At 31.8% G+C, this 142,843-nt stretch overlaps 3 protein-coding genes and 1 long non-coding RNA gene across 6 annotated transcripts; 1 reads left to right on the top strand and 3 right to left on the bottom strand.

Moving 5' to 3' along the window:
- Window positions 1-7,027: 7,027 nt before the first annotated feature.
- LOC111618274 lies at window positions 7,028-10,098 on the bottom strand. Its single transcript, XM_023359770.1, has 3 exons — window positions 10,033-10,098; window positions 9,825-9,950; window positions 7,028-7,195 (listed from the first exon to the last, which is right to left on the bottom strand). The coding sequence occupies exons 1-3, from the start codon at window positions 10,096-10,098 to the stop codon at window positions 7,028-7,030; spliced, it is 360 nt and encodes a 119-aa protein (XP_023215538.1).
- Window positions 10,099-45,648: 35,550 nt separating this feature from the next.
- On the top strand, window positions 45,649-102,160 carry LOC111618288 (zinc finger protein 423-like). Of its 3 annotated transcripts, XM_023359782.1 has the most exons (8): window positions 45,649-45,780; window positions 46,084-46,628; window positions 46,705-46,782; window positions 64,887-65,018; window positions 88,585-88,799; window positions 92,502-92,852; window positions 97,071-97,238; window positions 98,154-102,160. In XM_023359782.1, the coding sequence occupies exons 2-8, from the start codon at window positions 46,589-46,591 to the stop codon at window positions 101,355-101,357; spliced, it is 4,188 nt and encodes a 1,395-aa protein (XP_023215550.1). In that variant the 5' UTR covers window positions 45,649-45,780; window positions 46,084-46,588; the 3' UTR covers window positions 101,358-102,160. The 3 variants fall into 3 exon arrangements, with proteins under 3 accessions (XP_023215550.1, XP_023215551.1, XP_023215552.1); XM_023359783.1 differs by lacking the exons at window positions 45,649-45,780; window positions 46,084-46,628; window positions 46,705-46,782; window positions 64,887-65,018 and adding an exon at window positions 88,017-88,088; XM_023359784.1 differs by lacking the exons at window positions 45,649-45,780; window positions 46,084-46,628; window positions 46,705-46,782; window positions 64,887-65,018; window positions 88,585-88,799 and adding an exon at window positions 91,329-91,447.
- Window positions 89,212-89,658, bottom strand: LOC111618289. The gene is made up of 3 exons (XR_002755544.1): window positions 89,551-89,658; window positions 89,436-89,469; window positions 89,212-89,346 (listed from the first exon to the last, which is right to left on the bottom strand). It is a non-coding gene; the product is annotated as an uncharacterized LOC111618289 (long non-coding RNA).
- Window positions 102,161-133,894: 31,734 nt separating the features above from the next.
- On the bottom strand, window positions 133,895-142,678 carry LOC111618285 (von Willebrand factor D and EGF domain-containing protein-like). Its single transcript, XM_023359780.1, has 10 exons — window positions 142,537-142,678; window positions 141,298-141,423; window positions 141,083-141,208; window positions 136,115-136,207; window positions 135,937-136,032; window positions 135,752-135,847; window positions 135,346-135,441; window positions 134,701-134,908; window positions 134,427-134,543; window positions 133,895-134,209 (listed from the first exon to the last, which is right to left on the bottom strand). Exons 2-10 carry the CDS (start codon window positions 141,419-141,421, stop codon window positions 134,128-134,130), a joined length of 1,038 nt encoding a protein of 345 aa, XP_023215548.1. The 5' UTR covers window positions 141,422-141,423; window positions 142,537-142,678; the 3' UTR covers window positions 133,895-134,127.
- Window positions 142,679-142,843: the final 165 nt, after the last annotated feature.

Genomic DNA, 142,843 nt, shown 5'->3' with positions numbered 1-142,843 from the left:
ATAAGAAAGTAGAAGAGCTTTGTCACGTTCGGCATCGAGCTTAGTGAAAACGCTAATTACCTCTTTCCTCAACTGTCTACCATCCAAAAATAGATGGAATCCTCGCTACATAACTCTGTCTCTTCTCGCGCCATTAGCAGGCAACTATCAGAGGCAAATTTGCATGCACGGCGATCACACCCTAAAATTAGGATACCAACATCATTGGCTTAGTTTGCATGATACCGCGACAGAGAAGCACGAACTGGTACAAACTGGCAGTTTCGTCTTTGGTGATAAACTCCTATTTTCTTTTGAAACAAACGACCAAAGTCTTAGAGTATATAATAATACTAATGAAAGCTTCAATCCCGCTTTTACTATTATGCGGCACACAGTCCCAATTGCTGACATACTAGTCTGAAGAGCCATCTCTTATGACAATCGGTCACTCCTAGTAGTGGTGCAAGAGACATCAACGACACAATATGATATTTTACACATATATATATATATATACTATTTAAATTTATATACTAATATTTATATATTCATTTTAATAAAATATAAGTTTTTAAAGTAACATATTTACCTTACCGTATCTAGATTATTTTAAATTGAGAAGATTGTATGTACTGTGACAAGTGGTTCTTTGTTTTCTAGTTATTTATCTAGTAATTGGCATCCTAATTGTTGCAATAATTAAGAGTTTGATGAAAAGTAAGGCTTAAATCCTTTCATTGTTTATCTGATTGTAGTTATTTTGCTACTTGTTCATTAACTGATGAATTCCTCTACTTACAATTATAAGATTTTTCACAATAAAACATATTAATTAAACCTCTTATTTAAATAAGTTTCAAATACTGTATATTTACATAATTTATTATCATCTCGTGTAATTGTTATTCATTCAAAGTTATATTTTTATATTTAATGTATTTTTTATGATATTCTTCTGTAGTAACAATAACAATGATAATGATATATAAGTAGTTATATGTTTAGTTTATATATATTATATTCAGAAATTAGATTCCGATTGGGTAGAAAGGAAAAAGCCCCTTATAATAAATTATTATTTTAGTTTAATAAATAATAATAATAATGATAATGATATATAAGTATAATGTGTATTGTGCAGGATTTCAGTTGCTTTATAAATACACCTCACAGTAGAATACATTTAATATTCCATAAACATATATATATATTACGTACTTTAGTATGCATCGATATTTTGTGCTTCAATTTGTATATGACTATAAGTCATTGTTTAGATAAGTTTTCTTTGTTCATTCTATTCTGGTTCAAGAAATGCTTTGTATAGAATTTTGTAGGCCTATAGCATATTTGATTAGCAAATGCAAATTATTGTTCTGTAGGAGGTGAAATAAAATTTAGCATAACTAACGATATCAATAAATATTCATAAAATTTATACACTTTTTAATTTTAATTACTTGTTTTTTTTCCTTTTATTTCTTATATTTATGTTTGTATCAATTTGTTAACTTGGGAGAGGCAGATATCAATTGTCTTTCGGGACTTTTCTGATTATGTGTAAAAATAAATAAAAAATTTAATATTTGTTTTATAAACTAAAATCGATTTTTATTACAATTATTAAAAATTTTTGTTGAAAAATACGGATCCAAACAATACTTAGCGCACAAATCTTATTTTAGGTACTGGATATTTATATACTTTCAATTTAATAAATACAGCATAAATTAATTAAGCAATTACAGGCTTAATTAATTTATGCTGTATTTATAATTGCTGATAGCATAGTGATAAGTGAAATCATTATAAAAGTTACAAGCAGATTCTTGACTGATTGGATTTATACATTTATAATTACTTTGCATCACGAAAAGGCAGATTAAATAGCTATATTAACTGTAATTATAATAATGTTTATTAAAACCTTTAATAAAGCACTATTTTTACCATTATATTATACATCTATGTAAAGTATATATAGTACAGTAAATTTTATATTTATGTATAAAATATATAACTAATTAATGTTTAGCTTTTTTTTATATTTTTTCTCTTAAATTCTATTTAGTTAATTAAAAAAAAAATGTTGTACCCTTTCATGTCCAAAAACATTTAATTTTAACATAAAAACAAAAAATTAGTTTCCTGAAAATGAAGAATTATATGGTAAACCAACAAGCAATCAACTTAATATAGCTTTTGCATTATTATCGTAGTACATTAAATAATGAACAGGTATGATTTTATAAAGTATTATAAATGATTGAATAAAAGTTTAATTAAAATATTAGAATATATATAAGTGCAATAGACAGTTTGTAAAAGTGGCAACTAAATTTATAAAATATGGAAAAGTACATCTATAATTCATACAAAAACATACGTCAGTATATTGGGCTGTAATCTGAAAAAATTGTAGACCTATAAATTTCCACTGTCGTCCGTCCGTCTGTCATTCTTTCCTTAATCTCGAGAACGAAATTAGATAAATGAAACTCGAAACCAGTTATGGAAACCTTAGGGATAGGAGGCCCCGATTAACTATATAAGAACTTCTGGTGTAAACCAGAATTCATGTTATTTTAATTGAAAATTTTTCTCCGAATGGTGTTAGATAGATGACCGTTAAAGGAAAAGTATGATATACAAGGACAAGCCACTACTAATTTGAGATGGAGAACATATATTTTAAATTAAATTAATTAAAAATAGGATTAAAATTTCAGCCCGGCATTGATGTAATTTGCTTTTAAATTTAAATACCGGAGAAAGTGGATAGACATTTATTTTATAAGAAAATATACAATTATGAAAAAATATTGGAAGATACAACCTGATTTAAAAAAAGAAACGGTAAATTAAAAGCCATTCTTCCGGAAATTAATTCATAAATTTTTGTATTTCTGTAAAAATGCTAAAATGTTTTGAATATTACATGACTGATCCAGCTTTTGTTTTGTCAGTTTTATGTACAGTACATAATTATAAAAGTAAAATTGAATGTATGGAAGTTTGTGTATATTAAATATACAAAATATTACAAAAATTTAGTTTTAATTTTAAATGTAAAATTTTGGAAAATGTTTGTCAATTAAACCATTAAAAAAGATAATCATTTACAAATTTCTTATAAATTGTAAAAACAGGAGCTCGTCACATTTTAATTTCTTAAAAAGTTTCAAGGAACGATATAAAATGTTCACTCAATGACGAAAAGTTCCACAATTGACTAAGTCACTTCTCATAACGTACCCTTCTCTGTAGGCTACTGTTGGAAGACACTTCGTCAAAATTTTTACATAATAATTTTATATTAAACATCACAGAACGTTCTCATGGGAGGACTTTTTTATACGAAACTGGTCCCTATTTAGGTTTTAGACGTTTGAAGAAAACCCGGATAATTCAGGGTTGTTCACAGCCCACGGACAGGTTCATTGCTTTTATTCACTCGGCCACTGTTGGGCATGTTTAACAATTAAGTTTTAGCACTCTTCAATGGCAGTTCGGTCGTGACAAATTTTGACTAATCATAGCGATACTTTTGCTTATCCTGATTGCATTTTTAAAATGCAACTAGGATAAGTAAAAGCATCATCATGTCAGCAGCTCATGAAAATTCATGGTAGCCTAATTACTCTCCTACATTCGAATCGGAGTTACTCAAACTAGTAGACAGACTCCTTAACCACCTAGACCATCCGGCTATCCTGCTCCTTAATGTTAGTCTGGCGCCCACAAATTGAAATCTTAAAAGTTATATATATTTTATATGGCAAAAACTATTTTTATGATAGTAATATAAGAAAATAATATCTTATATTTTGAGCATTAAAATAATATAATGATGTTTTTCACTCAATAATTTAAGAAATGTATCGCTAACTTACTATATTTATCTGTAAATAAAATTTTAATTTGATTAATTAACAAGGTCATCACGTTAAATTAAAATAAAATCGCTATAAAGTGTTCTTTATTGATCCTAATTTAAAGATATCAAATACGATTGAATCTGAATATTTTAAATATTTATAATGTAACGATATAAAAAAAAAAACATATAGGTCTATTTAAAATATTTTCTTTTCTGTAACCATATTTTATGCCGTTCTGTCTCATTAATAAATTGATGGAGTTTACAAAAATCATTTTTGTTGTAATTTAATTAATTTGCTATCGAACATTCGCTTATAAACACTTAGAAAAATCCAAAATTTAAATTAAAAAACTGTTAACGAGTTAGGTATATTTTGATCGTATAGATATAGAATTTTATAGAATTGCTACTTAAATATATTAATGGATATTAGAGAAATTTTATGAGAGCATTGAAATCAGCATTAAGTGGAAGTTTAGAACTTTTAAGAAAACTATCGTGTAAATTGTGTCAAATCGTTCAGAGATGTCGCTAGAATCTCTAAATTCAATATAAAATGAAGGAAAAATTGACTTGAACCTCTTAAAAATATCAAACTTTAAATTTTTATATATAAATTTACGTCTCTAAATACACAAAAGTATTGGATGATCTTTTATTATCTTAGCAAAATAGGTTGAAAAATACGGATCCAAACAATACTTAGCGCACAAATCTTATTTTAGGTACTGGATATTTATATACTTTCAATTTAATAAATACAGCATAAATTAATTAAGCAATTACAGGCTTAATTAATTTATGCTGTATTTATAATTGCTGATAGCATAGTGATAAGTGAAATCATTATAAAAGTTACAAGCAGATTCTTGACTGATTGGATTTATACATTTATAATTACTTTGCATCACGAAAAGGCAGATTAAATAGCTATATTAACTGTAATTATAATAATGTTTATTAAAACCTTTAATAAAGCACTATTTTTACCATTATATTATACATCTATGTAAAGTATATATAGTACAGTAAATTTTATATTTATGTATAAAATATATAACTAATTAATGTTTAGCTTTTTTTTATATTTTTTCTCTTAAATTCTATTTAGTTAATTAAAAAAAAAATGTTGTACCCTTTCATGTCCAAAAACATTTAATTTTAACATAAAAACAAAAAATTAGTTTCCTGAAAATGAAGAATTATATGGTAAACCAACAAGCAATCAACTTAATATAGCTTTTGCATTATTATCGTAGTACATTAAATAATGAACAGGTATGATTTTATAAAGTATTATAAATGATTGAATAAAAGTTTAATTAAAATATTAGAATATATATAAGTGCAATAGACAGTTTGTAAAAGTGGCAACTAAATTTATAAAATATGGAAAAGTACATCTATAATTCATACAAAAACATACGTCAGTATATTGGGCTGTAATCTGAAAAAATTGTAGACCTATAAATTTCCACTGTCGTCCGTCCGTCTGTCATTCTTTCCTTAATCTCGAGAACGAAATTAGATAAATGAAACTCGAAACCAGTTATGGAAACCTTAGGGATAGGAGGCCCCGATTAACTATATAAGAACTTCTGGTGTAAACCAGAATTCATGTTATTTTAATTGAAAATTTTTCTCCGAATGGTGTTAGATAGATGACCGTTAAAGGAAAAGTATGATATACAAGGACAAGCCACTACTAATTTGAGNAAGACTATACTCTGAAATATTACTGAGGTTCTTTGACCATACAAATTCAGTTCTGGGACTTCAGAGTGGTAAACTAACATCTTAATCAGCTGCCAAATTGATTTGACTTTTTTTATGAGTTGTTTAAACACATGTAGCAACAAACAGTCTTTCACTCTAACCTTATTCCACAATTGAGGCAGTCAGTAAAAAATTAATTTGAAGTTTTATGATTTGTTAGAATAATTACACTTTTTCTGATTTCTTTCAGTACAGAATAGTTTTTGTATGCTCTTTGATGTTAAAATCTAGAAGTATTTTGAGTTTAATTACAAAAGTCAAATAAAAAAACAGAATTTGTGCAAATACAAGTTTATTAAATATGTTATATATACTGATAAATAAGTTATAAGTCTTTCTTCTGATTTATTAACTAAAATTGATTATTTTGTGTTAACACATCCTATTATATTAATTGGTTTATCATAATATTTCTCTAGTTTTTAAGGTCTGAAGCAAATCTTCTATTTTTCCATACAAACAGTATTTTTTTTACACAGATTGTTTGGACATGATAAACCAAAGAATGTAAAAACAGATTTAGGTTTATTATTTAACTAAACTATTTCATCAAATCTATCATTGTAAATTTAAAATAAATATAGATTTTATTTCATTTCTAAAGTTTTTGTGTAGGCTTTTCAATTCAATACTTATTTGAGTTTCTGTCTTTGACAGTTGACAAGAAAAAGATTCCTCCTTTCATAAGTTTTACTATATTTTTTAAGACTGTCAATGTTTATTAATGAATTTAATTTTGTATCTTAAATAGTTTTTGTTATAAGAACATTTTCAAATATCTAAAACCAAATATTTGAAATAATTTAAAAATCTCCTTCATTGCAGTTTATAAACTGAAGAAATATCATTATTATTCAGCATATTAACAACTCCCTTATAATCAAGATATTTTCAGGGAAAAATTATTCCTAATCTTCAAAAATATATTCATAAAATTATAATGGCTATAGAATTTCATATTAATAATAAATTTGGAATTACAAAATTCATAAATTATGTAAACTGAAGCAGATGTATTGATACTTAGATGTAATAGTTGTTATAACTTTTGACAGGTTGCCAACAGAACCATTTTAGAGTTGAAAGCAGTTGCTAATTTAGTATCAATGTTTTTCCAAAACAATCGTTAGTAATTGTTGTAAACTTTTAAAAACCCTATCAAAAATAAATAGTGACAAATTTTTCATTTTATTCACATTGTACTTTGTTTTATCTATTGACTTATGATTTATAACAATTTAAAATAGAGTTTACATATTTTAAGTTATAAGCTCAAATTATTTTTCCAACATTAAAAGAATGTTGCTTATGATTGTAATTGAAAATATAATTAATTAATTCTGATATGTAACATAAATCTTCATACTAAATAATAGAATTTCTCAACTATTCTGTATTAAAGTCACTAAAATGCTTAATTAATTTTACATAGAAGAACTGCTTACATCTTGCTCTGGCTTCTTGAGTTAAGACTTGAGTTAGAACGTGATTTCTGAATTCTTCTTCTTTAATTTTTCTCTCTTCTTCTTCGTTCTGTCGAGATCCTTGATTTCCCTAAAAATACAAATAGATGCCATTTAAGAAGAGTGAAGTTTATTTTCTAAATATATCATATTAAAATTTATCTCAAATTAACTGCATATTGCTGCTGGAGTTCTGCTAGACGTTTAGCACGCAACGCTTCCAACTCTGTATCCGCCATTTTCTACATCAACGCCACCTTTCGTTTTGTAATTTTATGAAAATTTAAATTTTATATTATTAACAAATAAATTTAGAAGTAATGTATTCGTTTAAAATAGGAAAGAAAAAGATTGTATTAAAATATCAAAAAGTAACATAAAAATTTATTATATGAAATAATTTTTAAATATCGCGTAATTTTTTATTGTCTGTTAATTAACTTTTTGCTGATATCAATACGCAATGGCGGATTTACCAGGAAGAAAAACAATCGATTACTCGAGGCCCCGTGTTGAGAGAAACCCGTCGGAATACTTCTGTTTATTATTATTATTATTATTATTTTGCAGAAATTGTCTTTTGATAATGTGATTGGGCAGTTCGCGGCTGAGAAGAGTCGGAAAAAGTTGTGATGTAAACGATATACTAAAAATTATATATATTAATGATATATAAGTTTAATTCTTTCTTCAGTTTCTGCCTTTTGTTCTGACTTTTTTTTTCTTAGTTGAACAGGGCCCCGAAAAAATTAAATTGCTTGGGGACCCTTTGACGGTTCTGTCTATTTGAGGAAATACAGTAGATATTGTCGGAAATGGAATTCATATTGAGTGGGACTCGAACTTTAAGTTTCTTAATGAAAATTTAATTCTCATGCAACAATATGTTTTTATTATTTTTTAATTTTTTTTATTAATTTCTTATCTATTTAGAAAAATCAGACAGCGGGATAACGGACGGTATGTCTTGCGAATTGATTGATTGATTAATTAATTCCGGGCATCAGCATATCGTAAACTGTATAATCGACCACAATTACATCCATAAACGAGAGGAATTAACTCTCAATGAGATTGAATAGTATAGACAGGGTTATTAGAGTTAAGGTTATTCGACTCCGAGAAAATAGGTCAATTTTACTGTGGTTCTTAAGTGATTAATACGGGCACACCAGTTGGTTGAGATAGTAAACGACATACATTAATAAAAGTAGTAACTTTTAGACTAAAACTAAAAAGACATTCAAAATACAAAAAAAAAAATTATTTAATACAAATTCAGTTCTGGGACTTCAGAGTGGTAAACTAACATCTTAATCAGCTGCCAAATTGATTTGACTTTTTTTATGAGTTGTTTAAACACATGTAGCAACAAACAGTCTTTCACTCTAACCTTATTCCACAATTGAGGCAGTCAGTAAAAAATTAATTTGAAGTTTTATGATTTGTTAGAATAATTACACTTTTTCTGATTTCTTTCAGTACAGAATAGTTTTTGTATGCTCTTTGATGTTAAAATCTAGAAGTATTTTGAGTTTAATTACAAAAGTCAAATAAAAAAACAGAATTTGTGCAAATACAAGTTTATTAAATATGTTATATATACTGATAAATAAGTTATAAGTCTTTCTTCTGATTTATTAACTAAAATTGATTATTTTGTGTTAACACATCCTATTATATTAATTGGTTTATCATAATATTTCTCTAGTTTTTAAGGTCTGAAGCAAATCTTCTATTTTTCCATACAAACAGTATTTTTTTTACACAGATTGTTTGGACATGATAAACCAAAGAATGTAAAAACAGATTTAGGTTTATTATTTAACTAAACTATTTCATCAAATCTATCATTGTAAATTTAAAATAAATATAGATTTTATTTCATTTCTAAAGTTTTTGTGTAGGCTTTTCAATTCAATACTTATTTGAGTTTCTGTCTTTGACAGTTGACAAGAAAAAGATTCCTCCTTTCATAAGTTTTACTATATTTTTTAAGACTGTCAATGTTTATTAATGAATTTAATTTTGTATCTTAAATAGTTTTTGTTATAAGAATATTTTCAAATATCTAAAACCAAATATTTGAAATAATTTAAAAATCTCCTTCATTGCAGTTTATAAACTGAAGAAATATCATTATTATTCAGCATATTAACAACTCCCTTATAATCAAGATATTTTCAGGGAAAAATTATTCCTAATCTTCAAAAATATATTCATAAAATTATAATGGCTATAGAATTTCATATTAATAATAAATTTGGAATTACAAAATTCATAAATTATGTAAACTGAAGCAGATGTATTGATACTTAGATGTAATAGTTGTTATAACTTTTGACAGGTTGCCAACAGAACCATTTTAGAGTTGAAAGCAGTTGCTAATTTAGTATCAATGTTTTTCCAAAACAATCGTTAGTAATTGTTGTAAACTTTTAAAAACCCTATCAAAAATAAATAGTGACAAATTTTTCATTTTATTCACATTGTACTTTGTTTTATCTATTGACTTATGATTTATAACAATTTAAAATAGAGTTTACATATTTTAAGTTATAAGCTCAAATTATTTTTCCAACATTAAAAGAATGTTGCTTATGATTGTAATTGAAAATATAATTAATTAATTCTGATATGTAACATAAATCTTCATACTAAATAATAGAATTTCTCAACTATTCTGTATTAAAGTCACTAAAATGCTTAATTAATTTTACATAGAAGAACTGCTTACATCTTGCTCTGGCTTCTTGAGTTAAGACTTGAGTTAGAACGTGATTTCTGAATTCTTCTTCTTTAATTTTTCTCTCTTCTTCTTCGTTCTGTCGAGATCCTTGATTTCCCTAAAAATACAAATAGATGCCATTTAAGAAGAGTGAAGTTTATTTTCTAAATATATCATATTAAAATTTATCTCAAATTAACTGCATATTGCTGCTGGAGTTCTGCTAGACGTTTAGCACGCAACGCTTCCAACTCTGTATCCGCCATTTTCTACATCAACGCCACCTTTCGTTTTGTAATTTTATGAAAATTTAAATTTTATATTATTAACAAATAAATTTAGAAGTAATGTATTCGTTTAAAATAGGAAAGAAAAAGATTGTATTAAAATATCAAAAAGTAACATAAAAATTTATTATATGAAATAATTTTTAAATATCGCGTAATTTTTTATTGTCTGTTAATTAACTTTTTGCTGATATCAATACGCAATGGCGGATTTACCAGGAAGAAAAACAATCGATTACTCGAGGCCCCGTGTTGAGAGAAACCCGTCGGAATACTTCTGTTTATTATTATTATTATTATTATTTTGCAGAAATTGTCTTTTGATAATGTGATTGGGCAGTTCGCGGCTGAGAAGAGTCGGAAAAAGTTGTGATGTAAACGATATACTAAAAATTATATATATTAATGATATATAAGTTTAATTCTTTCTTCAGTTTCTGCCTTTTGTTCTGACTTTTTTTTTCTTAGTTGAACAGGGCCCCGAAAAAATTAAATTGCTTGGGGACCCTTTGACGGTTCTGTCTATTTGAGGAAATACAGTAGATATTGTCGGAAATGGAATTCATATTGAGTGGGACTCGAACTTTAAGTTTCTTAATGAAAATTTAATTCTCATGCAACAATATGTTTTTATTATTTTTTAATTTTTTTTATTAATTTCTTATCTATTTAGAAAAATCAGACAGCGGGATAACGGACGGTATGTCTTGCGAATTGATTGATTGATTAATTAATTCCGGGCATCAGCATATCGTAAACTGTATAATCGACCACAATTACATCCATAAACGAGAGGAATTAACTCTCAATGAGATTGAATAGTATAGACAGGGTTATTAGAGTTAAGGTTATTCGACTCCGAGAAAATAGGTCAATTTTACTGTGGTTCTTAAGTGATTAATACGGGCACACCAGTTGGTTGAGATAGTAAACGACATACATTAATAAAAGTAGTAACTTTTAGACTAAAACTAAAAAGACATTCAAAATACAAAAAAAAAAATTATTTAAGATATTACATTTTACTTTTAAGTAAAAAAGCATGTAAGAAGCAATTTATATGATTTCGCCATTTTTTTACTTTAAAATTATATGATTGTTTCTGGTTTATATTTTTATTTTAAAAATCTATGCTTTAAAATTAGAAATTATAAAAGGTGCACGATTATTTCTTTTGAAATTTATAGTCTAAACTTAAATTAAAAACACATTTTAATTAAAATATTTTATAGCAGAAATAAACAAACATGTAACACTAATACAAATATCTATAGGGCCTACCAAATGTATTACAAGTGAGTTACAAGATTACTTGTATTTTAAAAGTAATATAATTATAAAAATAAAATACTGTAATTGATTTTAAGGATAATTTTGACAATATGATGTAAAATATTTCTATCATCTCATTTTTACAGATATTATATTTACTACTGTCTGCTGTTTCAAGTCATGTTATGTTTCTACTAATTATTAGACTATATATTATTTATTTAATTATTTTTTGTAATGCTTTACATTTCATTAATAAAGTAACAATATATTAATTATTATTAATTTATTCAAAATATGATTTAAAATATTAGTGCCAATTAACTGAGTTTACTGTAGATATATTTTTATTATTATGTATACCACTCAAAAGAATGTAGCAAGGCTTTCATAAATTAGCTTAGAAAATGAAATAAAACCAGAATGGAGAAACATATTTTATAAATTCTTTTTATGAAAACAAGTTTTAGTGCGTCGGATGTAGTGTGGTTCTTTACAAGTTCTCTTAATTTCTTGTTTGATTCATTACATCCAGGAGCAGCACATGCATTCCTCATTTATCTACTGAATGTGAAATAATATCAAACACTTTAACATTTTGTCATTCATATCAGAATAAGATTGAAATATTTCTTAATGATACAGATAATAATGTTAATGTTAAGCTGAGAGCACGAAGATAGTCATAGCGAATGAAACACGTTGTTTTCGTGTGACTTTTAAAGCAATGACTTCTTTTAAAATTTATTGTTACTAACGAGCAATTATTTATTGTGACATCTTCACAATGCCGGGCTGCAATTTTTAATTATATTTTTAATTTATTTAATTTAAAATATATGCTCTCCACTTCAATGTACAGGGACAAGTAGTGGCTTATCCCTGTACATCATACTTTTTCTTTAATTTAATAATAGAGTCGTGCCGATCATCTAACATCACATATTTATTTATTTATTTACGTCGCGCATTGCTGCGATCTCAGAAGAAACGAAATTCAAGCAAACTCGTTATGATAAAATTCAATTTACATTTTATCATTTTTATTGAAACTTATTATTATTATTCATTTTCATCGGGAAAACATTTCAAAGTGTTGTTTCAATTTTATTTATTTATTGGAGTGTTTGTGGATACACGATACAAGGTCTGTTCAAAAAGTATCGGACCTTATTTTTTTCCGCGTAAACCAATGATGCGAGAGAGGTCTCCTTCGGTGGAGTTGTGGAGGGGACAGTCATGCACAGCCCTGAATTTTTTCCCGCCTGCAGGAAGCGTCAGTCGTTGGNGTAAAACGACACAAAACGCTCAAATAATATTCTTTATTGACCATTTGGCCTTTCAGAAGGAATTCGTGATGCACAATACCACGACGATCGAAGAAAACAGCTAAAACGATCTTGACTTTTGACTCAGTAGCGTATCGTAGTGGGGGCGGCAAAATTTCACAATAAATAATAATAATATCTTGTAAGAATTTGAACCATTTTATTTCATATTTTCGTCCACCTACGACTCGGACCGATTGAAATGAGCACGGAATAGTGTTACCATCCATCCGGATAGTCCGGGAAACGACTCGCCGTCCGGGGATATCGTGCGCAATCAGTTGACCTTTTTTTTTTTCTTGTACGATTTATTCGTATATATATACATCTCCAATATCCAATACAGCTAGGTCACTTGCGTTACTCCTATCCAAGTCTCCCTAGTCGCTAACTGTAACTGATTTAGAACCAGCATGCACTGCACATTATTCTTCGTATTGCAAAATGACATACTCATGCGTCAGGAACTTCTATTCGAGCAAACCTCACCTGTCGTCCGGGTCAGCGATTTTAATAAGGTGGCAACACTAACACGGAATTTTTCATTACTTATTCTGTGACGAAACTGAATTTTAGTCTTTTAAATTGAGATACCTAAATAAGGGGGCGAAATTTTCTTCCGCCCCGGGCGGCTGACACCCACGCTACGCCACTGTTTTGACTGACTTTGACATGGTTTTTTTTGCTCTTGCTTCACCTTTTGCCATACACTCGATTGTTGAACTGTTTTGGCTTCAAAAGCATAGACCATGTTTCGTCACCCGTAATGATGCGATTTTAAGAACGAGAAAGCATTTCCTCGGCCATTTGAACACTCTGTTTTTGAAGAAACTTCAATGTTTTCGGGACGACTCGAGAAGCGACGCGTTGCAAGCCCAAATGATATCGAAACACGTTCAATAATGTCCCTAATTGAGCGACGTCTTGTTTATCAATTGAAAATAGTTGGTCTACCAGAGCATGGTTCATCTTTAAGAGTATTGATATAGTTTAATATTTATAATATATGATATACAATATCTGATATGAAAGACCTTAATTACAAATCTACATTATTTTAATAAAAAGTATTGTAAATTACAGTAAATTTGTAATTTAGAATATAAAATATATAAAGTAGAATTTGATATTGAAATGATTAATGAATAATAAATATATTTTAATTATACAGTATTTATCATAAGCCACTTATAATAAATTATTATTTTAGTTTAATAAATAATAATAATAATGATAATGATATATAAGTATAATGTGTATTGTGCAGGATTTCAGTTGCTTTATAAATACACCTCACAGTAGAATACATTTAATATTCCATAAACATATATATATATTACGTACTTTAGTATGCATCGATATTTTGTGCTTCAATTTGTATATGACTATAAGTCATTGTTTAGATAAGTTTTCTTTGTTCATTCTATTCTGGTTCAAGAAATGCTTTGTATAGAATTTTGTAGGCCTATAGCATATTTGATTAGCAAATGCAAATTATTGTTCTGTAGGAGGTGAAATAAAATTTAGCATAACTAACGATATCAATAAATATTCATAAAATTTATACACTTTTTAATTTTAATTACTTGTTTTTTTTCCTTTTATTTCTTATATTTATGTTTGTATCAATTTGTTAACTTGGGAGAGGCAGATATCAATTGTCTTTCGGGACTTTTCTGATTATGTGTAAAAATAAATAAAAAATTTAATATTTGTTTTATAAACTAAAATCGATTTTTATTACAATTATTAAAAATTTTTGTTGAAAAATACGGATCCAAACAATACTTAGCGCACAAATCTTATTTTAGGTACTGGATATTTATATACTTTCAATTTAATAAATACAGCATAAATTAATTAAGCAATTACAGGCTTAATTAATTTATGCTGTATTTATAATTGCTGATAGCATAGTGATAAGTGAAATCATTATAAAAGTTACAAGCAGATTCTTGACTGATTGGATTTATACATTTATAATTACTTTGCATCACGAAAAGGCAGATTAAATAGCTATATTAACTGTAATTATAATAATGTTTATTAAAACCTTTAATAAAGCACTATTTTTACCATTATATTATACATCTATGTAAAGTATATATAGTACAGTAAATTTTATATTTATGTATAAAATATATAACTAATTAATGTTTAGCTTTTTTTTATATTTTTTCTCTTAAATTCTATTTAGTTAATTAAAAAAAAAATGTTGTACCCTTTCATGTCCAAAAACATTTAATTTTAACATAAAAACAAAAAATTAGTTTCCTGAAAATGAAGAATTATATGGTAAACCAACAAGCAATCAACTTAATATAGCTTTTGCATTATTATCGTAGTACATTAAATAATGAACAGGTATGATTTTATAAAGTATTATAAATGATTGAATAAAAGTTTAATTAAAATATTAGAATATATATAAGTGCAATAGACAGTTTGTAAAAGTGGCAACTAAATTTATAAAATATGGAAAAGTACATCTATAATTCATACAAAAACATACGTCAGTATATTGGGCTGTAATCTGAAAAAATTGTAGACCTATAAATTTCCACTGTCGTCCGTCCGTCTGTCATTCTTTCCTTAATCTCGAGAACGAAATTAGATAAATGAAACTCGAAACCAGTTATGGAAACCTTAGGGATAGGAGGCCCCGATTAACTATATAAGAACTTCTGGTGTAAACCAGAATTCATGTTATTTTAATTGAAAATTTTTCTCCGAATGGTGTTAGATAGATGACCGTTAAAGGAAAAGTATGATATACAAGGACAAGCCACTACTAATTTGAGATGGAGAACATATATTTTAAATTAAATTAATTAAAAATAGGATTAAAATTTCAGCCCGGCATTGATGTAATTTGCTTATAAATTTAAATACCGGAGAAAGTGGATAGACATTTATTTTATAAGAAAATATACAATTATGAAAAAATATTGGAAGATACGACCTGATTTAAAAAAAGAAACGGTAAATTAAAAGCCATTCTTCCGGAAATTAATTTATAAATTTTTGTATTTCTGTAAAAATGCTAAAATGTTTTGAATATTACATGACTGATCCAGATTTTGTTTTGTCAGTTTTATGTACAGTACATAATATACATAATTATAAAAGTAAAATTGAATGTATGGAAGTTTGTGTATATTAAATATACAAATATTACAAAATAAAATAAAAAATTTATTTTTAATTTTAAATGTAAAATTTTGGAAAATGTTTGTGAATTAAACCATTAAAAAAGATAATCATTTACAAATTTCTTATAAATTGTAAAAACAGGAGCTCGTCACATTTTAATTTCTTAAAAAGTTTCAAGGAACGATATAAAATGTTCACTCAATGACGAAAAGTTCCACAATTGACTAAGTCACTTCTCATAACGTACCCTTCTCTGTAGGCTACTGTTAGAAGCCACTTCGTCAAAATATTTACATAATAATTTTATATTAAACATCACAGAACGTTCTCCTGGGAGGACTTTTTTATACGAAACTGGTCCCTATTTAGGTTTTAGACGTTTGAAGAAAACCCGAATAATTCAGGGTTGTTCACAGCCCACGGACAGGTTCATTGCTTTTATTCACTCGGCCACTGTTGGGCATGTTTAACAATTAAGTTTTAGCACTCTTCAATGGCAGTTCGGTCGTGACAAATTTTGACTAATCATAGCGATACTTTCGCTTATCCTGATTGCATTTTTAAAATGCAACTAGGATAAGCAAAAGCACCATCATGTCAGCAGCTCATGAAAATTCATGGTAGCCTAATTACTCTCCTACATTCGAACCGGAGTTACTCAAACTAGTAGACAGACGCCTTAACCACCTAGACCATCCGGCTATCCTGCTCCTTAATGTTAGTCTGGCGCCCACAAATTGAAATCTTAAAAGTTATATATATTTTATATGGCAAAAACTATTTTTATGATAGTAATATAAGAAAATAATATCTTATATTTTGAGCATTAAAATAATATAATGATGTTTTTCACTCAATAATTTAAGAAATGTATCGCTAACTTACTATATTTATCTGTAAATAAAATTTTAATTTGATTAATTAACAAGGTCATCACGTTAAATTAAAATAAAATCGCTATAAAGTGTTCTTTATTGATCCTAATTTAAAGATATCAAATACGATTGAATCTGAATATTTTAAATATTTATAATGTAACGATATAAAAAAAAAAACATATAGGTCTATTTAAAATATTTTCTTTTCTGTAACCATATTTTATGCCGTTCTGTCTCATTAATAAATTGATGGAGTTTACAAAAATCATTTCTGTTGTAATTTAATTAATTTGCTATCGAACATTCGCTTATAAACACTTAGAAAAATCCAAAATTTAAATTAAAAAACTGTTAACGAGTTAGGTATATTTTGATCGTATAGATATAGAATTTTATAGAATTGCTACTTAAATATATTAATGGATATTAGAGAAATTTTATGAGAGCATTGAAATCAGCATTAAGTGGAAGTTTAGAACTTTTAAGAAAACTATCGTGTAAATTGTGTCAAATCGTTCAGAGATGTCGCTAGAATCTCTAAATTCAATATAAAATGAAGGAAAAATTGACTTGAACCTCTTAAAAATATCAAACTTTAAATTTTTATATATAAATTTACGTCTCTAAATACACAAAAGTATTGGATGATCTTTTATTATCTTAGCAAAATAGCTTTCAAATATATATTGATTGTTTATCATTTAGAATTATTAATAGAAATATAGTTTAAGAAAAACTTACTGGCTCCAGACTTATTATCGAGCTTGATTGAGTGAATTGTTTTTATAAAACTTTATGCCCAGCATCTTTATGCTAGAAGTAAAGAAATATCAATGTTGGATGGCGCTGACATAGACATTAGGCTAAAAGGCGTGTTCCTCTCTAATCTAATTGTTTCGGGAATTTTTCATGGAAGCTCTTGTGAGATATGTTNTTATTTGTAACTCTTTCCGCCCTGTGGGGCACTAAGAGGGCCTCTTTTTGCAAGCCCATTATGGGTTCGGCCAGGCCCACAATGGGGCTGCCGGGTGGTGAGGGACGGGGCCCGACAAATCCGAACGGACCACCCCCCCGAAAAATTCCTGGGGATTTCTCGACCCGTTCGGATTCGAACCCGGGTCCCCCAGAGCGGTAGGCTGCCACCTTGACCGCTCGGCCATCCGGCCATTTAGAATTATTAATAGAAATATAGTTTAAGAAAAACTTACTGGCTCCAGACTTATTATCGAGCTTGATTGAGTGAATTGTTTTTATAAAACTTTATGCCCAGCATCTTTATGCTAGAAGTAAAGAAATATCAATGTTGGATGGCGCTGACATAGACATTAGGCTAAAAGGCGTGTTCCTCTCTAATCTAATTGTTTCGGGAATTTTTCATGGAAGCTCTTGTGAGATATGTTGTGTCCAATCTTCATCAGTCGGCCCATTTTAGACCTGATCAAATCAATGTTGACTTGTAAAAAGACTCACAAGATGGAAGGACTTTATTAAAATCTTCTAATTCCTCGCGCAATGTGTTATCTTATATCTGTAGTGCCCAAAATATTCCATTGTCGGGTCAAATTGAGCATAAGTTGTAGGTAGACGTTCTACAAATATTTTTATATTCCATACAGCATATACAATATAAAAGCTAGGCCTATTTATATTAGCTTACTTATAAGTGGTGTGTGAAATACAGTATGTGCTACAAGCCTGATTTGGCCCGAGGACTGTAATTTGGGTGCCACTGTTTTATATTATAGCCTCCTGCAATTAAATTTATCAGGGAAAGAAAAATATTTATATTTCGTCTGATGTATTACTCATAACTGAAAACAAGTTTACAAATCTGATGATAACTAGGCCTATAACAAAAATACGATGATTTTATTAGTTCTGTTTTAATGTAAAGTGTTGTTTTTTTAATTTACATTTGAGTCTGCTAAATGTTCTCGTGATAAAAGAAGCAAATTATACATTCATCTACATTTTATAGAAAATAATTTTATTTATTTATTGCAGAAATGGATGTAGAAATAATTACAAATAATTATGTTTGCAAATATATGTATATATACACTTATCGACTAAATTATATATTCAAATGATATCTTAATAGCGAACATACCGTTAAAAAAATAATAACGGATTCCGTTGCAGTTCTTACATGTTTCTTTAGAATTATATAATAGACACAAACAGGTTTATACAGTTTCTAAATGAAAAAGAAAAAAAAAAAGACCAAACAACACCAAAATCTTCTATCGAGAGATTCTCTGCTCAATCTTCAGGATAACGATAATAGGACCGCCGAGAGCTTGTATAGAATCGGATATAGAGCAGGCTTCTTTTGTCTCTTAGTGGGCCTTTATCTTTTGAACAAATGAAATAGATAGAATGTTTCTTTATTAATAAAAAGCACTCTTAAGAGCTTCATTTTCTGTTAGCAAAAATAACGTTAATTTTATGGAGGTAGTAATCACTAGGGGCCCCTAAGTTTTTTTCTAGACCCGGGAAAATTTCCCACTTTTTACCCTTTCGACAGCCCTGACGATAAACTCAGGATTTAATCTTGGGGACCCAAGTTGAACGGATAAAAAATTTTAATGAGAATTCAATAAAATTCCCACCTTATAGATCGCTAATTTATAAATAGTAGCCTATAGAAATAGACGACACGGCACGACACAATATATATATTTTTTAAATTTAAGTAGGAAAATATTTTTGGAAAATTTTCAAATGGTTTTTTCCTTTTTTTTGGAGGGTGCCAAGATCCTTTGTTTTTTCCTCTGGGTATGCCACTGCTTTAGACTACAGACAATGTTAAGAGATTGTAATCATGGATACAAGAAAGAATTACATGAAAAACTCCGCCAAGAATTTCAGTAGCGTGTATTTGATAATAGCATTATGTTTTCGTGTCCAACAGTGGCTGAGTGGATGAAACCGCTGAACGCTGGTTGCGGGTTCGTGTCTCTTCAATAGGCTGACATGTGGAGTTTTCCGGGTTTCTTCACCTGTTTAACACCTATACAGAGACCAGTTTCCCGTAGAATATCTCAGGAGAAACTTTTTTGAACAAAAATGCATACAAAATAGCTTTCAAACAACGGCACCTCCAAACAACGACCATTTTTTTTATGTTCTGTCAGTGGCCGTTATGCAGAAGTTTGGCTGTAGGACAATAGGCCAAACGATTTTTGCTATTTGAAGTTAAATACTACAAGTATAACTGTGCTATGTTAATTTATTATCTTCTCAGTCATGAGTATTATTCTAAGCATTCTACAATATGCAGCAATTTTAAACATTTGAATGCGATAAATTCTTTTTTGCAATCAACATCTAGCCTATATGTCAATGTATGAAAATTAGATATAAGCAAATGCAGAAAATTTTAAGTAAAAATATCATATAAATTTTTATTAATATAAATTTTATTGTCTTATAATTTTTATTTAAATTAGACACAAACTTTATAAATACTATAGAATCCGATTATTGTAATTACAGTACTCTAAATCTTAGTTTTACTTATAACGTTACGTATGACAAGTATGACTACAATTAATGGAAATTCTGACATTAAAAAGATACTAAAACAATAAAAAAGTGAAGCATTATTAATAATAACTTTTACTTTAATAAACTTAATTATTAAATTTTGTTTTGAGGACATGCTAATTCCGATAACATTAAATGATTGAGAACAATATCCGTGATTACACAAAAAGGATTCTATTGTATTTTTTTGAATTTATAAAGTTTGTCAATAGGATTTTTTTGTCTGTAGCTTTACATCCTGTAAAAATGAATTTGGTAGAAAATGTACAGTTAAATAATTATAATATTCTAGCGGTTTTTCAGAAATAGACAAAACATTAAACATTAAAAGTGTGCAGTGTTTACATCGTTTTCAGAACAATAATTTAAGAGAATGCTAATAGTTCTCTTTTAATTATCATATAATCATATATGGAGGATATAAAACTGTATACATCCATATAACTAGATTACAGAAAAATCATTTTCTGAAAATAACATAAGCAAAATTTTATGCCACGTAAATAAAGGAATTTGGCCTAGAGAAATGAAACATCTTTCACAAAAAAGAAATTCCTGCTCTCAGAAATCGAGAGAATCTATACAAAAAAAATGTATTTAAAATTACAGCAAGCCAAAATATATAATAAGTCAAGTAAAACACAGAAAAAATACAATAGATTAAACTCTACTACTAACGTATATGAATACAAAAAACATAATTAATGATGTAAATATATATTAATATGTGTCATTCCAATAGCTACATATATATTCATTTGGAATACATATTGTATGTATACGTTGGACAATCAGAATTAGAATAACTCTAGAGGAAAATCATAAACAATATTAACAAAGTTTATACAACACTATCCAAAATCTATCATAGAAACATTGACTTTTCCTTGTAAAGAGAGAGAATAAAGTCTCATTGACGTGGTTACCTTACTGCGAACAAACACAGATACTGTGGGAGTTTTTCTACAAACAATAAGAAACATCAGAATTACATAAATCTATAAATTTAACAGACAGAAACAATACACCACTAAATGTTCATATAAATAATCTGGACATAACGCAATATATATTTTAAAAATGTAGACACTATTAAGCAGTCGTAAGAAGAAACTTTATGATAATCATCTCTACGACCTTAGAATTATATTGATATAACCACAACAAAAACACTGGCTACTAGCTTGTTCAAGGATACCTCTTTGAGATAACAAGAATTTGATTGTCATACAGTTGGACATATTATTATTATTGTCATAAAAAATCAGCAATTTATTTACACAAAAACTTTTTCAAATTAAATATGATTTTTTCTTTAAAGTGTAAGAAATTTTCACGTCTTTTTTAACGTCGTATTTATGAACCAACATCAAGATTTGTACTTTATGTTTTGGGACTAAGATCGGATTCCCACTACCGCATGATGGATGCACAAAATATTATCGTTTTCCTCAAACGCCAATCACGAATCAGAATATTATAATATACAGAAACTTAATTAATCATTGGAGAAAATGTTTATAGTTTACGCATCCTTACGTGATAGAACACATCCGATTGAAGCTTTAATGTTCTTATTCTAGTATTTGAGCCTGTAAAATTATTATATTTTTTTTCAGAATACAATTTCTGTATTGATATAAAAATCATTTATAATTTGCAAATGGCTTTAAAAATATCGCAAATATAACTTTATTAACTTTGACATTTTACGCGCGTTTTTTCGCCATTTTAATGGGTAATATACAATGTATTTTTATAGAATAACCTTAACAAATCTTTTCTATACAATAATTTACTTAAATGTAATATTAACGAATCAAAATTATTGAAAAAAATAATAATTTTTCACAAATATTTTAAAAGATAATAAAAAGAAATCAGTTAAGATCGTGGGTTTTACACGGAGCCGGATTTAAACATGATGTAAACAAACTACAGCTTAAGGCCTCAAGTTTTTAAATTTATTATTTGATAGAAAAGGAGGAACATAATAAATTTAAAAATTCGGCCCTTTTCATCTATTAATCGATCATTAATTTTCATATTTTTAAGTTTAATGTAGGCGTTTAGACATATTTGTAATATATAGCGATATATTTTGAAAAAAATCATCACTACCTATTTTATTATGAATCATTGACTTTTTTAATAGTTAAACTAACAAGATTTTGATAATAATATTGTAAAGACGAAATTTTTTTTATTGAATATTAAGAAATACGAAGACTTTGTATATTTATTAAATCTGTAGGAGATTGATTCAAACTATAAAAAATTTATTCAAATAACATAAAATTTAATATTTATATCACTATAAAATAAAAACAATATTTTTCTTAAAATTAAAAAAAAAATCCTGACTCGAATTTATACCACTAGATGGCAGCCGCTGTCGTTGATAATCCTGAATAGGATCGGAAACTTTTAAGAAATCGATGCGGTCTTTACTTCATTATTTATGTTATTTTTAAAGGATTTTTTTATTCCATAGCGTTGCCATAAATATAGAGAAAAATTCGAAAAATTTATAAATTATAAGAAGACAATAGGCGCTATACACAAACAGGATATTGTAGCTTATATGCAAATATTTATAGACGGATTAGCCAGTAATTCTCGGCGGTTGAGTGAATAAAAGCAAACAATATAAATCGCAATTTGTCACAGATTATAAAACTTTAATAAATCTTCGAAAGGGGATTTTAAAACACCTCACTCTTGATGAAATATTGTATTTTACATGCATCGAATTTCGTTCATCCTCTCTCTCTCTCTCTCTTTCAAACTTAAAAATATCAACCCCCCCACTCTTAATACAAGATTCAAACTTTTAGAAGAAACATCCCATTATTATAATCGATATCTTTTAGCTTTGAATAAAAAGATTAATCGAGTATTAATCAAGTACAATGATTGTTCCGTTGTGTCTTTTAACCTCAGAATTTAACCTATTGCTTAATTATAATGGTCTTGTGTTTTTGTTGTCCGTAACGATGATGCCACTGACTTTAGAGTTCCAAAAAAGTTATCAAATCACACCCAATTCCGACAGCCATACCTGCAATCTAAATACGGTGTTATTATCTGTCGAATCGGTCTTGCCAACAAAACCTATTATTATCTGTTAATTCCACTTTAATCTTATAATTCCGCAGAAAAACGCGAGCCAAATGCAACTCGACCTATCCGAAACTTTATATTAATAATTATCTTTTTCGAATAATCTTACATTTTAACGAAGATTATTGAACTCGCCATATCGAAAAACTTATCTTGATCTATAGTCGCTAAACGGCGATAAAGGCACATTTTTACTCTTAAAAAAGTGGTATTTATAGCTATATATAGGCTATATTCTCACGGATGGCAATAACAGCCAAAAAAATTAATACGATTTTTTTTAGAGAAAATTTTATTCATTTAATCTAGATAACATAACTGTAATATTTGATGAGTGATATCCTTATCACCTGCACAAGTCTCTAGAAACTATAGTTTATGTGCGATGGTTGCAAAATTTCGTATGCCAACCGCTAATTCAAATGTTATTTCGAGGACGCTAAACTCCTAGCAAATATGGCCAGAAGTGATTTATTCTAGTCGGAGTCCGTACAGAATTTCAAACATTTTAAATCGTCTTAATCCTTAGTTTGGCGCAGAAAAGTAATAATAATAAAAGAAACGGGGAAAATCCCCGGATTTCGGCACGAAAGGGACATTTACGAACAGCGATAAGACGTCTTTTTTTTTCAATCCTACGGTCTTAATTTTAAAGCCGAATATCGAAACACCTGTTTTAAGTATCGATTATCCGTTTATTACGTGACTTTCCGATCGATAGAATCTTTTTTTTTTACACCTATATATCTGTAATAGTTGTCAGACAAAGAGTTATGACAGTTCGCTCCTTTTCTATCTAACATCTGGATGAACAATCCCGAAGATCGCTTGCGTGTTCACGTCATATTTGATCTGAGTGTCTTCACATCATTTTCACATCCGGTTCTTCTACGAGGGATGAAAAAAAGGTGAAAAATGAATATCATCTCCAAATTATTGTACGAGAAATATTCTTACGTGACATCCTATTTAACGAATTTTTATTAAATCATCATAATAATAACGATATTGATCTTCGGGCTAAAACCGGGCCCGCAAAGGCCTGTTTTAAAAAATATTTATTGGTTTTCTGACATAAGATAATTAATAATATGATAATTAGAATAACTCTAGGCCTATACTGTGTCATTAGTTTCTCGATACTTGTGCTCGGATTGTAATAAATTTATGATGATTCGTTTATGTCATCTTTTACTCTGCAGGGTATTAATCAAATTTTGAATTATTTTTCTACGGTGAAAAAAGTTAATTATCCTATCAAATGTACTAAATATCGATGTGTAAAGTTTTCTTATTGAATAACATTTAGATATTTTGTAGACTTTGTTGGTTTACGTGTTGCATATAAAATATTTAAAGAGCTGAGTTTAAAAAAAAAAAAGACTACTTCGGAGGATAAAATATTCAAATTAAACATCATCAAAAAATGTTCGTAACAAAGAAATGGCACACCTTATTCCAAAAGTTGGTTTACTGAAAATTTCAGAGGCGTTTCTCATCCGATGATAGCTATTATCATGCAGAATAAAAGAAAGAAATACGATTTCAATCTTGATAAAATTCAAGACGCTATATGACGTTTATCTGTGGAGGGCAAGCTAAGAACCATATTTTGCAGTATAAATAAGGGGTCGAGCATGTTAGATTAGTTGTTCGGGAGGAAGGATTGGCTGCAGGCTCGACATCTAGTGTGAAAGATAATTAGCAAGGAGAAGCCGAAGAATGGACTGTGCTTGTTGTTTAGTTGCCTCAAGCTGCTCTAAGATGGCAATTTTCAGCTGTATCTCGCTTTCGGTAGGAAAGATAGTACGATTTCTATTCTTTAAACACACCTTTAGATATACCAGACGCTCTTAATCAGATCAGATCGAACACTCGTAAACTACAAAATTCTCCATTTTCACAGTTTGTTTGGTTTATGATTGACAATAAAGTATCCATACCCGTTACTCTACTTATTTATTATTCATGGTTATGCCTTTGATACATATTTATGCAGAGATATATATCTTTCTTGGTATGTCAACTGCAACTTTTCTATTGGGTTTTTTTACATTCTTAAATTGACCTTCCTTATAATTTGAAAATTTTCCTAACTTTCACTTCAGTAATTTTTTATAATAATGTAAAAAAGTACATTAGCAATATATTTTTTTATACTTATAGTTGCCAGAATATAGATAAGCTGCGTAATTTACTTATTAACATTCGAGAAAAAAAATGCTTAATGAAGAAATTTTTAAACTTTTAGGAATATAAATGAAGATCTTTATTAACTTCCTTATTTTTTTATTTATATTCTAATATTAAAAATAGAATTATATTCTGTCTTTTTCTAACGTAGAAAAATGCATCTAAAAATATCTTTACAGTTGTAATTTCTCTAAACATATATATATATATATGATATTACTCTAATTTAAACATAGAACATTTAAATATAGAATTGCCTCTTATAAATTATTCATAAAGCAGAAAACAGTTTGTAAATCCAACTATAAAATTTCAGTAGTAATGATTTCGCAATTATGTATCCGGCCTCCCGGAGAGGGGCAAAAAAGAAAAAAAAATCAGCGAGACGAGAGAGTGAAAATATGTACACCACTGACTTACACTCATAGAAAATCAAGTCAGCTGAGTTATATCTTAAGGCAATGCATCAAGGTAATTCACACTATCAACTTATCTACTTATTATCATCTTCTAGGCTACATGTCACATATTGTTGGTGGACAATTACATACTGTCAACTGAGCAGTCTGCGGGAAAGAAGGTGTAATTAGAGGTGAGGGTAATACAGAAAACATAAGTTATTGACACCTGTGTATTACGGCAATGTCCCCACCTGCCATCTGTCATATTCCAGATGGCAATCTCGAGCGAGATGTCGGTATACAAAAGGTGTCTTCACGGCCATCTCACATGTCTCGTGATCTTGTCTGCCAGACAACTGGGTAAAAATTATCATGAACTAAGAATGGGGATTAGTAGATAAGAGTGAATTTACTAGCATTCTTTGTCGCAGAATGGCTTTTTATAAAATTGATTATAATGCAATTGACAAATGTGGGAATAGTTATACTATAATTTATAATAATCTAACTGCTATTATAGTTTAATACGAAAAAAAGAAATGTTATTTTTAAAAATTTTTATCGATATCGGAAGTTACGTGTTTACGACTGAAAACGTTTTTACATGTGTGTAAAATGATCGATATAAATGCATCGTGCATTTTTCTCTTTTATAGTTTCTATAATAGCAATTATAAATCTATATAATAATCGAATTACAGCTCATTAAATATATTCAAATGGAATTGTTTAATTAATTGGATATAACACATTTGCGATAAACAAATTAGAAAGTCATTAAATGCCAAAATATAGATGTGGATGCCGTTAATAATATATATATTAATATGTAGCGTATATGGTACGTTATAAGCTATATAAAGCGCTACGTATTATATTTAATTCGATGTTTTTAAGTTTGATTACAGTTCTAAGAATTTAAATGTAAGTCATTTAAAAAAACTCTCGTAAACTGTCACCAGGTGATCGGGCAGAGCAATAAATATTATTTGCTTTTTTCACGTCACGTGATTAAACGTGAATCATCCTAAACATGTTTTTGAAACTTTTATACATTAATTATTCGGATTCATTGTGATTCCTTTCGAGCTCAGATGAAATATGGCCGATGGAGATAAAAACTATTCGTGAAATTCATATTTAGAAACGCCCTCCGTTTGTATGGTTTTTCGCATTTATTGAAACAGGATTTAAAGGTTATTTAAACCGTAATTTAGTGTAACCTGTTTTTTTGTATAATTGTTAATTTATGTTTCTATGGTGGCACGTTGCTAATACCAAAATTTATTTTGTTTACAAATCATTATTTAGATACAAGTTTTATTAAAATTCTATTAAGAACCATTCAAAAACTCGTTTTAGATCAGAAATAAGTAATTCTAATTTTTTTCACAAAAATCCCAAGTACAAAAATCTGCCATCAATATTTGAGGAAGCAACAAGCGGTAGAGAAATGTACGAAGCAGTCGGTGATAAATCACCGAGTCAAAATGACATTGAGAAAACGAACCGCATGCCCATTGCAAAGTAAATAAGACAGTACAGGTCAGTTGAATAGATGCTGATCATTAGTTTGCATGCTAGATGACACTTGGTGTCAAGTCCCACACTACTCAGAAGTCTATCCTTCACAGAAAATAACAAAGGGAGAGATAGATTAGGAAACAGAATGGGGGGACCGATTCCCTCCTCCTGTCTTCTATCAGAAGGTATGAAGATGATATAGTAGTTAGTATCTAGCAGGCATTCGCCTAAAGACATGGTAACCCCTTCTGTACAGATGTATACTGCTAGCACGGCTAGGTAATTGTCTGTGCCAATTAATGGCGAGCACCTCCCATCCCCTACAAGAACCACGAGAGGGGGATTATTTGCATTATCAACACGTTGTCCTCTCTCTTGCCGAATCTAACTAGTGGACATGCATACAGTACGGTGAAAAATACCCTATGGGGTTAAAGAAGATATATAGATATAGTTCGATAACCAAGACTTGACAGTTGCTAGATTTATGGTAAGAAATCACGACAGCCTATGTCGGCTTGGTCCCAATGCCCTAGAGTTAGAAGAGACAAGACAAGGGTCTTGGAGAGGGTCTAGAGGTGAATGCCCGAAGTGGGGTACCTATATCTTCTGGTCATCTGTTTGTGTTCTATCCGATGGGCTGTTGATAAAAAAAATTTATTCCTGTTATTAAAGTTGCAAAACTAGCAATGGCGGAATATTAATATATGTAATTTTGTGGATAAATGTATTACTGTTATTTTCCTCTATAAAAATTATTTTAAAGTGCTTTAGCAGTTATATTGATTAAATTTGATCTAGTTTCCAAAGCAATCTTTCTAATGAAAATCGAGAATGATTTATTTATAATCCATTCCGTTCTTAGAAACATCCTGAAAATATATATTAATATTTATTTTGGATGATTTTTTCGTGTTGGTGAATTAATCAGAATTCGTAATTTAAGAAGTTGATAAAGCTTAAAATAAATGCAGCGGCAGTATAGAACGTGGAACGAAGCAAGTGAGAAGAGGAAAAAAAATCTGCTCTGATTTACAACATACGCCTGTTTGAGGACTGATACGGTTCGGGACAATCTGCATACGTTGACTATACCGACAGACGATTCCATGGGGATTCCGAGCCGGACATAAACCCAGAATTACTGCCGTCATAGGGAACATGCAAAGTTTTCCTAGTGCTGTGATGGATAGCCCCCTGCCAAGGGACGAAGGGACTCTTTCTTTTCTAGCTACCCGGCCTGTCGCACACAAATCCGTTTATAAACGGCAGTTTCTTACCCTCCCTACAATTTCTACCCTCCTTCTACTTGGGAGTTGATGGTCTCTCGAGAGGCAGTGCCACGTTATCACAGGTTCACGTCTTGGGATTCGTCAAGCCTCCAGGGTTTGACATTGCGTTCTTGTTCGGCTCGAAATGTCGACTTTATGAATAAAGGATGTAGATCGGAGTCTGTTGACATGTCGGTGTGTTCCTCATTGTTAGTCCAGTTTAACACGGTGCAGTTTCTATCATATTTCACTTGGCAACCGTAAGTGTCAAAACACCTGGAAATCGAATCAAAAAGGTCGATTCAGCTTTTTTTCAGAGAGGAACGTCTTTGGATTTTTAAAAATCTACTCGCCGTTTACATAAGGGAATTTATAATTAAAAAGAAGCAGATAATTTTCGTGTCGAGAAAAGCAATATTAGAAACATGTATACAGCTGACTAATCAATATTAGTTGGTTTACCGAACCCGTGGTTTGTAAGCATCATCTAGATTAGAACATAAATCAACAGAACAAGACAGCAGACTATTACTCTCTTACCTAAACTTGGTAGGCTACTAACCCTTTTAACCCAAGTTTCAATTTCCATTTTGCGGTTACTTCTCACATTTACAGCTAATTCATTACACCTCGAATAATTTACTGCGGGAAAATAAAAAAAAGAAAAATAATTTATTTATTAACTCGGATATAAGATAACGTTTGGCAAGACATTAAGAAGAACACTAATCTTCCAACTATATATCTAAGCACAGCTGTGGGGCAAAGATTAGAATCACCAACTGGCTTAATTGGTTTCCAATGCATTCTTTGCGGTTTGCCACCCCTTTTTCCTTTTTCCATGTCGTACGAGACTACATTAATAATAATTTCGACAAATATCTTCTGGCCATGGCACTTCTGCCATTTGGCGTGATCTCTCAAATTATAAAGTTGAACAAACAAGACTGCTTGTAGTCCGACGCCCAGTTTAACAGCTTTGCATCCTTCCATCATTCATCCGCACGTCACCTCCAGGTTGGATATCGTCACCCAACTTATAATTTCAACATTTGTCACCAGAAGGCGTCCTGATGCCACTAACCGGTGCCACTCTTGTCACAGCAAAGTGCTCTGCGGTCGGGTTCGAGTACCGCATCTTCCGCAACCACAACGACTCTATTTTTGCAAGACTTATGCCCTCTTCCAATCTGTAAATTATAGGCAAGGCTTTCATAATTAAAGCTACTATGATTTGTGAGTTTAAACTTGATTATTCATAACTTAAATATAGTTCTGAAAATATATAGACTCTATTAACGCTTCTCATTTATTTTTTTAACAGTTGCAAATTATCATTCCGTCATTTTGCTCTTCCTATTAACCGAATGTTAATATCAACTGCAAAATTGATTATGTGTTTAATAAGTTAACAGTTTTCCTTAAAAAATTAGACAATAGAATGTTTTAAAAAAATTTAAATACCAATTTAAAATTAAAAAACTGTTATAATAATAACCATTAAGTTAACGAGTTCTGCGCTCCATAGTTTCAGCTCAACCCTTTTTTCTGTCACTTCTCTTTCCACCCTAGCCTCTAGGGATCTCTAGGAACTAGAGGATAGAAAATCCTACTGAAACCTAATCACCCGAAGTTGGTACAACGTTAGCCACTGGGGGAGCCTGTCACACCATTGTCGCTTTGGGATTTCCTTTTTACCACAGGGAGTTTTATGCAGCCGTCATCAACTCTCAGGGGAAACATTAGGTACAGAGTTTTCGGAGAGCCACACCCAATTCTGTGTGCACGCTACACCCTAGAGACTGTTGGCAGTCGTAGTGCTAGTTACAGCAATTTCCATTCTGTCCGGCCATTACACTTCGCTCTAAACTGTGATGGCGGTTTTAATACAAATTCACCTCCGTTACAGTTGAAGAGGTCGGAGGAAATAGCCTTGCGGGAATAAGAATAATGATGGTTATGTTTCTGTTTCCTTAGCTTAAAGAAAATTTATTATTTATAATAATATCATTTCAGCGCTTCCAGGTTAGAATTTCTATAAAATAGCATGTTATCTAGAGTTCGAATCGATCATCATTGTCATCTCGACGATGCTTTCATCACTAATTTTAATATTTCGCAGATAAATCATCCATAAAGGTGATTAAATCCAGTATTTCTATCACGAAGCAATTACTTTATACATTTTATACATATATTGCTTAATTAAACAAAAAAAGCGTGATATAAATCTCATTTAGCTTGAATTTATAACACATTTCTTGGGTTTATGAGTATAATTAACTTATAAAGATCTTAAATCTGGATAATTACTATAAATATAAAATCGCTAAACACGTGAAGAATTTTTGGAATGCGTCATTAAAAAAATAAAGAAAAAATAAATAAGGAAAAAGCTATTGAATTTTAGTTTAGCCATTCCACTTATGATGTAAAGCGTAGCCCTTCCACCACGGTGGAGAAATCCTATTTAATTGGTCGCTTTTCTTTAATTAATAATAAACACCAGTTACTCACTTGGTTATAAAATTACAGTTTGTCGGAGCCACGAACTAATCATGGAACTAAAGCAGAATACTTTGATTGTAATGATAGCTGTATGTACGCAGATAAATGAACCAGATAGCTATATAATTAGATGTCAAAAGGAAAGAAAGAAGGCGTGTCTCAGCTAAGAGCTTCCCCCCTCGATACATAAACTGATTGATAGCGCACTTTTTAATAGATTCTTGCGTTTTCTAAACGAAAAGATTAGAAAAACTCTATGGGGAAAAACTAGCGTGGGAATAAGAACTAACACTATTCGATTTTTTTAAGAAATGTTAATTACGTTCTTCTGAAGAGTTAAGAAATCATTTCTACAAGTGACAAGATGTCTACACATTGAAATGTCGGACCTCCAAGAAGAGTTAGTTTCTAACTGGCATGAGGTTGCAAAGATTCCATTACCCCGAGCCAAAAATGGTAGAGAACAATCGGACATGCGCTGTACTCTTCTAATAAACACTGTCTCAGATGACAAGCAGAGAGGAAATTTTCTTTGCGTGATTAATGATCCGCTACGCTACCCCCCGATTCTCATATGCTCACGTGATAAAACAAACTACGGGATGCCGAAAAGGGTGTCTAAGACCAACATGGATGCCTTATCGCCGATACGCAGATACAAGCAATGGCAGACAGACATTGCCAATCCCTACTCGTAAAAAATTACTGTATAGATGTTCAGCTTTTTTTTCCTTCTCTCTCTCTCTCTCTCTCTTCTCACGTCAACTAACTTTATGCTTGACTGCCTCGAGTAGCCTATCTGAACCAAACCTAAATTTTTGGATCCTCTATTAAAGTTACACCTGACTTGTTTGAAAAATGTTCACCCTTATTCTTAGATTTTCTTTTTAATTAGAGAAATATAACTTAAATAACTTTGATCAATAATTTAAATAATGGATATTTACAGATATGTTTATTTGTTTATTTGTAACGTAATTAAAATTTCACTTTTTATCCCATTGTTTTGAAAAATCAATCGATTCACACTTTCAAAAGATTAATCGGTAATTTAGTCAGCACTTTGAATATCGCATGTGTACTTTATTATTATTATTATTATTATTATTATCATTTACAGGCGATGTCGCTAGGACAATAATAAATAATGTGTACTTTTTTATTGCTATCGACACCGCTCGAACATTAATAAATGATTTATATATAAGTTTATACATACATTTAAACTCTCAGCGATTAAAATTATCCGTGACACTATAAAATTATATCTGATGAAGCTTTTTTTTTGTTAGACGAGATCGATTAATATGTTCCGTTTCTTTCCGTTTCCGTACATAGAATCAAAAGAAAATTTGCAAATGAATTTTTAGTAAATACCAGATTATTTCTTACGTAATCGCGACCATTCTAATTGTATATCTGACGAAATCTTAGTCAATCGTAACCTCGGGTGTGATAAACCGGCCTTGACAGACGAATTCAGATGAATGACAACAAACAAGATGAAAGGAATTACTCTTCTCATATTTTCCCTCTTATTATCTATTCACAAGAAGGAGAAAAGTCTGGGAATCTAAGATAAAGCATTAATCAAAAATTATATCTGTCACTGTTAAAAATTGCTATCTCAATAATTAGTTGTTTACAGAGTTAACAAATAAAATACGTCGGATTGTTATATACGTATTTATCTATAAAATTCCTTTTTTGTATTTTTCGTTTATTTATTTATATTTCAAGTGGACAATGCGCAATTATTTTACACCGGTTAATTAATTTAACGTTGAATTAATAACAGTTTTTTCCGATCAATTTCGATCTGGTTCGGTTTATCAAAAGTTAAAGTCGATAATGCAAGCGATATGATCTACTGAAGGATCTTTATAGACACACCTCGAAACATTAGCCTATAGGCCTATTTTTAATTGCTAATTGTGTGAAATTCTTATCTTTTCCATAGTAATGAAATGCAAATAAACTGGATATTTTGGCACCTAATTCTTTTTTTGAATTTATAGCCCTCAATTATTTTAATTTAATTCGATTATTTCAGGTAAGAGTATGCATTTATTAAGCTTCACGCTGATACCGATAACAATTAGGGCCAACATCCTCTTTTCACTTACAAAAAGAAGCCGATAAGTTATTAGTTTAATTATGAAGATGCGATTGGATGATGAACCGAGCTTATCCCCTATATACCGTACTATTGATATGTACAACATCATTTACATTTAGCAATAGTCGAAACCCATTTCCAGACATATCTGATCAAACGCTCACGAGAGGCACCTCCGGCCATGAAGATAGACAGGAAATACCTTGATGGAAGGAAGGGCAGTCAATAGATATAGTTTACGCCTTTGGCCCAAAACAGGTTAGTTTTCGCCCAGATATTGATCCTTGATTGGTGGCCGGATGAGTAGCCTACAGTTTTTGCTGGTACGAAACATGATCTAATAACTTTAAAGGTTAACAAACCTGATAAAAGTAGATGAAAAACTTTACAGTTCTTCGTTATTAAAGTGTATCTGTATGTTAAATGAATCACTGATGTTTGAGCATTTATACAGTACGTACACTTCTAAGTTGATAAGTGGATAGAGTAAATACAGGATAATGAAGCGTGCTGGAGATATTTTGAAATAATAAATTAGTCGATTACTTATATATCTTTGTTTTGTGTTTATCGTTTTATACTGCAACCAGTTTGTGACTAATCGGACATTTTCTTTTTGGTTTAGAGGTCATGCTTTCACATTTCTTTCCGAAACCAGTGTTGCTTATATAAAAAAATGTAATTCGGTTTTTTAAAAGAGACTTTTTATAGTTGCTGTCAGATAAGAAGTCATAAACGGTTTAATACACCAAAGATGTGCTCAAACATTATAAAGCCAATACAACCCTTGTAAGGAGGGAAGCCCGAAGGATGAACCTTGTAAGAATCATTTATATGATCAAAGTATTGAATGATTAAGTTCAATCACCTTTTATCGCTCACGGCCTCCCGAACGATTCCTTCTAAATAATCGATGATGCTGAATTCTTTAAAGGAAAGAAAAAGTGGCTCCAACGCCCTCCAAAATATGAGTAGGCATATAATACAGTCGATTAATAGTGTCGACACGAACGAGTGCTTCTATGCATGACTGTGCCACCCACGATTCACGTGTTTAAATGGGAATGTTCCGCGGGTAACCCAATGCCCAGACGTGCTGGGTTAGTTTGTTAAGGTGTAACAACTATAAATGTTATCAAATATTCATGACAGGATACGTCATTAAGTACTTTGTAAGGAAGACATTGCTCGGATACTGTTCGAGCTACCGTCTACTTGCAAACTTGTAATGTCCTGTATACAATTGACTGTTCTCAATTTATGCCACACACGTTAAGAAAAGGTGGGTAAGGCCGTTTTTAGTGACAGTTGGACGTATACACTGCAGGACATTGATAATACGGTCACTCGTTGAAGATGGGAGTGCCATGCTCTAACACCTGCTGTTAATATTTACAATCAATTCACTTATTGTTAGGTAGTGAAAGGTGTGACAATCTAGACCGAAGCTGTCAGTAGGCGAATTCGTAACTAAGACTGATTGTCTGTATATTGATACTGTCGACTTTAGCATTCGATAGATTTATGTTCACTAAGTGAATTAAAATACAATCGTTTCATTACTTGCACTCATACATAAACTAGAATGCATTTTACTTTTAATTGAACTAAATTGATTTCCGATCTTCATTCTTTCTTGTTTTTATACACGCAGCATTTTTACTCTACTTAAAGTGGCTTTACAACATCATCTATAATGAAGCAGAAACTCAGATAACGGATAAAAACACGTTTAATTTGAATATATTTCTTTAATAAAATAGAAAATTGTGGAATATTTTATAGGAAGACACTCTAATTAAGTCATCATCCATGTGGTATGCTATGATCTTTATCTCAGTTTATAAAGTAGGTTTAATGATTTATCACTTCTTTTTAAATTCCGTTTTACCTTTCCTAGGCATTAAATATCATTAATTCTGTGTCATTTCTTGTTATTTGGCGTGTTTATATACATAAAAAAATGATAACTGTTTTTTTATTATAGTTGAGTTTACTTAATTTTTTCCTTCGTTAATTCGAAAATAATATTGGTGCTGCCTATTGATTACTCCCATAAAGGGACTTTCCAGTTGCTCATAATTTCCTTTGGTTCGATCTTTTAATAATGGCTTTTAAATACAGTAATTATATTTCTCATTTTGGAAGGCCTAGGGGCAGGCCATTTTGGTCGAAGCCGACTCACCGAAGTACTAGAAAAGTTTCTGGATCAAGATAAACCAAAAACTAGGTGATAAAACAATTTTTTTCCCCTTTGCGATATGCCTCAGAGGCTTTAGATCATGCAGGTGCAACTTTGTGGCAGACTAATCCCATTCCACGAAATAAAACTAAAATCGAAATTTCTACAATTTAAGCTCCAATTGGGGCCTCCCTCAACGACCTAAATACAAGTAATTAGCGAATTTTGATAATAAATGTTTGTGTCCTAACTTTTAGGAGCCAAACTTTTACTTATCATAATCAGCAACTCGCTATTCGAAATCAAACATAACCTTTAGATCACCCGGAGCTAAGAAAAAGGAGATCGTACATCTCTCAAGCATTGCCACTAATTATAGTGTGAAAGTTATAATTACCAAACTGTCTTGTTCCGACTGACACCTGCAAGTTTGGCTTGGTAGCTAGATACGTCGTCTTTTTAGCAGGTGTTGCGATTAAGATGTCGTCTTAAAGCGAATTGGCCACTATCTGGTGTAGGTAAGATCTAACTTATTATATAGCTACCGCCCTTAACAGAGATTTAGTTTTATAGAGAACATAGAACCTGTTCTGATAGTGGGTGTGGAAGAGAATCACTAAATCATTACAGCTGTAAAATCTATCATGTTAAGTCTATTGTTGCATACCGCTAATGTAACAGTCGTAAGGTTGTCTGGAAGATTTGTTAAGCTTTTATCTCCGCGTGATGAACTGGACACAAACACGAAACCTCTGGGACCGTCTGGTTAATATAGAAAGGAAAAAAGGATATACAACCATCGGTTAAGTACTTTTTCACTCTGTTTGCTTGTATTTATTTGCTAAGAATACAAGTCAGTGCCGAGCTGAATATTTCCGGGTTATTAGTGCATGAAAAACTGCTTTCCAAGAGTTTTAATTACTATTTTCATTGTTAAATGTTTCTTCGTACGTAGCCTGTAGCTTTTATTGTTTTGATCAATTTTCTTGCTAATATAAAATTATCCTAAAGTGTTTATCACAGATAATATAAATCTATTGTTTTTGGATAATTGTAATTCAAAATTCTACTTTCAAAACTCTATAAATTATTAAATTTAACTAAATCAAACTAAAACATTAATAAATAAATCTGCCTGTTTAATTATTGCTAAATATATTTTTAAAAAGGCAGTATATAATATACTTTGAGAAAAATCGATACATTATTTGCTAATATTAAATTTGAAACTTATAAAAGTTAATTCTTATTAACAGAACAAATCTGAAGATATATTTTTAAAGATATTGAAGCATATACACTTTAAATATTAGTTTAAAACTCTATAGAGCATCAGTAAATAATTTTTATACGTTTCTAGTTCATTTCATATGTAAAAATAAGTTCCGTAAGTAAATTTACGCTAATTTACGTACATTTTACTCGTTCTAAATTACCGTACAGATATAGGCTTGTAATGCTTTTGTCACGCAATGCGAAAATATTCCTGATAGAAACGTTTGATTGATGACATAATACACATTTTCAATTAAAAATTCGGCATGTTGCCCCGCCTGAAATGTCTAAATCTCCATTCGATTCGTAGAGAGACAACCTAAAGTCTTTTCTAAGAAAGAAAAAAATATGCAAATTTGATAAATAAGAATTATTTTTTAAAACATATTTTATTAAATATAAAAGAAACCCTAAGAGAAGTGTGTAGGCTTCCGAATAAAAATGTAGTATAAATATTTTACCGTCGCGTAGGTTTAGTTCAGTATATAGAAAGCCACATTTCCAATAACAAGTTCAAAATTGTCAGATAAATACTTATTTCTTTCCGTTTTCCATCTAAAGTCGAAAGATATTTAAAGACTATCTTCAGGCATAAATACTTAAGCTTATGTTTTATACATTTTATTGATCCATTAGTGAACTTTTGGTAGTAAATATAGGATTTTCTACCTGTCCCGCTTCCATTTATCTTTACAGATAACTAAAGAAAAAAAAAGATAGAACTATATTAAGTCAATTTAATAAAAATAAGACAATATCATTATTATTAATAAAAAAATTTAAAATTCGTTTTTAAATATAAGAGCTTTCTTCTAAAGTATTTGTCTTATTAATTCTAATAGTATTTATCTTGTATCTTATATACTGATTGATGACAATCGTTTAATTATATAGTATCAGTTAACAAGTTACGAGTTACAATCATTTTAAATATATTACAAATAAGTTATCGAAAGTGTAATTCTTATTGTTAACAATGTTACAGATACTAAAACATTTACCTGGCTTTTTTTGAATTTATAAATAAAATTTAACTAAGATTATCATATTAAAAATAAAATAAAATGGTTTTATTTAATAACTTACTTTTTATGTAGTCTATACTTCCTCCCCCTTCGCTTATAGCGTGTAAAATTATAACATAAAAGCAGGATGTAAGTTTAATGTTATAAACAATATTTTATTATAGGTTTTATTGTTAATGTAACTTATAAAAATCATAAAATTCTTTTGTTTGATTAATTTTCTAGATTTTCTTATTAGGACATTAAAAATCACTTTTAATTCCCCATTTCTTTTATTATATAACGATTTAGACAGTTTCATTGTTTTGTGTTGAACTTTACAATTATTTGAATTCAACTTATAACTAGTTTTATGATTATTACTCATTGTCTTTTTTTTTGCGAAACTTAACAATAAATTAGCAAATTTCACTATTACGAAAATTGATTTTATTGCAATTTTTTCCATATCTTGCGACATTATATTATAAGATTTTTTTAAAAAACCTGTTAGTTAAAAATTTTTTCAGGCCCGATCGATGCGTTAGTAATTCTGTTAAGCATTGTGATAATGCTGTAATTTGTCATTGTCCCTGTAAAAAAAAAAAAATTTAAAAATTTAAAATTCAGTTTACACCTCTCACATTTTTGTTTGCTTTTGTGAAATCGTTCGATCATTAATTTTCGGCCATCTCTTAAGAAATATAATCAGTGCAAAGGCACGAAATTTTGTGATCACTTTTATAGTTCTTAGATTGAAGTATTGATAAATAATGAGTTATAGAATATAGCTATTCTATTTTAGCCTACAGCTTTATTCTGCCAATTAAATCTTTGATACGGTTCTTACGTAGTGGTCTCATTCGAGAATTTTTTCTTACGTAATACCGTCGAGTTGAAGCTGTCCAAACCTATAATTTAATACCCCTCTTATTATGCTATTTACGAAAATTTATTTTGAATTTATTAATTTAATTCACCAGTTATTTTATAAATAAACAAAATTATTTTACTTGGCAAGAACTCGCCATTAATTTTAAGAAAATACTAATCTCGAGATGATTATATCTTCTTCTCTTTTCCTATATCTTTAAGTCATTTTTATAAAAGTTTTTTTTTTTAATATATATATATATATATATTTAAGACGGTCATCTTCCTAAATTATATGTAAATTGAATTTTTATGCGATTATTATTTTTTAAACAATGTAAACTTGTTCGGTTTTTTTATTATTAAAAAAAATATATATATATCGAGATGTAAAATTTGCATTTGTCCTAACAAATCTTCGACTATTAAAGCTTTAATATTAAGCTTCGGTAACTCTAGGCTACGAAAAACACTCGCTAGCTTTTTATATAAGAGAAAATCCATTAAAAACTTGTCACGATAATGCGGATAATCATTACGTAGCTTACTATATTAAGTACTGTTTTTAAATGACATATTCATTTCCGAGTTCAAGTTACTTATAAATAAAAACTATTTATCTCTCTCTTTATAGAAAAAAAAATCGAGTATTTTTCTTATATTAACTCAAATATATAATTTTACAACGAGTTTCTAGATGCGATTTTTAAAGAGCGGATCATAATTTATACATTGTTTACACAGTATATTGCTTTAGAGTATCTTCGATTTGCATTTATCATTGCAAAGCTTTTAATATAAAGGTTATTGGAGCGTTACTAATACTTCATAATAAACAGACATCTCGATAGACGTATGGATTTATTATTATAAAGCTTCTTTTCCATAACTAGTAATATTATACGGTGTCATATCTTTTTTTCTTTTGATTACCAGTCACAACTCGTGATTGATTATAAAATTAGATAAATGAAACTGTATTCTAGACTTCAACGTCGATCCTCGGTCTTTCTAGAAGTCTCTGTCATTAAGAACATTTGTCTTTGTTCTTGTTTTTTTTGAATTCGTAATCGTCTTTTCTGTTAGTATTCATGTCAACAAGGCATTTTGCTTTTTTCACGTGTCCTTCGTAACTTGGCTAGTGCTATAAACGTCAATCTTCGGAAGATAGGAAAGACTAAGTCTAGTTTCCAGAACATTTCGTCAAAATGAATGATGAGAAATCCTGTTTAGCGATTTTCCTGTCTGGACAATTGTAAATCATCAAGTTTTTCTTTTTAGAAGTTACTCTTAACTCGGTTCCGTACATTCTTTGTTAGTAATGGATACTGTAATCAGATATGCTGTAGAGTTTTATACTCCTTTAATGAAGTTAGATGTAACTTGGATTGTATATTATTTGAAATCGGAGGGGAAAAAAAATCTATTTTGGAAAATTCTATTATTTTTAATATCTTATTTTCTTGACACACGAACTTTTCAACTCGACCGCTTTATTCTCTGTTAGATTTCAAAGATGTTTTCCCTTCAGAAATTCGGGCTTGAACATTGTATAGTATATTCTTTTTTTTGAGGATCTTTCTATGTATTCCTGTGTGTATTCTTTCCACCATGATAAACCACTTTGGCAGAAAGAACGCTTCGAGCGCTATTTTTATCCTATTGTCTCATAATCTAACATCCATTGGCACGTTTTTAGTAAAACTAAAGATTCAAAATTGTAGAATTATAAATAAGAAAATTTTACAATTTTTCTAAACAAATTCTTTTTTTATTAAAATTTAATTTAAAAAGATCTATTCATTAATTTTTATACATAAATATTTAAATGCTCGTTAAATAATATTTTTTTTTTAAATTAATTATTTTGATTTTTTAAATTCTTAAATGCGGAGAATTATTTTAATATTTTACTGCGTGTTTGTTTCTAATTTAAGACCGTATTAATTCGCTTATTTTTGTCGTATTTTCGTTTTTTTTAAGATTCTTTAAGTAGACACTAATGAGACACTTACACATTTAGTCTTTATGTTGAGCCGAAACTTCCCAAAAGATTAATATTTCTTAATTATTTAGCTTGCTCTTCTAACAATAAAATAAATAACATATCCAATTTTTTTCTTCTGAATTTTATTTTATTTTTTAAAAAGTGTTTATCATTTTTTACATTTGAATCTCTGTCTAACATGCATAAGTTATGTATAGGTCGAGAGACGTCAATTTTGTATCTCTTTATCTATATTTTAATATAATATTTTATATTTTAAACGTTTTTTTTTTTATTTTATTTTTGCAAAATTGATAGGCTTAAAATATAATTTAAGCTTCGAGAGATATAAAATAGTGTCGCTTTTGATCCAAATTCCTTCAATCTCGCTTGATGTAAGATGGTGTCATTTTATGAAACATATTAGATTTTAATGCGTAATGTGAAGAAAATTTTGGCATTTCACATATCACATAAATTTTACATAAAATTCAAATAATTTAAACTTAAAAAGTGTATTTTTAGTTCATTCTAAAATAATAAAAAGAGGAATTTTTTAAAGTCAAAACATAATACTTTAATTCTAAGAACATTAGTATCAGGCAATATGTTAGATCAATAAACATTACATCTCACATGTTTGCCATCAGATAAAAATGATGAACCCGAGAGACTTTGCCTACAAAAAAAATTTTTTTTTCAAATGAAACGATATCTAATTTCAGGTAAGATAACATAATTTTATGTTTTTTTTTTTAAATCGTACTTGAAATGTTTTATTTTATTTTATTTTATTATTTTTTTCATGTTAACTTCTCTAAAGCGAGTTACAATAATTATAATCCTTATGATTACAAACTGCTCCCTAAATTTGTCATGTTGATAAATGATGACGCAGTACTGTCTCTTTTCCCGTCAATCATGATTAATCAGACATTAATCCATTTAAACTGACCGTCCTTTAAGAATAAACTCTTCGAAGTAGGGTCAGGTTTACCTGTGCTTCATCTTAACGCACCTTCCCACCCTTAAAGCACATTCGATGGTCTTAAAGATATACATTTATGTAGCTTTAGGGTTTTATACAGAAAATGTCCTCGTACATCTGTGAACTTACTAATATATAATTTAAATTAAAAACTTTAATTAATTGTCAAATGTATTACCTTAAAACAAAGCACATTCAAAATCATTTATCATGTATTGTTTGATCTTTTTTCTGTTTTTTATACTCTTTTTTTACACTTAAAAAGTTTGTTAACCTTAAAAAGTAATCTTAACTTTAAAAATACTTTATAAAACCTATTGAAACATCATTTTTCATTTTAATATTCGAACTGGTTTGGTTTTGGTCAGCATCAATTAGCGACATTGACTTAAGTTATAAAAGGTTGCTTGAAAGATAGATAAGCCTTCTGAAAATTTTATTAAACGTTTCAGCTCATTAATTAAATTGTTAAAAAGAAGGTTCGACAGGTGTCTTCTCGAATTCGCTATGCTTTACATAAACGTGAAACACGAATAACGTTTTTTCATTCATCACGTTCAAATGTTCTGACTTTTGATTGTGCCAATAGCGTGATAGTGGACTGCACTATATATTCTCGCAATGAGAATTCATTTTTCTTTTTTACAAGAGGGCATGGCGTGCAGCCTAATGAAGCATTTAGTCATTGCAGAGAAGCCATAATCATCTCTTTACCACTTCCCAGACTAACTTAAAACATGAAGGGGAAGAGAAGGAAAACAAAATAGCTCGTAAAAATGTCTGATTTTTTCTTATTCTTCTATAACATCCCTCCGGCAAGATTTTGAACTAATTGGTTTAGGTAGAGAACAATAGGGTTAGAAACATGCACCCTGCGAAGGATAGAAATATTGTAGTCATAAGACTAATGCCCTCTAACTTTTCTATATTACTTTTGCTTTCGGGTACTAAGTGGTTGACAAATAAAACGAATTTTAGTGGTGAAGAAAATCTTTCTGGCTTCTTTCGTTTCTAACCTGTAAATTGAAAACTTTTTTCTAACTGTCTCTTGATATCTGGCTTGCTCCTTGGGGATGAAAGAGACACTGGGGTGGGGATGCCGTCTCCTGATCGATTGCCATGATTTCCCTGGGTGGCGAACAGCGCCAACTGACGCCTGTTCTGGATGCCTTCGATGTGGGGCATTGACTACTTTACTCGATTAGGGTTGTCCATTATTTTCTTCCCCTTTTCTCCCAACAAGTATATGTATTTTTATTCAATCTTTTTAATTTGAACTTGACGACGTCATAAAATTTTCATCGTATGCATTTTTTAAATTAGATAATTGAATTCATCCATGTTGATAACTCATATAACTTATCCGAATCAATTCTGAAGGGATACGGGTTTTTTTCTCCCCCTATACTAATGCAAAAAAAAGAGAGAAAAATATTAAAAATTGCCACGTGCATTCTATAATAAAAAATATAAAACTTGATAACTCTATTAAGCGCACTATTTGTCCTTGTTATGCAGTAAGATTGTTAAAATAGCAAATTATAATTCCGAAAGGTATTGACATACAACTTAGGGTTTTCCCCTTATTAATTGTCATCTATATTTGATTATAATCACCTTTCAGCATGCCAATGCAGTAAGAGAAGGCGTCGGTGAAGGTGTCTCTTCTGTCATATTCCTCCACCCCTTCGAACTACTGTAATCCATAGCAGAAAACCTGTATTGATAGATGACCCATGACTGATTATCTTTAATTGGCTCTGCTAATCTTTATAAATTATGCTACTAACCGAGTTAAGTAAGCTTGTTTCAGTAGTATTTTAAGTAGCAATTTTTGGTATTAACATTGGCTTAAGCCATTTTAAAGGTGAAAACACGTTAAGAACTAACTTTATCTCCTTTAAATAATTAACCATTAAATTTAAATGTTACTCCTTTCAACTAAATCTTATTTTTTTTGTTAATTTTTAATCTATTATTTCATTTAAAACATTCAAAAAATTATAAATAAAGATAGAATAATACATTTTCTGTTTCGAGATATCGTATTTGTTGTATCATAACGCAAAATATATTTTTCTGGGTATAGTTTTTTAAATATTTATTAAATTATTTTATTAAGCATTTATAATGGCGTTAATTTCTAGACGAAGTGAAGTTTCTGAGGGTGATGAAAGAGAAAAAACGATTTTCGTGCATTGAAGGTGCTTCCCTCTATCGACAAAAAACCCCACATAAATATTAATGATTCTTCAACAAATTGACAAAATTTATAAATAAATTAATCAAAATAATGAGAGATTGTTTAAATATTAGAAAAAATTAAGTCTTTAATAACACAATCTAAATGTTTTCTTATCAAAATATTCAACAATTATATGCAAATTAATTGAAAATTATAAAGAAATTTTATAAAAATCGTACGTTTCCAATCGAAAAATTCGATAAATTGGCTAAAATTTGGTAATTTAAATGCTGAATTACAGGTTTGAGATGAGATTTTTTAAAAAACAAATACGATTTAAGAAGTTAAATTTTGCTCAGAAGACATCATTTGCAGTAAAAGCAAAAAGATTTGTCAAACTGTAGAAGGAATTTCCTTAGAAATGAATGTTACTTAAAGAAAGGAATTCTTTTTGACACACAAAGCGTAAAATCTGTGTGTATATTAACTGCGCGGCTGTAAAGGTTTCTTATCTGCGCTGTTAGAGCTCGATCGTCGGTAGGAGCCATTAAGATTGGAAAGCGCAATGCGAGAAATTTCAGTAAATCAATCAGTTGATGGCATCCCTAAGGTGACCTTTTGTAGAAGATTCCATAGTATAGTTCATATTGTTACCGCTAGGGGTCATTACTATCGACTGCTGGAAATGACACCTCTCGGCCATTTTTCGTTTATTAATTCCAAAGAAGACGGAGGGGAAAAAAAATCGACTTTTCTCTTTATGATCAACTTTAACGTTGAATGAATTAAGAAACTATCCTACTATAGGCTATTTGTCGCTGTCGTAAAAATTCCTGTAAGACCAGTGGTTTTCAAATAAGGTGTATTCTAGAAAGCAGACTTTTCTTTAACGATTTTACGAAGCAGTCGTAACTATTTTTTCCTTACTAAGTTCTTTGTGTTCGGCCCGATATACTCCAAAATTTGAAATTGTTACGGTCTAGACGCATCTGTTGTCTGCTACTCGCTGAAGCGAACAGATTATTAACGTTCTTGGTCATCCACAAAAAGAAAGATTTTAATTTACAAACCAATGGATACGAAAATCCTAAAAAAAATCTCTGCAGAAACAAAAAAATAGATAACTGGTTTGCCGTAAATCCGCATCCGAAACTGTAATAGGCTCTTTGCTATCCATTTCCACTAATTACCTAATTATGACATTAAAACTGATTATGATTCAATTCCATCATTGAGCGATTATTTAATTGTCTAACATGTAATTCGTCCTGTAATATCAGGAGACAAGTCTAGAAATCAGAAATTAATCGTCTTCCATAACTAATTTTGCCACCTCATTAGATTAATTATTACATTTAGATAATTAGCTTATTAACATTATTAACCATTAATGAATTCTTACTTAATTCTATTTATGAAGAAAGTTAGTTTCGTCTACGATTCAAGGGCACAGACAGATCCGAGAAAAAGAAGAACGTTACCGAGTTTAGAGTTTGGTGATGGGCCAATAATTCATTGTTCTCTCTTTCTGAAGATTGTCACTCCATAATAACAATATTCAAAAGGATAAATGTTTTTTTTTTTAACTTTTAATAATTGATGAATAGCTTTAAATTATGCAAAAAAGAAAAAGAAGAGAGAATTTACGATATTCGTTTGATGAATGGTTATGCCTGTATTAAAATTGATAAAAAGCTTCTGAAAACATTCCTAGAATATTAAGAAAAAACGTAGAATGTTGTATAAAGCTGTATCTTTTATTAAGGGAAATTTTCCCATTTGTGACGCATCCATTATCTTTTGCATAAAAATGTCATCGGAAGTAATGTTCTCTTATTTAAAAAAAGGGTAAGTAGTATTTATTGTGTTTTCGCTGCTTGTCAACTTCGTGTTGAAAATTTTTCGTTTATAGATATTCCTGTTAAATGAGGCAAAGAAGAAGCGATTATTAATACGGAGGGAAAAAAATAATAAAAAATGATAGGGCAATACCGAAAAGAATAGAATATTACATGATTTATCTTTATTATACTTATCGTTAAAATGAGATATTAGAGAGTAGATATTGATAAAAGAGAATCTGATATTTATTATTATTTAAAAAGGTGGTGTAAAAAACGGTTAAAGTTAAAAATGTTTGGGTTTCGACAGAAAGATGACCAAGCGACGTCCGAATGTCAAGGACAAGGACGAAACTCATTCTCTTTACATACCCCAACACCTGGAGGTAAGCAGTGCGCATGACCGGAAGCTCCGACCAAGCGAGTGAGAGGGGAAAGAGAAACCGAAGTGTGCTGGAGTGTGAGCGCAAGACACCGTGGGAGAACAAGGGAGGGCAGTTCAACCGCCAGCGAGAAATAGTGGAGTAAAAAACACCCAACCAGGTGGTCCGAGCGCCATGGGTCTGCAGTGTGCGCGTGTGTCTATACGTACGGAGTATGTTGGTTGAAGATCAGCCGGTCGATCCAGTAGTTATTCCTGGGTGCTGCAAGCCTTACCAGCCAGCATGCGTATATTCATTTCCTACGGGAGTGGAAGCTCCCTGTGAGACATTGTCTCTGTGACGTGGCACAGGGTAGACGGCGAATATTGAATACCAAAACCCCAGTCTGCGACACGCAAACGTTGTGGTGACATCGAAAGAAACGGACGGATAATGTCTCGGCGTAAACAAGCCAAACCCAGAGCTCTGAAACGTAAGTAAGGCACGGTGCTGTCGCCCATTAAGTGTAGTAACCGTCCCGTTACTCAAGCCGGTGTCTGTATGTTTAGGTGACGAAATGGAAGACGACGAAGACAGTAAAGAGGATCAACACGCGCCGACCGAAGACAGGACGACACCGAATGGAGGTAGGAAGTTCACTTGTGTGTAGTTAGCTGGTAGAGCCGGTACTCTAGGAAAGGGTCAGAGGGAGAGAGCGGGCGTTAAATGCCGAGCGACGCGCAGGTGGATGTCACATCGACTGTTGCCGAGACTTTATCAATGTCACCATTTAAGGGTAAACAATTAGCGGCCTCTTTAATGACTTATTTTTCCGTCAACAGATGTCTTGCTTTCTTATTTAATTACGTTTCTGTTGTTTACTTGGCGCGTAATTTATAATCATTAGAAACTAATTGTGCCCGTTCCAATTTGCAGTCAGCCGAAATTTATTTTCTTAGTTCGTGTTTTGTGCAAGGTACCACATACAATTGACTGGTTAAACGGCTCTAAGTTTAAAAAATCTCATTTCTCTTCTGTCTTAATTTTATTATCGATCCCTAATTGATCAAAAGCTTAGATGTTTATCGCGCTAATCTTATTTTTAAGGATTATTCTCTCTGTCTCTTAATTATACTTCGGAAGAATCGTGACTTTATTTAAGCATTTTCGAGTCGCGTGATAAAAATTAATTCGAATTAAGTTTTAATAATGTTTCAGTTATTGAATGTTATCGTGATGATTCCAGTTGGAATTCCTCTGCGTGTTAGGAGTGTCCTTATCGCTCTTATTTATCCTAGACACATTGATGTTGCGTGCCAATATAATTACCAACATTCAATTTAATTCAATTGAATGCAGTTGTTAGGTAGAAGATTGTTTTTTGGAGGGAAAAATCCGATCTGTACTAACAGTTGCTTAAATCGATTTTTAACATTTAACAATAAGAAGTTCCATTTATAATGTCACCCGCTCTTAACATTAGTTTTTACAACGATCCTTCTGTACCAAATGTACTATTGCTAATTCTGGTTTAGAGTGATGTTGTCACGTCGAGGAGTATTCCAAAGGGGCCTTACGACAATCATCAGTGGCTATGTCACGTCCAATGTGGCACCGTACAATCCCTTTGCGGACAGTCATGTCATCATAGGCAATATCATCCTCTTCTCATTCTTGGTATGCCGGATACGAAGAAACTGAATTGCGCGTTTTACCAAGTAAAAATTGATATTTAACCTCAGAAAAAAAATGCTGCTGTACAGTAGACACCGAAACCTGACTCGTCTTGTTTGAATATCCATTTTCTATTCTACTTTGTCTTTAAAATATTCAAAAGGGGTAATAGACCTATTCATAACTGTCAAATACATCTGCTTCATAATGTAAGTGTTGTTTTACTTTCGTGCTCGCTGTTTCGGACATTTTGCTTTATAGCAAAGAATACACTTTAACGTTTTCTTAAATTTTATATTAATCCAAAGAAATTTTTTTCAATCAAATAATTTTAAAAACTCCTCATATTGCAAATCAAATATTATCATTAATATTTGAAATCTTGTATAAATATTTAAAAATTTTTCACATAATTACAACGTTTACTTAAGAAAAATTCAAACTTTTTTTGATTATAATAGGACTTCTAATTTTCTTAATCGCTTTGAGCGTTGACAAGTTTCTCTAGAAAATTTTAATTAATGTTTAGAGATAGCTTTCCAATTGGGTTATTATCCTATAAGTCGTGTAAATGTTTTTTTTTTTTTCTTTATTTTCCTCTCCACTCTTTCTTTCGAAACTTTTTCCTTTTTTCGAAAGGCATGAGAATTATAGATTAAAAGCAATGGTATTTATTCGAATCTAAAAAAAAGGACGTGAACTCTCCTCCCTTCGCGTTTTCATCTGTAATTACGCCTTTCCCACATCAGACCAAGTAGTCACGTGATCCCCATCGATCATAGTTTTGGTTGACGAGAATAACAGCGACTTGTATTTGCTAATTAGACATATTGTTAACACGTCGACATCCGAGGAATAGATCTGCCAGATTCACTTTTTCATTTAATTATAAGCTTCAATTTTTAACCGAGTTAGAATTTTTGAGAAGCTTAAAGGGTTTTTCGCGAATTATCTAAGTTTGGTCATTCCAATAAAATTTTTTTTTAATATAAACTGTCCATGAAAAAATCTCATACATCCGACTTGTAATACCATCAGATGGTAAAAGCTATGTGTGTGAGGTTTAACTAAGCTACACAAAGCACAGTTACTGTTAATTTAATTGTTGAAAATTATTGTCGATACGATGAATATCGGGAATATATCAGGTTTATCTAAGAGACCCACCCATTCTCTTTTTCCTGAATTGCAAACCTGCCGGAAGTTTTAAATTTTTAATTAATGTAATAGAAATAATATTTATTTTAAAAAATATATATCTAAAATAACCTGATTGGAGGATCTAAATATATGCCAACCCTCAGTTTCTATATCAAAGCATTCTGAAAGAGAATATTAAAAAAAAATTCCGAAATCGAAAGTTTCCAAAACTTGTAATCTAAATACCTCCGAAAGAAACAAAATTTCCATCACCCAACCGTATTCTTTATACCTGTTTGACTACATTTATTGACAGGTATCAACAGGTGTAGGCGGTCATATTACTTCTGTTCTCTCCGCCCATTACTCGTTACCGTTGTCCTTTGACAAAACAGTTGACATACATAAGACGAACTGACGAAGGCGTTGCCTCTTTTTTTTATCCTTGTAGTGTGAAAAACAGAATTCTGCATGATTGACATAATCCGAGTTCGCTTTATCTCTAAGTAAAATGACGTCACAACCAGGGATAAAGGGAAAGTAGACATTTCTCGGAATGACCTAAAGGCAGGTTAAATGGCAGGTGGTTCTGTTTTCGAAGTTCCAACCGGAGAATACTGAAATGTACCGATCAAGGAAAATGCCTGCCACAGGCACTATGGTATCTCGTATTCCATTGGAGAATTTTTGAACATTATTTTAAGACAGATGATAAATTTGTTAACAGTCGTATAAAATATTAAAAAGTTCTATTAATAATTAAGATTTTCAAGTTAATATTTGTTTGGAATTCTATATTTAAACTCATTTATATGAATAGTCAACTTTTCTATTTTTTTTTTAAATTAAAAATAAGTTCTAATTTAAACCATTATATTAATTCGTAGTGTTAAATCGAACAATTTATACGCTCTAATTATATGCATGATATATTTCCCTTGATTTTCTTCCTCTTGTAAATTTTAATAAATATTCGCCTGAAATCCTTTCAAGGAAAAAAATTCTTTAATACTTTTTATGTACCAGTAATAATTATTAAAACTTATTTTAAAAATAAAATTAATATTTGTGTTTGTATTTAAAAAAAAAGGAAAAGAAGAGAGTTAGAATGAATTCTCTGTTTCTGTTTGACTAAACGAAATCCCAATAGGGAAGAAAACTGTCCGAGATATTCCATATTTAATCATTAGTTCGAGCAATGCGCTGGAAAAGAATCCAAAGGTTGCATTCTTCCTCAAATCCACTTTGCTTTGAGCGAAAAATGTCCAAACATCACGCAGGTGTGATTTGGAGATCCACTCGTCGTCATGGGAACCAACTCCATTTGCATAATTCCATAGGCCATGTGACTCCCTTTGGAATCTTCTAAAGGTGTTGGATTGAAGTCTAGAAGCGATCCTATTTTACAACAGTCTAAGTTAATACCGACAAATAAACTGTTGCTTGTAGTAATTAAATTCAATACTTCTTGAAGCATTTTAAAATCGAAATTTTCCATATAAGCTATAATTAATTTTCTCTCAATTAAATAAAATTATTAATATACTTAACCGAAATAATATTTCCATCACTCGAACACATAAAATAGGGTTTGCAGTACAATCAACTTTTAATCTTAGTATAGTAAAAATGCAGCCTTACACAAATATTTCATTCTGGTTAAACATATCCTGTAAGGAAGAAGTAACTTATCTTAATTTATAATGAAGGAAATCTATCGAAAATGAATTGAATTCGGTTAGCAAAGTTCCATTGTTAGTGATTTATTAAGCTATTTTTACTTGCACGTTTTCCTGTAGAATTGCGGATAGCATGATGATGTCTAATATTTATTGTCAAAGAGTTGATCGGGGCAGCAGCGAGACAACTTACTATCGAATTTATGTATCTGGAAGAATTTCGACACACTTGTTATAAAGAAAGAAAGGGGAAAAAAACTGAAATGAAACCTTAATATTTGAATTATTATCGAAAGCATAATACGCAACTCTATCTTCTAACATGTGAAATTTTTTAGGAACCGGAAATTCGGGATGAATGGTCAATGTTTCAATTACAGTCATTCTCAGTGAGTGTGTAGTCAGTTATGCGTACCTCTTACAGCCTTGTAGTAGTCTTGCAGACTTGAAGTAACTGGAGAAGTTGGACCTTCCCTTCTCTAGCGGTCGTATTACGTCTCTAGAGGATTTTGGCATCCCCTCGAGAGATTCTGACGTGGCTTCCCTTGAGCTTTGACGTTGCTTCTCTTCTCTATAATGTCTGCCTAATGATGCTTTCTACCCAGAAGCCCGGTACAAATGGTATCGTCTGTTTTCTTTTCATAGTTTATACTAAACATATTTTTACAATTATACTAAGAAATAAAATATCACGCCTTGTATAAAATTCGACTCGACTCTAAGCGAATAAAAAACTTAAAGTGTCAAGAAAATGCAGTAAATTTATTATTAGCAGCTTTATAATTATCGTAAAATTTTTAATAAATCTTAAGTCTTTTGTTAATAGAACCTATAAAATAATAATTATTAACTAGTATCACGTACAAGAGAAAACAAGATTTTAAATTATAGGTCTACTTAATTTATTATCGAAAAATAGAAAAAAATTTTTTGATTAATCTTGTTAATGAATGAAAAGCTATTAGCAAGTTATAAACAGAGTATAAAACTGCAAAATTATTTTGTTAACATTAAAAAATAATACATTTTAAAAGTAATTCATATGCCAATTTGAAAAATGAAAATTGTATTTCTTAACAACAATTTAATAAAAATAAATCTCCGATTTGTATTATTTTTCACTTTATTAAAAAACAGTTAATTAAATTAATTATGAAAAGAAAAAATTTAATTAAATTAAAAGCAATTTGATAAAGTATATCAAATATAAAAACATAAATCTACTATCACATCAGATCAATTGAAGAGAGTTCTTTTGAGGAATAAGTCTTAAGTTGACGCATCCATCATGAAGAACAGGATGGATCCATGTTTGCCTAAAGGAGAACTCAAACTTTAATACTACCCTTTCGGCAGTGAATATTGTAGATATTTTACTAGCTTCATGTGAAAACGTAGAATGGCGCCACGCTCTTCCCTCGAGTATCCCCAGTTATTTGTCAAGTCCCTGGAAAGATAGACATTGGACTCAATAACTTATCACTGGAGACTTCCTCCTGTTCCGTTGTTCCTCCATATAGCCATCCACTTTATTTTCTCATTTTCTAGATTGTCTCATGAATTTTTCTCTCTAAAGTTTTTGATCTGCTGGGATGACGTAGAATAGCTATCTAAACTTAATTCGATGCTGGATTCGATTTTAAAGTGAACGAGTGAGATGATGGAACGTTTTCAACTGATAGATCTGTTCATGCTTATAATAAGATTATAAATAAGAATATAATACTCGTTTTTTGTTCCTCCAATCTTCCTATAAAATAAAAGGCGAGGAATAAAAAAAGGGATGTAAAATTAAACTCTTCATCCGACGGGAATTTTCTGAAATGGTTCCTTGCTTAATATTTTAAAAAATCTGTTTTAGTCTTCTTGGAATTTTAGATTTAAAAAAAAATGTTTTCAATGTAAAATGAAATTTTTGGATAAAAGAAATGATTTTAAATGCATTAAAAATAGTTCAGACGAGAGAATTTTTCTTAAAATCGAAAGATTTACATCAAACAGGTCCGCTTGCTCCTAATGACATTATTAAAAGACCGTTATCGAAAACTGCTGTTTCTTCCAATGCCACAATAAACACGGGGTTATGCTCCGAAGCCTATCATCATATCCACAAACGTGAAGAAGTTCCCTTCGCTTGCCCAATTAGATTATGTAAAATTACACGTGCTTCAACAATGGGTCGTAATTTTAACTATTTTGCTCGGTAATTTCGTTAAAAAAGCGCAGTTGTTTTGAATTAGTTACCACCCACGTAGCACAACAGCTTTGCGTGTTTGAGTCGTGGCTAATTACAGTCGGTTCGAAGGCTACTTGCGTGGCTCAGTTTTCTTCCTCCTTTTGTTTCCTCACTCGGTCATTCGATTGTCCCGTCTAGCGTGATCCCCAGAATTAGAAGACTTCTACAGATTAAGAACATTGAACGTGACCGATTGGTACCAATTTACTAATGTTATACGGCATTAGCAATTTTAGGAAAAAAAGAAAAAAAAAAAAATACATTTCAAGTGGTTCTCCGCCCAAATGAATATCTGCCATATGAAAAACAGAAATAAAGTTATTATAGTCATTTTTTAAGCGTAGTTATCGTAACAGGAAACTGATTAGAAGATTCTTTTCTGATATTAATCTCTAAAAAATAATAATGATTGGTTGATATCATAATAGCTTCTTTGCATTTTTGGCTTATCTCGGAAGTTAAAATATCTTATACATTAATTCATTATTGAAATTAATGTTTGGATTATGTACTCTTTCGGGTTTTTAAATAGCAGTTTAGTTTTTATAATAATCCATAATAATTCCTTCTCTCAAGAAAAAAAAAATTATATTATACAAGTCATTAAAAATTATTATACTTTTTAAAATGCTAATTTAGTTAATATTTGATTTCTTACAGCTGTTAACTTTAATTGAATAAAGCAGACAAACTGACGTTCCACGTAATAACGCATAGATGCTTGGTAAATTGCTTCGTTGTTGTTAAATTTTCGAGTTTATTGAATAAACAGAGAATTCTTTATATACATAAGATGATATTCCCCTTTTTAAAATGAAAAAAAATTGCTGTTTTTTAATGCGTTGGAAAAATTTTTTCGCGTTATATTTTTTCATAAATAAAACACGAATAATTATATAATACTTTACTTCAAATTAATTTTACTTGGCCATTTATCCATGTCGACTTGGGAAAAAAGGTTGCAGACTAATTATAGGTTCGAGCACAATTCTTTAGACCTAAAGGCTAAAGTTATAATTAGGATATATTACTTGACATCTGTGGCAAATAAAAAATGTATATACATATATATATATATATACTAATTCTATGCTTTATGTTTTTAATATAAATTTAAAAGTTAAAGAAAGATCCAAGTTTGAAATGGATTTATTACGTTTAAATTAATTCTTGGCATAATGATGAATTTAGATACGCTTGTCCCGATTAATGGTCAAGAGATCAATTTGAAACCTAAAGACACAAAATGGTCTTTGGTAGTCGAAATAGTGTACTAAATAATTAGACCACTTAAATACTTTTGAAAAATTTATCATCAGAAAATCAACCCATGCATTTTAAATAGACCTACTTAATTTTTTCTAAGTAGCCTAATTTCCTAAAAAAAAAAAAAAAGTAAATTCTTAGGACTGGACTTGTCTTTAAGTCCTTTAATTACTTAATTTATAATCTTAAAAATATAAATTTACATAGAATTTAATCTACATGATTTTATTACACAGTCCTTTATTAAAATATATTTAAATGTATACAATATTTATAGAATAATAAATAAATTTCTAGTTAAGATATTTATAAATCGTCTTATAAAGTAGTGCCGTTAAATCATTAATTGGTTACTACAGCGAACGTTTATTCCATGGCCTCAAAACTACAATGGCTGTAAGCACTATTATTGTTAGCTATTGGAATTATCCCACAGATAAACTTCACCCACTCCTCTTAGCATTCTTGTAGCATTCATTTTTATCCCCAGGTTACGTCTTTGACGGGGAAAATACTCATGAATAAACCAACAGATCGAATACTGAACCCGAGGCAACGCCTAAATGGACCAGATGTAGGATTTAAAGGGGAAAAAAAGAGTGAATTGGAAGGGGCATCCCAAATTACTTCGAACACTGAAGATCTGTTGATAATTTAATAAAAGTGACACAAAGTGCGCCATGATTGTGGTTTTAATGGTCGCGATTCAATGTAATTAAAGGCCCAGAAGCACTTTGAAAAGGTCCCCAAACTAAGAAGTCGATTGATTTGGATTATAGATGAATAGTAACAAAGAACTGGTTTATGACAATAGCAGTATAATGTTGTATTGCATTAATTATACATACTTAATCACTAGTAATTAAAGATTGATATGATTGATATGTCCCCTCAGTATACGGGAGCGGATAAATTTGAAAGAGATTTCCTGGATCGTCTCATCTTCATACATCAATTCGGCACCTCAATAAAGCAAATTATGATATGACATGTTTGTTAGATGATAATAAGTCTCCAGTTAAAATTAATTAACCAACGGAATGATTTGTCTGAGATTCTTAATAGCTTCCATTGAAAAATGAACAAGATCTTCCTCATATATGCGTGTGAACGTTATATAACTTTCCAGAATAAAATATGGACGAAATTAAAGTTGTTTATATTAAATTTATCATTTAAACTTACTTATGGACGTTTTGACATATTTCTATTTAGCACGAGGGGAATCCCAGCTTACGAGTGATTAAATTCCTCCTCTTAACTGATGGCTTTTTTCATAAAAAGAAGAAAAACTCCAAACTGAATTTTTTTCCATTTCTTCCATATTTATCGCTAAACTAAATATATATTAAATTCTTAACAAGAAGGCTAATTAAATAAAATAATTTGAAAACGTTGTAACACAGTTTTCGATAGATTTGTAATTTCGGCAATAATAAACATTAATTACGAATTTCAAATAATGTAATTGTTATCGTACGATCATTCGTAACTGTATTAAATTCGATATAAACTTAATTAGCAACTTCCTGGACAATGAAGAGGCAAAAACTCATTTTTATGATGGCTTAATAGGTTTAAGGTAATAAAGCAGTTTTTTTCGTATATGATGATCTATATATCATTTTTATAATGTATGAAGGAAAATTGTTCAATCTGTATTGTAAGAGTGGTGGTGGCCCCCGAGGATCGCACTCCTCCTTTTGTAGCTATGCCGAAGCCCTATACAGATAACTCTATCACTATTATTGTAACATTTAATTTTACCGTAGGGCTTAATAGGCTACTATTAAACACACCTTTAAACCATTAGGCTCCGACGATTTCATTCTGAACTTCCAAATAATACTTGAATGCTATTATTAACAAATTGCTGCGCAATATTTTATATTGAATTTTAACTAAGATGATATCTTCGGCATCGAAAGTCTTTTGGGATGGTTAGATCACACCTTATGTGACCAGCCAGGCTAATCTTAATTAAATCGTTCTGAACTTTAGTTTTAGAGGATTGATGATGCAGAAAGTCTCCAGTCATCGAAGATTACTTCGTCGAAAGAAATGTATCCCCCAGCTATGTTAGTGTCGTTAGGAGAATAAAGGGCGTAGAAACAAAATTCAAATATATGAAAAAAGCAGAATGGGTTTTAAAAAAATTTTCATTCGTATTCTAAAGGTAGCTCTTGCAGGGTCCCCCTTTTAACATCCTAAGGCTACATCTTAGAAATTACGAGTTGAGAAGGACTAAGTCTTGCACGCGTAACTGGTGATGTGAAACTTCAAACAATAGTCGTTTTTTTATTGTACGAAAAAAAATTTCAAGAATTCTTACAAATGTACTGAATAGATGAACTTTAATTCTACTAAAGTCACGATTATTTTACTTAATGCAATTAGGTCATAGTGAAGAGTCGTAGCTAAGAGAGATCTTTAGATTGCATGACTTGGGTATTGTAAGATAGAGCCGAACACACGAATGAATTCTTTGACGATTCAACTTTATTACTTTTGTCTTTCGAAAGCTGTTTGGCTACTGGAGTGTCTCCAGGCATACCATCCGACCAGAGGCAAACACTTCCACAGGTGCCTATAATTGGACTTGGGAACGTGTGAACAGTAAGGGGAAAGTACACGTCACGTTTGCTTCCCCCTCTTTGCCTTGTCAACAATAGGTCATTTGCCTTGCGCTCTTTCTCTATTTGGCAATAGTGATAGAGATGATCAAAGGGTGTGCCTCTCTCTCATAGCGTGTCGATACTTGTGTCCAAGCCCGCAGGTTAGATGTTTAACATCTGTGTGTCGTTCAGTCCTGGGAAAACGTGAGCTGTTGAAACAATTTAACACGACCGTAACCTCCAGTCACGTCCCCCGGAGGAGAGGGTAGAGAAAAACTATCGCCTGAGCTCGTAACCCTGTCGACTGTGTAACAATAGCACCGAACAATGATGTACCAATAGGTGATGTGAACTTGCAACCTTCGGGATCTCATTGTTTGTCAACGAAAAGATTCGATTGTTGTGTACTTAATTGTAGATGATGTTACGGTTAATTGTTACTTGCTATTGTATTGCGTGCTAATATAGATAGTAAGAATAGCTTTGAAAGAACACGATTATATTTATACTTACGACAGGCTACTGGAATCACGTTTCTCTTCCATCATTAATAGTAAATGAATATTTAATTAAAACACTTGAATTTATAACATTTCGATCAAATTAAATTTTAAAATTAATATTTTAAATTTCAAATAATGCTTACCACTTACTGTACAAATCAATTATTAAATTTCACATTTAATGATCCGAAAGCTGTTTATTAGATCAAAAATTAATTAAGATGTGACTAATTTGTCAAACTGTACAATACGATTTATAAAATAACTTTATAATAATTTTTCCATTTCTCGTTCTGCTAACTTTCATTATTATACAAACTAATAATTAGAATTCTTACTTAAATGAATTTTTAAAAAATTTGAACGTTTTTAGTGTTTTTAATAATCTTTTAGATCACGAGTAGCTCATTTATCCCAGAAGAGTACCCCCTTCTCCCATAACAAATTATCATCAAAGAAAAGATAAGCTATTATTCATCGCAGATTTAAATCAATGGAAAGAGAACGTCGTTAACCTTCTATAAAAATACTTCAATAACGTTAAATGATGCCAGCACAGATCTCTAAGGGCTTCGAAGACCCTCTCTAAATCACAGCAGCTCGACCTGACGTGCCAGATGCGAAAACCGTGACAGGAGGATGACCGACTGATTGTATATCTTTCGCTTCCTGGCCAAACAAGACAAGGGATGTTGCGGGGATGTCACGAAACCATTCATATATTTCTTACCGTTCAACCTCAACCGTAACCAATGTTCAGGTGTTTAGGAAAGAAAACCGTTGACAAAACAAGTTTTCAAGCACAAGCCTCTCTCCGGGATACTAATGTGCTCTACTCTTCTATAAATTATAACCGGATTCTTTAAACTTCAAAAACATATCGTAGCTTTTAAGTTGGCAACAGAGAATCAATTCAAACATTATTTATAAATAACCCTCCCAGTCTTTCCAATAAATAGAACTGTCTGTAGTTTGGAAATTAAATTTTATTTTAATTTAACAGTCACATAATTAATTGTATGATATCTTATTCAAACAAGTTTTTATTTGTAATTACCAATAACGAAAAATAGAAGCGACAAAATCTTAATTAATAGCTTGATCTGTATAAAACTTTTTTCTTCCTTAAATTCTATTGTATTTCTCCGTTTGAAATGTAGAAATATTAAATAAATTCTAGATTCTTTCAAATCAAAGTAATCGGGAACAGTGCAAACTCTTGTAATAAACCTACATGTTGCGGATCGCTGCACTAAAAACATTTTGACCTTAGAATGCAAATGCATTGTTTCTCTCTTCTTAATCAATTCTTATTTTTCTTGCCAATGAATAATAATTTACAATTCAATTAATATTTTACTGCAGTTCTCGATATAATAAGATGTATCTAATGTAATTAATTAATTAAAAATATTCTATATAAAGATTTTTTTTCGGGAGTAGAAATTTCCAAATCCTGTTAAAAATAAAACCAGAATGCTTCATTTAAAAACTACCTCTAGGGTTATTCTCTTACTTCGGAAGTTTTTTAATCTTGAAGGTTTTATTCTAAGCACGCCACCAATCAAATAAAAATTTAACGAAGGTAATTTAGAGCAATTTTGTTTTGTAGAGTTGCCTAAAAAGTGGAGAAAAAGTCTCAATACGTATCAACTTTGAAGTAAGATATTCAATCAAACTGATTTTGGATATAAAATTGCAATAAAAAATATATGTTATATTACAAAAAAAAAAAGTTATCTGTTCGTTTATCTAAACAGTTTTTTTTAAGATTTCAATTAGCAATTTTTGGGGAATTAATCCTGATTCATTACCGTCTTGATTGGATAAAGACCAATTACGTACAGAAACTAATTATTAGTTTAAAAACTTAACTGAAATTTAACTTGTGTATTATTTGATGATGATCTAATCTTTAAAATAATAATAAACTCGAATAGTGTTACCAAGTGGGCTGTTCAACATTGATCTGAATCTACAGGTTGCTGTCCACATCAAGAACCAAGTTTTTTTTTCGTATATACGATGTTATCTTCAGTTTTTACCTTCCAATTGTGTAGAAAGCCTTGAATAGTAGGCTTTTACAGAACCATAATTAAAAATAGACTAGTTTACCCTTGAGGGAGAAAACAATGTTTTCTTCTGTTCGTAGGGGATTAATTACGGTTTTATTCCAAGATGTTCTATCACAATAAATTGATGTTCGGAACCCAATAGTTAAGAGAACTTTTTAAATAAAAAAATAAACTTAAGCCAAATTGATTAAAGATTTTCTCTAATTTATATAAGCTCCTGATTAATTATGGTCGAAATGTAAATGTTTAACAACAACCCATTACCAGCGTCTTTATATTCTCCAGGTGAGAGGCAGTAAACGTTAGACCGGTCAAGCATCTTGTTCCATTGGATAAGTCTGGAAATGGCGATTGTGAGAAGTGCTACCTGTAGAATAATGCATAGTATCACGTATCTCTAGCGTATAATGCTAACACAATGGCCGATTCCATGTCACAGAGTCCGACTGATATCAGATCTAACCTCTGATGGGCACCACGTAGAGATATTAGCTGCTCCCATGCTCGGGTGTTGCTCAGCTAGTTTTTCTTTGTATGAGAGTTTGAAAATGTCTTTTCATGACCGACTTGTATCAGGCAATGTCATGGACTATAGGATGTGACTGGCAAACGGTTTTTTAAGTGATGAAAGTAAAAGGAAACTTCAATTCTCCTTAACATATATATATATAATTTTTTTTTATTCGGATGAGCTTAAAAAATAAAAATAAAAAAAATGTTATTTTTAAAATAAAACCAAATGCAAATTATATAATTTTGAAATAAATATTTTAGAGATGATGGAATTGTATTCGCTTGCATTATAATTAGAAAATAGTAATGAATAAAAAATTACGCCACAAAGTAACTCGGTTACTTTCTGTTCACTTTGGGATGATTGATTGATAATGTTTACGAAGTTGTTGTTCAGTCTTTTTCGGTTAATTGTTAGCGAAATTTTACCGTTTTTTTTAGTATACGATGTCAGCTTTTGTTTGATAGACTGACTTTACCATAATTTTTTACCGTAATTAAATTGCAGAATTAATTGAAAAACTCCCAGATGATTTTCAAATTATGTAATACACTATTTTTGCGTATAAATATATATATTACATAGGCTAATATAAATACATTGTATGACATAATGTGTATAATTCTTATTTAATAACGTACTTAATTATATAGATTTTAAAAATTTACATGAAAAAATATAATAAATAATAACAATATCTCTCCTTAGTTTTACTTTTTAACTGTTTATTAGTCTCGAAATTGCTTTTTAAGAGTATAATGAATGTATTTTATTACTCTTAACGAAAAAGGAAAAAGAAAAATATGAGTAGATTGATTTGAATTGAACATAGACAATTGTCTAGTAATGAGTAAATTGTTTATTATGTTTTCCTATTTATTTTTAATTAATTCTAATTTGGAAGGAATTATTAATTTGAACGTTCGCCCCGGGAACTTCTCGTTTGAAAGCCATTCACGTCGTCGTTATGAAAAGTATAACCGATTAGAAAAGGGTACCTTTTTTTGGTAATTATTCAGCCTTTGGATCCCTATTTTATCACCCATTTCCTGCATAGCAGTTCATCTTTTTATAATCTTTTGCCATGTAATAGCCAATTCTTAGCTCCAGGCAAAAATATATTTCATTTTTTGGATAGTGTAGATCAGTTTATCTCTATTAACCGCTTCTGATAATCTATTCTAATTCATGGGCCATTTGATTACTCACCAATTTGGAATCAATCACCTTTGTATTAATGAATATTTCATCCCGCTTCTCAAAGTCAATAATTTGCTATTTAATTAGTTTAGGATTCTTATTTTTTTTAAAAAAAAAGAGAAAGGAATAATACGATAAGACGTTTAATTAAAGGCTGCAAACCCATTCATTATCAGAGATTAAAAAAAAAGAAAATGTTAATATTCCTGTTGTTTCGTATTGGAATATCAAATGACAAATTCATTTTCCTTTTGGTATCCGTGGTGGTCCGAACGTTAAAGTAGATTGGATCTTATTGTATACTGAGAGATAATGCGTTTTTAAACTGTCTAGCCGATAACAAGACTATCGACAACACCCATTTCCCACAGTAATTGAGGCATAGTTATATGATGATGCATAGACATTAGCTTCCGTTGAGTCTTAAAAAAATATATATTAAAAAAATAGCGCAGTATTGATTGTATTTCGATCATCTTTTCACCTTTCATTTATTATTATCGAACCCGACCGCCTTCTCCTCTTAAGTAATAATCTCAATCTGTCAAATATTCGCTAATTTGACATCTCATTCTCTAGATATCAATAGATTTAAGTGCGATCGAGATGCTGTGGTCAACGCTTTAATTGCCAAAGATTTGCCACAGTCTATAGAAGTCCATTACGAAAGACGAACGTCAAACGTCAACAAATTAGTCATTCTGTGGAGCTAGTGGCAAAGGGGTTGATGTTGTCTCCTCCCCTTGCCCCCTGGCCTGCACACCTGTTGCTCTGCCACGACACGTACTCACAGGGAACGAATTAACCTGTGCTGAGTCAACGACCTCCATCGCTTCATTTAAGTTTGACCCGTGAGGTGGACATGTCGTTAAAGACAATAGGCTAGAAAAATTTTGACAGGATTACCTCCATCTATCTCTCCAAAGCTCTTGACGTAATGAAATTGACTGCGCTCGCTTTATTTTTCAATGCGCTTTATTATTACAGTAGCCTACCTATTTATTATTCTGTTCCGCTAATTTCTGGCAAAAGGAACTATTCGAATAGTAAATCATCAAGAAAATTTATCCCCATTCATAATGAGTTAATTGAAATTATTTAACAGATGTCGTCATTCACCTTTCACTCTATTAAAACTCGAAGAAGAAGAAAAAAACCTAATAATAAATCTGTTTTCTTTAAAAGAAGATTGCAATTTAGTTACATTAAAAAATTGCAAAAAACTCCGCTCTTTATTAGTGAAATTTAATTATTTATTTTAATAAACTTCATAATAATTGGTTTATGTTTAAATTGTTAGTGCATTTACTCCTTATGACTTTCTATTGACATTTTGAGAAGAAATAGGTCGATAGTTGCCCGGGGCAATTGTTTTTCGTAACTCTGTTGTACTCAGGTATTTCAGTGCATCTAGACTCTACCGTCCAATCGACTTCTGTCAACTCAACTGGTTAGTATAACTTTTTCCCCTTACTTTCTGTGAGGATAGTCGAGATTGGGCTCCATCTAAAAGATGATATTTCTACTCTGATTGATGATGTCCTTTTAATAATTCACGCTCAATTTTAAATTTATCTTTCCCCTAAGTTTCTATCCATTATTTTTGGCGTTTAAAAATAGCACCTTCGAAATGTGTATAAGTTACAGATCGCTATAGCTTAAAAGCATAATACGATTTGAGAATTGTGGTCATCGTTTTGGCAGTTTTTAAACTCCCGAGGCAAATAAATATCTCGGTAAATCTATAAATTCAATCTTTAATTACTATGTGGATGGTCTCTTGCTTTCGTTGCACGGATCGCTCGCATTCTAATCTATGCCGCTCGGCGTGACTTATTTAAAAACTTTGTCCAAGGAAAAAAATCATAACCACACCTTGCCAATAAGAAAAGTTGTTAACTAAATGTCATTTAACAAGCTACATCGGGTAGAGAAACCTAATTACCGATCTTGTTGATTAGACGACAGGAAAAGTGAAATGAAAAACTTAAGACCGACGTCGTCGTGATTTTAATAATTGCGTGGTAAAAGAATATTTTCTTCTCTCGACTCAAGACAGTCGAACAAATTAGGTATTATTAATTCCATGCTCACTGTTTGTCCTGTTTACATTTCAAATGGTGCATGGGACGAACCCTTTGGCTAAAGACTGGTTTTTGGGTACCGCGAAAGGAGATGTTCCTCATCGAATCTATAATTGTCACACATAGCGGTGTTTTTATTTCGACTCCTTTGAATATAATTGTCGGTCTGAAAAGCTTTTTTCCTCCTCATTGGACCATATACCCAACCGAGGTGGAAGAAAATTATAGGCGTCCAATATCAGTTTTTCTTATAAATTGTTCCCTCGCATGTCACAATGAAACTTCTTTTAATAACACCTTGCGAATCATGAGAAATTTGTAAGCTCTTTTTCCTTAATCTCAATACTACCGAGTGTTATTAATTGCTGAATAATTTCGAGTATGAATTACACTTCTAACAGATACCATTAAAGTTTTTTGTATGAATTCTTTTCGTCGGTAGCGCGTAACTCAAGCGTATCATTAACTAATAGAAGTAATAAGCAATGAACCAGCTAGAGATCAATTAATCGGCTTGGCAAAAGATTTCTTCTCGCCTTGTTTTCAAACCCGTTATTTTGCAAAAATGTTCAGAATATCAAAAGCATCTTTCATCGCCAAACATTATAGAACCATCAAAATACTTTCGATATAATCTAATTCGTTCTGGTATTCTTGCAAACATTTCGTGATGCGTGAATATACTTCCATGCAATTATTTCGTAAACTGGGCATGCTAGTTTGTAGCACATGTTGACATTGCGTGAGTAAATTGGCTATGAGGCAGCACTTTAGGAAGATCAGCTGCACGAGAAAGTTGTCGGCGATTTATATAATCTGTATATATCATCTCAGCAATGATCAGAGGTTTGAAGATCAATTTTTTTCTTTATAATGATAAACTAAAATATATATCCGTTTTAATAGACGACGTCTCGTGAGGAGCGTTTAGAAAAACATAAAGATGATGCAATTATCAAAAATATTATCAACCCGTTATAAGGCGAAAAAAACAAGCTCGATTCACTCGTTAGACTAATTCAAAAACAACAACTGTAATTTTTAGCGTAAATATATCTGATTAAATAGGAAGATCTATCGATCCTTTGTCATTCATTTGTGCACAGAATTTTAAACACCGAGCAAAGTTTTTGTCGTAGGCTTAAGAATTAATGAAAGCGTTCATTTTGAACAATCTGAGGTCGCTTATTAACTTTCGTTTATTCAGCTTAGCAAATAAGTGGCTAACACCTGGCCTTAGTTAAACCGCAACTGATCATAAGTTTAGATAATTTCACTTATTAGTTTTACGTTGATTGACAGAAGTATCTTAATCCATCAGGCTGTCAGCGAAGGAATAACAAAGAAGTCATCCCATCCTTTTTTCCACCCCTTATCCCTTCAACCCTACCCCCATGGGAAGAAAATTAGCAACAGTATAAAGTGTGACATGAAAATTTCGTAAAATTTTTGCTAATGATAGGTGTTGTGAACGAGATAATAATAACGTTACCATCCCAATCGGCTGGATATAAGCGTTTGTCCGTGCGAAGTTTGGCAAAACCGCAACTCCTCTCGTGTATTACTTGACGTGTTCATTTGCAGACCTTGCACGTCCCGGGCTGATCACGTGGACGAAATGACGTCATGCCGTACAGTTTAATAATTAGATTATAGAACCTTAGAATCAATGTTCTGGGTGTAATCTGTAATGATAAATGGTCCTGGGATAAGTTGCTAAACGTATTTTGCTAGATGTCGAGTCTGACCAGAGTATCTTTTTCAGATAAAGAAAATATTGGTAGTGTGGATAAAGACGGGCCCGAATCACGTGATTCTTATCGCTGCGAAACTTGCGGTTCTCGTCTGGATAATCTTCAAGCCTTTTTGGATCATCGCAATTTCGAGTGTTCAGCTGGTAAGTGCTTGCTTTTAAGTTTTTATTTGTTCTGATGTTTTATATTCAATATCCTCTCGGCCGCATCTGAACAGGCTGCTAACAATGAATCGATTGATGTGGAAGGGCATGCGTCGATTCTCTGGTCTCCGAGGAGAAAACAAACTGCATATACTTAAGGTGAATTTTTACTGGAGGAAATTTCTACCAGCTCTTTCCTCTACTTGACAGGCGCAACACCTTTTTATCGTTGCCAACATTAAAATTGTCAAAATTATTTCGTCTATTATTTAACATTCTCTTTAAATTTATACATTTATAAACAACATTATTTTGATCTTATCACGCTGCTATTACAATTAAAAAAGGAACTTATATGTCTTTCCTGATGAATTCGTAGATTAAACTAATCCAATAAATTAATCTGATTAAAAAAATTTGTGTTTAAATGAATTGTTTGCTAAGCTTAAGAGTTCAATATACTGTAAGCGCACTTTTTCTTACATGTAAAGTGTTTAAAGCACATCTTAAAAACTTGCACACGCTTAAAACCTAAACGTGTTACGCTGTTTAATCGTCTTAATTATAAATTTTTTAAAAATATACTCTTCACAATTCTATGTGTAAGCTAAGTAAATTAAAGAGCAGAATTAAAATCGTTCGTTAAAGCTGGTGTGGGATGATAATGCGAAATTCTGTTAGTGAGATCAATCTCAGACAGTGTTTATGAAACAATCTAGTTACGTAGAGAAGAAAAAAAGCAGCTCATAAAAGGCCTTAGTGTCTTTTACATAGATTAATAGTCTAAACCCTAAACTGCTTAAAGATAAATTCTGTATAATGAGTTGTATAACGATGTAAGAATTTGCAAAATGTTCTAAAACGATGCAGGAATCGAGGGTAAAACGTGCATTTTAATTAGGACAAAATTTAATAGAGAAAAATAGTTTCGTGTCTGGAATTATAAAAGCACGCTGGTGGAAACAAAAAAATGGTCCTGTTAGTAACCGCCTGTGTCGAATAAAAAAATTTTCTCCTCTAATTGTGCAAGCTGGAGGAGAAAAAAGGGGAAATTTTTTGGTTCAAACTTAATCATCACCATATCCTTTCCTATTACCGAAAGGAAACTAAACACATTATTATCTTAATTTGCTGGCGATCGCTTAGAGAGTTGTTTCGCACTAAATCAAAATCCCGCATGCATTACTTTCATTACTTTAAACTGTTAAATTTATTCGCATTTTAACAGTTCATCAACAGTAGAAAAGGCACGAACACTTCACAGATGAACACTAAAATCTAAGTTCCGACCAATTGGGAACGAATGTGCTGGAAGAAAGGCGCACCGCTGTGTATTGGATTCCCCTGACTAATCACATCCAAATCCCTCCGGAGACTCTTCCTATAGAAACCGGATGCAGACAGAAAGCTGTGAAATTCTCTTCCTATTGTGCAGCAACGGTTGGTTCATTAGGTGCAGTGGCAATAAATATCCATCGTAGCCAACTTTACACCACAAACGACGCTATAACGCTCTTGTATCATTCATCGAGTTCAAAGATGACTGATAGGTGCATACTCTACTTTCAATTACCGGTCGACTCGATTATAACAGGCTTTTTCTATCCCCTTCTGCAATTTCGCCCCCGTTTTGCTCATAGTTCAAATTTGACAAATTAGTCCGAACCAACCGAGTTGAAATAACGAGTAATACATTAACCGTTATTTGTCGTGTGTCATTTTTGTCAGTTCTACTTGTTCTTCGAGTAGAATTACAATTAATTCGAATAATCTTTAGTTATTTATCATTATCTTTCTGAATTTTTCCTCGTCTTATCGCCAGAAGTTTACTGGAAATCTGAAATTTGTATCGACGTGTCACCAGTATCCTCCGTCTATAGTTGATTGATGATGATGTTGCGGTTTGTTTGTCCCTGTTATTCTTCCTCTTTTATCTACTGACTAAATTTTCTCAGCTATTTGGACAACCTTGTCAATCAAGATGTCCATGTGGATGTTTGCTAATAACTGGGCTGGAGTATCGAGACAGCAAAGACAAATTGGTTGTGTTTTTTTCCCACCTTTTCCTCGCTTCACGATACTGTAGCAGTAATTACAGTTGGGATTCTTTCACGTATTTATCTTCCAAAATTGTTCAATAATCTCTGCATTTGATCTTGTAAAAATAACATAACAATGTCTCTGGTGTTAATAAATGTAATTTATAACTAAATTTTATTGGTAAAAACAGAATTTTTAATATAAATTTTACAAATTAAATTTGCATCTAAAAAGAAAATTTCTTGCCTCGAGAAGAGCTTAATAAATATAAATTATACTTTATTAAATACGTAGATTGTTAGTGAAATAAATAAATAAATTTAACAAATCACTGCAGAAAAATTATGGCCATGTAGGAATTTTTTTCTTTTTAAATTAGACATGCCAAAAAAAACAAATGGATTTTTAATGCATCTTTTATCAATTTTATCTTCTCCAAATTCGACGTAACTGTTTTAATTTTATCATATTCGAGAAGTTCAATCGAAAAATAAAACCAAACTTGGAGAAAGTGGTAAAACGAGAAAGTATTTCATCAAGAGCGGCTGTAATCGACAGAGGAGTGATTTTTCTCCCACAATACACTGGAAGGCTTTGGAGACAGGTGGGTTGGCTCGTAGATGACTAGCATCTTTACGCAACCCGTAATACAACAATTTCTCATTTCCTCCCCATTTTCCCCTACCGTCCTCCTTTTACAGTCTGAAGAAGTAATTTACTACTACGAAGACCGGACTTCACCTCATTATCGGTCCGCTCACTCTTCAAAGCTTTGGTCTATGGAAGTGCCGTTGGCTCTTCTTCCATTTCACTGACAGCCAAGCAATTGTCATTTAGGTAATTTGCATGCCTCCGGGATAAGATGGTGGCTGTTTCTATGGCGACCCATCCTCTCACATCCGAGGACACCCACACATTCATTATCTAGAGATGCTTAATAAATAAATTCTCCGAATTATAAAAGTATTGGCCGATTAGTAGTTTGTTATTGAATAGTTTATCTTCCAAAAATATTTCGACTTTCATTAAAAATTCTATTTTTCATATATCAAATGTTTTGTCTCTGGTTCGATTCTCGCGGGACGGAGAGGGGTGTAACCCTTTGCCAACCGAAGAGGGACTTTTCACAACCTAGTGACGTGTACGCGAGTTGGGGTTTGATGGAGAGGATTACTGAAGACAGGAAGACGTTCCCATTGCTTCTGAGGAAAAAAAAAACACTTTTGCATGCATCTGTACTCTCTTAAAATAAAATAATTCTATCATTTTCAGCCACGCACCAATGTACGTGTAGATGCTGAAAACGCTTTTCCTTTACTTCGTCGAGGGAGCACAGTCAACTAAGCCTCTTCGTGTGTGCATCGAGCGGTGCAGTAGGTCTCCAGGTCCCAGTTCGGCACTGCCGAAGTTTTGAGAAGCAAATTAAGATGTCCAACAAGGGAATTGAACCCGGAGCTCAGAAAACGGGGACGCCTATCAGACTGCAGACCTTAATAGCGAGAGCTCTTTTCTCTCCTTTTTCCTCTCTTCGTTCAGCTTTGGGGGACGCAGGGAGTACCAACTTGGGAGTGGGTACAGTAGCAGCACGTTTTCTGAGGGGGAGGCTAAATGCGTGCTCAACCGGATTCTAATAAAGGGAACTACTACAGCCACGGTTCCCTGGAGGCAGCTCTGTTTAATAACAGTTTTTCTTTAAGAAATAAGAGTTTTGGTCCCCGGTGGAAAACTGCACCCGACCACTTGGGAACCGACTTAATGTTAACAGCAGGTGGAGCCTATCTCCTTCTGTAATTACGCCAAGGAGTTGGATTCATTCTATTCCCTAGTCGTGCATTCATTACAGTTTGTCTTCCTTTTGCCAAAACTTAAAAGGGTTAATCTGCCGAATGGGATAGAATGAAGATTGCAGTTTCTTCCTTGATCGCATTGGGAAATGGAGAAATCAAAATGAATCCAAAATACGAGAAACTATTTTCTTCCTATAAATAGTTGAAGCCAGCAACATAAGAATCATTCTATTATTTACACGACTAATAGCCTCAATTTTACATCCCGCAATAATAACTGAACAGGTTAAAGTTTCTAAGCATTTACTCTCTTTTTAATTTTTACTGAAATTTAAAATTCTTTCAGAGAATTTTATAAATGTAAAAAGTAAATATTTTAAATTGTTTATATCCCACTAAATATTTAAAAAATTTAATGTCGATAAAACAAAGTCGAGCACCATTAGTAGTGTAAGTTTATATGAATATAAAGCATTTCTCTAGTAATGTTAACTAGACGTGGGCTGCATCTTCAGACATTTTCATCGTAAAATAGTTTATTTACATGATTATCAAAAAAGTTTGCACTAAAAGATAATTCCATTTAAAATGATTTCAATTTTATTTCGCATTACATTAAGAATCTTAAAGATCGTGGAAAGTTTTATTTCGGATCGACTCGTAATTAAATTATTTTTGTTCGTCAAACAAGATTTTCGGGTTTTATTATTCGATTAAATTTTAAAATTAGGATTACTTTTTAAAGTTTCTTAATTAACCGCATTTAAATCAGTTGTTAACAAGGATGATAGTTTTATAGTTTTTCTAGTTATTTAAGCATTAATACACATTCGTCGAGTATATTTCTGTGTAGTTAAATTGCTCATAATCCTTTAGCAACTGTCTACAAACCTTTAGCAAGCGTAATGCATATTCGTCAGTTGAACGGTAACCGTCGTCGGGGGAATTCCCAAAAAGGTCTTTCAAAGAAAACAGCAATTTCTTGTTGACAAAAGATGTTGACCATCACGTAGCCGACCCTACATGACGTCACAATCCGAGACACCCTACCGTGTCCAGTCCTGTTCCGCCCGCATCTGATGGATGAGAGAAAACCGGGAACGGACGGTGCCGGTCTCTGCAGGGGTGCCCTACGTGACACAAAATTAAGTCCTTCTGTATAGACTCCTCCTATTCACTAACCCCGACTGGGTGGTGGTGGTTACTAGGTAACAGATCGGAATGAAATCTTTCTCTATTCTCTCCCTATCCTCCATTGTGTATTCTGCTGAAAACTGATTCATTACTGCAATGAAATCAATCCCCTCTTTTCGACATGGGCAGGGGCAAATTTCCAAAAGTGTTCTCGTCTCCTTAAAAATTCTTACATCTGTTGAAACTCGAATTGTCCCGTTGGAAATAAACTCGAGTATTTTGATGCTGATGTTTACGATCTGAACTTGATGTAAAAGTACTTGATTGTACTTCGGTAAGAACGTCTAGTCCCTCCCCCAACATGGCTTCCACCCTTCGTCCAATAGTTAACCACACCCAACATTCCTTCGTTTCGTTAATGAGAAGGATATAGCTGAGGGGGAGGAGGATCAAATATTTTACTCAGTAATTGAAAGCGGATAGGACATCGTCGTGGAAGTTTATCCTCTCTTCTGACGGTGAATATCTGAATTACTCCCGGTGTCTATGGATATTCGGGATCGAAACTTAATTTAAATATTATTAAAAATTCCTATTTCAAATTATTCCTGCTCAAGATGAGAAAATCATCTAATTTAGTATCTAATTATCGAATCATTTTTCTTCCAGATTTATGTAATTACATAATTCTATTAGATAATTGTTTCGTTTTTTATTTAAATTATAAAATATTCAAAAATAATTTAAATCTTTTTAAAAATATAACATCTAAACTGTTAAATGGCAAAAACTGGAAAACAAAATATAATAATATTATTACTTTTGGCAAAGAGAAAATAAAAAAATAAAAAAAAAACTCAACATCTTGATCAAATGTGCAAGGATAGTTTTATATTTTGATTTTATTCTATTCAATTATTCATCCATATTCGCTTGTAAAGAAAACATCCTTTAAGATTCTTAATGCAATCCCAACGGTCTTCCACCTCATCAACTCGATTCGACTGGGACTACAAAAACCAATCTGTAACTTCTATAGTTAAAAAATATTGATCAATAATAAATAAATATTTTAAATAGCATTTTCAGCCGTATTTTTTATTATATATATATATATATAAAGAAGCTAGTTTAAAATAATTAAAATAACATTCCTGTGTGTAGGAAAGGTTGATGCGTTAGAGCTTTAATTATACGGTGCTTGTGCAGAGTAATTCCAGAAGGGATCAAAAAAGAACGTGGCTAATATTAGCTCTCAGATTCTGAAATCTCTCACCCAAAAAGTTCTAGCTGTAAACCCGCTTTGTATTTAACAAAGTGCGATTTGATGGATTGCTCATAATCTGTGCACGGGAGTAATTACACAAATCCAACACCAGGGGTCTAATTAGAGGTGTCAACGTTAAGCTGACGTCACCAGAGCCGCTGCTGCACCATCATCCCGCTTTGCTGTCACATACTTTATTGACAGAAAACTGGCTGCTGCTCTACCAATGATGGCTGACTGATAAATGCACTGATAAGTAGACTGCAGCCGTTGTTGATATTATCGACAACCAGCTGACACGGTACTTTTAGCTTCGTTTTTCTGTCGAATCGTAACCGTTTTCAGATATTGATATATATATTTTTTGTTTTCGCAATATCTCCTTAAATAAAAACAAGTGATAAGTAAATGCTTTAACAGCTATCGCATTTTTCTTGATATTATTTTTTCGTATAATTAGAATAGTTTCCGCTGTTTTCTTTGATACGAGAGAGGTAAACAAGATAATATCGGAACGTCAGAGAAAATTTATATATCAAGAAGACTAATTTTAGAGCTAAAACGACGGACATCAATCAGGAAATTTTAGTAGTAGGATACAGATCTCATAGATAAAAACATCTTATAAAATATTAAGCTTTCGATGAAAAAAGATGGTCTACATCAGTTATTAATGCGTGCGATTATCTTTTCAAAAACAATTAGTTGATCTGGGATGACCGTTTTACGTGATGCTCATTCGGACGTTTACTTTGATCCGATCTTAATTCCCTAAGCAATTTGGTAAGACAGAAAAAATAATAGAAGAAGAAAAAATTCTTGTTTGTCGTGTCCGAGTTCCAATTGTTTGCTTCCGAATGCTCCCAAGGATAACGTTTCCCTAATATCGTTTGTTTTCCGAATTCATTTTCAATAGATCTGATTCTCTTTTGAATAATTTAAATTAAAGGATAAGTTTTTTATTCTTAATAAAATTACATAAATTTTGCTTTAAACGTTAAAGAAAATACATTAAATTAAGCAATATTTGTTAAATTTACGAATGGCTGAAAGAAGGGATAAGAGATTTCTTGGGTTTAACAATTACTTTTCTAAAAATATCAATTACCCCCTGTTTGTTAGTTTATCATTTAAATCAGAAAACGGTGAGTGAGTGATTGGGTTATTTCTGGATTTTCTAGATGCTAAGAGCGATGTGATATGACCGCATAAACGATCACCACAATGCCCCGTGGTAGTAAGAGAAGCACAATTCCCCCGAGTAGTAAGGGGATGATACCGGACTGCACGATCCCCACAACATTATATCTTCACGGTTGCCACTGGGGACCAGGTCTTATTGCCGTCATAATTGTAGCAGCAGGTCTCGAACCCTTGCCCCGCTAATGTCCGGTCCTCACTAACAAGACACCAAGTGCTGGGAAGATGGAGCTCAAGGGACTCTGCAAGAATGGAAAACTTAATGAGAAGAGTACGGTATCTATGGATTGGCCTCTCTGCCACCCCAATGCAGGTTGTGATGCCACTAAGGATAATTGAATCGTCTGTCTGGGTTGGTCCCCTGTCGAACCTATTGTCACTGCTTAGATCCAACTAAAGCCCTTTTTAAAAGTCTAACTATCGTGGGAGTTGTTTTAATGGTAATAGTTTCAGCAACTCTCTGATCACCGGGGATGCTTGTTAATATGCCTGAGTGAGATTAAATTTAGCAACTGTATTGGCCTCAGGACGTTCTCACAGTTATGTTTTAATATACAAACGACTGCTAATGTTTGCATCCATTTGTTACGACGGAATGCTTTGTGCAGGTTTTAGTCACCGGGGAAATTTTCCTTTATTTTCTCGTGATTGTTCCTCGTCGTTATACTGCAACTTTGAAAGTCGACAACGGAGTAATACGCATCGCTAAAAACATTAAAAGAAGTTAATGATTCAATTTCGTCCAACTTTTAAGAACTTCTAAATGAGAAAAATAGTTTGACAATAAATATATAAATTCAACTATTTTCTAGTTAAAATTTATTTTACTAAGACGAAAATAATAAAAAGCACTTATTAGGTTTGCACGGGCAGACAACCAGCCTTAGGCTACTTTCTAATGCCTGTCAAAATTCATAAAAATCATAATTACAGTAGTTACAATTTTGATTCATTCACTCGTCTCTTCCCCCTTAAAATACCTAAGCAATTATTTATTTCAATAAGTCACATTTTTACTATTTGAAAAGTTAAGTGGATTCTTTTGCTCGATCGGCCTTTAGTAAAAAATGAAATTTGCAGAATGTTCGATTATTAATATGGGTGGAATAGAGTTAACTTTTATTTTTCTATCTGATAAACAGCGAGTGAGTCGCTTATAGGAGTTTCCATTATGACCAAAGCCACATTCCTATTCAAAAGTCGTGAAGAAATGCAGTAGCGAAAGATATATTGTCTTATTTATGTACGTCTATAATATTTTAGCCCGGAAGGTTTGAGTGGGGTCCGTCTGTAGGAAAGAAGGACGAAGAAAGGAATTATGAAATCCAATTTACTCGCCAAGATAACGATAGATACGATTCTAGAATGGAATAGAATAAAACAACGTTATTTGCTATCGAAAAAGAAAGCAAGGATTCCATTTTATTGACCGTCTCATATTTACGTTTTTATGTACGAAGGGAGATCTCCGGTGATATTTATTTTCAGGACATTTTGGGCGTTTTATGCCCAACCGTCTGTCCAGCTATGAAACCGAATGTACAACGGAAGAGAGGAGAAATGTGGTTAAAATTTTTAGTAGGTAATAAAAATACCAGATGGGTTGGTTTTCTATTGTTACGAATACGCATGCCACACTCATTTTCGAATAGGTGCATTCAGGCCGAGTGGATGACGACAAACACACACTTAATTCGCAATTCCGATTAAAAATAGATAATCGTCCACCAACTTTATTATTATGAATTCGTCCAAAGAATTAAGAGAGACCCAGTATTTATTTACAACCCCTGCAGCACGGATTAATACCGCAATTCGCAAGAACCAGGCGCAAAACTTGAGATTTTTATCAGATGATGGAAGGAAGGAACAAAGCAGCCAAATGTTTTTTGAACCTATCTATAAAGAAAAATTTCGCATGCTGAATATCAACACAATGTGTATTTTGTTCTATTCTCATCTATAATTTCCTAAACACACTAAGCTGTACGGAACATGTAACCTATCCCGCTGCGAGCAGAAACAGGGGGGAATAGTCACGTACCCTCCAATTATCGTTTGACAGAACAATCGAAATGACATCAGGCATACAGAGCAGGTCTATTACCTTCAGCTAATCGGTTATTGTTTGTGCTTCGTGTTTGCACTTCTGGTTATATCCACAAGCGCACTCTCGGTCTTCTTATAACTGGTCTCCGAATAACTTTACTAATTGTTTTTTATAATTTCTATTATACCATTCTTCGATATACTCTATTGATAATCTTATTAATAGGTTGGCATTGTCTATAATTAGCATAGTTTCATCCGAAAATAATTTAGACGTTCAAGCTGAATACTTTCTTCTCTTAATTCCGCTCGTATTTCTGTATTTTTAATAAGTAATTTTAATTGGGCCATTAGCATTGACTAATTATAGCTTAGCAGTACGGCTCTTTCATATTTATGCAGTTACATTAATCACCTTAACGTTGCTAGACGCATCGGTAAAACTCTACTATCACTGGATTTCATCACCTTCGGATCTCAATATCTTCTTGGGACCACCTCCGAAGAGGGCATCTTTTTATTCTGTAAAGCATTCGTGAGTTATAATCAGTGATTAGCAGTAACGACTTGATTCAAAGCATAAAATTTGTTTTTAACCTACGAATTTCTACATTTGTACATTGATTACACAACTTGAATCGTTTCGGACAGAAAAATAAATTATTACATGATTTATTTAATGTCTTTAAAGCTGTGTAAAGGGTAAATTTATGCGCCTGCTTTGTTCTTTTTTTTGAGTCTTGCATATGCACGTATTCTGAACATGACTAAGAAAGGATCCTTTGGATATAAAGTTTAGATTTTATAGATTATTATCTCACTAGAGATAAGATGGATAAAAATAATCTACTTTTGCCTTCGGGGTGTATCTCCTTTGCTGTATCAGATAGGAAGACGCGTTCATCGCGTGTTGTCTCTATATTAGGTAGCAATCTTTTTCTGCTTTATCCTAACACATTAATGATCGGACGTACACAGGAAACTATTACGGTGTCATTTGTAATTGCTTGGAAATATATTATTAGTGTAGCTACCTAAAGGTTTTTCTCTCTTCCTCTTTTGATTTCTTCTGGCGGAACTATTTTGATTTCATAGAATCTTCGACCCCAAATTTGCACGTGTGAAGTCACAACACGCTGCTTCTATGTTACTTTTTTTTGTGCTATACTTTAAACATTGATATGCCATCAACTCCTTCGCTGACTGGCATCCATGCACTTTTTTTTTCTCATTTGATACGATTGCTAAACTTTGGTCAATATGATTAAGCAAGCGATAAAATACCAGTCTAATAACAAGTTCACGTAAGAAATTTGTCCAATTACCAAAACATTTTATCGCACAGGTGATTATATCGTGCACAAAAACCTGACTTTGATTTGTACAATAATCTGGGTTATCACGACCAAACAGCAGAAAAAAAAATCATGCTCCGAGTTTAAAAAACATAAATTTAACACTAGTAAAAAGAAATGTAGTACGAATCGCTGGTGGAGAAGAAAAATCGACTTATCGTTAAAGCGGGAGTAGCTGGCAAGTTTATATACATGTCACTCTCCATTGTTAACTCGGTTCAGATTCCATCTAGTAGAGTCGAGGGCACTTAAATTTATCGGCATATTAATTCTCGTTGTATTCTAGACGTGCAGTGGTGTGTTCTCGATGTTGAATCGAATCGAGACCACACCCACGACTTTACGATGAGTACTCAAGAAATATATAGAGTCGTACGAGTAAATCTGTATGGAAGACGGCAGTTCGCCAATTCTGTATCCTCTTACACCGTTGGGCGTTTGTACAACGAAAAAATGTTTTGTGTATAATACGATACAAATCATAACTACTGGAAATAGAATAGCTACTGAGAGCTGCTACCGTATATTAAAAAAAAAGTATAGTACCTCTTGTCTATTCTATGTATTCTAGAGATGAACTTGATATTATATTATTCTGTATATTAAAAGCATAATAATAAGGATTATTATGCTTTCTATTAATATTTTCTATAAATAAATGAAAAAAAAATTATTAATTTAGATCAATAAGATGTAGAAATTAATATAAAAACTGTGTGATGCGTTTGAACTGAAAATGATTTGTAATAGTTTAGTTTTTCTGCATTATTGTTCGGATCTTTTTATCATCCGAACAGTTAAGAAACACTTATTATTCCGAAACTGACAGAAAGGTAGCAAGACGCGAGAGTAGGGGGGCACCGAAGATAAAAATCAGAAATGCATGTTCTAGTACATATTGTATGAATGTCAACTTAACTCCAGTATGCAGGTCATTTCTTGGAATTGTGAAGGGGAATTACAATGAGTAAAATTAGGGTCATTATGTAAGTTTTTTTTCCATCCCCCTTCTTCACCTATCGAAGAAATTTGAACTCATTTGCGCGTTCTTCACATTTTGCAAATTCTCTTAATTGGAAGATTAAATCTGATATGACTTATAACGTGACAGGGAACATTTATACAAAAATCGCCTTCTTAACTGACAATTAAATCAAAATTTTAAGCGTTAATTAAATTCATCGAATAGCAAAAGTGTTTTTTTTTAAGATTTAATTAGATAGAAAAGATATTTCATTACTTTGCTTAATAGTCATTTAGAATACTTTATGTTTTTATCGCGTTTTATATCGGAGTAGAATCTTCGGTTTGAGTTTCCAATCGAATTTCTTATAATTGAAGGCATTTATCTATACGCTTTACTGCCCGTGTCGCCGGTCAGGAAATCTGCCACCAAGAAACAATCTATTGTTGTAGAGACCCTACCGAGAGACCGGACGCCGGTCATCACTTTAGAGAGGAGTATGCGGCAGTAGCTATCCATCATTTTGCTACCTGCTGGAGCCAACAATAACAAGGCCACATCTGCAGATAAGCTCGCTAACGCACTGTAGTTTAAGAGATAGCCAGTACACCTTATAAGTACTGGTTCCGGGTATGGCGAAGGCACGTGAACACACGGAAAAGAGTTTCGCCCCCTTTTTTAACTGTAAGGGGCAATGTTTCTAGTACAGATACGATGCCAGTGAAGTTAGAACTCACGTATCTGTCTCGACTTTTCAGATAGCGGGACAGATGCCGAAATTGTAGGTTGCGCTACGTATCTATGGCTACCGTGTCTTCGTATCTGTCAGATCCGTTTTACTGTCTCCAAAACACTGGATGTATTCAGAGAGACGAGGTGCACTAACCGGTCACTCTTGGCCTATTGTGTAAGCCAGTCATTGTCCTTTGCTACAACTGCCAACACGCAATGGGCTGAAATTTTTATGCTTTCTTGTTTTATCTTCTGTTTTCTGGCTCTTCGTACTTGCCAAAAATGTTAAATGCCACATTTATTTTGTTCTCTTCCTCGTCCTTCTTCCGTTAACTCTCCTTTTTTTTAAAGTAGAAAAGAAACTAATTTAAGAAATTTGTATTCGCAAATTAATTAACCGTTAACTAATTAAAAAATAATTAAATCGAAGTAGTGTTATGATTAATTGAACTCAAAATTCCGGAAGAAATGAATAGAATGAAGTTTTTATCGAGATAAAATTGTTCTCAGGAGGGGTTTGAAAAATTAATCGTTACTTATAACAATAATAATAAATTAATTTTAGGAGGGAAGATAAACTCTTAAAGTTCTTTCTAATACAATTCGTGTTTATTATTTCTTTGAGAATCATTGCAGCAAACGATTAACGTATAGTGCTTACCTTATTAGCATAGTTATTTAATTGTCAGTGGCCGGATTGATTAACTTTGAGTGCATTATCAAGTCTTCTATCATCTGTAAGAAGGGCTTACAAATTATTTACGGTTGGCATTGTCTAGTATGGGTGCACATCAATGGCACGTTTACTTTTTTTTTCTAAGGCGCCAGATGTTTTTAATGGTCACTGCTAAAGTTTTATGATAAGGCGAATAGCCTGTTGATGATCTCATGCTTCAAAGAGAACGATTAAAATTATCTTAATTTGTTATTTCAATTAATGATTTGTTATTATAATTTTTGGGCATATCGTATATGGCAGATTAATACTAGAATAATAATTTATCAAATTTGATATTATTGAGATAGAAAAGCAATTGTAAACCATGCCAACTACTACTTATATCTCATTAGGAAAATAATCGTTTTGTTTTTAATTTATCAATCATTAAATGACCAAGATGATTAAAATTATGGTTGCAATGAATGTGCCATTGAATATTGCCACTATAGCAGGAAAGACGTCCTTGTTCTGTTTATCAATGCCATCAACAGTTACGTAGGTAGAGGGAAGACAGGTGACATGAGGCTGATTGGCAGGTCCGTTGGGGAGTTTCCACTGTTTAACCTCACCTCCTGCCGAGCCATGTTAAGAATAAGACTAAGGACACTCCTAGTTCTACATGTTAACACCCCTGAAGAGGATTTCATCTAAAGTCCAAAGATATACAATTTTAGCGCAAGAAGCAAACTGTAGCTATTATCGTGTTCCAGGGAACATAAGTTAGTGAATTGAAAGTGAAAGACGTTCTCTCATTTCTCTTTTGGGGCGTATTGAGGCAAGTGACCTCCATTATTATTTTTTCCAGCGTCCTCCTAACAATCTATCTTTGTCTTCATCATTGTCCTTTCACTTAGATCATTAGTTGTGAAGTTTCTGGTTGCCTCCAAACTGCCAGCTCTGTTTGCTTGGCCACCTCGCCTCTTTAATGGCTGCTTTACCTATCTTAATAGTACGACGTGGTTTACATCTTTATCAGCCTTTGGAAGTCGTGAAGGGTTTGGGACGGTGTTTCATCCTCCCCTTCTGTTTGGGGGGAATATGTTGGTACTAAGGATGCAACTCCTCCCAGTTCACGTCCTTTCGTGTGCTGGTTGGGTTATTGTTGACACACAGACTCAACACTGAAAGGTATCCTTTATTTGTTAGAAGAAATTTGCGTGAGGGGGAACTTTTTACTAGGTGCTATGAATTTTAAATGAATTTTTAAAAACAATGCAAATTCCAGGCGAATAACATTTTTATTAAATACACATCCGTAAACATTTTTGTATTTTTTTTTTTCAAAACAATTTTTATTATTCAAATTTTTTGGAACAATATTAATAATTTCTATTTACTAAAGCAATTAGATTCGAAATTAAAATTTTATGAGAATAAGAGTGTGTTTATCTTCGAAATTTAAACTTCACTTCGTGCTAGTCGTTAACATTTTTCTATTTTATTTATAATTGCACGAATCATTGTCTTGCCACTATTATAAAAGGAAGAGAGAATTGAAGCAGTGAAAAATTGCTTCCTAATCTATTAACACACACCATTTTCCTTTCGGTAGAAGCTAAACTCTCTTCCTTCGGGCCAGCAAACTTAGGTGACATTCATATCACAGCCAAGAAGAGGAAGAACCATATTTGGTTCGTAAGAAACGAGTTCTGCCTGAAGCTGTCGATAATTGTTGCTCACAGTACCGCGTCCCTAACATTACAAGGCGAGTATGAAGGGCTCTGCTAGGCTGATTAATTGCTGCAGCGGATCAGGGTACCAACTGACCGATTGTATCAGGGTGTCTTGGACCGCACCCTCCGGTGACGGACCTGACAAAAACCACACCCGCTCCAACGACGTCAACTAGTGTTACCCTACACATTATAAACTTATTCGAATACAAACCTTATCGCCGTAGTCATGTGAACGTGCATCCTCTTCAAGCAGAGCTCACCAAAATCGATAGCACGTTCTACTTTATCAATAATCTGAATTGGTCGTCAATTGTATTTGTATTATCAGTGTCGAATGTAATTAAAAAAATCACATTAAAGTTGTAATTTAGCACAAAGGCAACTTTTAAATATTTAAATAACATTAAAATTCTACTTCTGCATCGGAGATTTACAGCATATATTTAGGGAGAAAAAAAACACTTCAACCAGTATTTCACTATCTTTAAAATCTAATCGAAAAACAAGAGACAAACTTGCTGCCAAGAACACGGCACTTTTTAATTTTAACAAAAACAGGAATCTGAATTGATTAACCGAGCTTCGGTTCGTTATTATTCTTCCGCAAGAACAAGTAAAATATCCCTCGATTTAATTGCTTATTTGCTCTTTGGTCCGTGATACTTAACGCCGTAAAGAAAAATATAACTCATATGGCAAAAAAAAATTCTCCAACGGACCTGAACAGGGAATGTAATGGAAACTGGTCACAAGTGACAAAACACTTAATTTCATCGTTCAAAGTCAAGTCACAGAAATCTCTTCCATGACTTCATCCGTCTGTTGACCTGTTCATCCAAGTCGCATGGAACATCCCACATGATGGTACGGCGACCCGCGAACTGTCGTAACAGGTTAATGTGTAGCTCGCAGGGTTAAAACGTTTGACAGTTTCTGCCTGTTTCCATTCGTGACGTCATTGCCTTTATGTGTGAGCCTGAGGAAAGAGTCTCGATGAATTCTATTTTTACGAAAAAGTTTTTCAGTTTTTTCGATTAGGAAAAAAAAAGAAGAAAAATTGTTCAGAAATTCGAATTTTTCTCAGATTGTTCTGGTTAAATGATAACCTGTGACTAATCCTGCACAATTTATAAACATTAACTCAATTAAGATGATTTTATCTGAAGATAAAAAAAAAAATTGGAATTGTCTAACAGAATTGATAATTTATCATGAACATGAATACAATAGGTCTTTAACATGTATTCTTTAATCAGTTTTCAAGTTATAAAACGATAAATCAATTTTTTTATATGTTCGTTTTTACAAAAAGAGTCTATTTTTATTAGAATAGAATTGTCCTTATTATTTTTCATTCTGTAAGAGGAAAAATTTCATTTATTTTAGTCTTTTTATCTACAATAATTTTGAATATTTCGAGTGTCCGCGATGTTTTCTCATCAGAGAATGATATATAGGCTAATCGCAATTTGACGGTGTGTGGTATTAGTAGTAATGTAACAACACGATCTATGTGGTGGGTCCAACCGTGAGAAGTGAAGTCGTTGATTATCACGTGAAGTTGCAGTCCGTCACGTCCTAGATAGCTCGTAGCCCCCCGGGGCCAAATCATGAATATTAAAAGAGACAAAAGAAGTAAGCAATGACTAGGTTTATACAATAAAACCACACTTCTCCTTTCAACAACTTCCAACCCCTTATTCTTTAAACAAGGAGCACCTGCACGAGGAAAAGAAATCATGCCGAAGGGAAATTATCACAAGGGTTCTCTCATGTCTCCCTACTATTACTTATCGGATTTAAGATGCGAAAAACTTGTTACCACGCCTAAAATGTAGCAAAATTTGACAATATAAAGCAACACCAACCAATTTAGTCTTCTGTAATAGGAGATTAGACGAAGGATCTTCTCTCGAAATTGTGCACTTTTTATCTCGATTCAAACAATAAAAATCTTTTACTTCAGTATTTCGTAACCCTTTTTTTTAATTTTGTCGACTTTTTCCTCTAACAATACATATTCGTCAAAATTGTTGGGTAAGAACTGTTCACGTCACCTCGTGTGACAGGCCATATTTAAGTTTCTTTTCACTTACCTCTAACCTCAAAATATAAGAAAAATCTTAAAATAAAACTATGGAATAGATTTAATTTTAATCACCGGATAGGTCAAGCTCGTCACTTTCAACAAATAATTGGATCACGACATGTTGTGTTCGTGCCAGAAGTGGGATAATCTGTAGTTGTGCACGCGATAATATAGGACTAGGACATCACATGTAATCTCTGTGTAAAGTGATGACACGAGGATGTACTATTTTTCTGCACGTAAACCATTCTTTAGTGTCAAAACGAATACGTTATGCCAAGTGAATAGCATAACTAAACTTGTCAACGTAACAGAAAAGGAGCTATTCGAACATTTGTTCATATTCGTTTTCATCGTTCTTATCTTCACGCATTAGCAACCAACTAATGCGTAATTTAATTGCTGATATATTAATAATAAAAGAAAATTATTTTGTAAATAGTTTTATCCTAATATAGTTTACGTATAAAAAAATTAATAATTTCTAAGTTTCATTTGAGAAAAAAATGATTTTTTTATATCGATAGTATTATGACGAATATTCTTTTAGAAAAACATCTGCAATACAACAAAGCCACCTTCATGTTTAGGGAGAGGCAGCTCTGAAAGGTTGTGGAGAACGTTAGAGAGAAGGGAGGGGGTTGAAAACTTTAATTAGCCTAAAAACTCGCCTCCATTTCCTTCCATTAATTACCTACCAACAAGGTTTATGTGTCATTCACTTTGTGTACACAGACGGCTAAGGGGAGGAATTGTGGAATGTTAACCTGCTGGCCTGTGATGGGTGAAATTAAAATTATCTGTTCATTAAACTACTCTCTACTCGACTTAGTTTTTTTCTCCCCTTCTTCTTTCGCTTTTCTTCTATTCCATTCGGTACTTGCGCGTTTGAGAGAGTTACAGCGGTTTCACAGCCTAATAGCTGCAAAGTGTTAATTCGTTTTTTCCCCTTAATTCATTCTTTTCTGTCCCCTTCCGCTTGGAATAGAGAAGAATGGAAAAAGCAACTTGTCCGCTGAACCCTGAGGCGAGTTGATGGATCGAATAATTTCATGATCTAATTATTTCTGGCTTCGAATCCCGTGTGAAGATTGGTTGCTCTTAATGCATTGTTTGTCACGTGTTGGCACCTTTACCTGCTGAGAACTAGCATCTGCTATTTTCGATAAGCTTAATAAGATTGTTTTTTTTTCCTTTCTATCCATTCCATGTAGATATGTACGATCGTTTTATTAAGAGAAATGTTCGATGACAAATGCATACAATTAATATACTTCTACATTTTGTAATTCATCTTCGATTCCAACTAATATCTAAATTCTATTTTGACACTAACTACAATTACTTTTTGCAACTGGAGCCAATAATTTGTTTCTCATCCCAAGTATCGTCTACAGTGACAAGTACATTAAGTCTAATTGATCGGAAGCCGTTCTTTTTTAATCGAAACTTATCAAAAAACGCCTGACTAATGACATTCTACTGATGATAATCGGTTATTTATTAATCGGTACTTTTGTAAGGAATCGCTTCTTTAAAAGGCATACGCCCCGATGTTGCTGTAAATTAATGTCACCTCTGAAAGGTTGAAAGGTTGGCAGTGATTGCTTAAAACTAGATCATGTAAACGATACTACTAGAGGTGATTAGGATCTGATTTTTGGATGTAATCTAGATGTTAATTGGCGTAGAAGTCCTGTTCTGATTTCGTTTCTCTTACGAGAAGAATGTTTTCGCTTATAATTTAAGCGAATTTTTTTTATAGGGATGAAATTAAGGAAAAATTTTGCATTCAATTACAAAAATTTATGGTTTAAAAATAAATTTTAGGTAAGTCGAATTGATAATATCGAAAAGAAAATCGACTTTTGAATTCTTAATAAAGTCCTTAAAAAAAGACAGTTGTATAAAAGATTAAGGCAATATAATTTGTTTTATTAATTCTAAACGATATAAATGTCCTACTAAATAAAAATCATCGGTTAATTAGATCCTATAAAACTTTAATTACCTCTCTTAATATCTAATTAATTCCTAGTTTTATCATCAAAAGATCATAAAATCATTTCTAGAATAAAACTTGGAGAATATTCATCATTCGCTTCATAATTTTTCAGCTTTATGTCATCACATATACCTGTCATTGAGTTTTGAAGACCCTTCTATCTGCAGACAGTCAATATACAGGAGACGAATTGGTTTAATCTTTTCGAGTAATATAAGCAAGCTTTTCTCCATTATAAGGGCGGAACTCAGTTATTCATCAAGTTCTAAGCTTTAATGAGTTTGGCTTGAGTGACATATCGATATTAATATAGCTTTTCTCCTCCTCTCGACAGTTGGCAAAAATGCCAAAAAATAGAAAAATCCAATAGACGATTGGCGAGCGCTAAACTTTTCTAATAGCTTGGATTTTATTTATTCCACGATTGTTATGTCCGAAATGGCAAATAAAGTCGACTACTGTCTTGGCAAATATTGATGTTAATGACGTTAATATAGACTACCTCTTCCTTCAAGTTAGTCTTGGACTACTGTGCACTTAATTGTCTAGATGATGGATAGTCGACAGCTAATGGAAGGTTGGCATAAAAGATAACACTAATTCCAACCGCATTAAGCCGCTTTTTTCAACAAGGATACATCATTTAGTAAGCATCACGCATTGATAGATTCCTTTTGAGTACAAAAGATTCGGCATTTAACTCCTATTCTAATTCAACAAGTTCGAAACAGTAGTTAAAACAGATTTTTAATAGAAACCAAATGAAATACTTCCTCCAGTTCTCCTATCTTTGACACATCTCACGGTTTATCGAGTACAAACAGAATGGTTAGATTCACTTTATTCGAGTCTCTTGTTTTATTAGTCGTTGCTATCGTAGATAGCAAAGTGTAGGTGATCATTAAATTCTCCGACTTGCCTGCCACATGTCTACTAATCCCGTCGGTTGCATCCCTTTGGTGATCCTAATGTGGTTCAGGTACTGTCCCGTGACATTGTGTGAACTGATGTAACCGTATATAATTTCGTCAGATATATATGAATCTGATGTGGCATTCTAACGGCACCGACTCGCTGGTGCATTAGTTAAATCATACAGAGTAAACTGGCACACGTTCGCGTGCAAAGTTTATATAAGATTCAAACCAGACTAAGGACACATACTATGTTTATTGGCATATAACTATAACTATAAAGTCTTTATGCTTATTCTTGTATTGTTGTTATGATGATTTGTTTTCAGTATTTGTAGTAAGATTTCTATCACAACTAAATTTGAATTTACTCAAAATTAGTATGTAAGCAACATATTAAGAATATATATAATCACCACTACAAGAATACACTAATTTTTATTTTTGAAATATATTTTAATGCGAATAAATTTATCATTGCAAAACGTTATAAAAAACATTGAAAATGTCTGCAAAAATTAGTAAAAAAATCTTGCAAAAAGTTCGGTTGGATTGGAGAGAAAGTAGGGCATTTTCTAAAATTTACGGGAGCTTTTTCGTCATCTTTAGCCCCTTGACCGCATCAATCGAAACTTCCGCATAAAAACCGATAACCTAAAAGCCTTGTTAATCATACAACACGCCCTTCCTTTTGTTTGGCAACATTACGACGTTTCTCGATTTATAAATTCAAACTTGTCAACATGTTAGCGATGTTTTATCCACCTTGGAGATACGGAATTGTGCGTGGGTGTTCCCTGCCATTGTTAGCTTGCCACGGTGAATTATAACAGGATTCGATAATGTAAGAGACATCTCTAGCATTGATCACTAGTTGGACCCAATGGCAACCTGGTAGGCATTCAAAAACAATTGGCCACACTTTGTTTCCGCCATATTTCCAGTAATCCGATACGGGAGGAGTAGATTTATCATTTCCCATTCGAATATTTTCATGGCAAATTTTATTTTCTTTATTAAAAAAGAGAGAATCCCCAGATTTTAAGCTAAGCTTTTGCTACCGAAAATTTATGCCATGCGGATTTTCTTCGAATCTCATTATTGTCCCGAGGGAACCATAGATCCACCTTGTTAATTACAATTAGTGAGGAAACGTTTTCGATGGATGTGGAAGCGCTTTTATGCCTCTAATGATATCCAACCGGGTGCATTGTAATGTGTAAACGCTCCAGAATTCTTAATGCGTGTTTTTAAACTTATTTACGATATGTGAAGTCTAGCGTAACGGATGAAGGTCTTCCACAAAAACACTAGACTCGTCGGGCAGGTGCTTTTATTTTGTTCGACCATTTGTTTAGCATTACTCGAGGGTGATTCTTTATTTCTCCCCACGAGGGTTTTTCACATAGAAGCTTTGGGTGTTGTCCGAGGCGTAGTCAAGGTTATTCTAAGATAGGTGCTTCAAAGTTCTTGAGTGGGAGAAGACCGCATCACCCCGTCATTTCCATCTGTCACGTCCAAAACGGACATAAACTAAAACATACCGATTAGAGTCTAATGTATTCTGCTGAAAAATACCAAGCAATTGTCTGTGTAGACGAGTGACAGGCCAACGTTTTAAAAAATGACTCTTAATTAGCTAAGAACCACCCCATGTGCGGTCATGTTAGAGAAATCAGGGTGGAGAATAAAAGGGGGTGGTATGTGATAGAACAGTAATTATCCACGTGCAAGGGGTAGGTGCCGTCCATACCCCACAAACCTTTGGGCTGTACCGGTTACTTTTGACTATATAGAACGTAATAAGTGGACACAGTGTTTGGTGTAGGCTAGTTAGCTACACACACCCTTTGATATTTATAAGCATTATTTTCCGCTCGGTATAATGAAGTTGAATTCTCCTTTTTAAGAATATTTTTATAATTAATGGAAGTAGCTAATCGTCTGTCTGAAAATTGTTTAGCATAATTATAGCATTTAACTCTAAGATATATTATAATTATAAAATTATGTGATTTGATATGTTGACAATATAGTTAGATGCATTTTCGATAGGCTGCGAATAAAATTCGATGTTGCAGAAACTTGATATTGCTTAACAAAAAGATAACATTTAAAATCCATTCTCGGAACAAGTTCTCCAACTGCGTCCTTGGATCTTCCATTTTAGTAACTTGTTCCGTTTCCTATAAAGTCGAAAAAGTTCACCCTTTGGGGACTCCACGCCCAGCTGTTCCTCAGCCTCAAAACAATTCACCTCTGGGACAAAGAAGACACTCAATCTTCTTCAAATATGCTGACACGGTCACTAGAGACAATGATTTTTTTCCCTCAATCTTCTAAATATTTTCAAAAGAATTTCTCTTACCATTTGTTTTATACCAGGAAATTTTAATGCGATTTATTAAAGCTGATAACGCAATCGTATTAAAAAGCTGTCGTCAAAAATAGTTATAAATTAGTCACGCATGATAGTCAATTTAAACTAAAACTGTTGTTAAGGTATTTGTATTCTGACCTCGACAAACAGCTGTCTTAACCGGATTTAGTTTTAAAGCAAAGGAACCATACTAGCGAGAAATTTATTCGTTTCTTAGAGCTACCACAACACCCTTACAGCAGGGAGTGCAAACCCCGCATAGTTTGAGGAAAAGACTGAAGAGGGCCTGGTACCAGATGGTCTCTGGTGGGTGGTGAACAGATAATAGCCCTGCCATCTCGACCCGGGGAGACTTTCACTACTTCAACTGATGTCTTTATTGCGTTGAGTCCCTTTAAATGCTCCCTTCTTCCTGCCCTGACTGGCTGATCCGACCTTCCAGCACCCCGAGGTTATATTCTCTAAATTAGGTCCATGTCCGGTGTTAAGACTTTCTTACCCTCAAGCCAATCACCGCATTGCCGGTATCTGACCGTCGATGGCAGACCGGTTCGTGTCTTTCTACCACTTCCAGCACGTTGCCAGCTTAGCAGAAGAGTGACCGTCGCTGCAGTTACGCCCCACTAGCACTTGCTCCTGTGCTACAATGTGCACTCGTTCTGTTTCCCATTAATATTAATCTGTTCTTGTTTCAACAGCGTCGGATGATATTTTATCTCTGATATCAGACAAGTGAAATACTACGTCTTTCGGTCAGGTAAACGTTCTTTCTTTAAATATTTCTCGTTATTTTCTTGATGCAGCGTGTTAACAGTAGATAAGTTATAAGAATGCAGCTAAAGCTTCTGACTGGTTGACATGTATATGTAAATCTGGTCGTGTTATGGCCGTTGGTTTGTATCAAAGGCAATTCTAAAGTCCTTAAAAAGTTCCCGAGCCATTGGTGTCTCACACGAATGAAGTTACTTCAACCTAAAACTGCCTTTACAGAAGGAAGAAAAACTCGTAATTTCAGTCCAGTCGTTCAAACTTTTTTACCGTTTCAGTTTTTCTCCTTAGTTCTACCTTCATTTTTATGAAGCGCGGTGAGAAAAGTTAGAAAAAATATTTTCCAACTTTTGCCTTTTAATTTTACGTATAAGGTTCAAACTCTAACATTATAAGTATATAAAAGTTGTTGACGGTTTTGTAAACTTATTTAATGTTTTATTGGAAATATTCTTGCCAAATTTGAATATCTTGAATATTTTCAGGTCTGAACGGTGGTTTCGGAACCCCAACTTCTTGGCGTTCCTCGGATACCCCAGACGATCAGTCCACTTCGATGTCACCCACCAGCTGTGCCACACCCTCCGACCCAGATGCAGACTTGACGTATACAATTGGAGTGACGGAAAGCACACCGTACGCCTGTCAATTCTGTGACAAGGCATTTCCACGTCTCAGTTACTTAAAACGTCATGAACAGGTAGGTGTGAGGGTTCTCGAGCGGGGGAGGAATTCGATGCCTTTGATTTCGCTTCGGGCATATAAGATCGCCTTATTACCTTATAAGGTCATCGAATTAATACAACTTAATTCCGAATTCAACCTTAGAATATTAATTATTATTACCTGACTGGACGAGAGGTATCGAATCCGGTGCCTGTTACTGGAGGACATCTCTTGCCACGTCAATCCTTCGAGATATTTAACTCGTCATCAAAATCTAACCATGGACGATGCAGGAGTGAATTAGTTCTAAGATTTAAAAGAATAGAGATCCTTTTAATATTGCAAATGAAGTTAAATATCTGGAAGCATTTACAGAAATGTTAATTTACTCGAGGATGTTATTCTTTGTATACTCACTAAAATATTCTGAAATTACTCGCTTTCCCGTGGAAATGCGTTATTCTTCTATTGTACGGTATAACGAAGCAACCCGAGAAAGCGATTCAGCCAGTAATGCTAGGCATAGATCATTAGATATGGAAATAAACCAATGTGTAGAATGAACCCTATAATTTGTCTGACTGCATTACGATAGAATAGAATATTCTATTAGGCATTTGTATTGGAATGTAAAACAGTTTTCAAGTGGCAAAACCATTTCAATTCTTACCTCATCCAGTTCATAGTCCTTCCTCCCTTTCTTTCTATAAATATTGAAATTTTCCTAAATATATGAAAATGTATTCGAAAAAATTCTCTAATAAAAACTTATAACAAGAAAATACTTTTTAAAGAGCACAAAACTTGTCTTCGTTATGTTGATACTTTGGATGGATCATGTTTGTTAACTACGGTAACAAAGGAAAAAGATTGGATTCTTATGAAATGTTTTTATTGAAACAGTAGTATTAAGTATGACAGGTTTATTACAAAACTGTTGGATGTTATTACATAATTAGCTTGTTTTTCTTGCTAGAAAGCATTATTTCTTTACTCGACTTTTAAATTAAACAATATACAGTAGAGCCTATGCAATCTATTAATACTTCACCTAATATACCCTTATATAATACATTAAATGAAGAACTTTCAGCATAAACCGACGTTGCAAAAATGTTTCACATTGTATAAGATAAGCGCTCTTACATTATCATCCCGATAATATTTAACAAAGTACAGTACATACGCATAAAACTAATCTCCGTAGCAAAATTTCTCTTTTAAAAAACAATTTAAAAGTAGTGATTTTTGATATTATACTTCACCATTTCTTTCGTGAAATTAACAAAAAATAAAAGTTTTCGTTAATTTCGGTAAATTTCTAACGAGTTTGCAATAATAAAAGTGTGAGTTGACGGTTTTAATTATCCCCAAACTACAAATCACGCATAGTAGTATTTAAAATAATATTTCTGCGAAAGAATTAGAGATGTAAATTCATAGAATCCTTGCTTTATTTCTAAGGAAAAGAACAAATCGATGTGGTGTTAGCTGGATGTTGTTATAAAAGCTTTTCATAATTGCTGTCTTTTATCTGCCAACTTCTCTAGATATCCTTTCTATCAATTGTCACCCATCTTTTCGATGTCATTCTTAACGTTTCTCTGCAATCTGTTTTTATGGCCTAGAAGAAAGATAAACTACCTTTAGCACTTCTACTGTCGGCAAGATCAGAGTGGAGTCTTGCACATGACTTCGGGAAGCTTGTTTCGAGCTATTTTTTAGCTGTTTACCACAGCAAACTTTTTTCTATTCTCTTATTCGCTTCATTGTCACGACCACCTGTCCTGTCCCTTGACAACTGTTCGGAAAACAACGCTCGAAAACATCGCTGCTATGCTTAGAATAAAACAGCGCCGAGAAATTACTTATGTGTGAATGTGATCGCCTTGGATGGAAAAAAAGGATGTGTTAATCAACATGTTAATTAAGGGGCAAGGTGTGGTACCCCATCATTAGGGAGAGCATTCACGTGCACTCCCCTTTCCTCCTCCATTGCTTTCTTGACAGTCGGTACGTGGGGATTCTACCGCCGACCCTAGCACATAGCTATTCTAATTACCCTTAAGTTATATCAGGATTTTCAGAACTTTCAAATCAGTTTTTCCATGTAATTGAAAGATAATTACACCTACGGTAGGCTAATTATTTTAACTGGAAGTTTATAAATTAATAGGTCTTTTTTCATATTTAAATTAAATTTAAATTAATAGTGATCGAACCGATCTTTATTATAATAATTTAGGCGACTTTATTCAATTTTACTCTCCGGAAGACAATATCCTTGAAAGCTTTATGGATAAATTAAGCGAAGAATGCGTATACGAGCAACGTCTCTTTGAAGAACTCATTAACAGTAAAACGGGAGAAGAGGAAATGCTTAATTTGCATAACCAATCCATTGTTCTCCCAACTCGATATTAACGATTTATTCTTCAGTTATTTGTTACATAAAGCAGGTTTCCCTGAATTTAAATCCCGCCCGAAAGAAAACAGCAATTAAAAGATGCAGATTGTCCGTTATAAAGGGTGTGGAGCCGGATTTTTCAAACGTCTAAATTGAAGAATACTCGGCGATGTCCTTATCGCGGCCAAAACAGTAGGGGCAATGACCAGGGAACAGCTAGGGAAGTCTGGACTCCGCTGGCACCCCAGCCACTAACCTAGCAGTCTTCATTAAAAGTAAGTCTCTTCTCGGGGGGTGGTTCGCTGCCTAGAGGCGAACGTGAGGGGTGTGGGGACAGTCCAACCCCTTGTTTTATGGACGACTCCTTTGCTCTGTGGGAGCCACTACTGCACTGCAAAATCAGTAATACAATAGGCAGCAGTGAATTTCTTTCCAACAGGGAATGTTGAACGTCGCCGCCACCTTCCATTCTGACCTGTAAATTGATTTTCTTGCTCAGCCATTTTATTTCGTTTTGACACAAAATGTTTACTAAATTGAAATTCGTGCCAGAATTAATCATCTCTAACTCTCCATTCTTTAATATTTGCATAACATTTATGAGCTTTTAATGAACAAAACATCGGTCTCGTAAGAAAGAATGCAAACATAAAAAACACGAGTGTTTCTTCACTAATTACAATAAATTTAAACTCTCGTGAAGTGGAGTATCATTAACATTTATAATCTAAACACAAAAAATTAATGTTTTATTAACAATAATAAAATCTAGTCCGAGTAAATATTTAATACGGGAGCATTACTCAGCTTTTTTGTTATTAAATTTTGTACTTTGAAATTTATTATTATTTTTTTTCATAATTATAAATCAAAATATATATATATAACTTGATGCTTTAACTAGACCCATATAAATTAAGAAGATAATTAGTAATCCGGTTAAATTGTATATGAATAATGAATTTCAGTAGCAATATTTTTTGGTACTTGTACAGTAGATTCTTTAATATTAAGTTCACGTCAGTTGATGGAGTTAACTGATGAGTACAGGCGTTATATTTTATTTCAAATTTTATAAAATATTTATGATTTTAAGAATAGATTAAACATAATTAATAATTTAATTAATTAAAATTAATTTTATATTCTTAAGGAGTGTTGAATTTGTGATTCGCTACCTAAACCGAATAATCAATCTTTAATGGAATGAATGTCGAAAATCGCTTACTTCGACTTAATTTAGATCTCTTGGGCAATACAAAATAAAGTTTTTTAGTATAAGGATAAATCGATGGTATAATGGTTTAATTTATTTTCGTTTTCCAACAGGTCCACAGCGACCAGATGCCTTTTAAGTGTGACTACTGTCAAAGACTGTTCAAACACAAAAGAAGTAGAGACCGACATGTCAAACTGCATACGGGTGACAGGAAGTACCGTTGTCCACATTGTGAATCGGCTTTCTCCCGCAGCGACCACCTCAAGATACACATGAAAACGCACGATAATGCTAAACCATTTCAGTGTACAGTCTGTAATCGCGGTTACAATACTGCTGCCGCTCTTACTTCCCATATGCAGAATCACAAGAGGGAACAACCTACGGATGGATCAAATTCGGCACAAACATTTCGATGCCTCCAATGTTCGCTCGTTTTTACCACTGCCAGGGATTTGCAGGTTAGTTCTTACAAGGAGTAACTTTTTCATTATCTTACTAACAACGTTATCGATAGCAGCTTACAACCGTTATCGATAGAAACAAAAATTTATATTTGGGATTTTTTCCTCTTTATCAAAAGAATATAAATGTTTAATTTGCGCTTAGTCGTAGGGAAAAATTGCATCGAGTTAATCATTCTGTTATTTACATTAATCAAAATAATCGAGTAATTTTTGGTGAATTGAAAAACAGAAAATTAGACTGAAACCTTGATAAAGAGAATGCAGGCAAATTTTATTGATTTTTCTAGTCGCTGTTGTCTCTACATGAGACAAGGACGAGACAAAGGATGTCGCCATATCAACAAAGGATTACGATAGATAAATCATTAGGCTGAACACAAATTGATGTATCGATAATTCAAAATCGGAAGCAACTCCAAACTCATAAACGCTTTTAGAGTTAGAAATTGAACATAAAGTAGAAAGTTAGTTAAGAGACTAGGAATAATACCGCAGTTATTTTTTTTCTATTTAGTCCAAAAAAAAAAAGACAGCTTATCGCCTATTATCTTATTGAATAAATGGCATCGCATATAATGATTAGGCTTCAGTAAGCTTTAAATCATTAATTGGATTTTATGAGTCGTATAAAAACTTAGAAAGGATTACCGTACTTGATTAGCACAGTTCCGTTCGGTTGGCAGAATTTTATTTTGTTCCAGGACGACACGAAGAATTAATTATAACACCAGTTAATACTCTCCATATTTACTTTATAATAAGCTTAATGTTCATAAATTATATTTTCATAACAGTCATAAATATTTTATCAGAGCAATTACATTGAAATAATTTACATAATTAAAAAGTTGGGAGATAAGACACTTCTTATTGTTTTATAGTTTGATTACTCAATTTAAACTTGGCCCAAAAAAGTACTGGAAAAGATTAAATGAATATTCCTAAATCATTAGTGCTAAAGTAAATATAGTCCGTTCTGTAAAAATTCTCCTCAAAGCTGTTTGAAGAAATCGCATTTTTAGACTCATTAGTGCTGTTATCTTAGATGAGTCGTATGTAAATCCTTAAGAAAGCCCTCCAGTTCTCGAGCGAGAAGTCCCGAAATACAATGGATCCATCCTGTATTTGTGTGGTAATATTCTTAGCCCGTAGCCAGAATAAACAATTAAAGTACACTTAAATCCACTAGATGGTGAAAAACAAACAGCGCAAGTACGTCTATGTATTTATAATGACATATGATCCCTTACGGCGAGCAAATAGCCCCCAAGGTAGATCTGAAGATAGCTATAACTAGTGCTATGTTAGAAGAATGTTTCGGACGTTTATACCTATTATGAACTTAGAAAAAGGTAGAAATGTTGAGAAAGTGATTAAGTGAAGTTTGAGATTTGCTAGTAAAAAGAACTTCAAATTAGCCCTGCAGCCATTAATCTGTTGGTTAAAGATAAATGAGGAGGTTTCGACCAAACTCAACCTCCGAAATTTATAAACGAAAAAATCAAATTATGAAAAAAAATGACGTCTTAATTTAAGAAAGGCGTATCCAAAGACTATAAAGTACAGAACGAAAAAGAAAGAATTCGGTGACTCCCAAAAATCACTTTTTGTATTTCTCTAGATAATATCTCTTATTTACCACGATAATAACAGGCCTACTATTTAAATGAAAGCCCCTGCAGAAGGATCATTTATTCTTTAAACATATTGGTTTAACATTAAACACTGGGTTTGAGAGCACTTGTAGAATTGAAGTTTAGTCTTTTGTGGTGGAGCAATGATCGATTAACTTCGTCGCTCTAGCACAATCATTTGTTATAATTCGGAAAGACATTCAGCTATCCGCAATTAAGATAGACTACACTTAATTCGATTTTCTCTCCAGAAATGAATAATAATTTAAATTAAAATTTTACAGTTAGAAATATTTAAATTTTCTTCTCGTTTCATCCAGACATTTTTTTTAAGTTCATTTCACGACTCGTTGGTCATATTCAATTATAAATGTATCTTCTAGACCATTTATGATGTTTGTCTTGACCTCGAACTCTTCTCTAATCTTATCCCGTTCACTACCTTATAAGTAGGATGTCGGCTATTTTAACATATCTGCATTATTAACTCCTTATCAACTGTCACTTATGATAGATGACAACCATTTCAGTCATGTAGTGAGAGAAACTAAACATACCGATGCAATAAATCTAAATAGTTTTATCTATAAATTTCTTATCAGTCATTATAAAAATTCAGTTTTTTTTCTGCTAACCTTAAAGTTTCACTTTACCTTTCCAGGCTTTTCAGCTCTACTTTAATCTTCTTTACCATTCCTGTAAACCTGTTTAATTTGCTTTATTATTCTAATTTGATAAAAGAGTTATTGATACGGAAATTTTACTGATTATCTTCTAGGAAAAAGCTGTTTCTCATTAAAAATTTATGTTGCGATTCTCCTATTTAAGATTAAAACTACTGTTTATATAGTATGATGTTAGAATATTGAATTAAGACTTAATTCTGTAGTCGAGGTTTGGTTAAACAAGCAATTTTTAAATTAATTTACTTTGACAACTTCATATCGAAAGAAATACGTTCGAATCTTAAGGAAAAAAATGGTTTTTTTTTAAAACTAGAATTTAAGAAAGTAATAGAGAATAAAATTGTAAATTAATTTTCTGACGCTTCTAAATTATGTATATTATTAAAAAAGTATTTAAAATGTGTATTTAAATAAAGAATTTAGAATCTTATTTAACGCTTTTTTTCATGATAGTCTGATAATGAAAAATAAAATATAGTATTTGATATAACTTTAAGCAGTGTCGGTAAGTTATAGTTTGTTTTTCAAAGGCCAAGCGTCAATCGGTAGTTTCTGCAAACATTTTATGAGAGAAATGCTCAACCTCACGCCTTTTCGAACATTGATAATAGGGAATGAAAAGAATGGGGAAAAATGGCAGCATTTAATGGATATCCACACGCAACTCGTTCTGAAAAGAGCGTCATGGATAGAGATGATAGTCGTCATCGTTTTGTTGTTGTAAGCAGAAAGAAAATATAGTGAGAGCAGAATATTACTGCTCACTTTATAGCTGCGAAGACCCATAGATGTTCTCTAATGACTTTCCGACATGCAATTTTCGTGCGACTGTGGCGCCAGCAACCCGATAGTGGGCCTTTTTTTTTCGTGGAGAGTTGTTCTTTCATCAGACGTCTCCCTTATGTCATTCGCTGAGGTGAAACGTGCGTGATGGGTGAGGCCGTAACTCACGAATCGTCACGAAGATGAGCTTCTGCAGCCTTCTTTATTTTAACATCTCAATTATATGGAACGAGTTGTAAAATCTTCCTTTCATTTAGATTGCCTCTAAGAATTTAAAATGTAGATTAATAACGAGTTGAGAAAGAATATTTATAGAATTTAAAGAATAAAATTTTCTATTTATTTGTTGCCTTAAGGGATATAAGAATTAGGTGTGAAGGAAAGGGGACCATCCCTCTTGGCATCCAATTTATCGCGGCTGCTGTATAATAAATTCCCTGATGTTTAATGAGGGTGGGGAATGTTGCTATACTGTCATCGATCTGTAATATCTCTCGGTACGTACAGCGTATCCCTGCCGTTCACCTATTGAACGATTTGTCGATGCTATAAATCTCCGATGTTCCAAGGTGGGGCTGCTCCTGCACTTCACACCTTACCGAATTGTCGCTAACCCTTAAGGGGATCGGATCCTTGTTTCGCTCAAAAACCCTAATTTGAAACATGTCCTAGTATCTGAAGATAAGTCTGCTGCATCATTTATCAGCCAGTGGGTAGAGCCCAGCACTTCAATAGATGTTGATAATCACTATACGCAGTAATGACAAACTGTCAGCCGATGTAAATTGTCATTGATAGATCCAGCCTCTATAAGTTGATCGGGTGGCTAAAGGTGTAGTTCATCAAAAACAATTAATATCCTTTCGTCCCACGCTCTGCCTTACAATGCGGCTGATTTATGTCTTTCTACAATAATCATGTGATAATGCAGATCTTGTAAAGAAGTAATTTTCTCCTCGTTTTAATAGGATGTAGGCTACGGAACTTATCTTTAAAGTATAATTGCATAGTTAGAAAACAGGCCAATTTAAATCCATTAATTTTCTTTTCTTTTTGAATATAATCGATTGTTGTATACGCAAACTTCAATCTACATTTTTTTTTTCCAGACTCATGTAGGAAGTCATGGAGATGGTAGCAGTTCCCCAGCTTTTCTGCCTCAACTAAGTCCCAGCCCGATCGTTCGTCACCAAGGAGAAGCAGTCGATGTTCAGGGAAAATGTAGCGTGTGCGAGGTGATCTTTCCTTCTCCGGAAGCCTTAACTCTTCATAAAAAGGTACACAGCTATTAAAATATGAAAGAATCACTATTTTCGAAATTTTAGTTTATTTAAAAGAGAATTATAACCACAGGAAAAATATTCTCGTAATGTTTACGCTTCTTTTCATTTACCATCATAATTAATATGGTAATAATTAATCATTTTTTCCCCTATAATGTACCTGTAGTAAATATGATCCATACAGACACATACATAAGCATAATTAATGATACATCAATGTGACCTCATGTCTGAATAGTCGACATCGCCGTAAGGTATTTGCCAATATTCTTCTGGGAGTATGTCTTGGTATTATAAATTTTTAATTTGAATAGAAAAACTATAATGAATAATTTAATTATTTAATTTAATTCGTGAATTTTAAAGAAGCAAGAGAGATTCGATCGCAATATAATTACTTGTTCTTCGTGTATAACCAGTCAAAATTTCGAAAACTAATACAACGAGATTAATAAAGCTGTATATATATTTTTAGTAAGTTAAATTATAAATGAATACGTTTTTATAACAGTTAAAATCTGTACTGCATCCTGGCCTTGAGCTGGACTCGGCATTCTCTGGATAAATTTTGTGCTGCACCTCTTCAGGTTGTGGAGAGGGTTATTATTAGTGAAGGTCGCATGTTAAACCTGCAGGTTATAATTGCGAAAGCTGCATTCAAACTGATAATAGACATTTATGATATTACAAAGAAAGAAATAGAATCATTAAAGTTAATTTGGACACCTTCAAAAATTGGTTCTATACTTAAAATATTTTCATTTTTTTATATGATAAATTTTAAAAATATTGTTCGAAATATTATTAACATAATATTGATCGAATTTTTAAAATAATTTTATACTATAAGATAACATATAATAATTCTGTGAGGAATAAAACATTTTAAAATTATTATTTTCTCTGTAGGTGCATGAAGATGTCGTTATGACAGATGTGAATGGTGTGAGAGAAGAATCGAATGCTTCCACGAAATTCGCTTGTGGGTTTTGTTCCCAGTGCGATTTCTCCAATCTCGAAAGCCTTCAACTGCACGTTCAAGCTTACCATGTTCCCATAACATCGTCTGGAGATACTCCAACTTCTCCATCTCAATTACCTTCAATCTTGTTGTCTCAACATCCACCGTCCTCTTCCGATTTCGATTGTGACTACTGCACTATGAAATTTGGAACTGTTCACGCTCTTCAAAAACATACGCTAACTATCCACAGCTTTTGTGACATCATTTCTAAGTGCAGAGAGAATGTTTACTGTTCACAATGTACTATGGGATTTACTAGTCCGTCTGCGTTACTCGATCATGTCAGATCTATGCACGAAAGAGATGCCAGTTCTGGCACTCCCATTTCTCAAGTAGGAAAGACGGAGAGTAACACAAAGACGGGAAAAAATAGAATGGTTATGCCTAAAACAGAACCTTCGACATACAACGGTACTACTAGCCACGAATTTCCATCTCCTCATACATTATTATGTAATCAGTGCAATGCAGCGTTTTCTGACTTCGAATCATTCAGAACTCATTTGAAAACTCATCTGGATGCTGTAAAACAAAAATTCACGTGTACCGAATGTGACGGTGAGTTCACGACTGAAGACCAACTCGACAGTCATGTTACCAGCCATTATCTATCAACTAGCACAGAATATGGATGTCAGTGTTGCTTAAAATTATTCAATAAGCCTGATGAACTTCAGAAACATCTAATGGATATTCACGCTCACCATTTATACAGATGCGCTCTCTGCAAAGAAATGTTCGATTCCAAAGTAAGCATTCAAGTGCATTTTGCTGTTAAGCATAGCAATGAATGTAGACTTTTCAAATGTACATCGTGCAATGCTGTCTTCCGCTCAGATGTTGAATTTCAGCTACACGTTAGAGTTTCGCATCTTTCTAAACTTCAACCATTTCGCTGTTTACTTTGTGATCAATGCTTTCCAACCGAACTTCAACTTCAATATCACGTGAGCACACACAAAAAACAATTCTCTTGTGTCTTATGTGGTGAGGCTTTTCACGTCGAATTTCTCCTGGATAAGCATATGCAAACAGTACATACAACGGATGTGGCCATGTTAAGTAGCTCCAGTAGAATGTCGAATGGTACGGCTGAAGTGGCACAAAATCTTAGTCTCAAATCACGTAATAGAAATGAAAATTCTTCAGATAGCGGCTCTAAGAAAGAAATCCGATGCGATATCTGCGATGCAAGTTTTCCCTCAGAATCTTCACTCAATTCTCATCGTCGACATATGCACAATATCCGTACGTCTGGCTCGCAAAAATCGGGACAGGCCACCTTAAGTTTGTTTTGTGCTTATTGTAACGAATCGTGCAAATCCCGAACAGAATTGGAAAATCACATGAAAGCACATACCGTAAGTCCAAGTAAACACAAATGCAATATCTGCGATGAACTCTGTCCGTCTGCATCTGTACTAGCAGAACACAAACTGACTCATTGTAAAGTAGTTTATGGCAGTACATGTGTGAATTGTCGAATGACTATGCAGAGTGAAGAGCAATTTTACACACACATTCAACAACATAATAACCATGGATTTCCGTTACCTTGTGTAGTCTGCAGGCAGACGTTGATATCCGAGGTCGAAGTTCGGCTTCACGCTAGATTTCATTTAAAAAATAATGAAAACTTATATTCTTGTTGCGTGTGTACACGACACTACGAAGTTAACCATCTAATTATTACTGGTAAGCAAGATGGCGTTCACACTTACATGTGCAAAGATTGTTTTCATAGCAAAACTGATGATTTACGGTGTCATGAATGCCACGTGAAATTCGAAAATTTGACAGAATTAGAAAAGCATAGAGTGACGCATCGTAAAACGTACCAATGCATCAAATGCCAGATGTCTTTCGATACAGAAGCCGAGATACAAATGCATGTGGCTACTCATGTTTTACAAGAAGGTACGTGCCATGAATGCAGATTATGCCACAAAGTATTAGACTCGCCTGCAAAACTTCAATGTCATTTAATTGAACATACGTTTGAGGGATGTTCCACGTACACTTGTTACATTTGCAGTTCTGTATTTACCACTCCTCATTTATTACAGATTCACATGTTGGATCACGGACTTACTGCAAGACCGTACGATTGCTCACGTTGTGTTCAGAAGTTTTTCTTTCGAGCGGAATTAGAAAATCATATTTTATTACATACGGAGTTCGAAGGTGCATCTGAGCAATATCAATGTACTGATTGTTCTAAAGTGTTCAACACGATTATTAATTTGAATAATCACAGAAAATTGCACGAACAAAAAGGAAATACCTACAAATGTTCTCTCTGTCCAGAAGTATTCCAGACGTCGTCTGATATGCAACAGCATCATTTTCGATGCCATAGTGATACCGATCTTCAAGAAGGTAAAAAATGCTTCCCGTGTACAGAGTGTGAGCAGGTGTTTCCATGTTTGAGCAATCTACAAGGACACATGAGAATTCATACGCAGGGAACTAAATTTACCTGTCCTCAATGTAATAAAGAATTTGCTTTATCGAGGAACCTAAATATTCATATGAGGTCTCATAGTGGGGAGAAACCATATGAATGTCCTATATGCAAAAAAAGATTTGCAAGAAAAGAAAATAGAAAGGCTCATCTAAAATCTCACACGGGATTGAAACCGTTTATGTGCCCTCATTGTGGAAAAACGTTTTCTCGAAAATGTCACGTGAAGGAACACATGAGGATTCATATTAGTTCCACTACTAATCCGTGCGAACTGTGTTCTGAATCATTTCCATCAATGAGACGATTGAGAAAACATATGATGGAAATTCATCAGAAACATTACGAACACATTTGTACTGTGTGCGGAGATATCTTCGAAACATTACAAAATTTGGATAGCCATTTACTGAAGAGTCACGATGTGACTATAGCACACGTGGATGATCCACCTCCAGATGATCTTTCCGAATCTTCACCTGGTCAAAGTTCGACCTCTGGAGATGCCAAAGACCTAGAAAGTAGTGAATGCAGTAGTCTTCCGGAAGAGGGTGACATGAGGGACTCTCCAGTTTCCGTAAACGAAGAAAGTGTTGCTGTGCCACCCCCAGAAGTTGCCGCGTGATTTATAAAAATGGTGCTAATATCTCGAAGCACGTTCAATGGCCTTTCTCTTTCCCATCTGTTGATATGGCCACTTAGATGAGCTTATAAAAAAAAAACTAGAAGATAGGCTATTTACATGTAAATAGTTTCGGGGTCATTTTTGTTATTTATAACAGTGTAAATAATGGTTGTTTTTCTACCGGAAAAGTTCTCCATCACGGTAACTGCCTTAATGTTTATTTATATAAATATATATAAAATATATACATACCTATTTATTTCCTAAATAACTCTGGGAGTTATTTAGACAGCTACATAAAAACAGGAGGAGGACAAAAAAATGTTTTCTGTTGAGTGCTGGCTTGGAGAAAGCACAGCATCTTTTGTGGACCTAACAAAAATAATATGCCAAACTCGTGGTTGATTGTGTGCGAGTTACAACAAAGTTTCTTGTGATACTGGTTATGGAAACTAACTATTAACATCGTTGTAATTATTATAGGTCTCGTTTCGGTTGTTAACTATTATTGAGACAAAAAAAAACCAAGGCTATGTGAAATATGGTTTTGTTATGTTCCATATACCAGTTTGCTATTGTAATTTCTTGTTTTTGTTTATTAGATTTTAAGACTTTTTTCTATATTTTTATGTGAGGGAGAACAAGGATTGTACCTCGTCTAGCGTGTTTATTTTTTCACCATTTATTTGTTTAGAAAATAAATAGAGGGTCCAAATAGACAATATAAAATTTAAAGAATGAGTGGTATACATTTTGTTCACGCGCTCTTCATTTCCTGAATTGTAAGACCTATATATATATAAATATATATATATATTTTAGCGGAAGGGAATAAAATTACTTTTTTTAACCTCTCTAATTTGAGTTACCTACAGATAAATGTCAATAGTTTCGAAAGATATGTGGGAAGATGTTGTTAATGTACAGGATATTTGACACTCAGGGTGGTAGCGGGGCTATATTTAATGGATGAAGGCTTCACACATTCGTTCTATGGGCTGTGGCCCGAACGAAGTAAATTGGGGTGTTCCTCCGGGGTCACCAAGCAAATTGAAGCTACTTACGTGTGGCAATCCTACAGTTGCCGCCCACTCCAGCTTACTGTGAATGTTAAGTACAGAGAAGCAAAACCCCAAGACTTCTCTCTACTCTTTCTCTATTAATTGTTTCGTCTCTACAAAATCACGTCTTTGTCGTTGTGCGTGACAAGAATCCAGAACATCATTCCGGTAAATAATTTAACAGGACAGTCAACCTTTGTTACTAATTTCTAAACGAATAAATTTTTCTACAGGAAAAAATAACTTAAAATATAGATAATTTATCAAATTCAAAAGATAGTAATTGAAATTCAATATAAGCTTTAACAAAAATATACTGAGAGCTATTTTAATAGATAAAAAATGATTTTTCGCTTCTACTAATCGATGCTGTAACAAGTTTCGGTTCATCCTTTAATAACTCTCATAAATAATCAAGAGTTAGAAAAAATTAATTTTCATTTCTCAACAGATAATTATTTAATACACATACTATTTAATTTTATAAAACTTTTACAGTTTTTATCGCTTTTTCTACTGCTTAACTTAAGTGTATTTACACTGCCTAACACAAAAAAACAAACCACAAAATAATTATTGTGTAACTTCATTACAGAAATTCCTTGGGAATTTTATAATTAATTTAAATTCTTGATAAATTTCAAGTTGAACGTAAAAGATCGTCCATTAAGATTCAATTTTTTTCCTTTAAAAAATTACCAAAAATGCCAACTTAAAATTTTGCCGTTAAAATGAATATAAAAATAATCATGCAAATAACAATCAAGAGAGATTTTTATTAGAAATAAAAGAAAAACTCCAAGCTATATATATATAACGAGCAAAAATTTATGAATCTCGAAGTTTGAGAACGTTTTTAAGGCTTCTATACATTTTCCTAATAGATTACCTGGAGGGTATGTTGAAAGCGGGCCTTAAGACAACTGATAAAGACGACAACGACTTTGCAAAGAATAAAATTCCAAGAATTCTCTTTTGTTTCAGAAGAGTGTAGAGTTACCAAATGGATTATCAAATCCATTATCTAGAAGGTAAGACGATCTCGTCATTTGACAACAAAAGAAAACAGACCAGGATATATTGTTTTCCTTTTCGTTAGACTATTTGGAATTAGAGCATTGTTTGGAAAATGGATTAAAAGCGCTGATTAAAAAGATAAAGTTGGTCAGGTTGTCCAACCGTGAAGACGTAGAAAGGAAATTGTCATTTCACTCCGATTAATAAATTTACGAAAAGTTAAGTCAATTGTTCATAATTTAAATCTACGGCCACCTAGAGGCAAAACGTGGAACTAATGGGTGCACTCTTCCTATTGATAAAATTACACAGTTGATCCTATTTCAACATTGACCTCGATATCTTTATGTAATTATCGGTGTCATCCTATAGATCATTAGCGTAGCGAAAGATAGAAAAACCAGTTCTTCATCTATTGGAAGTTTTAATCGATAGACCGTTCTGACATCATTGCGTCAACACAATAGTAGAGCTCTTCCCGACGTGAACAATCAATTAGAAATTAATAAGCGATACATCGACTATAGAAATATGGCGTTAAAATGGCGTGATGCTGTTACTCTTGTCATTGAAGATTTACCGAACTGATATATAGTTTAAATTTTATCTACGATAAGATGAAACATAAGCTACCATTCAAGTTTTTATCAGTTTATCTTAGCAGCTATTAATAATTTTTCGGTAGGGTATTCGATACAACAATTTACTCTTTTTGTTTGATAATTTATTCGAAATTCTCTATGATACGTCATTATATATGAAAGATCAAACATTTTCATATTTTTTGATTATTACATAATTATACTTTTCGCAACTTCTTTAGCAGCAGGTGTCGAGTTGACACATATTATTGATTGGATGCAGCCAATATAAAAATCGAAATTTTTCTAATTAATATTTTAACACAAGCGATTTTCATAATTTAAATCTAATATACATACATTTTAAATATATCTATCTTGACCTATTAACAAGTAAGGGCCTTATATAGGAGTTACACGCGACCCAGAAAGACATCATAAATATATCTCAAGCATACACGTGATGGATAGTGCCAGCCTGTAATACAAGAGGTTTACGCCCATGTATTGCACAGCAAAAAAAGGAACACGACACTCGAAAGAGGGAGGACGAAAGAATTAAAGATACCAACACCTGCCTTCTTCATCTTGGACGTTATTAATTAAGTGCGAGATAAATGCGAACCTATCTCACCTCTGTCAGGTCATACACCAGTTCAGACATACTGATTATAGACCCTCTTTTGTTCCTGTGGAGACAATAGTGGGTCTTGTACACAATTTCCCCAATGGTCTAGACTTATACGTATCACAGAGAAATATTATGTCGTAGTGACCTTTGCTCTTTTCTAAATTCTCCGAAGACTAAACGCATTTTAATATGCCACAGAATATGAATACACTGTACTAAAAAGTATTGTTTGTAGAATGACATCCCCTTTTTTTCATTCGACAATAAAGATTTGTTATGTTTTATTATTATAAAAATAAATCGAGGTTGACTTCTTTCTCGTCCTTAACATCGAATTATAAAACGACAGAATAAGCAACCTAATTTTTCACTCTAAATCTAATTTTTATTAACAAATCTATTTTTAATGCCAGTAACCTTATAAATATTAAAACGTTTCTTATTCTTTTTCTGAATAATGTTAACAATGTTATCTAAACATTATAATAAATTATAATAAAAAAAATAATAAATTTGCAAGTTGATCCTTAAGAAGATTCATATTTTAGATGCATTTATGATTAAAGAAAAACCTGAAATCCATCCAGAATTAGTAATGTTTACTAATATTCTTAGTCGGACGTCCTGTTAGGCGACAGAATGATTTAAATTAGATGATAGTCGGACAGTAGACAATAGTTGTCACGATCCATAAGGTGACAGGATATTTCTCGTCGACCCACCTTTAACACGTGACTAGATTGTATTGTAAGAGACACCCCCACATTGGACTATGCCAAAAGGCTTTTAGCTCTTCTACAATAATTTATTTCTTTGACGACGCAAATAATAAAAAAATAAATAAATAAAAATGGCATTTAGGAAGTGAATACTCTGTCATTTTTTCTAAACGTGAAACGACTGTCTAAGTAGTCATTGGTAGAAGAAAACCTTCATTAAAATTGTTACTGTTACAAATTATTTTACAAAAATAAAAAGAATGATACTTTCTTTGAAGTTTCCAGAAACTATATAAATAATTAATTATTTCAAGACGTGATTTTTTTTTCTTATTATTATTAGTTGAAACTCTACAATAAACCTTGTAATTTAAACATTTACATATTATTTATTGAAAAAAACAGCAGCTTAATTCATACTCANTATAATCGCAAAATTCAATAGTCAATTATCACATTAGATTCAAGCATTTCAAATACAGTACTATCTTTTCTACCAGCTAAATACTTTTATTGCCAAGGTTAAGTAAACATTGTTAAAAATAATTATATTGTTTATAGCTTTAGTTCTATATTTTTAAAGAGGCTTGCTAGTTTACTTTGATAATTAATCTTTCTGTTGGCGATTACTTAGAGTGAGTCCGAGTACATTTAAAGGTCTAAAACTGTTGTTAATTAGCCACGAAAATTAGAAAAAAAATCATAAAAATTAATAAAGTTTTTGTCGGAAAAAAGAAAACAGTTGTTAATTGACAGGATCTAATTAAATTGAAATGAAATTGTGAAATAATTTTTTGTGTAATAAAAAATATTCTTAGGCATTTAAAGAGGAAAGAATAGATAATTAAAACGGAAATCAATAACTTTTTCTTGAAGTTTTATTACCGTTTGCAATCCGTTTGTATTTTATGTAACATCTTTCTTCTTTTTATATCTAATGACAAACGATTGTTGAAACCTCTGAATGAATTAAAAACAAATTTCATCATTAATAAAGTTTTTAGATGATTACCGCGTTAATTTAAACAACTTTTCTTAATCGGAATTATAGTATCTATTGAATTTTTTTCTTCCTTTTTATCTACATTTCTTCCTTGTCGGTTACGGAAGAGAATAGAAAATTAAATTTTTTTTTCTCTTGTTTTATTTACCGACATAAAAGACTAACTCCTCATAAATCAATTGTAGAAATAATAAAGAGCTTTTATACTAAATGCACTAGTGAACTATTATAATTAAATTAATAAAAACGTAGTTTTATACTATTTAAAAAAAACCAATGGAAAATGAACTGAAAAGAAAAACTTTTGTTGCCTACGTTTCTCGGGTTAATAGAGATTTTTGTTCTTGTTTTACTGTCGAAGCGAAGCCAATTAACAGATCTGAAGAATTTTCACGCCTTTTGCAAGAACACTTGAGAAGAAAATTAAAGTTCTGGAAGAGTCGGATGACATCCGAGTTGAAGTTTCGCGATGCAGGTGTGAAGGGGTCAACCAACGATGTATCACGTGATGCGGAGGAAAATCACATCACAGGCAGGAAATGAAATCGGGTTTTGCCTAGAAGGACATTGAATACATGCGTTGATAATGCTCAAAGCTGTCTCCCGACCAATAGAATTTTAATGAAGCAGGATAGTCTTTTTTTTTTTCTTCTTCTTAGCTTCTTCTTAGCTTCGGCTCTTATAGCTCATGCCTGGATGATTATAATAAATATACTCGAGCAGGCTAATATTACAATATTTTTTCTGTGAAGCTCGAGCAATTTTATTATTTTATAACTGTCTTTATTCGGTATAATCACTGCTTATGTCGCTTTTGATCGATACTTTTTTATTTAGCCGACACATCAAATACTTATGACAAATGCCATTAATAATTCTTCGTTTCGTTAATTTTTCGTTAGAATAGTTGGCATCTTCCTTCTCTAAATAGTCGATTCAAACAAAAAAAATCTAAAAAAAAGAGGATTAAAAAAACGAATTAGATAGTTATAAATTTTGAAAGCGCTGCAATCTTTCTTTAAAGTATTTATTGGTGCCAATTATATCCTAATTATCAGCACCTGGCACAGCCGACTCCATTTCTGTTTAATATGCTTCCCCTTTCGTTTTAACTCTGCTAAAGGCGAACGTCGAAGAATTAAGCCATTAAGACCAACTCATTATCGGAGATCGCATCATTCAAATCGTGTTTTTGCCTAGACTTAGGCCTAATACTAGATTCTAAAGTGTGGAGGTGCAATTTTCGTTCTAACTCAAGGACAAAACATTATCAGTTCCATTACTCCATCCTCGGTGTTGGCTACTTAATAAGTGAGACTAAGATAAGCTGTCTAAATAATGTCACTCCCTTCCTTAATTAACGGTAATCACCCGAGGCTTGATACCAGAGGAAAATTAGTCATTTAGAAAAAACAATGCATCGGTGTGACCAGGGATCCGTAACGGGATATCTTGCTTTTATATTAGTGTGCATTGACCCAACGCTCTTAACTTAACCTCTGATGTTTCCTGGAACTTTCTTCCTGAGACGAATCATAAATCTGAATGCGCTTGATCATTCTGCTTATAATAAAACCTTGTGTATATTCTGTTAACTTTTATTTCTTTATTTTTTGTGAAATTTTAAATAATTCGAGAAAACTATAAAATTTAACCATTAATTTTTCTTTCGAATTGTTCGAATTTCCATACTTTTTATTATTATACGCACGAACTCAAACGAGAATTCAGACATGAATGAATCTAAAGATTTCCGGTGAAAAAATGAGTTATTAAAATTTTGAAAAGAATAAAAATTTGATATTAAACTTCCTGGTTCTTCACAACAGTAATATCTGAAAGAATCAATATAAATTTTAACAGAAACGTCTATTATGCGAGAAGCAATATGTCATTGATTATTGAAAGACGGTTAAGTTAGTTGTAAACAACTATCATCCTTTTAGTAAACACGGGTTGCTATCTATTAGAAATTAGTTATGTGACAACTATCGGGCCATCCTCGTTAGCATCTGCAGCTGCATAAACAATAGTTCATCGTATCCGTTGTTGATGGCCCGACCATAGATAAGTCTACGGAATGAACTCCCGTGGAGACTCCAAAGAGAAAAATGTTTCTTCGCCATCAGACGAAAGTGACACTCCATTCTAACAACTGTGCCCAGAATTTATAGCTAGCTTGGCCTGACAAAGACAGGACTAGGTCCCCAGAGTCCACGAGTGTCTTTAATATGCTAATTAGCAAAGCGAGGAGACGGGAGAGAGTCAGCCTCGAAGGTATACGTCAATGCCATGGTCTTAGAGCTTTGTTCTCAACGGACGCTTTCGTTTCAATTTTCCAGATAATGTATGCTGTATAAATGTATTTAAACAGCTTTCTCCTCCGTACGGCTCTCCAACTACAAACTAATTTTTATCTTGGTGTCTGAACTCGGTTTCCTATAGCCATTGTTTGCATTTTGAAATAACTACTACCTCTAGATCGATCTTCGTTAAATTAACACATACATAAAAAATAAGAACTAGCTGCACTAAATATCCTGCTATTAATTTCTTGAATGCAAATGCACCTTGGGGATAAGGCATGAGCATACTTACAGATACAAGATACTTTGATGATTTTAATGGATATAGTTTCGCAAAGAATTTTTTTCTTTAATAAAAACTGCTCTATCATTTTGATGACCTGTAATAATAATGACATAAATTTGCAAGTTATTCTTATAAAAATTAATCCCGTGAAAATATGAAGCATAATTTGAATGTATCGCACATAAACCTGGAGTAAATGCAACAGGTCTTTTACTTTTTCAAACTTCTATCTTTTATGACTCCGAGTAAGAATTTATGTGGATTTAAAGCGAGTAAAAACCTTTATTTTTCTTTATTAAATATTATCTAAAGTATACTTATTTTTATTATAAATGATGTATATATTGTGTTAAATGAACAAAATCTGTATTATTTCATTTTAATACTTTGATATATTAAATAGGACTCGGCTCTTCCTAGAACATTTTAATGAATGTCTTATCTAAGTATGTTAAACGTGAAGTTTCATAATAGAAGTTACATTATTCAAGGACTGTCAAATGCATTTGTTCTTTTAATTATAAAAATTAACCATAAGGAAAATTTATATTTGTAAGAAAAATTCTCTTGATATATCATGAAAGATTTTTATTGTAAATGAAATTTAATAAAAGTTTACTAATGCATTTGACAATTTTTAGCCTTTCAGTTCAAATAGAAAATCAAATGATACCGTGTCACATCTAATGTCACGTTCTAGTAAACTCACGAATCGCTTAAAAAATCTCAACCACTAATGACAGGTTCTATTTATCATTATTTTTCAATCGCACATTTTATAATTGGAGGTTTTTGCATCATTTTTCTTTTACAGAACTTTAAACAAATAAAGGCGATAACTCTGCAAGAACTGGTATTACAGCCTTAAGATTACAGGTCTGTTTATCATTTACTAAACTCAATAAATTAAAAAAAATATATATATATATATACTGCAAATGAAAAATATTCGTTGGGTTTTCGTAATTGATAAATAAATGGCAATTTTAATTCAGACATTTTTAAAAATCGACTCGAAACTGTAACGCAATTAACGCTCTAAACACTTTAAGATATGCTTTGATCCATTAAATGTGGTTAAAGTATCCCTTCAAGGCTTATTTCGGGGCTTTCCACGTATAAATCTAAAATTTATTTCTTTCAATGTAGATAACTGGGATTATTTTGCTTACACAAATTCTATACTTATTCAAATATTTAAATCTTTATATTCTATCATGCAAACCATAAAACGGAAACATGACAATTTAATCCCTTCTTTAGCACGCAATACATCGAGATTTTGTTAGAGCTAATTTTAAAGAGCACATAAAACTTTTATATTTTCATTTGCTACTTATTAATAATCTATGCTGGAAAAAAGTATTAAAAAAGGATAAAGAATTACAAAATAACAAATATCTATAAAGTTTATACTATAATTTTATATATAATCTTGCAATTTTGTGCAATATCACAAGTTTTAATCAAGAAAAAACAGTGTTAAAAGTATATATTACACACGTTCTTTTGATACGTTTAAATTTAATTAAAAAGTTATTTGCGCAAAGAATTATATAATTTAATATCCAGTTCGAAAAAAGAGCCATACAATAAACGAATGTGAGTTGAATTGTAAAGTTAGTAAGATATTTTTATTCCGATAGATTATTGTGAGCAATCGATATAAATTTTGATGTTAGATGAGTGAAAGGCCCAGATAATATGATCTATTAAACTTTATGACGTGCTGCAAATATGCTACGTAACTGTCGTTACAGATGAGACTGACAGAAAGAAATACAAGATATCTCGTATAAACGAGTTTTGTTATACTAATGAGTGGACAGTTCTGAGGAAACCATTAAAATGTCAAATAACACAATTTAGCCCGGGGTAAGATAATAAATAATCTATCCTCTCGCAATAAATAGATAAGAAAAGGATTTAAAAAAAATCAAAGATGAGATGATGTTTACTTGCGTGAGGGTCACGGGCCAAAGCTACTGGATTCTCATTAAGCAAACCAGGTGTTTGCAGGCTTTCGATGCTTCAAACTTCATGACTTTATAATTAATGATTGCTTTGTATTTGTACAACCATGACTTTCATTATAGTCCGCCATCCCGTTTCGTTCCATTGACTCTATTATACCATTCTATAATTATTTTCGATTATATTCTATTAATGACGTGGTAATTCGTTTATGTATATCGTCTATGCGATCTTCGTTTAATGATTGTTCTTTTCTTTATGATTAAAAATATACTTTGTCTTTTTTATACATAATGTAATACCGTATTGAAGTTTTACTATGTTTACTTAATAGCCAGCACTAATTCTTGTTAAGAACCGTTATCTGATATCAACCTGTAAATTTATACAAGAGTGACAGATAAAATCTTCCTCTTATACGAATAAAGATTGTAGTTATTTTATCTGATGTTCTATCACCTTCTTTTCCCTCACGTCTATACAAGAGCCCGAAGGAGATTTCCGATAAATGATTTTCCTTACATGTGTGCGAATGTGTGTTAGAGATCTTTATTCTGACATTTCTTTTCATTGATAGATTAGTCCAGGTGTGTGCTTGATTGCTAACTGACCTCTGACACCTTGCACTCTCCTTACTCATTGTGCTTGCTTCACACCCAGACATTTCTTCTCTTTCAACTTGTTTGTTTGTGAAAGTATGAGTTTTGTCATCTCTAAAATATGCCTCAAAACACACAAAAGAAATTCTTTTTTAACCTATCAACAAATATATACAGAATATAATAAATCATTTTGTTTTTTTAACTATTACAACGTCGAACGAAATGATAAATTATGAATAATACAGTTTCTATCTTCGGTACGTTATAAAAATCTGTATTTTTTTCCGCATATCGGAAACTGTACAGCATAACAACACGTACAAAACTAATAATTACAATGCAATAAAAATATTTCATCTAAATGATAGGTCTATAATGTTCCTAATGCTATCACTGACAAGGCAACAATACGTTAAATCATCGGTAAGAAATATTAATCGATTCTATAGACTTTGCCATTTTACAGTTAAACAATATTCAATCAACGAAAGGAAAACATGAATTTCATAAAGCAGCAAAAATATACAGCTAAATTTAATTTTTTACTCCGAGACTCTCTCGTCTAAATAATTTATATTTATCCTGCAGGTATTATTCTACTCATAAGTAATAAAAATTGTCGAGAGCATCGGCGTGTATTATAAGGATAACACCGAGCCGACTCCAGTTTTCTTTTCCTTAAGCTTATGACGGTACCACTCACTGTTTTTGTTTCTGGATGTTATATGATTTATGTTAGTTGATAAAGTAAAGCAGAATAAAGTATTCTGTATTTTCCCACTAGAAATCGAACTGTGACCAGATGGACGTTATCGATAAGGATTATAATTTATGCCGACCATCTAACCTCGACGAAAAATCACAATTGTGTTTAGAATAATAACAACCGACCCCAGGGGACTAACACCGATTACACCATTTCTTCTGTTCCACTTTAGTCGGTTGTTTTGCTGTTGATGGATGAGTAGCCACAGAAAAACCGATGCACGACCCTGGAGGTGACTTGTCGAAAAAAGCCCGGATGATGGAGTTAGAGAGGCGGATCCCGATAGAAACGTCCACTCTTGGCTCCCGTGTGTATAACTTATTGAACTATAAGTTCCTTTCCCATCTTGACTCCTTCTTCATCTACTCATTTTCTGATTGATTTTTAATTGCGGCCACAAGAAAAAAAAATTAATCTTCAAAAAATTATTTTCGCCCAAATAATTCTATTTTTCCACCTAATTAAGTTTATGTGACAATAAATAAATAAACACAATTCTTTTAATAAACTGTTTTTCTTTTATTACCAATTATACAATTAACTCCATTATTAAACTCANTATAATCGCAAAATTCAATAGTCAATTATCACATTAGATTCAAGCATTTCAAATACAGTACTATCTTTTCTACCAGCTAAATACTTTTATTGCCAAGGTTAAGTAAACATTGTTAAAAATAATTATATTGTTTATAGCTTTAGTTCTATATTTTTAAAGAGGCTTGCTAGTTTACTTTGATAATTAATCTTTCTGTTGGCGATTACTTAGAGTGAGTCCGAGTACATTTAAAGGTCTAAAACTGTTGTTAATTAGCCACGAAAATTAGAAAAAAAATCATAAAAATTAATAAAGTTTTTGTCGGAAAAAAGAAAACAGTTGTTAATTGACAGGATCTAATTAAATTGAAATGAAATTGTGAAATAATTTTTTGTGTAATAAAAAATATTCTTAGGCATTTAAAGAGGAAAGAATAGATAATTAAAACGGAAATCAATAACTTTTTCTTGAAGTTTTATTACCGTTTGCAATCCGTTTGTATTTTATGTAACATCTTTCTTCTTTTTATATCTAATGACAAACGATTGTTGAAACCTCTGAATGAATTAAAAACAAATTTCATCATTAATAAAGTTTTTAGATGATTACCGCGTTAATTTAAACAACTTTTCTTAATCGGAATTATAGTATCTATTGAATTTTTTTCTTCCTTTTTATCTACATTTCTTCCTTGTCGGTTACGGAAGAGAATAGAAAATTAAATTTTTTTTTCTCTTGTTTTATTTACCGACATAAAAGACTAACTCCTCATAAATCAATTGTAGAAATAATAAAGAGCTTTTATACTAAATGCACTAGTGAACTATTATAATTAAATTAATAAAAACGTAGTTTTATACTATTTAAAAAAAACCAATGGAAAATGAACTGAAAAGAAAAACTTTTGTTGCCTACGTTTCTCGGGTTAATAGAGATTTTTGTTCTTGTTTTACTGTCGAAGCGAAGCCAATTAACAGATCTGAAGAATTTTCACGCCTTTTGCAAGAACACTTGAGAAGAAAATTAAAGTTCTGGAAGAGTCGGATGACATCCGAGTTGAAGTTTCGCGATGCAGGTGTGAAGGGGTCAACCAACGATGTATCACGTGATGCGGAGGAAAATCACATCACAGGCAGGAAATGAAATCGGGTTTTGCCTAGAAGGACATTGAATACATGCGTTGATAATGCTCAAAGCTGTCTCCCGACCAATAGAATTTTAATGAAGCAGGATAGTCTTTTTTTTTTTCTTCTTCTTAGCTTCTTCTTAGCTTCGGCTCTTATAGCTCATGCCTGGATGATTATAATAAATATACTCGAGCAGGCTAATATTACAATATTTTTTCTGTGAAGCTCGAGCAATTTTATTATTTTATAACTGTCTTTATTCGGTATAATCACTGCTTATGTCGCTTTTGATCGATACTTTTTTATTTAGCCGACACATCAAATACTTATGACAAATGCCATTAATAATTCTTCGTTTCGTTAATTTTTCGTTAGAATAGTTGGCATCTTCCTTCTCTAAATAGTCGATTCAAACAAAAAAAATCTAAAAAAAAGAGGATTAAAAAAACGAATTAGATAGTTATAAATTTTGAAAGCGCTGCAATCTTTCTTTAAAGTATTTATTGGTGCCAATTATATCCTAATTATCAGCACCTGGCACAGCCGACTCCATTTCTGTTTAATATGCTTCCCCTTTCGTTTTAACTCTGCTAAAGGCGAACGTCGAAGAATTAAGCCATTAAGACCAACTCATTATCGGAGATCGCATCATTCAAATCGTGTTTTTGCCTAGACTTAGGCCTAATACTAGATTCTAAAGTGTGGAGGTGCAATTTTCGTTCTAACTCAAGGACAAAACATTATCAGTTCCATTACTCCATCCTCGGTGTTGGCTACTTAATAAGTGAGACTAAGATAAGCTGTCTAAATAATGTCACTCCCTTCCTTAATTAACGGTAATCACCCGAGGCTTGATACCAGAGGAAAATTAGTCATTTAGAAAAAACAATGCATCGGTGTGACCAGGGATCCGTAACGGGATATCTTGCTTTTATATTAGTGTGCATTGACCCAACGCTCTTAACTTAACCTCTGATGTTTCCTGGAACTTTCTTCCTGAGACGAATCATAAATCTGAATGCGCTTGATCATTCTGCTTATAATAAAACCTTGTGTATATTCTGTTAACTTTTATTTCTTTATTTTTTGTGAAATTTTAAATAATTCGAGAAAACTATAAAATTTAACCATTAATTTTTCTTTCGAATTGTTCGAATTTCCATACTTTTTATTATTATACGCACGAACTCAAACGAGAATTCAGACATGAATGAATCTAAAGATTTCCGGTGAAAAAATGAGTTATTAAAATTTTGAAAAGAATAAAAATTTGATATTAAACTTCCTGGTTCTTCACAACAGTAATATCTGAAAGAATCAATATAAATTTTAACAGAAACGTCTATTATGCGAGAAGCAATATGTCATTGATTATTGAAAGACGGTTAAGTTAGTTGTAAACAACTATCATCCTTTTAGTAAACACGGGTTGCTATCTATTAGAAATTAGTTATGTGACAACTATCGGGCCATCCTCGTTAGCATCTGCAGCTGCATAAACAATAGTTCATCGTATCCGTTGTTGATGGCCCGACCATAGATAAGTCTACGGAATGAACTCCCGTGGAGACTCCAAAGAGAAAAATGTTTCTTCGCCATCAGACGAAAGTGACACTCCATTCTAACAACTGTGCCCAGAATTTATAGCTAGCTTGGCCTGACAAAGACAGGACTAGGTCCCCAGAGTCCACGAGTGTCTTTAATATGCTAATTAGCAAAGCGAGGAGACGGGAGAGAGTCAGCCTCGAAGGTATACGTCAATGCCATGGTCTTAGAGCTTTGTTCTCAACGGACGCTTTCGTTTCAATTTTCCAGATAATGTATGCTGTATAAATGTATTTAAACAGCTTTCTCCTCCGTACGGCTCTCCAACTACAAACTAATTTTTATCTTGGTGTCTGAACTCGGTTTCCTATAGCCATTGTTTGCATTTTGAAATAACTACTACCTCTAGATCGATCTTCGTTAAATTAACACATACATAAAAAATAAGAACTAGCTGCACTAAATATCCTGCTATTAATTTCTTGAATGCAAATGCACCTTGGGGATAAGGCATGAGCATACTTACAGATACAAGATACTTTGATGATTTTAATGGATATAGTTTCGCAAAGAATTTTTTTCTTTAATAAAAACTGCTCTATCATTTTGATGACCTGTAATAATAATGACATAAATTTGCAAGTTATTCTTATAAAAATTAATCCCGTGAAAATATGAAGCATAATTTGAATGTATCGCACATAAACCTGGAGTAAATGCAACAGGTCTTTTACTTTTTCAAACTTCTATCTTTTATGACTCCGAGTAAGAATTTATGTGGATTTAAAGCGAGTAAAAACCTTTATTTTTCTTTATTAAATATTATCTAAAGTATACTTTTATATGTTTTTCGGATTTATCGACAATTTTTTTTACAACGTCTACACTTGTAAAATAAAAAAACAATTATGCGGAGATAGTTTAAAAAAAGAGGAAAAAGGTTTATTCCCGACATAAATTCAAACTGAAATATATATATATTTTTTTTTATAATTCGACATTAAAATCTTATTTGAAAAAAGGTCATCGAACCCTTAAGAAGAAGAGGAATGCGTTTTATTAACAAGCACATTAAAGGCTATAATTCAGTTGATGGAACTTATAATACTTAGGAACACGGCGACGTGGTTAATGTCCAACAAAACTTATCGGGCATTCGAAATTCCGACATGAACGAAAAAAATCTTATCGGATATTCATCTACGTCACGATCACGTGATAGGATGATAGCACCACCTTTCGGCACGAAATAAAACTAAGAAGGCACTCACCCTTCTAACAATATTTCATTATTTTCCCCCAGCGCAGCGCCGAAACAAAAATCGATGAAAGTATGCAAAACAGAGGAAGAAAGAAAAAGAAAAAATAAAATAAAATCACATCTCGAATATTTTATAGGTAAAAATCTTTTGATGTCCCGACCCTAAGAAACGTCTACCATCAAGAAAATCGTATAGGTCTATATGTATATTTTTAAAAATCAGATAGGAAACATTACCGAGTTCATTAAACTCTAGAAAATTTTAGACAAGTGGTTGATGCATTATGAACTATTGTGCTGACTGTATTTAACGTGATAATGAAAGTTTTAACCTACAAGGGCACTCTTGATTTACGGGACACCTGTTTGCGAGGTGATAACAGGCACCATGATCGGCCCTGATTGAAATACAGAGAATTAAAATCATTATCTTGGTGTGTGGTATGGGTGGAGTTCATCTTCCATCGCACACATCCGACATAAGTGAAGATTATTAAGCAACACAAAAGCTGACGGTCTTCATAGAACTTTGCATAACGAATTGCTCGTAATAATCATTTTTTTTTTTCCTCCTTTCTTTCCTTCCTGAAAGTTTAACTACCGGTATTATTTAACCTATATTGTCCTAATAGAAGTGTGAACTGACGAGAATAATTTTTTAAAATTTAAAAAATTCCGTAAATAATTATCTAAAACGCCAAATTAAAAGATTGCAGAGAGGAGAAGATGTTTAAAACTTTATTATCGCAGCTTTTGCACAATTAATTCCCGAAGAATTTTTGCTCAGGCGAAAAAATTAGACGAAAATAGAAACATTATCCTCACGTTTATCACGAGTTAAGTTAATTTAGTAAATATATAGCCTAATTTTTAGATGATAATCTTAAAAAAAGAGTTTGTTGAATTACAACATTCGTGTAAAAAAGGAAACTTATTAATTAACTTAATACGTGATCTTATTATGAATAATATAAAGAATCTGGTCCCATTCTAGGATCGCTTTTCCTATAAAGTTATTCCATAAACGAATGACTTCGCACATTCATCTGGCAATATATGGGCGATTTATAAAACTCTCCATTAATCACATAACTTGTCATCTTAAGATTTCCAAAGCGATATACCGATCGTGTTTAATTGCTCGGAAGTAATTATTTTAGCCTTATGTCTACTATGCGTACGGTCAAGATTTATCGATATTCAAAAAGCATAGATTATGCTTTAAATTACCAAAATGGCTTATAAATTGTTACAAATCGAGATGAAATTACGGGGAATTTACGATGACAATCGTGTCGTAGAGTGATAAATAATTTGAATATCTTGATATTATCGTTTATAACGGCCCTACTCGTCGTTTAAAATATCATTAAGCTTAATTTTATAATACAATGCTAAAAGATGTAAGTTATAATATAATGAATGAGTAGTAATTTAATTTAAGAATTATTTTTTCCATAATGTTTTCATATTTATTGTTACGATACTTCACCCAGCTTTAATTAATGCTTGTAAAGTTGTAGCAATGTGAAATATATTTGCCAATAAATTACATTGTAATAAGTTTTCGGAGACAATAACTAAGTTAAAAAATATTTTCGAATACACTTGTTTATTATGAATCTCCATACAGACTACATTATTGATTTTTTGAGATGTGCATTAACATCTTTATTGCCCGAGTGCAGTTTTTTCTTAAGTCGTTATTTTCATCTCAAGTATAATAACTAATTATATACCGATACGAATACATTTAATTTAATAAGCTACATTTAATGTTTTAAATACTGTAATGGCCATTAGTTTAGCTCCTTACTTCGAACGGACGGGCCCAGTTCTTTTAATAAAACCATAGCAAACGTAAGATAGTGAGCGCGTAGAGATTTGTATTAGAACTTTAGTTTTTTTTTACCCGTACAGAAAATTGACTAAAATTAGATTTTTGGAGCTTTAGAATATGTCTTTGTTTCAGAATGATCATAAATTATGATTCTATGAAGCAGTAGTAATGGTAAATTACAGGCGCAATATAAATAGGCGTTCTGTTTAGTGGGCACCCAAAGTCGTAAATAACTGTACAATGTACGGTGTAATTTTCTCGTTTATTATTGTCACGACGAAAATTATCTAAACTCGTTTAATTTTTTCTTCCTTTTCCCAGTTTGATTTGTGTTGCTGCGAGGAACAAAAGTGTTAGGACACTTCCTAATATTTTGTATCACCGTAGCTTTAACTCTTTTCGCTGTTTACAAAATAGACTTGTGTCCTAGACTAATCGTGATGTGTTTAACTAATTTTTTTTCAATTAACTTTGAGTGAAAGATAACCTTTCTTTAAAAACATATAGGCCTATTAGGATGATAAGTTGCAAAGTACCTTTAATGAAAGTTTGTCGAATGAACACTTTATTAATACGTTAGAATTTAAATTCCAGGAAATAATTTCTCTTCGTGGATCAGCTTGTAGTGTTTTTATCCTCTGCAAATAATTTTTTAATGACCCAAACTTAGAAAAAAAAAAGTCTTTTTAAATACTTCACGATTCGCTTTAGTTAATAAGATGCAATGACTCTACTTGGGAGGTGACCGTTTTGACATTATTACTAATCGACAGACTTAATTAGCAAAAATAATTGGAACGTGTACGGTTCATTAGCTATTTACGTATATTTTATAGCTAGTAAATAGACTTTTAAATATATGGGATGAACCAAGGCTATAAGACAGTATAAGAATTTATTCTCTGCATTGCTAAATTTGCATCTAGTTTAACGTCATAACAACATTATTATAAGTTCAAAAAATCTATAAAGTTGGTTTTTACGAGTTAAGTTTTATAAATTAATTTTTACCTTTAAGAAAAATTACAATTAACATATCAAAGTTCCCGTTCTGTCTTTTTAATTAATATAAATGAATTTCATCTGTCTAATTTTTGTTCCGATTTTTTTCTTCTCCTAAATATTTTATATTTGACATAGAAAATAGTTTTGCATTCCTAAACGTGGCGGGTCAATTCTCTTTAAGTATCCACACCCGTAGAAAAAGCGTGTGGGAAGAAAAGAAAAAAAAACTCATAGAACTTAATTGCAATTTACGTTTGTTAATTATAAATGTTCATGAATATTTAAATTGGTAGCTGTCGTCGAAAACATTCTTGTTTGTGTTTATAAGTCAAGAAAAGCTCTGGTAATTATTAAAATTGAATTAATCATTCATACTTAGAAGGAAGTAATCAGAGAAAAATTATGTAAAAAGGATGACATGGCATACTTACCTTTGTATTCAGGTGAGATGTAATTCCACTAAGGTTAAAACTGGAGACTTATTTGATCCCAACTTCTATCTAAAACTGTAAAAATGAGAACTTTGGGCCTCTGGCACTTACCAGAAAAATATCAGTTACGTACATATAACGCACTTTTTTGCAATAAATTTATATTTAGTACATTTGTCAGTCATTCGAAAATAAAATTCCATTTTTCCCTTAATAAAATAACAGTAAGTCACTCTCCTTCATCAAAAAAAGAAAGAAAAACTCCAACTCTATTTAGAAATTAAACTTCCTGCTATTAAAACATTTAATGGCCAACTTAAACATATTATTAAGGAAGAAAAAGCGTGTTAAAAATTGCTTTTCGTTCTTCTGTCTGACATAAAAATTCGCTTTTCTAGTCGAATTCCGCATCAAACAACCAAACTAGAAGATGTATTGGTAGCTTAACACCAAAAAATGTGACTGTTTATTTAGATATTCGAAGAGTTTATCAGTAGCGATTGCAAAAAATTCTCAATTTTTGCGGTTTAACACTTGCAAAATCGTTAATAATTCAATTCCATTAAGTCGTAAGTCGTACTAGCGACATTTTATTCGTGGATAAATATTTCCCTTTGGATTCTTTAAATGACACGGACAACCAATGCACGCATTTTAGTTATTAATTATTCAATCAATATATAAGTATCGGTGTGATTTATCTTGGTATTTAACATACACTCAGTGACAGTTAAATAAGATGCCGTGATATAATAAAAGAGATAAGAAATCAAGCGAAGAGATTTTGATTGGTGGTAGGCAATCTAAAGCGTTTTTTTCTTCCATTGGAAACTTTAACTGTTGCTTTATACGTCTAGGCCAGTGTTCAGGTGCCTCATAGCAATCAACGGGAAAGAGCACAGGTGCAAACTGAATAACAACTTAAGTATTTAATAGTTGTTCCAGGGGTATTCTATCTCGCAAAATCTTACATATTAAATTCATTTGATAGCTCCTTAATTTACTGATATTTTTGTAATCAAGGGAACGAATTAATTTATAACAGTAATCTGTTAGAATATCTCGCATTAATATGCAACAGATGAAATTTTAATATTAAATTTATGTTAATTATAATTCAAATTACAGCAAAATATTAGAAAAATTCTTTTTTTTTTCTTTTTTCCAAAGTGATATTTTTCTTGTAGCTCATCTGTTTTCGATTAGTTGCTTTGCAGATAAGGCGAAGCACTTCCTGTCCTAACCATTTTTTTCCTTTTCCTCTCTTCACTCGGTCGATTTTTGCAGGTAAATGAACTTGCCCGTCGGATCACCGTGTGTGGTAAGTTGCCGTCAAACTCCGGTAGCTGCCACTCAACGATGTACCATAATAGGTAGCCCGAAGGAGTCCTTCTCGACTGCCCAACAATTGCCACACTTATACCTTTCGCCCCGTGCGCCAACTAATGTGTCACGTTCCCTTAACTACATCGTAATTATTCAAATTTGTGGCCGTTGAAGCACACCTCGCTAGAAAAATGTCTTCATCGTGTATTGTTCTATAGAACTTGGTTTCGCACGAACCATTAAATGCAATTTTCCCCCTTCCATGTGGAAGGCACAAAGATAAGCATCCTAATGGAGCCGCATTTGTCATTCATAGAAAACACGCCGAGGTATTCGGACGACATTATCTTTATGTACGGCCTAGCAACGATTCAAAGCCACATCGGTTACAATGATTAAGACGTTGAGGACATATGTCACACAGCTGCGAATGATTTATATGGAGTAAGTTCAGCCATTGCCCGAAGGAACTCTTCTTCCGCTGATCGTGAAATATCCATAAAGTGAGCGCCAATGGCATTGAAGTGTCCTTCTTGTATGTTTATAGTTTATGAATCGAGCCCAACCTGTTTTTAATCCGACTACATAAATATGTAAAATTTTTGTTTTGTATATGTTTAAAATTAAAACAACCTCAACGACACACGTCTATGATATTATGCCTCTAGATATGTCTAAATATACATATAAATTTCAGTCGTATACGCAGGAAACGATTTTTAAATAGTATGAAAATAAGAACAGGGTAAACACGCTCCTCGCATTTCTGCTAACGAGGATACCTTTGCTGGCCGAAGGGATGAGACTTAACTTTTTTTAATCGATTGAATATCCCTACAATTATCTCATTAGCACTTACATGGGTGTGTACCAACGCCCTAGCTCTAAAGCTATCAGATGGAATTTTACAGCATCGCTTCGAGAATCTTGATAGACTCCACATGTGTACAAAAGTTAACTCTATACCTCCTGCCATCATACTCCCATTAAAGAAAGTGTTTTATGTTACCGATGCGTTAAGTTCTCCGAGCTGATGTTATAAACCTATTAGCACTTGATCTACTTTTGATGGAGATTGATCTCGAACTTGAAAGTTTCTTAGAATTAAACATTGTATCAATCATTATACAAACAAAAATTACACATATATAACTATTTAAATATTTCTATTCTATCCTGCATTCAAGCATTCTTTCTCAAACAAATTATTCGCTCTTCAATGTATAAAAAAATATACTTTTCTACTCGTTACATATTAAAAATTAATGTAGTTAATTACTTTAAATTGACTATAACACTACATACAATTTATGAATTAAAAAAAGTAAACATACTTAAATTCATAGAGTGAATTTTTTTGTCACAAAACTTGATTTGTGTAAAAAGTAAATTAGCAGGAAAAAAGCAATATTTGAATAATTACACTTGCTCCAATAAAATATTTTTATTTATTTATTTTTTTTTTTGTAATTAATGGTTGTTAATGTGTACAACACATGCAAAATGTCAAACGCTGTAAATGTCTACAATTACGGCCGCGTATATAAAAAAAGGGCAAAGAATGCCTGAGAATATGCATTTAAATAGCAAATACAAGTCATTCTGGGTGGTCGTTATGTTATATGTCTGTAATTCAGATGCAGAAAGTAATATAGATCTATACATATATATATATTATGTTTATATTTCTCCACCCGTCTATCTATGTGCAACGCCCGTCTACTGACAATTATCTCGTCTTTTTTTCTATATAGATGCCATTTAACTATATGATTCGTGCCTTTTTCTTCTTTTGATAACTTGGGAAATTTAAACAAAACACGGGTCAAATGCATTGCCAATTGCTAAAATTTTTCGCAATCAAAAATTGCAGTTGTATAAAATGCAAGATTTATACATTTTTCCTTAAATTTTCATTTTCGTGAGAGTTTTTACAACGTTTCAATAATTGTAAGAAAGAAAAATTTGCATAAAGCGACGTACATTGAATAGAAGTAAAACTTTAAACAGTTCACGTTCTGCTTTATTCGATCTGTAAAATTATTCAAGTCACTTTTTTAATATCTTAAATTTCATTGTCGAGTTTAGAAAGAAGAAAGAACAAATGTATCACGTAATGAGTCCCGAAAGATATCTCAATTTGGGCGTGGTTGAGAGCCTTTTAGAGAGTTTTGACAGGTAGAGAAACAAGAAGAAATGACCCGCAACTGCACTAGACTGTTTAAGTTAAGCTTGGACTGTTGCTTGTTCAAAAGGGAAGTAATTTCTGTTATCTTATATGCTCTGGGAATCATAGTTGAAGGATAATAGGATGCAAACATTTAGAAGGTGAAGTCATATCTTCAACGATATCACTCCTCAGTTTGTATCCATTAGCTTTTGGGAGTTGTAATGTGTCAGCTCATCCTTCTCGGATCGAGCAACTCCTATTTATATAAATTAACTATATATAACACCTGTGTATCATTTAAATCACAGAATCTAATACATTAGATAAGAAAAATCATTCGGGACTGTTAGTTTTTCATGTTTTAATCACCTTCATCTTCAGATTTGTATCTAGAAACAGGTCAGACAGAAAAAAGACCAAAGTAATTAAGATTGAGATTGTTAACTTTTCAAACTAAATATATCGCATTACTAACATCTTATCAACTATAATTTTCAATTTATAGGCCATTTTTTGATTTAGATAAATCCTCGTATTCCTCTTAGTAAACATCAAGTTTTAACAATTAATTTTTATAGTCTTAATACAGAAAGATAAATCCTTTCGTTAAGGATTAAACAATTTCGAGCAAGTAGTTAAATCCATAATGAGCATTTAAAAAAAAAGAAAGAGAAATTCGAAGTATTCAGTCGGTAACATGATTCTTGATTACAAGGACGGGGAGAAGCGAAAGGCACTTCTATATGGAAGACATGTGGCATGTGACAGTGTCATTTGTCTTTCGCTGCGCAGGTGACAAATTGACAGAGTGGATTCTATTGTGGTCAATAATTTTAAGATTTACTCGATTATAACGGATGTGGATATCCTGGAAATTATTTGATTGCCTTCATCTTTCATTTTTTTTCCTCTACATCTGTTATTCTAGAAAAACCGCGTAGAATTTTGCGGAAAAAAGAAAGCTGACGGTGGATTTTAATAGATTAAATCCGATGTCTTATTATAATGGAGGGGAAGGAAACGTTTTCTTAATAGTTCTTGGAATTGCCATCTAACGAAACGAACCAGTAAACGCCAGTTCACACGTGATAACTCTTTGTCTTTAGATATTTAATTATGATTTTAATGACGAGTTGAATGTAAGTAAGCCGAAAACTATTAGACGGAGTAATAAAATCTTAAAATGTGGGGGAAGCATCCCTTCCGAGATTGATTGCTAATGGAACGACTGCGCCTTAAGTTACTGTCGGAGTAAATTCTAGTGGTTGGAAATAAACCGAAGTAAAAATGTACTTTAAATGTTCAATCCGATAAGAAGACATTGTGTCGACAAATGGCGTGTAGATAAAACGATATATTAGTAGACGAATCACGTCTGACGCATCGGTGCAACCATTAAATAGCTCTCTTACTCTTACGGCTTGCAGGTGACGTTCTCTTTCTGCACCTGCACAACAATGGTGCTGCTTTTACTCTTCGCTCTAATGACAATATTAACCCACACATACTTACTCAAAAAAGGAGAAAAAGAAGGAAAAAAAGGCTCCTATCTCCACCAACCCCAGTTGACTCTCTGGCTCTTCTTATACACTAACACACGAGAAGTCGATACCAATCGTTTTACACGAATTTAATTGATTTTTCTATAAAATTCGTGCTTTTTTACCCTAATTAATAATCATTGCAAATTCAAATTTTAAGTTTTAATGAATATAAATTATGTTGCAAGGTATAATAGGGGTTATGACATCAGTTAAATTTAACGATAATTAAATTCAGTTCAACTTAATATAACCTTATAATTATCTGTTATGAATAAGCGGAATAAAATTACGATTTTTATAAGTTATTAGAAAATATTTCATAAAAGTATTTGCCTCTTTATATAGAATTTTTTTTTTAAGTCGTGCCACCTGCGACGATTCGTTATCGCGCTAAACTATCGAAGTTAATATTCACTTTTGAGCGATGACTATAGGCCTAGTATGCGACCGGTTTCCAAAAGAGATAACAGAAATGTCAATATAATATGACGGCAAAATTTTCTTTAAGTATATAAATATTACAATCTTTATGACAACCAAATTGGTATTATTTCCTAATCAGAGTAAAAATATCACGTCTTTATTATTAAATTTACGAAAATTTGTGTGTCACGTTTTAAAATTTTTACACATTTCTATATAAGCCTATACAAATAATATATTTAAATTATATTCTTTCTTAGATAACAGAATTTAAATATTAGAATAATAAATTTTTCAAACGGAAGAAAAGACTGTATTGAAATAGAAGAAGGGGAATTTATCTGGAAGCGCAATAATTATCCGTAAAGTCTATATAACAATTAAGTAATTTTCATAATAATTAGACATTATCTGATTTCGTCATCGGAAAATTATATCATTTAAATTATTTAAATAAATTAGGATGGCATTAATAAGCGATTTGTTATCTGGAAATTTGTGTTTTGATCAGTCGCCTTTACATTTGCCTTTTGATTACTTAATTTATAACATTTTTGTTTTGATTATCGCTCTTCAAATTTGTTCCGATTTCTTATCGCTTCATATTTATATGGATTATATTTACCTTAAAATTCGTGTTTTGATTAATTACCTTAAAATTATGTATCTATTACTGAAGATTCCCGACACGATTAGCCTTATTTCTGTTTTCTATTTATTCTTTTTTTCAAGCATTTCCTTCCTTCTATTCCATAATCTAATCTTCCATTAACTTGTCTAATAAATTATATTAAAATAAAGTGTTTCAAATTTATTTCTTTCCCTTATAAAAAAACCATTTTTTTATTATATTAAAATACTTCAAATTATTTAACATTATTTGAACCTGTTTTAGGAAATTTTAGATCGAATTAAAATTCATTTCAAATCGATTAAATTAAACATCGGAATCGATTTAAGTCGATTATTCTGGTATCGAATTTAAAGAATAGAAAAAGACGAGAGAGAAAATTGTCTCAATACGTTAAATACATTATAAAATAAAGAGAAAAAAATCGATCAAATGCTAAACGGTTTTCTCGATTCCGTTTATTCACAGTTTATAGTTTATATTATTTAAAATATTGATGGATCATAACGGAGAAAGGCGATTAAAGATCGATTTCTGAAAAGTGAAGTTCGCAACACTTATTCAATTGCGTTGATGTTTGTGTATGGAAGGTTACAGGGTCCTACGTCGAGTAAAAAAACAAAAATATAGGCTATACACTGCATTCGATTCGTTTCTCTCCCCCTTTTTTGCATTAAAGAAACAATGTTTTCTTCTCAACCCGTTTTGTTTCGTAAATAATGAAACGTAAACATCGAACGAAGCGTTATTAATTATTAAATGCGCCGAAATGCATTTTCTAGAAAGTTAAATATGAATCTTCAAAGAACATTACTCCAAGTCGGAAATAATATAAATTTTTAATATATATTTTCAACTTAATATTTAATAATTTATTGCATATATATATATATATAGAGAGAGAGAGGGAGAGAGAGGGGACCCCACGTGTATATTTATATTTAGGAGCATTTAATATTTGTTTTATTCTAACGATGCGAAGTTAGGCAATTTATAAAAACAGCGCCGAGAGCCAAAGTCGACTTTTTATGTAGTGTGTGTACTGTACAGGCTATGTATACATTTATTAGAAAGTGTAGCATGGTCTTGCTAGTGATGTTAAGCGTTCTGGATGGCTTAAATGTAGAAATTTGCAAAATTTTCGGACGGATGGCGTTGGTTTTAAAACACTTTAGAAAGTAGAAGAGCTATTAATAGGTCCATCAATCCGCGAAGTTCGCAGTGGTCTGACGATATGGGAAACATGCGAGGAGATTTTTGCTGCAAATAACAGGTAAGGATTCATTTTTCAGGTACGTAAACACGCAGCTCCACCCTTCGTCAGCCCACGACGCGTCCCACCAGCCCTGTCGTTTAATGGATACAAATGGCTATGGTAGTTTTCTTTAAGCGCGGGGTTGGGAAACACAACGCGTGCCCCGGGATATGTCATAGCAGACGGGGTGTTGCATGAAATATTCATTTCTCACGCCACCCATTCACCCTGTCCTCTGGGGTACCCGCTGCAGTCACCCGCTGAGAAAGAAAAATAAAAGAGCTAGAATGAAAACTTGGAAATCGGGGTCCCAAGGCGGTGTCTCGCTCTAGATTGTAGGTCCAGTCCCGGGGACTTAAAAGTCGTTCCCGATAGTTTGACTCTTCAAAGCCGTGGGATTGAAGAGTCCCGTCTCAGAACGTTCGCCTGTTGCCCGAGATAAGCGGCAGAGAGAGAAAATGGGGGCGGTGGGGGTAGCAGAGCGCTGGTCGGGAACTAGTTATGATTTTGCCCGGGAGTTGTCGAAAGAGACGCCATTTCTCTCCGTTTCCCCCTGCATATTTTCCACTAGCATACGTTATTGTGGATGATGACTTGTGTTCTCGAAGGACTTTCCTTCTTTCCTTCCCCCGGCCGAGCGAGGGGGGCGAGTTGCCATTTTTGTTATTTCGCTCGCTGCCGAAGTTACAATGTAATGATGAAAAATAACGAGAAAAATATGGCCGCAGAGACCCGACTTTAATGAGCTTGGTGCCCAGAGGGACCCAGTAAGACCGAGCGGGAATGCATGACGGACTGCCAGCAGGAGCATTAGTTTGCATGCATTAGTTCTCTCCGTTTCCCCCATTCTGATTCTGGTGGGGAGGGAAGCGAAAGGAGGAGGAGGAAAGGAGAAAAGACTGGTACGTACAGCGAAATGCAAAATGAGCTCCGGGGCCGCCAGAGAGATAGGAAGGATTAGGGGAAGAGAAGAGAAGGTAAGGAAAATGCGTATACGGGAAAGGACGCCGATGCAAATGAAAAGTACTACCAGGGGAGTGAGTACCATGAAAGATTTATGCATATGCAGCTAACGTTAGATCTGAGGGAGAAAAGGACGTGAGTAGAACATTATCGATTGAGTTGCTGTCCTGAATTCAGAGGTATTAAAAGGTTTTCTTTATTGTTCTTGTGGCCGAGATGGCTTCCCATTCTTCCAACTACATCGTCATGTAGGCGCTTATATCTATATACCGTGGAAATGATGTCGAGAAGGAAATAGTTGATCGGCTAGACGGGAACTAACGCTTAGGGGTGCCAGAAGCCAACGCTAAGCGGGATTTCTTTTTCCTGTGTTTTCTTACATACTATTCGTTTGAAAAAGGTTATCGAGTAGACGACAGTAAATAACTTCACCTGGTGTGTGATAAAAGTATCCAGTTGTCCATTGATAGTCCCTGTAGAATGTTTTTGAAATATTGAACCTCTCAATCGACGGAAAAAAGAATCGAGATATATATATATATATATCCCAAAAAAAGAAAAAAAGAAAAGAAAAAAAACCGCAGCAACGAAGAGAGAATAGGTTTCTCGGTCTCCCGATACCATTGGATATCAAGAAGAAAAACGTTATTTTCCCAAACGGTTATATCTCTGCTGCCGAATATTGAAATATGCCATAGATTTTATCTCCATTAACATAGCGATACGGACATTACATTTAAGAGGAAAACAGGAAAGAGCCTTTGGGAAATAGGGACTGAATCCGTCCCTCCCCCGCGCGCCGGACTCCCGTATAAGGCAGTGACGTGGTGCGCATTAGTACCGCCAACGGCGCACTTTCAAAGCTCGAGACCGGTCAAGTCTCTGGCGGTTTGTCTGGCCCATGGGAACTTAACCAACGTAATGCAGCATTGCCTAAGTAGCGGTCTGATGCATTAATGTAAATTTTGTATTAGCATCTTCAAAGTCTTATGTATACTCAGTCGCACGGCACGCACACAACGTCTGACCTTAAAAGACCCTGTCTATCGCTTCAACCCCATATTCCATTTGCAGCACGCTCGGATCCACATCCTCTCCGTCAAGATACGCAGAGTGATTTTGCTGGCAGTGTAGTTTTTCCTTTCTTCTTCTTTTTTCTTTCTTTTGGTCGGAAAGGGGAAAGTGAAACCGAGGAGGCCCATTCCCATCCAACTTCTCTCTTTCTCTTTCCTTCTTAGCTTAAGGGTACGGGCGGGAAATCCCTTAATGGGTGGCATTTGGCCATTTATGATAAAGAAGGGCAGAAAAACTTACTACAGCCGTCACATTTGCAAGTTTATTTTCTAAATAAACTAACTGCCGTATTTTAATTATTTTAAATACGTTACAAGATAATCTGTAAAAAAATCTTTTGCAACCAGCCACGATTTTCTGTAAATTTCAAACGAATCAATGCAAATAAATTGTGCGAAAACTTTAATCGAATATAATAATTTCGACTTGTTAAACGAGTAATGATCATAGCAGAGATTCCAAAACATCCTCTAAACCATTTATTGTGCAGTTTGCGATGTCGGATCGCAATCCGGGACCCAAAACTTTGAGCATTTCCGATTAGAAACTTCATGAATATATGGAAGATTCTCGTTTAAAATAGATAAACCGCTTTCCATAGCTTATATAAGGATATCGAGGTTAATCGGATCACTTTCTCGATATGAAATTTGAAAACATTTTTAATATTTTGTTAATTGATTTCTTTCGTTTGATAGTGTTTTTACTTTAAAGCGCGTATCGGAGAAGAAAGAGCACTTAGTAACAGGGATATAAATTTTATTTATGTTGTACAACATCATACATTACGAGAACTTTTTTTTATAATGAAGAATCGAGGAATGTTTTCAAACTGTTTTATTGCTATAGGTCTATTGAATTCCCCAGTCATCCAAGAATAACCATTCAAGCTCCTTTCCAAATATTTCTCTTGAATTTACTGAGAAATTAACCTGTTTTTATCCTATTTTATCGTCAAATAAATTCGAATCTTTAAAAATTATAAGTAATTCTAGGTGCGAAATTAATGGAAAATTTTTCATTTAAGCAATTAATTAAGAATAGATTTTAAAATTATTTCTAAATCTTTAATCGTCGCTCGTACGAAATAATTTACTCTAGAAATTCTTAAATAATTAATCGGAGGCCTTCGCAATTCTAGTGAAGTAATTCTATGGTTGATTATCGAACGGCCCATTAAATATATTCATGGAATAAAACTTTAAATTCGATATTTTAATAAAATTTATGCATTTAAAACATTTTTTAAATGATTTCGGAGCTATATCGTTGAATAAACCAGTTCTTTCATTTGGAAGAAAGTCGCGATGGCGAAACGAAGGTGTGGTCCTGGAAGACGGAGGCGACTTTTAAATTTTACGGCCTCATTACTTAGAAAAGAGTAGATCGATCAAATTTGGCAGACATGGAGCCAAGAAATTGCTCATTCGTTTCACATCAATTATAATCCAGGTCCACAAGTATAATAACTGCGCAATTAATAATGTTTTGTTCAGTGAGAGAGAGTGAGAGAGAGAGAGAGAGGGTTACGCCTAATTCCGAGTGTAGTGCATGAATGAATGGTGCAAAGGAGAACATTCTTTCGAAAATATCTTTATTCTCCACCACGGAATTGGTTTTTAATTAAGATAGCTCCATTTACGTGCCTTCATTCGATTTTCGTATTGTTTCTTTCGAGCTGCTTCTCCTATAAGGTCTTAAAGGGCGGGTAGAGGGATACGTGACGAGATTGCACGTTTGCGCTAAGACAGATTCCACTGCCATTTTTTTTAAAAACCTTAAATCGTAGACGGTCTAACGTGGGACCTCTTAATTGATTTGCCACTTTACCTGCCCGATTGCTTCGCTCATTTAAAAAAATACATATAAAAAAAACTGAGATTTATTATATTAAAAAAATCCGACAATTTTTTTAAGATACGCAACACCTTATAACACGCACGTCCTGCAGACAAATTTCATTTTCTAGCGCGATTTAGTTAAAATTTATCGTTTTACAAAGCGCATTTTTTAATTTTTTTATTTTAATATTGCTTGGATATATTTTTTCCTGGTATTTAAGTAAAAATTACTCATATAGAAATGGTGGAGTATCAAGAAAGAACCTAATTTTCGCTCGAGTTTCGTGGCAAATAATGACGAAGTCGGCAAATGGTATCGATCTATAGTTGAATTGGCCACTAGAGATACGATCAGGGAACGATCAACTCGCGGTATTATACCTTTAACCTTTTAATAAAGTTTAAAAAATCCCTTTCTTAGTCGACTTTAATGTTAAAAATCATTAACACTTTTTATCTTTTAAATAATATAAGATTCATTAAGTTAAATAATTAACAACGTGTTTGTTAATTTAATAAATAAATATTTATAGCATATAATTAGAATTTTCCCAAATGTGATAATCTTTAACTCCATTTACCTCTAATAATAAATAATAGATTAGAAAGAAAATTTAAATATAAATTTGCAAGTTAATATAAAAATTTAATAAATTCTTTTTATTAATAGAAAACGTTTAGAAGTTGTTACACGTAGAACGACAACGCAATTAACACCTGTAATTATTATTTCTATACCATTTAATGCGAGTAAATTGAAATTTTTACGTCCCAAAGGCATTTATCACCCCGACAGTGAAAGGCAATGATGACTCGCATTCCATAAAAATACTAAATATAAAATATGAAAATGTATCCTAGTCGAGTCGGACTTACGAGGATTCCCATAACGTTCTGCTGGATTTATGTAACTCCCGATGCCTGACATCCATCACCCTCTGGGTGGTTTTTCACTAGGTGATGAAATGAGGTATAAAATCCAACCCCCACATAATTTCTCACAACGGTAACAGCTTTGATCTTCTACTTTCTAAAAAACTTCCCCCCCAAAAAAATCCATGCTATTACCTTTAAAAGTTTTGTTATATACATCTACTTTTTTTCAATATTAAAGTTTCAATTATGTAATAATGAGGATAAAATTAAATATAAAATGATTTTTTATTCGTTCACCACGTGCTAAATACTTCTAAGTAGACTTTATACTTATTCGTGTCGCCATCTGTTGTCGATTTATATTAATAAAAAAAATATAACCTATCCTTCTATATTGATTAAAATTTACACTTATTTTAATTTCAAAAATATTGATAAATATAAGAGTATGTATCATGTATGTATAGCTGTGTATATAGATATAAATATTTAATATAAACATTTTTATGAAGTATATTTACTTTATAAAATTAAATTTTCACTACATCTCTTAAAGTCTAATTTTTTTCTGTTGTAAATTTGAAATGTGTAAATATATAAACATATAATAATTTAGCATGTTTATATACATAAAACATATGTATATATATTAATTTTTTAAAATAGAATAGGAAAAATGAAAAGAGATAGGACAACCTAATGAAATTTTTACTTTTAAGAATAAAGCGGTAAATCTCGGGGGAGAAAATAAATAAAATAATAATAATAATAATAATAATTTAAATATNTGATGCCACTTGAAATGATATTCTAAATAAATTTATCAGGCACTGCATTTCTGTTCTGTTGCAAGGATGTTAGATGTTTCAAGTTTAAAAAAAATATATATGTATGAAACTATTTTAATGTTTCTTTCCCAGGGAGAAAAAAACAAAATAAAATGCATTTTTTTTACAATTAAATTGATTAAAACATGAAATTTAATATCAAACAATATTTCTTTTTCCTCTGATCATGCTAAACTGTAAAATAGATGAATAATATTGTTTTATTTATCTAGTATTAGCTGAAACATTTTTCAATCTAAGTCTTAAGTGAAGGATGATAAATAATCCTCAATTAAATTAAAATTTTGTTAAATATATTTAAATCTTACAATTACATCTATAAAACTCCATTACATATAAATGATTAGTGATGTATTTTAAGAAAACAGAAAAATAAATAACAAATATAAATTTTAACACATTTATATTAAAAAGATTATTGAGATGATTTAATAATAAGATTTTTAATTAAAAACATTATTATTTTAAATAGCAATAATTTATTAAATTTTCATTTAAAATGATCTAAAATTAACAGTTTAACAGAATTTATAAGCAATTATAATATATTTACAATATCATCTACTTAACTAAATGCATTTTTGTAAAACAAATCTATTTAATTAATTAATCATTAAGTACTTTCTTTCTATAATTTTTTTTTCTGTCAAGAGGCAAACTGTTTCATTATTAATGATAATTCATTATTAAAACAGTTTCATGCATTTTTTATGATCATTCCCAACAAATAATTACTAACATTAATGATCTCTTTTTGACATTTTCAATTGATTATGCAAAATGATAAAAATATTCTGTGAAATTAAAAAAAGGTAATAATCATTATCAATTTTAAATGTATTATAAAATAAAAAATAAATTACTTTCTACAAAAAATGCATCAAACTCAATTATAATTATAAATTTTAATGGCATTAATTAAATTTTATTTGATTATAAGCTTGTATAATTAATGAAATGTAAAAAATTTTGATTTTGTATATTTATAGTTTTACATTTTAAACTATTCTATTTATAACTGGAATAAAATAGGAACATAATTTTAATAATGTATTATTATGCATATAATTTCTTGGAAGCGTTCAATAATAAATTGTTATAAACGAAGATTAATTCAGATTATATACTAATTAACAGTTGAAACACTATTACATTGAATTTTGTAGCCCACTTTATATGTTGTTCTATACACATATTTTTGTACTGTCCTGTAAAAAATATATTTATATAAAAATCAATTATGTAATAATTTTTATAACAATTATTTAAATTGAATTTAATTTGTAATATTATTATTTTTAATTAAAATATGAGTTTGTTTCATATATAAATTTAAGTTTTATTCTTAAAGTTTTATTTATTGTTATAACATAATGTACTACTTATTTTTATTAAATATTTAATTTAAAAAAATATATCTCTTACCTGTATGATACACAAGTTTGCCATCCAAATCTTCCACAGGGTGCTTTATATGATACCGTTTTTGGCACTCTCATTCCTTTCATCACTTTTTCGGTAAAAGTTACTATTGGACAATTCCTTTAAAAAGATTACCATCATTATTTTTTAAATAAAATATCAAATCTTAATATGTTAAATTATTTCTTTCTTAAATAATTCAATATTTCTATTCAGTAACAATAATAATTTCTAAAAAATTGTCTTTTCTTAATTCTTACTTTAAAAAATTATTTACCTTTGTTGACATCTATATCCAGATGTTCCATTTTGACATTTACATACATTATTAGGCACACACATTCCCCCATTTTGGCATGGTGGCCGACATTCAATCTGTTCCATTTTTTCGCAAAAGCTTCCTGTATATCCAGGCATACACTGACATTTATTTCTTCCTACACAAGTTCCACCATTTTGACATGCAGGAATACACTGATAAAAAACTGAAAGCCAAATATCATTTTTAAAATTAATAACACAGAAAAATTTAATTAAAAAAACTTTATTACTCATGAAATGATACAATTCTGATAGAATATAAATGCAATTATTTTAATAACATTTCACAAGTTAAAAAAATATTAATTCTGTTATGTTGTAAAATATATTATTAAAATTTCATTAAATTGATTTATAATATTAGAAATTATCTATATGAAGTAAATAAAATATTAATCATATTATTATTACATACATTATATCAATAGAAAATATATATTTTAAGTATAGACATATAGACTGTGTCTATTTCAAATTATTTCAAAACAATTAAGTTTATGTATTACCATATTAAAATAATTAATATAATAATTAAATAAATTAATTATTAAATATATTTTAAATTCTTAATGATAAAATTCAAAATTAAATTTCCATATACCTTTTTGACATCTTCCTCCTCCATAACCTTTAGGACATAAACAAGTATTGATACCTCTGCAAGTACCACCATTTTCACATGGAGGTGTACATCGAACTAATACAGCAAACGAAAATTTTTCAATAAAATAATGATAAATGCTTTAAAACAGGAAGAAATTATTAATATATAAATATGTTGTTACTGTGTTTTTCTATAATTTTATAAATATACTTTATAATTACCATAATTTAAAGTTTTAAAATTCAAAACACTGTCAGTTTCTAACTAATAACTGTTTTAATAAATTCTTAAACCAAAATTACTTTTCCAGATAATACCATATTTAAAAATTTTAAAAAGTACATTTTAATTATATTTACAGATTGATAATAACATTAATAGTATTGAAATATATTACACTTACAGTTTTGGCACTGTTTACCAATATATTGAGGAGGACATTTACAAACACCTGGTGGCACACATTTACCTCCATTTTGACAAGACGGTACACATACAGCTTACATAAAAAAAATTTTACCAGATATTTTACCTAACATAAAACCTATGCATTTATAGATAATTTAAAATACCTTAAATACATCATACCACTTGCACAACTTGTTCCAAAGAAATTTGCAGGACACAAGCAACGACCCCATCTTCCACAGGTTCCTCCATTTAAACATGGAGGATTACAAAAAGCTAAACAAAAATCAATTCTTTCAATTTCTTTACTATGTAAATTAATGTAAAAAATTTTAAATTCTTTAATAATAATGCTCACCAGAACAACTTGGACCAGGATAACCAGGTGGACAACTGCACTTATTAGGAGCAATGCACATACCATGATTCAAACAAGGTGGATTGCAAATTGCTAGAATGTAAATACAATAAAATACAAATGAATAAAATCATTTTTAAAAGCCTACTCAGTCATAGCATATAATAATATATTCAACAGTAAAGAAAATAGATTTGTACTATTTATATATTTATATATTTGTCCCTATTCATTTAAAAAATGAACATATATATTTTATTTTTATTTAATTGTTTAGCTATTAATTAAATAGATCAAATAAATAAAACTAAAGAAATAAACCAAACTGCTAATTTAACCTCCCAACTTGACAGTATTAATGATTTAAGTATTGCTGATTCTGTCCTCATGGGCATATGGGGACACTTTGATTAAGGGGGCAAAAAGGGTTAATTTGAATGAAATGTTATACAGATAAGAACACAATACCAATTTTTTATTTTTCATCACTAATAATTTGTTAACCTGTTTTGCTTTCTTTGTCAGATGTTTTTTATTCTTGCTTTACCCAAATTTGAGAGGGAAGTTACTCTCACTCCCCAATTCATGTGCTCATGATTCCTGTTAGGAGGTTACAATTTTCCATGTCTGGTAAGCACAAATTCTGACTTTAATTTTTGCTAATTTAGATTTATACTTATAAAATTTGATCATTTATATAATTATTACATGATTGCATGTAATAACAATACAAATATTTGATTAGGATGAAAATGAGAGAAATAAATGCATCAAAATAAAAATAAAAAATGTAATGCTATATCTTGTTATATATGTTTAATTTAATATTGTTATTACTAACATAAGTGATAAAATCACTCTTGTTAATCATATATTTAGCTAAAATTCTTTCTAAAATTTATTATTGAATTGTTTTTTAATTTAAATTTATTTTAAGATCATTTAAAAACATTAATTTAAGTACTATTACATTACTATGAAACATTAATTTATTAGTAACTAACTAATTGTAATTATTAATAATATTCACAAATTTGCAAAGCATTATAATTAATATGCCTCTAAATATGAATGATGTTTTCACTCATTGAGTATTATTGTCTACACATTTATGTTCTATTATTTTATTGCTTGTTCTTTTTTAAATTATTATTTATAAATAGTTACTTTCTTATGTGCATTATTATAAATTAAAATATTAGTTTATCTATCAATGTTTCATAATTAAATAAAATATTATTTAAACTAATATGTCTTATTTTATGTCATTAGTATTTTACACAGAAAACTTGAAAAAAAAAAAATTATATTATTATTTTAATTTACTGATATATAAATATTTCCAGGAACAGATTTAGGAGGTTTTTTCCTGAGTAAAGCCAAGTATCTCAGGCAGTAAAAAATTTTGTAAAGTATATTGTTTCCTTTCTGTATCCCTGTATAAAGATTTCTGGATCCACTATTGAATAACCACATAATTTGATTACTAAATGAAATTAAAAATTTATACAAATTCTATTGTAGAGCTGATAATAAAATTCCTCAATATCAAATAATCATTAGTACTCCAAAAACATATGGTACTATAATATCTTCAAATAATTTCTAGATAATTTTTTTATTGAGTAATTCTACAAGAGCTGTGGAGTTGTTTGAAAATCTACCAACTCCAACTCTGCCTTATGATCCAACTCTTGCTCTATCTCAAGACATTGGAGAAATGTACAACTGGAAAGAACCAGAGTGGTACAGCATTATTCTGATTTAAGTTTTTAGTAATAACTACATGTTATCAAATATACTGTTTGTAATCAAGAAATTCTATATCCAACTTAGATTAAATAAAAAGATGATTATGGTAAATAATAAAATTTATGAATTCTTGAAAACATACTGTCCAAGATGAAAGAAATATTGACTAAATTTCATATGTTTTGTGAATGCAAGGAAGGCCAGAAACTAAGAATTAATGGTGAACTAAATCAGCTAAATACCTTTAAGGAGGAAAATCAAATGTATTGGTTATTTCATTTAGCAAACACTACAATGATATACCAATTGTATAATTTCGCAAAAAGTTTTTGTAATCAGCCTTTCTAATCTTTTATGTAACAAATCTGATATGCATAGGTATTGCATTTACAGGATGATTATCATTAATATCGATATAAATAAATTTGATATAATGTAAATCTAACACCCTGTTATAACAGGCTATGGCCTATTATGTTTAATAAATTTGATTTGATTTGATTTGATTTATGATTCAACTCCAACCAGGGACAAACTTGTTAACAAAATAGGCTCGGGAATTCTAATGTCATCACGTGACTTCAAAATAAAAGCTTCAAAAAGTAGAGTTCTAATAAAGATAGAACATAGAAACTTTTTATTTCAAAGTTAAAAGACTCTTCTAAGTAATGACATAGTCATTACTTAAGACTACTCCTCTAAGTAATGACATAGTCATTACTTAAAGGAGTCTTTTACATAGAATGACAGGAAAATGTAGCAATCAGTCAAAAAAATGACCCCCCTGCAAATTTTTACATTTAAGAACTCAAGATCCTTGAAATGTCAAGATATGCAAAAGATTTGTCTCCACCCTGTTGACCTTTAATTAAAAACCAAAATTTAATAGTATTAATGCCAAATTTCATTTCTTAAACTTTACCCATTCTGAAATATTAAACAATATCTCAAAATAAGACAGAAAATAAATTAATTAAACAAATTTGCCAAAAAGCATTGATAAATTTCTTCCCCCTTTATTTGACATTTTTTAGGTTCAGGAGTTCTCCAAACATGTAGATTTGCAAAAACTCAGAGTGTCAGCTTTGACAGGATTACAATACTTTTCCATGTTATATACATAACAAGTTGGGAAAGTAAAAAGCAGTCAGAGTCTGTCGATTTTTGATGATTCTGACTAAAATACCAAAACTCCATGACTCCAACTCCACAGCACTGAATTCTACACAACCAGTAGTCATTATTCAAGTGAAAATTTATTATTAAGTTGAGTTTAGTGAGTTATACCAGTTGGTATATACAGTACTATGCTGGACCAGAGTCAAGGCATAGCAACCAAAACAAAACAAAACTTAAATAAGTGTGTCAGTGTCTGTGTCTGTATTCAGGAATTTCCTAACAATATGGCATGTATTCAACATAGTGACCTTTTGTAGTGTGATGTATATGTTTCTATTCAATTATAATGTTCCCAGGCTTTTCTGTAGTGTGTGTGGTATGACACTTGTAGAGGAGAGAACAACAGATACAATAAGCACTTTATCCATCCTCCACAGATGCCTTATTTCCTGGGCGAGTTCTGTGTACTTGCTGATTTTTTCAGTACATTGTGAGTGTTTGGAATGGATATGTCTATAATGTATGTGATTTTATTGTGTTTGTCAATGAATGTAGTCAGGGGCAAATCTAGGTTTTTCAGGGCCTAGGACTTATTAAAGACCAATGGGGCCCCATTTTTTGTTAGATTAAAAATCTTTAAATTGAGGTTTAAAATTCATTTTTAATTAATAACATCAAAATCAGAGTTGAAACATATTTATTTATGAAATGGTGTTGAATGACAAACTTTATATCTCATATAAAAAGCAAGAAATGAAATATTTACATTGATTAATTACTGATCAATTAGGCTACATTGATTACAATAAAACAAATAATACTATAAATTATCATTATTATTATATTATTAATAATAGCTATTTTTTACTATATGATAAGTGCTCATTGTTAATGAAAAAATATTAAAAATTTATAATAATTCAATTTTTGTGGGCCCTTGACACTTGGGGGCCCAGGGCTTAAGCCCTATTAGTCCCTATGTAAATCCACCTGAGTGTGATGTCTGATCTGTTGTAGTAAAATTGTTTTATCTGTGATTATGGCTCTGTCATAGTACATTTTGTATGTGTTGTTTTCCAATAGTGTCTGTGAAACGTATTTGTAGTATGGTTCGTGGATGTCTAATAATTTGAGTTTGTTTGCAAGCAATATTTGCTACTTGATTATGTCTATGTAAATAATCTGTCTGTGCCAAGAGCATGCAACCAGAAGTGATGTGTTGCATAGTTCCTGGCATGATGTGACATTTTCGACATGTGTCATTTGAGTGTTATATCTTTCAGTACATGTTTTCTGTAATTTTTAGTATTTATGACCTGATCCTGTATGGCAATCATAAACCTTTCTGTCTCCCCAAAGAGGCATCTCCAAGCTAACAAGCTATTTGAGCAGTTTTGTCAACAAAATCCTGGGCTGGGTCATAGGGGTGTCTGCCATAGAGTGCCTTTTGAATCCACTGAACCCAAAGATTGCTTAATTTAATGGTGTCTGTGCTATTTATGTGTTCTGTCTTGTCCATATGATGCAAATGTAAGTTTAATGGTTTGTTATTTGAGTCTGCTAGAGTTATTGCTTTATGTTTTTTGTAGAAAAACTCTTGCAGTGTCTGTATTTGTTTGTAGTGAAGGTTTACTATGTCAATCAGGCCATGTCCACCATCTTTACATGGAAGGGTTAATCTATTTACGGCAGATTTAGGATGATGTTTATGCTTAGTAAGTGTTGTTCTTGTTTTCCTTTGGAGTTGCTTAAGATCTGTGTGAGTCCAATGTATAACTCCAAAAGAAAATGGGAGTACTTGGATGATATATGTTTATTGCTTTAACTGTGTGTTTTATTTTGTTGTTGTTATTATTATTATCTCAAAATTTATGGTAAACTTTCTTAAGTGCATTTTTTTACATATATGTCTGAAGAACACATTATACTTGTATTTTTTATTTGAAAACATTAGTTATGAAAGTTTTTTGCTGCTTTAAAAAGTTGAATGAGACTTAGTATATTTTTTATATTTTGAGAAAGAAATAAACTTTTCTTTAGGGCTATATACATAATAAAATCAATTAAAAATTCATTTTAATTAAAATACAGTCTTACGTTTACAAGCAAATTTATTTTCTTCTGATATTTGATAACCTTCCATACAAGTGCAATAGTATGATCCAGGAGAATTACTACAATTATGTTGACATCCACCATTCAGATTACTGCATTCATTTTTATCTAAATAAAATTTATTATTTGAAATTAAACTTTAAGATATTTATTCTAACATAAATTTAATTTTATGTAAAATAATTAATTATTAATACCAATACAACTTTTTTCATTTTCTGACAGTAAATATCCATTATAACAGCTGCATAAAATCTTATTATTATGTAATGTTGTGCATATTTGTTCACATCCTCCATTGTTAACTTCACACTTTTTCATTTCTGAATAAAAATAGAAAAAAACACAAATTTCAAACAGTACCTTTTTAATTTAAAAAAGGTACTATTTGAAATTTAAATAATAATAATAAAAATAATAATCAATAAATATATTTTTCCTTCTCACTAGTTTATAAATTTAGTAATATATTAACACTTTGTTAGTTACTAAACTTTATTTATGGATTAATTATTTTAAATACATTAAAAACTGAAATATTAATAGGTAAATACAATTACAGTCAACTTGCATTAATGTGAATTGTTATGGGAATAGTAGTTAAGTTTGTCTATCGAAAATTTGTATTAACGATTTTCAGGATCAAGATTAAGGTTGTAAAATTTAGAGAGTTAAGGCTTAATAAGCAATTGAAATCTCTGAATTAAAATATTTTGAATTAATTTACTAAATAAAGTTAAATTTATTTATAAAAACAATTTAATGTTCTAAATAATTTTCAAATCAACTAAATGAGGAGGAGATTAGTACTTGCTGTTTAAGTATGGAGCAGTATATTAGAGTGGTTAAACAAAATAAGGTTAAAAGAAATCTGTGATTTTTTTCTACTGAAGATTGTTTAAAAAAGTAGAAAATATTTTTTGCTGACAAAAGAGTAAAAAAAGAGCTAAATTTGGTGCAAAGTAGCCAAACTTGGCATTACTTTGTGCACTCCCTGATATGCAAATGAGCATTATGTTTACATGGGATTATATTCATTGAAAGTGGTGAGAATATCTAAACTTAACCCCTATTTTATAAGTACAGTAGAAATGTCCACTAAAACCAGATAGTTGATTTACTCTACAATTGAAGGTCAAATCTATCTTTGCTTACTAGGAGAAGAAAATCTTTTCTACTCAAAATGGAACATTTAGTACACTACCACTTTTTATTGTTCATGTTGAAAAGTGTAAAAAGCAACCATTGAAATAGGATTATTTCTTAGGAGTTGAAAAGGTAATTTACAGTTTGGTTTAATGAATTCTGATAAAATTTTTGTTCACTTTATTGTATGAAAATTAATACTGTGGCAAAATTTGCTTTATTGAGTCATTTGTTCATTTTAAGGCAAGTTGACTGTATTATGTCTAGGATAAAATTACAAAATTTCTTACTTTCACAAGATCGTCCGTCCGAACTTAATATTTCCCCAGAAATGCAAGAACATTTAAAGGAACCAGGATAATTTGTACATTGTCGTTTACAGCCACCATTATTTATTGTGCATTCATTTATATCTTTATAAAAAATATTCTTAAATTAGCTATCAACCAGAATAACCATCAAATAAGTATATTCAATAAATGAAAAAGTTATTTTTCCTCTTTGAAAGAACAATATAATAAAAAGAAATAAACAAAAATTTACTTGAAATATCCAATATACAGTGTACTGTACTTCATTTAAAAACTTAAGGACTGT

Source organism: Centruroides sculpturatus, unplaced genomic scaffold (genome assembly GCF_000671375.1).
Source record: "Centruroides sculpturatus isolate CEXI.00-Female unplaced genomic scaffold, Cexi_2.0 scaffold83, whole genome shotgun sequence".
NCBI lineage: Eukaryota > Metazoa > Arthropoda > Arachnida > Scorpiones > Buthidae > Centruroides > Centruroides sculpturatus.
This window is presented reverse-complemented; position numbering and strand designations above follow the sequence as displayed.

Excerpts from the sequence above, each read along its gene's own strand:
- LOC111618274 (XM_023359770.1), bottom strand. The coding sequence starts at position 10,098 with ATGGCGGATACAGAGTTGGAAGCGTTGCGTGCTAAACGTCTAGCAGAA. Across the intron at positions 9,951-10,032 it reads AACTCCAGCAGCAATATGCA|GGAAATCAAGGATCTCGACA; the intron begins GTTAATTTGAGA and ends TTGTATTTTTAG. Across the intron at positions 7,196-9,824 it reads GATGTAAGCAGTTCTTCTAT|GGAAATCAAGGATCTCGACA; the intron begins GTAAAATTAATT and ends TTGTATTTTTAG.
- LOC111618288 (XM_023359782.1), top strand. The coding sequence starts at position 46,589 with ATGTCTCGGCGTAAACAAGCCAAACCCAGAGCTCTGAAAC. Across the intron at positions 46,783-64,886 it reads CAGGACGACACCGAATGGAG|ATAAAGAAAATATTGGTAGT; the intron begins GTAGGAAGTTCA and ends TATCTTTTTCAG. Across the intron at positions 88,800-92,501 it reads ACTTAAAACGTCATGAACAG|GTCCACAGCGACCAGATGCC; the intron begins GTAGGTGTGAGG and ends GTTTTCCAACAG.
- LOC111618285 (XM_023359780.1), bottom strand. The coding sequence starts at position 141,421 with ATGAAAAAGTGTGAAGTTAACAATGGAGGATGTGAACAAATATGCACA. Across the intron at positions 136,033-136,114 it reads TCCTGGTCCAAGTTGTTCTG|CTTTTTGTAATCCTCCATGT; the intron begins GTGAGCATTATT and ends ATTTTTGTTTAG. Across the intron at positions 134,909-135,345 it reads AGGAGGAAGATGTCAAAAAG|TTTTTTATCAGTGTATTCCT; the intron begins GTATATGGAAAT and ends TTTGGCTTTCAG.